The sequence below is a fragment of the Enhydra lutris genome, unplaced genomic scaffold (genome assembly GCF_002288905.1).
Source record: "Enhydra lutris kenyoni isolate GAN:26980312 unplaced genomic scaffold, ASM228890v2 scaffoldscaffold12, whole genome shotgun sequence".
Lineage (NCBI taxonomy): Eukaryota > Metazoa > Chordata > Mammalia > Carnivora > Mustelidae > Enhydra > Enhydra lutris.
In genome coordinates, this window is record NW_019154096.1 from 71,026,700 (window position 1) to 71,170,878 (window position 144,179).

General features: G+C 48.3%; 2 protein-coding genes across 4 annotated transcripts in view; both read right to left on the minus strand.

The window, feature by feature from the left end:
* Positions 1-50,353: 50,353 nt before the first annotated feature.
* On the minus strand, positions 50,354-110,025 carry LOC111145037 (fibroblast growth factor receptor 2-like). The gene is made up of 15 exons (XM_022499650.1): positions 109,972-110,025; positions 103,392-103,515; positions 87,605-87,795; positions 84,746-84,890; positions 82,483-82,679; positions 81,565-81,567; positions 73,357-73,508; positions 70,124-70,245; positions 67,748-67,858; positions 65,928-66,118; positions 59,596-59,718; positions 58,994-59,064; positions 57,132-57,269; positions 55,452-55,557; positions 50,354-52,063 (listed from the first exon to the last, which is right to left on the minus strand). Exons 1-15 carry the CDS (start codon positions 110,023-110,025, stop codon positions 51,899-51,901), a joined length of 1,893 nt encoding a protein of 630 aa, XP_022355358.1. The 3' UTR covers positions 50,354-51,898.
* Positions 110,026-119,949: 9,924 nt separating this feature from the next.
* The window catches only part of LOC111144712 (fibroblast growth factor receptor 2), a 98,429-nt gene continuing 74,199 nt past the window's right edge, over positions 119,950-144,179 (minus strand). For all 3 annotated transcript variants that reach the window (XM_022499149.1, XM_022499147.1, XM_022499148.1), the window contains 9 exons: positions 142,958-143,109; positions 139,722-139,843; positions 137,345-137,455; positions 135,525-135,715; positions 129,193-129,315; positions 128,590-128,660; positions 126,727-126,864; positions 125,047-125,152; positions 119,950-121,659 (listed from right to left, as the gene is read on the minus strand). In XM_022499149.1, the coding sequence (XP_022354857.1) occupies positions 121,495-121,659; positions 125,047-125,152; positions 126,727-126,864; positions 128,590-128,660; positions 129,193-129,315; positions 135,525-135,715; positions 137,345-137,455; positions 139,722-139,843; positions 142,958-143,109 (1,179 nt within the window). In that variant the 3' untranslated portion in view covers positions 119,950-121,494. The remainder of the gene's footprint in view (positions 121,660-125,046; positions 125,153-126,726; positions 126,865-128,589; positions 128,661-129,192; positions 129,316-135,524; positions 135,716-137,344; positions 137,456-139,721; positions 139,844-142,957; positions 143,110-144,179) is intronic.

A 144,179-nucleotide genomic window follows, 5' to 3' on the forward strand; every position in this document is an offset into this window, starting at 1 on the left:
GAACAGCATCCAGCCCCATTTTTTCCATTCAAACAATTTTCAAATTCATTTCCTTTTGCAAACATCGTTTGAATGGGAGCATCGTGTGGGTATTGTGCTGGTGGCCATGCTTTCTGGGTGTGTGTGTGTGTGTGTGTGTGTGTATGCACGTGCGTCCCCGTGTATTTAATCACTATGCTTGCCCTTTCTCTGTGCTTAAGGCAACCTTTTACGGGCATAAGTATACAAGCCAAGTCCCAATTTGGCAGCCCCGAGGAACAGCTTAGTACCATGGTGTACCCACCCAACTCAAGTTGCACCACCAGAAAAAAATAACTCTATACTTGGTACTGAGCTTTGGGATGAAAGCAGGAATTTTCTGACCCAGAGTACAACCTCAGAAACCCAGTGCCAAGGACACAGTGGGAGAGCACAGATATAGAAACGTGGTTGATCATCCTCACTTATTAAAAAAAGAAGAAGAAGAAAAAAGAAAGAAGTAGAGTTCTGACAGCCAAAGGAACTATCTAGGTTCTACATACTCATTGTTGTAAAACTATGTAAAAGGTGGGGGTGCCTGGTTGTTCAATTGGTTAAGTGTCTGACTCTTGGTTTGGGCTCAGGTCATGATCTCACAGTCATGGGATCAAGCCCCACATAGAGATCTCTGCTCAGCACAGGGTCTGCTCCAGATTCTCTCTCCCTCTTCCTCCTGCTCTCTCTCTCTCTCCCTCTCTCCCTCTCAAATTTAAAAAAAAAAAAAAAAAAAAAAAAAAACAGAAGAACTTCAACAACTGAGTTCCCATGTTCTACAGTTTTGACCAGGACAGTGGCCATCTTCCATTCATGGCGATTATGTCTAGAGTTACTCCATGTTGCGGCTGAAAGGGACTTCCAAACTATGGAGACTACAGTGGCTGTCTCTGGAGAGAAAAGCAGATAGTGATCTAGAGGGCAATGCAAGCTAGCCTCTGGGCACTGCCATTACTCTATTTCTTGACCTGGATGGTAGTGACACCACAAATTCTCATGTCTGCCTTGTAGAAATTCGCATGTTCTGTACACATCCTACATCTGTGTTACCTTTCTTTTCTAATTTGTCTTATTTTAAATTATTTGGTCCCATCCCTTCACATAAAGGAGAGCTCACATAGCCAAGCTAAGGAGCAGGGAGAGGGTTAGATCGGGGCACCCTCATTACCAGTAGCTCTCTATCCACCATGATTTAGTACTTAATACACAGTCTGTTGTGCAATATGGGTCTTGAATGTTTCCAAATGGTTTGGAAACCACCACTAAGGAATGTGTCTTAAGTTTCGTGCCATTCATGGGTCCCTGCACACACACACTCACATGTGCACATACAAGAACACGCACGTGCATGCGCGCGCGCGCACACACACACACACACGCACAGTGCTAAAACCTCAATAGATGCCATCAGCTCATCCCGGCCTGTATGCCAGACTGAGAGGCCCTCACTGGCTCTGGTAGCATAAAGAAACAATCTTGCTCCAGCGTGCTCCCTGATCCTACCCTTGAGATGACTCTCTTCTGTCTCCATGTCTGGTCTCCTGCCTTCAGCACCCCTTTGGGTGGAGGAGATACAGCTTCCTGCTTTGTCCCCTCCTCCACTAGCTCTTCTAGGCATCCCTCCTGCCCTAGAAGAGAAACCGCTCACACTAATGCAGGTGTCCTCACCCCTGGCCTAGCCACGACCCACCCATTTCCAGGAATGGTGTGGATGAAGGTAGAGAGAAGAGAGAAGGGAATTCAGTCAAACAATAATCAATAACTACAGCCAAGCGAAGCTGGGCTATGTCCAAGTTAACTGAGTAAAATGTCCAAGATGCTGAGCCACTGGAGAAATCTTCCCAGGAAACACAACACTGATTGCTTAAGAATGAAAGAAAAACTGGAGGATGAAATGGGAAGGGAAGGAACTGACTGACTTTCAGAAACTCAGTGTCCAAGAGATGAGTTGGAGGCACAGTTGGCCAAGGGCAAGAGTAGGGACCAATCAGCTGATAGTCAGGGTCCCCCACAAGGCTTTCCTACTTTGACCTCATTCCCCAACTGCCTCTTTCCAACTAGAGAGTTGAGCTGGATGAAGTTTCCTTCTCGTTCGCAGGAGCTTCTTAACTCAACTAAGACTTTCAAACGATACCACAAGCAAGCAGGAAAATATGCATTTCCAGAGAAGAGCTTGCCTGCTCTGGGGGGCTTCATGCCCTATAAAGGATGGACTTCTGGAGAGCCAAGAGAGGCTTATTCACGTAAAATGGAGAAGGAAGCGAAGAGCTGTGATACTAGAGATGTCTGCATGTAAATACTCTCATGTAAAGCCCCTGATCAAATATTGGTATATTTGGGCTTTCTTCAACTAGAACTTGCCTATTCTTAGGAAAGTCACCCCGGCTGCTAGGAGTTCTTAAACAGAAGCTAAATGTTGGTCATTACACGTTGGTCTTTGTATGCATATTTAGCTTTTTTAAATGTCTCTAGACCCCTAAAATGTCAGGCTATTAGAATCCAGGAATTCACAGCTGACTTCCACAGGGCCAAAGCCTGGGGGTCCCATGTTGGCCTGGGCTCCGGGAGTAAAATTCAGCATCAGTGTTGACACTCTGGACGACTGCTTCTACTTTCTATTTTCTTAGCAGTGAAATCCACAAACATTCCACTTCTGAACCTTTGCCCAGTTTGGAAGCTGAGCCATCAAACAGAGCTTTATCTTGTGAGGGTTAACAGGTTTGAATCTAAATATAGCAGTCCTATATACCTATCAGGATTTATTATCTATTTACGTCCACGTTTGCACTGACATAGTTTTAACGGCCACTGTTTTACCAGAAACCATGCAAACCCAGATACTGCGGTTTTGACAACGTTGATATTGAAAAGAAATATGTTATTTCTCCAGCGTAGCTCTGGAATGAAGTGACCACAAGTGAGTCTGTTTCTTATAAATTTAGAGGTTGGTAAGTGTGACGAGAGGCCCGGGCCAGTGCTCTCGTTTACTAAAGAAGAAGCATGTTCAGTGTCACACTTTGTCAATGACGAAGGGTGACCAGAATTTCTGTCCACAATGCCTCAAGCCAGCCCACGCTGCCCACTCCACCTAGCACTGGACGTGCAAAAACGGTTTCCTCCCAGGGGAGGTAGGCTGCCCAGCAGGCATGCTCACAGTTCTTTAAAGATGGAGAAGTATCTGAAAGTTTGGCTTTTAGCCATGGCCAAATGCTACTCCTAGCCTAAGCACCCAGAACATTAACAGTTCTACCCAGAAGTCCATTCAGCATCCTGCAGATAGCCCTGCCAACAAGACAACCCTCAGATAGTAGATTGGCACCCCGTGACCATGGGTAGCCAACACCATTCTACCCTTCTTCTTTGATGGCTACTTGAATGGGAGAGGCTAAAAAGCTAAAAACTACATTTCCCAGACTCCTGTGCAACTAGAGTTCTAGGGGTCCCTCAGTCTCAGCCAATCAGATACAAGCATGTAAGCCTGGAAACGGGGAAGTAGATAGAAGTAGATGGAGGTAGTACTTCTGTTGACCCAGTCTACTGATAAGCTTCGCCTTAGAGCCATTTAGCTTTCCCTTAGTGGTGCTGGGGTCTCTCGCTTCAGGGCATCCATTTTGCTGGTGTAGATTACAGAAGATATGGGCTGGGTCTAATGCTGGTGGAAGCTGTGGTGGCCTCCTGCAGAGAAAGGCTTCTGGACTACAGGAGCCGGTGGTTTCGTTTTCATAGAAGAACCCATATTCCTTCCGCCATCTGTTCTGCACTCCGGATTTGGGATTTGTTCTTCAATGGTTGACCTAGTCCGCTTCTTCTCAATAATTCTGTAAGCCATTTAATACTTGGGGAGAAACCCAGCAAAATAAAAGACACTTCTTTCTTAAACAACAGGAATTGATTCTTTTCTCTGTAACTGAAATGTGAATGATACATCTAGAGAGGGGGCCTGGATGGATGTACCCTTTACTGCTGAACACACCAAGAGCCGGAGATTAAACTGGCAACCTATGTAATTCTCATTTAGTCCTTACACACGGAAAATAAAAAGGAAGGTCAAAGAGGTGAACAACCTCCCATATTCCACAGCACCTGACACCAGAGGAACGGACACACCAACTTGGTTTCAGGGTTGGGACGCTCCTTCAGTGCCCTAAAGCAATGGTGCCTGGACTCCTACTCCCAACCCTACAACTTATTAGAGCATCACTTGACTTCTTTCTACCTTGGTCTCCTTACCTATAAAGTGAGGATAAGATAGTCCATAACCTGTAGGATTGCCATAAAGTTTAAATTAGCTGATATATGTAAAATGCTGGTAAATGGCAAATGTGAGAGAAGCATTAGCTGCCACCAAAGATTTCCCCATCAAAAAGGGCAAGCTGGATTTGAAGAAGGGTATGTAAGCAAGGTCTTGACCCTTTCCAGACAGGCTGGTGTTCAGAATAAGATGTCAGACTGACCAGTACCTTGCCAATATTAACAGATTCAGACATCAACAGCAGAGGCAGCTACAGTGTGACAGTAAGACCCCAAACTTGAAGTCTATGGGCCTGGATGGTGCTCCCAGTTCTGTATTCTTTCTACATTGGTGATCTTGACCCTCAGTCCCTTAAAATCGCTGAGGCTTTGTCTCTTCGTTTGTAAAACTTCACATTACTGTCTAGCTCATAGGTTGTTTCAGATTAAATGAGAACGAAAGACCTAGCACAGCTCAAGAACAGAGCATTTCAGCCATCAGGCTTCTTTCAGTTGAGGTGACAAACCTCCATTCAACATAAATGACCACGAAGGGTGATGTCCTGGTTAGTGGACTGTGAGGAGGGCTCATATGCAGAGCACAGGAATAACAAAGATGAGGCTGGTGTCTCTCCATTTCCCTTCTCTGCCGGGGCTTCCACACACATCAGCACATTCTCCCTTACTGCAGACTAACTTAGGGCTTCAGTGACCAAGAGAAATTGGCTTTAATGTTCTGTCCAACTTGGGGCAACCAACTGCTTCTTTTGCTGGGGACAGTGGGGATTTTCCAGGACATGGAAATCTTCATGCACAACTGGGAAGATCCTGGGCAAACTGGGACAAGTTGGCCAACCTCATCCATTCCCAAATCCAAAATTAAAGGCCCAATTGGGGTCAGTGGCTACCCAATACCACTTGACAGTGGCCAACAGTGCTGGTCACAGCAGAACATGTTAGCCCCTGTAATACCCATAAGAATCTGGGGGCAAGATGTCCCTAGGATGATAAGAAAGGAGGACACCATGCAGAGAATCCCATAAATAGCCACCATGGACCGAGGATAGGGACTCAGTGAAGGGTCCTATATTGTTTCATTCAACACGCATTAAAACAGCCCCATTTCGGGATGTCGAGAAGACAACACCAAGGAACTCAATGGAATCTTTTGACCCCAGGAAAAAAAAATGCAATGGATTTGCATTTGAAACTTGTGCTTCAAAGTCAGAGCACAAGGTAAACATCACATAGAGTCAAAATACCTACTTACCTCTAAGTCTTGTCATCTCACTCATCACAGCGCCAGGGTCCCTTAAGAGAAGCGAGCTGGCCCCTGGGCCACCTAAGGAAGAACAGGTTCTCATGATCCATCCCCATCACTCTGGGACATGGGTTCACTGGACAAAAGGTGGTGGTCTCGCCCACACCACTGAAATAGTTATTTCTCCCCTGTCCAGAAGTTATAGGCAACCTGGTGATTTCAGATGCTGGGAGGTTAGGAGATGTACTGAAAAGATAAAGACTCGAGGACCTGAGAGGGACAAACAGAAGTGCTAAATAGCAGGCAACCTTCAGATTTAAAAAGTCATCAGGTGGATGAAATGGAGCATTTATCCTCCACCAAAAGAAAGATTTTTGGGGCGCCTGGGTGGCTCAGTGGGTTAAGCCGCTGCCTTCGGCTCAGGTCATGATCTCAGGGTCCTGGGATCGAGTCCCGCATCGGGCTCTCTGCTCAGCAGGGAGCCTGCTTCCCTTCCTCTCTCTCTGCCTGCCTCTCTGCCTACTTGTGATCTCTGTCAAATAAATAAATAAAATCTTTAAAAAAAAAAAAAAAAAAGAAAGATTTTTTTTTTTGTGGGTTTTTGTTTTTTTGTTTGTTTGTTTGCCTTTTGCATAAAGAAGAATTTCCACCGGTGATTTTATATTATTCATCAGAACAAGTGAGCACCGCCGATAGCCTGTACAAACAGTAGGGGCAGTGAAAGCCCATTCTGCGGGGTGAAGGCACATCATTTCTTCCTGTCTCCAGTCCCTCAGGCAGCAGTGCACACAGCAGGTGCTCAGGACAACAGAGAGGACGCTTGAACAGCAGAATGCAGATTGGACCAGAAAAGCATCACGGGTGATTTTAATTCCTTACTTTACTATTGCTGGGGAACCAGGCAATTCCCCTGAGCTGTTTGAAACACAGATGAGCTGCTACTTTTAGAGAAATGGTGAGGGCAGTTTACACCTGGAATTGGTGTCTGCTCTTCACCCCAGTTTACCTGAACAGGTGGGAAGGAGGTGCCAGTGAGTTCTGACTCATCCCCAGCTTGGATCCGCTGGCTCTGTCTGAAGCCTGGTCTCCACTGAAACCACCGCTCCCAAAAGGCTCCTCTTGAATGGAGGCTGGGCACCTTCCATGCCCAAGGCAGCTTTCTTGAGACCAACTTGACCTTCTCAAGGTGTTCACACCATCTTACCTGAGGGCTCTCAGGTAAATAGGTTTCTTGCACCTTCCATTCCTGCTGCCTCTTCCCATCAAACAGCCCCTCTGGTCATTCTACCATGCTCCCTCTCTACCGCAGCCCCGTTACCTAGAAGAAGTTTGCCATGCCCATGAACAGCTCTCCTACACGTGTCTTCCCAAACCCTTGACCTCTCATCTCCATCGTTTTTCCTCACTCCCATTCAGCCACCTGGTGGCCTTCATCACAGAAGGTGCCCCTTCTGATCACAAATTCAGTCCTTCCTCTCTCAGATGAGAGGGGGGCTTCCCTCCCTTTCAGCTTCCTCTTTCAATGACTCCCAGCATCCCACTGACTCACCCTTAGCAGGTCCCACTGTCTACTGACCCACCCCTACCTTTCTCCATCTCTCTACTGCCCTCCATATTCCACCTGAGTTCAAAGCTTTATTCAAGCTCCTACCCACATGCTACATTCCTCGCCCATTCTTCCATCTCTGCCCCAGGTGAAACTTAAACACCAGATCCACCCAGTTCTGTCTTATTCCCACGTGCACCCATACGACTAAGCACAGCTGGAGCAAATGGCATGTCCAGAGCAGTGCCATCATGAAGTCACACTCACCACCGCCACTGCCTGGGCCTTCCATTCTGCCTGGCATCCAACTCTGTCTCCCCGATCCATTCCACATTCCCTTCTCCACAAGAATTTTTTCAAACTTGCATTCTGGGCAAATTTTCTATCCACTCCACCCTCCGCACTCTTGGCAGGTAACAGAGAAAGAAAACGACTTAGTATAAGGAGAATGTCCTCAATGCCCACCAAACCTCCAAACCTGCCTATCCTTCCCCTCTTCCTTCCTCCCGCCCAAGGGGAGCCTCTTCTCCCAAGTTCTAGGCTCAAATCTCTTCCCCATCTTAAAGACCCCCTGCTGTCAGCTCCCTCATCACCCAGCTCCTGCCCTGCATCTTCAACCTCTCCTTCACTAGTGACCCTTCTATCAACATTTAAGCTTCTCAATCCTCTTATACCTTAGATCAAACAAGGCCTTTCCCAGCCCCTTGTCCCTGCCAGCCACCACCATGCCTGTGGCCTCCATTCATGGCCAGATTTCTTAAATGGGGACTCATGTTCCCAACTCTCATCTGCAAACCATGTGAAACATAGGCATCCAGGAAGTTTTTAAAAATTATGTATATGAAGAGAAAGAAACCAGATACTGAATTATATGAGATTTCTGGAAAAGGCAAAACTATAGAAACAAGAAGTAGATCAGGGGTTCCCTGGGACCATGGGTGAGCAGGGATTAACTGCGAATGAATGGGCACCAGGAAACTTTTTGGGGTGATGGGAATGTTCCAAACCTAGGTTGTGGTGAGAGCTGCACAACTTTAGAAATTTATGAATTTATAAATTAAATATAGTTTGGCAAACAATATACTGAAAATGATTGAATTCTATGATATATAAATTATACCTAAGTAAAGGTGTGTGTGTGTGTGTGTGTGTGTGTGTGTGTGTATTTTTTTTAGTCAGAAAGCGGAGGGAAAAGGAACCTCAAAAGCTCATGTCTGAGAGGACCAGGCTAAGGCATAAACAAGGGGATTGCATGGAGACAAGATGAGTCCCACCCTTCATAATGGATAAAGATTCCCAAGCGGACAGAGGAGGGGGGAGATTGAGGGGTGCAAAATGGGTGAAGGGGATCAAAATGGGTGAAGTACAAACTTCCAGTTAAAAAATAAATAAATCATGGGGGTGTCATGTACCTGCACAGGAAACACGGTCAATAATATTGTATTGACTTTGTACGGTGACAGGTGGTAACAAGACCCATGAAGGCAGTCAGTCATTTGACAACACATACAAAGGCTGACTCACTATGGTGTATACCTGAAACTAATATAATATTGTCTGTCAATAATACTTGGCATTCCCAAATTGGGAGAAAGGGAGAGTCAGAAGGAAAATAACTCGGATAGTAGTGGGTTCCTAAGCAGGAGTCCCAAATTCCCCCCACCCCAAGATTTGAGGGTGGCAGGAAAATGAGAAACTTCAAGAATGATTTCTGGAATCCTGGAGTGGAGGGACCTATGTCCCCATCCTAGGTGGAGCCCCCAAGAATATGGCTCCCCTCCAGCAAGAAAATGACTGCACTGTGTCCAGGCAGTAAGTTTCAGAAAGTTCCCTTTCCCTAGTGTGGTGTGAGAGCAGCAGAAGTTTTGAGGTGCCCTAAAAAGTCACAGAGAAGCATCACTCCTGGAGGAGGCTCAGGGAAGGGAGTGAGGACGATGGACAGTTCAGTTCAGCAGGTGCAAGCATGGACAGGTGGCTAGTAAGAGACTGGCCTCTGCAGCCTCATCATCTTGGGGTCTCGTCACCCTCCCCACGGGATTTTCAGACCCAACCCCAGGAAAAGAGGAAAGTTTCCCCGTATTGACAATTGGGTTTCTGCTGTTCTGAGGTTCAAACTAGATGCTCAATTGAGAATTTAGGTAAATAGAGGAATTTGCTTTTGGTCACTTGCATTGAGGGACCTCTGTGCAGAGAGAACTGGGGCATCACCCACAGGGTAAGCAAAGACAAAGAGACCAAAATGCGACAACTGTCTGAGATCTCCCAAGTGAATTAATTAACCAGGGGACTTTGTTTTTCCTAGATGAACATAGAGAAACAACACAGGAGCCTCTTAAAGCAACAAAGAGACCCAGTGCTCAGCACTAAGGGTTTTTCTCTTCCCCACCAAGTCTGTGCTTTGTCCTCATTGGGCACCAGAGAGAATGGTGGCTGGGAGAGGAGCACATTATCTGGGGGAGATAAGGCAGAACCTGAGAAAGTGGAGGTAGAACAGAGCTGGAGACAGTGTGGAGGGAGATGCCTCCACCGTCTGCCCTGGCCTGGGCCACAGACTTACCCCACCCCAGCGCCCCCAACCAGGCAGAATCCCAGTCCTAACCCACAGCCAGCATGAGAACAGACAGCATGCAAAGGCTGGGCACAAAACCTGATCTCCCACGGCCAACCTCAAACGAAATCCCAGCAGCATGAAACTTGGGGTCCTGGGGCAGCTAGGGTAAGCAGGACCAGTTAAAGGTAGAGAAGCAGGGCACTCCACAGTCATGGGACTCTGGGCAAGGCACTTCTCCCAGCCTGGGTTTCCCCTCTGGAAACTGCAGAGCACTGTAAGGAGAGTGGGACAAAGGCAAACACACGATCAGTGCCATTCTTGAGAGCTGAAGGTCTGATTCCCTTTCAGACCCGACAAGCCAGGCCCAGCCCTGTCCACCCACACCTGAGCAGGAAAGGCTTTGTTGTAGGTCCCAGCCTCCTCCCACCAGGGCTCAGAGCTGTAGGCCCCCGAGGGGCTCTGTTCCCTCTCCCCCTGCTTAGCCCACACTGGGGCTGCTGTTGTCTTTGCTTCCTTCCCAGCATTGTCAAACAGTTATGTCAGCAGGGCAAGACTGAAAATATTATCTTTCCTCAGAGAATATGTGGATTAAAAGGTTTATTTCTCTCTTCTGAGAAAAAAGACCAAGGCTAAGGACACAAGCGCCAAAGATGGAAATTTCACCAGAACGGTACAAAATCGACTTGCACGGTCGAGCAGATGAAAACAGTTGCCCAGGAGGATAATTTCCTTTTTCTCTTATGAGAAAGCATCAGGATGGTACAGATACATACCGAGGGTCTTGGCAATTCATTTCCCCTACCTGCGGAGCCTGCCGCTCCGGGTCTGTCTCCTGTGTGAGCTGAAAATCAATAAGGAATCAACAGCTGAGCTACCAGTCTTCCTTGGCGAGCAGAGAAGTATTAGTGAGGCTTATCACTGGGGAGCTGGAGCCCTGATCGTAATCCTGGTTCTAACCACAAATCTCAGTGTTAGAGGACACACTTCTGGGCACTTCCTTTTCAGAGTCTTTTTCTTTCTCAAAGCTAGCAATGTATTTATCTCTTTCTTTAACCACCCTCTACTACTCCGCTCGGAATTTCTGCTCCAACTGTGGTTTGGACATTTTTCCCCAACGTTCAGACAGCAACTGTAGCGAAAATTCACACCAGAGCAAGACTCCTCTTTTGGCAAGACAATGCAATAATTCCATTCCAATTGACTCAGTCTGCCGACGTCGATATTTTGAAATGGTCTAACACCCACTTTATTAACATTAGGGCTAATTTCTTTTGAAGGGAGTTTAAAGCCACCAGGACTTCGATTCTAGGGTTAATTGGTCTGCTTGCCTCTGTTTGTCAGAACGGCCTTTAACGAACATCTTCAAAGGCCGCTCTGACACTGGCCCCCGGCCTGGTCTGAAATGCCTCAGATGTCTTCATCGATGCCAAAAAATGCAGTGAGTGAAAGGGCTCTTTACTTAATTATTTCTGAAAACCAAAAAGGGGATTCTATGTAGACAGATAATGAGAAATGACACAGTGAAATTACAATGTGTGTTCAGGCAAAGAAAGCCAAGAGCCCCGAACTCCCAACTAAAGGCAGCACATGCAGACTCTCCCGCCCCAGCCCACGGCACCCGGCAAGCAGCGGGGACCCGTCCCTGGTTTGGTCTCTTGGAACAGATTTCATTTTAAAGTGCACGCTGATTGGGTCGCACGGGTTGCCTAGCAACCCGCAGGCCAATCACTTTGGGTTCTCAAATGCCAACATCTGCCCAGCATTCCGAGTATAATTTTTAATTCAAACACTTAATGTCTGGAATGGTTACAGGGAAGAAGCTGTAACTTTAAGAAATAAAACAAAATTTATTTCCTTATACTATTCCCCCCCCCCAAGCAATTCATGGTTTATGTTGAATTCCCTGTCTACATTCCTAGTTGGGGTTTCTTGGTTGCAGGGGTAGAGATGAGTAGAAAGAGGGAAGAAAGTGGGGCCGTTCTTCAGGTATCCAGGAGAAAAGAGGGGAAACATTCATTTCATTTTAAATGTAATTAGGAACGCCTCGGAGAAGAAGAGAAAAATAGTTCGGTCTCCGTTGTGTTGAAAATTACGGTTGTGGATCCACGTTTCCGCCCAAGTCAGTTAAGAGTTAGGATAGGTCTCTTGATGACTGCCGCTTGATGGGGTGTGTGGGCTACACCAAGACATTAGTTACTGCCCATGGAGAACCCCACACTTATTTTCTTCTCCCCAGAATAACTGGATGACTACCCCAAAATAAAATCAGAGAAGCCAACGGGCAGAGAAACTCAGCCACTCCATACCTAATAAGGAGTTCACGTCAGGATCCCCCAGCATAGCTCACATTTGGAGGATCTTGGTCTCCACGACATCAAACCCACACGCGCCTGGGTTCTGGTTTTGGCCTGCCGTACCTGGGCAATTGCAATGTCTAGTCCTCGCCACTGTCTAAATTCCCAGAAATCAATATATTTGCATGTTGTTTGGGTAACAATGCAATAGAAACCCCCTCAGGGAAATCCGATTGGGAAGGAAGAAGGGCAACTCCAGAACAACACCTTTCTTTTTTAAAAAATCTAAATGGCATTGCAAACTGATGCTATCGTTCTGCCGTCCTCTGCTTGAGTGAATGCATTAGCCTTTACTCCTTCCAATATAGAGAGGTCAAATTACCTGCTGGAAAGCAAAGGAAGCCCTAAATCATTTGATGCAGGAAAAAAATATTCAGGAGACTGAGCAAAGGAGGGCAACTTCAGATCTCCATTTAGGGTACGGTCTCCTTAGCTGGACAACCTCCGGAAGGCTTTAACTCGAGAGCCTGTGGCAGGAAAAGGTGTGCAGGGGGCTCTGCGAAAACAGAAACAGGCAGACACACCCCCTCCCCTTTCAGCATAGCACAGCACCCCACGGTGAGGTTGTGGCCATTGGTTTTTGCCAAGAGCAGGAGATATGATTACTGTTATCTCTGCTTGCATAACTACAAATGTTATCATTACTGCTCAACTGATACGGCTCTGTTTTACAAACACAAAGGAAGACTGTATGTACACTTGCCCTCTCACCAGAAAGGCTGATTTAAAAGAAAAAAAAAAGAGAGGGTGGGGGGAGAGAGAAGGAAAGGAAGAGGGGGGCTGGGAACTGAGAGGGGCCAGCCTGCTGAATGAGCCTTTCAGAAAGAATTATGTGATAGGTTTCGGGTGTGTGTGTGTGTGTGTGTGTGTGTGTGTGTGTGTGCGCGCTTTTTTCAAATGCTGCTGCCAAAGCTAAGAATTGAAAAATATTCAATGGGCATCATGTCAGAAACACAGTGATTTATTTTGCTGGTTCATTTTCAAACATGAGCTTTCTCCTTATTCCCTGAAATGTGTCTTGGGCCCAGATCTTCAGAATGTGAGGAACAGAAGTTATGCAGAGAGCCGGGTCTGATTCAAGATAAACAAGGATCCGATTATAAATATGACAGTGGCATATCCCTGGCTCCCAAAAGCCCTCGTCTGCATGCCCAGACTGCAGTTGCTTCTTTGCCCAATACCACAGCGGGTAGAAGTGGGGTCCCCTCTGGCTAGGCCCTACCCCCACACACACCAGCCCCCAGACTCCCTGCACGGGAGACATGGTCGTAAGCCCTCCCAGCTCCACCATCGCTGGCGGGTGTCTGAGGGGAGCCTCCGCCTTGAGTTCCTCCAAACCAAAGTTCATACATAAAGGCAAGTTCTAATCTCAGCTTTTTAAGTCAGGAGCAGAAGAAATATGGGTGCTTTATTCTCCTGGTGCCATCCCACAAAGGTGAAGCCTTGTCACCATTAATTCCTAGTCTTCCTCCAGGATTGCATCGAAGTTCCTGGAAGCTCACTGGGGCCTGGATATGGGAGGCAGGCCAGGGAGGAGGGGGGATCTGGCTGGCAAGAGGGCCATGTCTCCAGACCATGGCTTCTAGCCGGACAGCCTTCGGCTGGCCCTTCGGCTGGCCCTACATCCACGCCACTCTTGGCCATACTGAGATGCAGAGAGAGTCAGGCAAATGCAGCTTTGCTTGGGGCCCTCTCTTGTTTGGCTTCTTCTAGAACCCTGCGACTAATATTTTTTAGCATATTTTTAAAATTGAGATCTAATTCGCATACCATAAAAATCCGCCCTTTAAAAGGATATGATTTGGTGGGTTTTAGTTGTATTTGCAAAGTTATGCAACCATCCCTGCTATCAAATTCCAGAACATTTCATCACCCCCCAAAGAAATTCCGCCTATACCTAATTGCGAACTCATCTTTTTGAATTCTGTGTTCTAAAGAGGGTCCCACATTGCTTAAGCCTCAGGCCCCATAAAAATTAAACCACCCCCAGATCAGAGACCTCCTGCAAAGCAAACTCACAATCTCTACTCCAAAGCCAGATCTACTGACGAGGTGGGGCAGAGATCCCCGGAACTCGATACCACCCCACCCCCCTACCACCCCTGCCCTGGGGTTTTCAAGTTGGCCACCCCTTTCCCAGAGGGTGCTGGGAGGCTGCAGTCCCTTGGGAAGGACCCACCTGAGCCTAAATTCTTTTTTCTTCCCTGGGGGCTCTTCCCAGGCCTGAGAACCACAGGGCCCTATCTGTTCATCTATTTCTCCTTTTAAACTCAAAAGGCAAGAATTTGCTTCTTTTGTTCTCTGAATTGTATCTCCCTTCCCCGAGGCTGGGAAGAGAAAGCCTTACTTGCCTCACCAAAGGTCACAAAATAACAGTCATGGTTACCAAAACCCACCAGGGTTCATTCATCCAACTACTGGCCTGATCAGAAACAACAGAGCTTAGACCTCACTCACTGCTCAGACACTGAAACAGAGGAGCGCCCAGGGGGACGCCAAATGATACCAAGGGACCTTCCTTGAGAGTGATGCCATCTCTCCCAGACACGGAGGTGGCTTTATTATCTATCTTTAAAATTGTGAGGGGGGTGGTGCCTGGGTGGCTCAGTGGGTTAAGCCTCTACCTTGGGCTCAGGTCATGATCTCAGGGTCCTGGGATCGAGCCCCACATCGGGCTCTCTGCTCAGCAGGGAGCCTGCTTCCCCCTCTCTCTGCCTGCCTCTCTGCCTACTTGTGATCTGTCTCTGTCAAGTAAATAAATAAAATCTTTAAAAAAAATAAAAATTAAAAAAAAAATTTGTGAGGGGAGGCAGTGACTGAAGCCCTGTGGCCCTGTCTCCCTGCCACCATAATCTGATGACAGTGGGGCCGGGGGCCATGTTTGTGGGGTTCAAGCCAATCAGGACCCTGGGTCCTGGCCCAGCAGAAAATCATCCATTTGGAGTTATGTATTCACTTTCTCACGCCCAACCTCAGTTTACTACCTACAAATCACCAAGCTTGGTGCTAACCCTTTGTGAAATCTCATCTCCGTTCAGGGCTACCCTTGATTTCTGTTTTTCATTTGATTTTGTCTAATTTTAAAGACTGAGAAATTGTTCAGGTACAAAAGAGCCCAGAACGACCCCCCACCCCCCCCACCCCCCGCCCAGGGTGGCCTAGGTTACCACTGCTCCCCTGGGAGAAGACCGGAGAAATGATGGCGCCACTCCAGGTGGAGGAGCCCACAGCCAGCCCCTCTATGTCAGAAAGGGCAGCCCTGTGGTCGGAGCCACCAGAAGGTGTTCAGATAAGGGGATGATGCCCACAGCGGTGATGGTGATAACACGCGCTCTGCTGTGTTTGCTTCCTGCCCAGCACCGTGCGGAGCGGTTTCCGTGTAGGGCTTTGTTTCCTTCTCAGCGACCTACTGCAGGGGTGGTACTGTTACGATACTTGTTTTACAGATAAGGAAAAGACACAATAGAGAGATGAAAAGTTTTAGCAGAGCCACACAATGAGGTATTAAGCAGAGTCCTACAACCAGCTAGGTATTGAGAGAACAGCACGTTTACACTGCCTGCCTGCCTCTAGAGGCTTGCTCCCTCAAGCAGATAAAGCCAGGGCACAGAGATGCTCCTTCCAGCCTAGACCAAACAATGAACCGGATTTGGGCCTTCCTTAGGCCACAACTTAACTTTTATTGCTTTGTTTGTTGTGGGAAACTGAGGACTTCTGACCTCAAAAGCAACTACCTCACTTATCTAGAGGTGAAAAGGAATCCCTACCTCACACCATATAACTAAATAAATTCCATATCAAAGAGTGAGTAAACAATATATTGAAATCATAAAAACACCAGAGAAAGAGGCGCCTGGGTGGCTCCATGTGTTAAAGCCTCTTCCTTCAGCTCAGGTCATGATCCTGGGGTCCTGGGATGGAGCCCCACATCAGGCTCTCTGCTCAGCAGGGAGCCTGCTTCCCCCTCTTTCTCTGCCTGTTTCTCTGCCTGCTTGTGATCTCTGTCTGTCAAATAAATAAATAAATCTTAAAAAAAAAAAAATACCGGAGAAGAACCCACAAAATAATATTACAATATTGGAATAGGTAAGGCTGTTATAAGTAGTCACTTAGCTCAAAATTCTTAAAAGGAGTGAAGAGAAGAAAATCAACATCATTACTAAAGCTAAAAGGTAAATGACAAGCATATTACAGGCACAGGTCTCATTTGCTTTATAAATATCTCCTACAAAACAAAGAACAATCATCCAACAGGAAAAAAAAAGGCAAAGGGCATGAAAAATTCATAGCAAGGAAATTACAAGAGGCTTTTAAGATATATTAAAAGGTGTACAACATTGTTCATAATAAGAACTTTCCAAATTAAAACTACCCATCTGGTTGGCAATGACCTACAAAGATTAGCAAGGATGTGGGGAAACATATCCTCACCCAGTGCTAGAAGGCATCCACTCAGCCTCTAGGGAGAGCAATAAGGCAATCAACCTTTGATCCTACAATTCTACTTTTAGGAATTTAGCCTACAAATATGCCCAGATATATAGGAAGTGATTAAATACAAGAATGCTTATTGTATTATTGTTTTTAGTGGTAAAAGATTGGAAGTAACCCAAACATCTGAGTAGAAACTTGGTCAAAAAACTATGGAAGAGATTGCTATGCAGATATTTTAAAGGAAGCAAAAGAATGAAGTTGGATCCTTACCTCACACTATATGTAAAAGTTATCTCAAAATGGATCAAAGGCCTAAATGTAAGAGCTAAAACAATCCCTTAAAAGACAACACAGGAGTAAATTTTCATAGTCTTGGATTTGGCAATGAATTCTCAGCAGTGACACTAAAACCCAACCAACAACAAGAAAACTAGATAAATTGGACTTTACCAAAATTAAAAATGTTTGTGCACTCAAAGTATAGTATCCAGAAAGCGAAAAGACAGCCCACAGAATGGAAAAAAATCATTTGCAAATCGTCTATCTGAGAAGGGTCCCATAGGCAGAATATATATAAAAAACTCTTAGAACTCAACAACAGCAAGAACAACAACCCAGTTAAAAACTTGCACAAGAATCTGAGTAGCCATTTCTCCGAAAAGAAACACAGATGGCCAATAAGCATGCAGAAAGATATTCAGCATCATTAGTCATTAGGGACATGCAAATAAAAGCCACAAGAATCTACTTCACACCCCACCAGGATGGCTATAATAAAAATAGAAAATAACTGTTGAGCAAGGATGTGGAAAATTTGGAGTCCTCCTACATTGCTAGTGAAACAATACAACTGCCGGGGGGGCACCTGGGTGACTCAGTCAGCAAAGTGTCTGCCTTCAACTAGTGTCATGTCTTCAGGGTCCTGGGATGGAACCCTGCATCGGGCTCCCTGCTCAGCAGGGAGTCTGCTTCCCCTTCTGCCGGTCCTCCCGCCCCACTGTTACTCTCTCTCTCAAATAAATAAATAAAACCTTTTTAAAAATTGATACAATTGCTTTGGAAAACAGTTTGATGGTTCCTCAAAAAGTAAAAAAGAATCACCTTACTATCCAGCAATTTCGCTCCTAGGTGCATACCCAAGAGAGTTGGAAACAGGTGTTCAAATAAACTTTTATGCATGCATGCTCATAGCAGCATTATTCATAATAGCCAAAAAAGTGACAATAATCCAAATATCAATCAATGGTTGAATGGGGAAACGAAATGTGGTCTATCTGTACAATGGCATGTAATTCATCATTAAAAGGGAATGAAGTCCAGATACCTGCTACAACATGGGTGAAGCTTGAAAACATTACACAAGTGAAGAAGCCAGACACAAAGGGCCACATAGTGTATGCTTTCACATATATGAAATTTCCAGAATAGGTAAATTCGTGGAGAAGGAAGGAAAATCAAGGGTTACTGGGGGCTGGGCAGGGCAGAGCTGACTAGTGACTGCTTAATGATTATGGAGTTTCATTCAGAGGGGATAAAAATGTTCTAGAATTAGATGGTGGTGTTGGTTGCAGAGCTCTGTGAATGTACTAGAAGCCACTGAATTGTGCGTTGCTAAATGGTTAAAGCGGAACATTTTAGGTTATGTAAATTTCACCTCGACTGAAAAAAAGGATGAGGAAGTCTGTTATGTACCAATGGAAATAATAATCCCCAAGATGCACTATTAAGGAAAAAAAAAAAAAAAAGCCAAAAACACCACTGCGGAACAGTGGGTATACATGGTGTCATTTGCTTTCTTTTAAATACATTAGTTGAGGAGCGCCTGGGTTAAGTGTCCAACTCGTGATCTCAGCTCAGGTCTTGATCTCAGCATTGTGAGTCTGAGCCCTGCACTGGGCTCTATGCTGAGTGCAGAGCCTAATTAATTAATTAATTAATTAATGCATTAATTGATCAAGTTATGTTTGTCTGTTTGTTTTAAGTCGGCTGTACACCCAGTGTGGGACTTAAACTCACAGCCCCTAGATCGGGAGTCACGAACTCTACTGGCTGAGCCAGCCAAGTGCCCCCAATGATCAAGCTTTGCTTTAACTGACCTTCCTGGCAGTAGCAGCAGAGAAACAGACCCACACGTGGGGCCTCTTCAGGCTTCAAAGAGAAACACACTCCCCTCCAAGGGCCATGTAGCTGCAGGCATAGGCCTTGCCAAGGCTGGTCGACCTCATTTCCCCAGGCGCATAGTCAGGCTGACGCTGGTCACCCACACTCATGCTGGGTCGAAGCAGGCAGCGCCGGCTGGGGCTCCCGCCCTCTGATACTGCCCCAGAGAATCCAGCATAACCAGCTAAGCAGAGACCTAGCAAGCTGACCAACGTGGAGCTTTGCTGTGTACATTTTCTTCCTCCACAAGAAAAGCTGACAACCAGATGGCCAGTCTGAGTGAGGACAGTCACATCAGCTCAGGAAAGGTCTGCATACAGCTCTGTTAATAGACGGCATGTCTGTACATGCACCCCCCCCCCCCAAACTCCTATGTGGAAGCCCTTACCTACAAGGGGGAGGTTTTAGAATGTGGAGCCTTTGGGAGGTGATTGGGTTCAGATGTGGTCACAAGGATGGGTCCCCATGATGAGATTACTGGCCTTATAAAGAGAAAGGAGCTAGAGTTACTCTCTCTACCCCATGAGGACACAGCCAGAAGACGCCAGAGGAAAGAGGCCCACAGTAAATACAGAACCTGCCATCACCCCATTCTTGGATGTCTAGGTTCCGGATCAGTGAGAAATAAATGTCTGTTTTTTTAAGCCACCCAGTCTATGGTCTATTGCCTATCAGCCGGCATGGACCAAGACAAGCTCTAAGAGAGGCCCAGGTGCAAAGTTGCACCTGCCCGTCACAGGTGTGGAGTCAGCATGAACTGGGAGCCCCAGCTCTACCCTCCATTCCTGCGTGTCCCTCTGGTGTGAGTGTCCTACCATGCCAAGTGCCATTTTCACATCAAGAGAGAAGCATCTTTCATATAGCATGGCCCAAAGTGCAAGACAACAACTTCACCTGAGGCTCAACTGCAAGATAAAAAATTCAACCAATTCCAACACTGTGGGAAAACTGGCCAAAGGGAACTTTATGAGAGACAGACAGCATAGTATTATACCTTACAGGCACTTTGGGGGTATTTTCAAGGATAATTTTGATGCTATGTAATCCTAGCTTCACGCAATGGCTTTCAAATTGGACCCCTGAGTTAGATGTGATTCCCCTGTCATAAGAACCAAGTACAACCAACTTCTCTGCATATGGAAGATGAGAAGTGGGGACATTTGCTTCCCAGAGTTTCCCCAAACACCTGTCACCACCCCCTCCCACAAGTACATACTCATCACATTTGTCATGCAGGTAACATGCGTGTGTTCAAAACTTACGATGTTCCTGCCGATCTATAGACAAATCTCATCCAGATGACAATACCTATTGGAGGGAAGAAATATCATCCTCATTTTATTAACGGGGAAAGAGTCTCAAAGAGGCTAAGCCATTAACTGAAAATAAATGGAGGAGTCAGTGATGGTCTCTGCTCTGAGAGTTCCAAAACCCTCCTTCTAGCTACTTCACCACTTTGCCTTCTTAGGCTGGTCAGATCACACTGATTATCTCACTTGCCTGCTTTTTCCCCCAGTGCTAATTTACTTCTTCAATTTACATGCAATTTAGCTCTTTCTATTCAGCAACTTCCCTGTTTGCAAATGCTCACTGGGGAGATCTTAACACCCCACTTACCCAGAAGCTCGTTACCACACGTACCCAAGCCAACCTGCAGGATCTCTGAAACGATGCTACTGCAGCATGGATCCTTTGCTCCAGAAGCTTCTAAGCCATCCCACTAACATTTCTAGTCTCTTTCTAACTCCCATGGTATTCCAAATACTGTTCACTCCCAAGACCACCTGTGGCTCTTATTATTTTCCTGTCATTGATTTCGTGCCGGAGTTTCTAACTACCCAATACAGATCCCATGCTTTCATTTCTTTCTCTGTCCTTGGAATCTGAAACATCTCCCAATTTACTACCATCTGCTACCTTAATTAATAGGCTGTTTACCTCCCCTGTAAGAACTTGTAGCGATTCTCTTGGACTCCATCCCTAACTTTGTGCACGTTGCAAGCTCTCATTAGTCTTGGTTTATAATCCAGCTTTCAATCTATTTGACAGCCCTCATCTCCAAGCCAATTTGAATTACATTTTTCTCATAAGATTTCATAAGACACAAATATGCTTTTTCGAACCTGGAACAAATTTACATCTACTACATTCCCTCTGTCCACTCCTTTTATAATTTGAAGAATACAAAAATAAAACAAAACAAAAAAACATCCATCTGGTTTGTTTGATACGAATTCGCTGGTTGTTTCTTTTCATTGGCGTCTCAGGTTTGCGTGACCATCTCTAAGGAGTTCCCTCGGCCGCAGAGCATGGTGTGGCATCTTCCTCCAGCCCTTGTCACCCAGCACCTCATCGGAGGATCTGAATTGCACACAACACAATTGTACCCAAATGTGTAACCAAAGAGATACGTAGATCAAGGGGACGATTTTATAACGATTTTATAACCTTACAGCCGGAGGTCACGGGTGAGTTCTTTAGAAACAACTTACCATTTGAATTTTGCTGTTGTCACATGAAAGGGTCACTGTTGCATAATATGCAGTCATCCTCTGTCCTTTCTTCATCTGTCCAGTGTGAAGAGGTGGAAGGGAGATGAGCATTTCCTCAGCCCCTCCCTCCTCTGTGTCAAGTCCTGAGTGAAGGGTTGGCTTCATACACTTGACTTCAGGGATGTTTGAAACATGGCTTCATCAGCATGGGCTGAAGACTGTGGTAAAGCTGCAGCCCTCCAGACCTCACGCCCACATTTCCCAAGTCAGTGGCTCCGGGCCGAGGCTCAGAAATCTGCTTTTCAAAAGTGTTATAGGCGCTTTCTTGATTATGAAGTGAATTTAGGAAGCACCAAATTCTCAAAGCACCCCAGAAATGTCCATTTGAGCCTTTTTCATCAGTCATTTGTTGGATGAGAAAACTAAAACCCAGAGAGTTTAAATAATTTGCTCAACGTCAGAGATGAGGAACATTAAAGCCCAACATTAAAGATGAGTCTGTAGGATTCTGGAGCCCACTCTCTCTCCATGATTCCACACAGCCTCCATTTGGATGGGAAACTTAATTTTGAGTTGTTGTAATTAGAGTTACAACAGTCTCATTTTTATGAAAGTGAATGTTTATTCAGCACTGCCCAAAGATATCTGATGTACACTAATGTTCATATCAGTGTTATACACGACAGCCAAAACCCAAAACAAACCAAGTGCCCCAAGATGAATGGAATACATATATATGTAATATATATAATGCATATGTGTATGTATATATGTAATATATAATATATAATATAATAATATTGTATACATATATACCTATATAGTAAATATTATATATATTATATATAATTCCTTCATATAAAGAAATTTGTATTTCTTATTTGTATCTTATATGTATATGTACAGATTATATATACATATACATTATGCATATATTATATATACATATTGTATATATTATGCATATTACATATATGTAATTCCTCTATATATACATATTATATATATTGTGTATACATATTATATATAATATGTATATACTATACATATATAATTATATGTATAATTATATATAATGTCCATACAAAGGAATGAAACTCTCAGACATGCTACAACATGGATGAACCTTGAAGACATTATGCTAAAGGAAGTAAGTCAGACACAAAAGTTCAACTATCATATGATTCCACTCCTAAGAGCTATCTAGAATGGGCAACTGCATAGACAGAGAGGTCATGGGGGGGGGCGGGCAGGGAACAGGCAGATGGAGAGTTACTACTTAATGGGTACAAAGTTTCTGTTTAGGGTCATGAGTGGTGGTGATGGTTGCACGACACTGTGAATGTACTTGGTGCCACTGAATTTTACACTTAAAAGTGGTACATTTGAGGCGATGTGTATCTTATCACAATAAAAAAGCATCTAAAAGATATTCCAGAGCAATGGGAGGTGCAACCATGTATTTATGCCCCCTGGGAACTTAGACCAAGAGCAGGACTCTGAAATAAGCCGCTAGACTGTCTTCCACTTGCCCCTAAAGTGAGAGGAAAAATATTTTTCTGGATGATTGAGGGTTCCAGCTGGTCATGGCATCCCTGTATGTTACTCTTAGCTCATTTTGCTAAGACAGAGAAAGGCAGGGAGCATTTTGGCCCATAGGGGATGGAGTGAGCCTGTTCCTGAGCCCCAGCAGCTGCCCGGCCCCACAGTTCTGGGGGTTACCCCTGACTCCTTCGACAGTGTCTCCTTTTGGAGCAGGTGTATGGCACCTGCAACACAGGCATCGTGACCACCGTGGTACCCACTTGCTCAAATGAGTGTTAAAACGTCTTTTTGTAAAACAACTGTTAGCTTTATTGAGATATAATTGACAAATGAAAATTATATATATTTAAGATGTACAGCTTGATGCTTGATAGACATATACATTGTGAAATGATCACCGCAATCAAGCTAATGAAAATATTCATCACTGCACGTAGTTACGTGTGTGTTTGTGTGTGTGTGTATGTGTTTGTGTGTGTGTGTGTGTGTGTGTGTGGTGAGAATACGTAGCACCCACCCTCTCAGCAAATACAAAATATACAAAAAAAAGTATTAACTATAGTCACCATGTCCTCCACTCTATCCCTGGGACTTCCTCATCTCACATAACAAAAAGTTTATACCCTTTGACCAACATCTCCCAATTTTCCCCATTACACAACCCTGGGCAACCACCTTTCTCCTCTGGGCTTCTGTAAGTTTGGCTACTTTAGATTCTACATACGAGTGAAGTCATGAAACACTCATTGTTCTGTGTCTAGTTGATGTCACTTAGCGTAATGTCTTCCAGTTTCATCCATGTTGTCACAAATGGCAAGATTTCCTTCTTTTATAAGGCTAAATAATATTTTACTGTGTATCACATTTTGTTCATCCTCTTGTCAACTGACATTTGGAAAATAAAAAATATATATATTTAAACCCTCTGATCCTGAGAAAAGTCATTCCACACCAATTTAAACCAAGTGAAAAGTTTTGCTTTGTGAATGAAATGTCTCCTCTGAGACGGGGTGCTTGGGTGGCTCAGTGGGTTAAAGCCTCTGCCTTCGGCTCAGGTCATGATCCCAGGGTCCTGGGATGGAGCCCCGCGTCGGGCTCTCTGCTCAGCAGGGAGCCTGCTTCTCTGCCTGCCTCTCTGCCTACTTGTGATCTCTGTCAAATAAATAAATAAAATCTCAAAAAAAAAAAAAAAAAAAAGAAATGTCTCCTCTGAAATACAGAAGGGCCACAGCACAGAGGATGCTAATACCCTTTACAGCTCAAGACGAGAACAGGAGATAGAGAAGGGGCAATTAGGGGGTAATTCAAAATAATTAAAGGACATTTTAAATTCAGTTTGAGGAGTTATTTAAGGGCATGCTCTTCTCTTCCGTGTTTTTCTCGATGATGTCTACTTTCAGGGAAAATGTGATTGCATCCTCCAGATCAAAGCTACTGAAAAAGAATGTCTATAAAGAAGATTTTAGGCACATGACAGTTACCGTTCGCATGCTTCCACATCGGTTCTTTCTGAGAAAGCAAACAAGAATCTCCTGTGCCGACCCAGCACTTAGTTCTAGCAGAGGCAGTTGAAGGTGGGGAAGAAATGCAATGGTCATTGGTCCCCATTTATCCCATGGCTGGGAGTCCGTTGGCCACAGCGAGCACTGCAGTGAGGGACATCCATCCCGGCTGGTGGGAAGAACGAGCAGCCAATTTAACATCACACCGAAGCAAAACACCATTAATCTATGCATGGAATGAATCAACATTGGATCTTCCAAGAGCCAGGGAAAGGGGGGGAGACTCAAAGCAGGACACGCTAAAGCAGCAGGTACGGTAGGCTTTAGTAAACTGCAGGTTTTGTTAGAAATACTTTTGTCCTCTTTTAATAGTTAACCTGACCCCAGCTCAGGCATCCAAGATACTGAGTCGTCTATTGTGCACCTGGACAAAACTTTCAAAACCTTAATTACTTATAATCTTGGTTTCAGCAATAACCTCAGCAATGCTGGTGTAACCTTCCTCTTTTACTGCCTCCAGATGCTCTGCACTGACATACATAGCTTATCTCCAGCAGGAGACTCTGGTTTTTATGATTTTAAAACATAGCTTGAAAATGTCTCCATCTTATCTCAGAGCAGAAGTGCTGTCACTCGCCGGCCCAAATACTCGGAGTAAGATTTTCCCCTCTCGCTCAGCTCCCCTGGCTACTTCTCTCAGCCCCGCCAGACTCCTGCTGAGATAAAAATGCAACTCGTTTAGGTCAATGATTAAATTGAAAGTTATAATATTACTGATTAAGTTGGAGCAAAGAGAGAACCAAAAAAAAAAAAACAAAAAAACCCACAAACAATAAAAAGAAGCAAATTCTTTGAGAGGGTCACTGCAATACCTGTCCTCACAAAGAGCACCCCCTGCCCCCCACCCTCTCACCCCCCCCCAAGGGAAAGCAGAAAATTTCCTGAAAGCCTTTGAGAAAGCCCCCCCCCATGGCTTGTCACTAGGGTCTCCGCTTTCAAACTCAGAACAACCTCTTATTGTCTCCTAAGCACATTTTCCCCCCTCAGAGCCTGTGTGCTCATTGGACCGTGGAAAGAACCTTCCAGAGTCCAGCGCATTTCCTGAGACTGCCAGCCTGGAAGGAGCTGGGGAAGGAGATGGGTGCCGGGGGAAAAAACTGAGATCACACTCAGAAGGATTCAGCAACTCAGGTGTGGGGAAGTCAGGTGCGGCCTCTGGAGAAGGTAAGGCGTGGTGTGGGGGCTGGGCCGGGCCTGGGCTCCAAAACCCCTTCACTGCAGATGGCAAGCCTGCCCTTGCCACACTTCCTCAAAACCCCGGCCTGGGCGCCTCTCTGGCCACACCTTAGTCCCTGTCCTGGATCCTCAGATGTCCAGGGACCGAGGAGAGCAAGATGCCAATCTCCAGAACACGGCTTGTCTAAGAGAAGACTGGGGAGGTGTGGGGGAGGGGGGGAAATAGGGGGAGCGGGGAGGGTGGCACAGCAAGCCCAGGCCTGTCTGCCTGAGTTGGTGATAAACTAGCAGTTCTCACACTTCCACCAGCCACATCCTCCAACCCATCCCGCCATCACCCAACACCTTCCTGCTGATTCCCGCCCCAAGTGGCCTGGAGAGAAGAGCTGGGGCTCCCCGTCCAGACCCGCCTCCAGGAGGCCCCCCAGCCCCAGACACAGGGTGCCTGCTTCAGTGTGCTTCGGAGGCCCATTACGCCCCGTGATGATGAGCTGATGTTCTCAAGTAATTAAACAACGCCAAGAGTCTTTTTCACAATCCTCTAATTACCAGTCTTGCCACCAGAATTACACCGTCCAAAGCCAAGCTGACGACACTGCCGTAGACTTCTGGGAGCTGCAGACCATGGGAGAAAGATCCCAAGAGAACAGCTCGTCTGGGGTCAGGATGCGTGAGCGGGTGCGGCTTCCCAGCACGGAGCCATAGTCAGGCTGGCAGCCCGGGGGCGTCTGGGGGACCCCACCCCAGCCCCCAAACCACAGAGCCTCTGGCGGCAATCCAGAGCGGCAGCGAGGTTCTGTTTTCTGTTCTGTTTTTTAAGAGAAGTTTTAACTTGACGGAAAAATGATCAAAAAGTCCAGAGCTCCACATACCCACTGACCGTCCCTCTTTATTTCCCCCTATTATCAATATCTTGCATTAATGTGGTTCATTTGTTATAACTGATGCACTGATATTGAAACATGATTAACTAAGTCATAGTTCATTCACTTTAGGGCTCCCTCTTAGTGTTGGAAATGGCAAATGTGTCATGACCTAGGTCTGCCATAAGAGAATCATGCGGAATACTTTTAGTGCCCTAAAAATCCCATGTTCCACCTATCCATCCCTCCTCCTCCACAAGCCAACAGGGATATTTATGGATCCCAAATGTACTAGAGAAATGTATATCATTTTCTTTCTTTTTCCTTGAAAATAAATGTTGGTGATTCAGGTCATAGGACTGTCATAAAGCCCAGCAGGCAAATTCTTGTGATACAGGTCAAGGATGCCCAGGGCCTCCCGGGTCCCCTCTACAGTGTGGAGAATTTAGGCTGCTCGCCGGACCAGCACTGCCTCTCTCCAGGAGCTCAGGGGCAGAGCCCAGCTCAGTGACTGCCCATGCTCTACCCCTCACATTACCCAACACCAGACAGGAATGCAAGACGTCCAGACTGTGTAGCAGACAAATAGTACCCAGACAAGTGAGCATGCCAGCAAGACAGAGCTTCCCAGCTGAGAGCAGTGGTTCTCAAAATACTGCCCAGGCACTCCTGGGGGTCCCAGAGACCTTTCCCGGGGTTCGTTGCTTCAAAATGATTTCCCTAACAACACTCAGAGCTATTTGCCTTCTTCATTCTCATTGTCTCAGAAGTGTATGGTGTTTTCCAGAGGCTCTGTGAGTTGTGGTGTTGGGACAGATTGAAGGCATAAGCAGGTCCAAGAACCCAGCTGTGATAAAGTCCATACGATGTTCACTAATGCCACTTTTCACTCTCTTTTTGTTTTGGAAAACATTGTTCAGATTCACTTTAAAAGTTACTTGTATTCTATGTGACACATTCATGATTGCTCTTTTATGTCACATAAATACCTTTTATGTGACATAAAAACACCAGGGTATTTTCTCCACTTTAATTTCTAACGTGATAGATATTGATAGCTATAACGCATGCTAACAAGACCTTTTTGGGAATTCTCAATAATTTTTAAGAAAGGATAGGAATCCCAAGTGAGGTAAGTCAGTCAGAGAAAGACAAATGCCATATGATTTCCCTCATATGTGAGACTGAAGCATGATCATGGGGAAGGGAAGGAAAAATAAAATGAGGTAAAAACTGAGAGGGAGGCAAACCATAAGAGACTCGTAATGACAGAGAACAAATGAGGGCTGCTGGAGGGGAGGGAGGGGAGGGGACGGGTGAGATGGGTGATAGGCGATGGGGAGAGTGCCTGTTGTGATGCGCACGGGGTGTTAGATGTCAGCGATGAATCCCTAAATTCTACTTCTGAAACCCCCACTCCACTGTATGTTAACTAACTTGAATTTAAACAAAAACTTGGAAGAAAAAAAGAGAGAAAGTATAGGAGTCCCGAGATCAGAGTTTGAGAACCACTGATTTACAGCAAAGGACTTGGAGTCAGACCCAGGCTGAAAACCCGGTTCTGCCATTTGGATGAGTTATTTACTCCTCAGCCCCCACCCCCCCACCCCCACCTAGATCCTTGGCTGCTTTCTCTGTAAATGGTGATGGGAATGTTCTACTTCACAGGGAGGTTGTAAAGATGGATGACCTGACTCGCGAAGGGGCACCCTGCCTGGTCCCTGGCACAGATGCGGCCGGCGATAGGCAGTAAGAGAAGCAGATGGAAGAAAGTTTGAAATTCAGTTCTCATTCTCAGAATGCACACGCAGTGGGGCCCTTCACGTACTGCTCACACTGTGCGTCAGATGGAACCAAGGGGGGGCCTCTCCCCCTCTGGGTGCTACAAGCACCGTCAGGATGAAGCTGGGGGGCCTTGAAGGACAGGGGGGCTTAAAGAGCCAAAGGGAAGGGTCTTCCTCTTCCACCCCCCGCAGGGGGAATAGTCTGACAAAGCCTTGGAAGGAGGGGTGAGTAGAGCCACTCCAGGATGCGTTGAGCAGACTAGCTAGCCGGCTCACGCACACACCCAGGCACGTCCTTGCACACAGGTCCGCACTGACCGAGGTGATGGCCATGAACACGATCACATCCAAAATCAAGCTTCTCGCACAATCATAAAGTAATTAACAATAACTGGGTGCAACACAGCCTCCTGAATGCACGGTTGCTAACCGTCCTCTCTACTGCTTTTCCACCCTCATCTGCTCATCCGAATGCCCGGTCCCACCCAGAGACCTGGATACGACAGGTCTGGGGCAGAATCCAGGCTTCTGTATTTTTATACATGCTCCAGGTGTGCGGCTGGAGGAGAGCCCTCCACACATCCCAGGCAGGCACCCAGTCAGGACCTGAGAGTTTCTGCTTCGGGAGCACATCGGTAACACCCCTGGAAAGATGAGGCATTGAGAGAGGGGGCCACACCACTCTGCTGTGTGTACAGACAGCTACAGCCACAGGGAGCAAGACGGGCCAGAAAAATCCTAGGACGCGAGAGAGAGAAGAAGAGAGGGCTGTGCATTGAGGCATCTTTGGGATCTCAGCAGGAACGCGATGGCACTCTTAAGATAGGATCATTCCAGAAGGGCTGTGGGCAGCATGAGGGGAACCCCAGGGGTGGCCCAGGAACATGGCAACAGCACCTCTTACCACCCCGGGTGCAGTTACCAACCTCAGGGGAGCCTCATGTGGTCAGCTGAGGCCACCTTGAGAGGAACAGGAACCTGGGGGTCAAGGGGCAATTCGAGCCTGAGGTGACCTCACAAGGAGCGAGCTAGGGATATAAGCGGAAGAACTAACGATTCCAAATTCTTTCTTCCCTTCCTCCAGTCCCAAACTCAGTGGAAACCAACGGCCTGCTTGTGTACCCATGCGCGTCAGCCTCTGAGGCAGAAACAGGCAGACAGGGTGGGGAGCAGTTCCCGGGGAGAAATGGGAGCTATCAGCCCCCCACAACGGTCAGAAGGATTCTGAACAACTGCAACACATTTGCCCAGCTCCGGAGGAGGCCATGTGCTCCTGCCCATGCTGAAAGGGCTATTAGCCAACCTGGTCACAGCCCCTGAGTGCGGAACATGCAAGACCGTGCCAGCCACCTGGAGCCCCTCCCCAGCCCCAACCAAGCAGAAATTGTCCTGTGCAGACACCGAGGCTCTGAGGAATTCAACGGTCTGCCTGAAAATGCTGAGCCGGACAGCCACCAGGAGGGATTCAAACCCAGGTCTACACAACCAGAGCTCGGGCTCCGTCCGTCCTGTCACCTGTCTCCCCCTGGCAGGGAAGGTGCGTGCGTGTGAATAAGGAGAACGTTCCCCAGGCACCACAACCTAAAGCAGAAATACATTTGCTCCAGGAGCGACGCAGCGATTAGGTGCAGTGACCCCAGAGCAGTTAAAGATACGCGTAGAACCGTTGACTCCCCCGAAACTTAAACGCTACTAGCTTACTGTTGACACATATTTTGTATGTTCTATGCGTTGTAAACTGTACTCTTACAATAAAGTAAGCTGGAGAGAGGATACTGTTATTAGAAAATCATAAGGAAGAAAGGCACCTGGGAGGCACAGTCGGTCAAGTGTCCAACCCTTGGTTTCAGCTCAGGTCGTGATCTCACGGTCGCGGGATTGACCCACATCGGGCTCCACACTCGGCATAGAGTCTGGTTGGGTTTCTCTCTCCTTCTGCCCCTCCCCTCAGTTCAGTCTCTCTAAAATAAGTAAATAAATCTTTAAAAAAAAAAAAAAAGGAAAAAAGAAAATCGTAAGAAAGAGAAAATACACTTAGAGTGCTTGTACTGTAAAAACTCCACACGTAAGTGGATGGACCTGCATGGTTCGAACCATGTCATGCAAGGATCAGTTGCTGTGCAATTGTTAGTGACTGTAGTCAGCAGGGGTAGTTAGGCTAAGATGCGGTAAAAAAACAAACCAAGTGTTCTAGAGGCTTCACTCCCTAAACTTGAATTCTCCCTCCCATCCGGTATCTAGTGCAGGGAGGCAGGGGGAGCCCAGGGCTCCATCCCAACAGGATACTTCCACAGCTCCTACAGAAAGGGGCAAGGGACCTCTTACCTGCGGAGTTCTGCACATCACTTCTACACATATTTTATCCGCGGTCACATGGCCCCACTGGGTGTCATAGGTGTCCCTCCTCCTGGCTACAGTGTCCTGATGGCCTCCATGGTCACTGTGGAGTCTTACCACATGCCGGCATTGGGTCGAGCAGGATCCATGTACATGGCGTTTGAACACCATGACCAAGGAGGTAGTGTATTTATAGCCCCACTTCACAAGGCACAGAGAGGTTGAGTAATTTGCCAAGGTCACACAGGGAGCAGGAAATCTGAATTTGAATTTGAATGAATTGGAATCCAAGCAGTCCGACACACTTCACTACTGGACTCTGATGGTATAGAGATCACCCAACTACTGAGGATTCATGCGGGGCCTGCAGGGGAGGAACCGAGAACCCAGTGGAGGTCCAGAGAGCCAACGGCTCCATGTGGGCGGAAAAACAGTGTGGAGGTTCATGGGTTCTGATGAGCTTTATCTCTTTAAGGCACTATTAGGATTTGAACCCCAAATCTCAAGGCTGAAAAGAAAGAATAACCCAAATCTAATAACCCAAATCTAAACGCTCCCCATCTCACCTTCAATCGATTTAATGGGGGGTGCTCTCTGCAGCAGCCCCTCCTCCTCCTTCCCCTGGGGCCTTGCAGTCTCTGCAGCCAGACTTTTCTCTCTGGGGACAGCTCATCGGTCCACAGCATCAAGCCTTTGGTCTCCCAGTCCTGGAGAGCATTACCATATTCTTTGGATAGAATCAGATCAGGGGACCATGTTTTGAAGGCCCCATGCTGCTCCTGGAAAGAATGAGTTTCTGTAAAGAACACAAAGTTCTGGCATTTTCCTGACAGGGTCTCCCTGCGGTTGCCTCCACTGCCCAGATGCCTCTTGGCCTGGTCCCTGCTTCTGCCCTTTGCGACAGGCACACCCCACCTCTAGATGACATCAGTCCGGCCACCCCTCCAGGCCAGGTTTTTTTTGGGGGGGGTGGGAACACTCATTTAAAAAGGTCAACACCTCTGTTGGAGCCCTGTGATAACATGGGCCTGCCCTCCTGGAAAAGGATTGCAGACCCCTCACCAACAAACACACACACACACACACACACACACACACACACACACACAGAATTATCTAATCAGCTCAAGTCTGCCAAATCTTTCTTCTGGGACTGTAACTTTGTCTTTAAGAGAAAATAGCCACCAACCACAGGTTACTAGATTCCTCTCTTTTCTTTCTTTCTTTTTTTTTTTCTTTCCTTCCTTTTTATTGTAAAGATTAGGCCCAGGCACTGAGACTTGAATTATTGCATCTTTTCTCAAATGGACTGTGTGGCTGGGCCATGGCTCAATGCTCTGAGGTTTCCTCATGCTTTCATATTTATACTCTTTTATTTTATTCTCACATCCTCTTGGTGAGAATAGGCATCAGAATTTTATCCATTGCACAGATCAGTAAACTAAGGCTCAGAGATGTTCAGTAGCTGGCCCAATGTCACACAGCCTTTACACAGGAGAGTTGGGGCTTGAACCTCTAGTTCCAACCAACCGTGTTGCCATGGTCACTGTGTGCTTGCCAAAGTCTCCTTCAAGGAAGCATTATTCCCACTTTCAATGATTTTGTGGCCCTAGATGGAAGCAAGGTGTTTTTTTACAAGATATACAAAGCATTTCTGGGCCAGTGCTATTCGGGGGTGAGCCTAGAAGGGTTAAAAGTTGGGTAAACATGGGGGACTCCATTGGTTATCCTTGCTGCGTGCACAGTGGCCTTCCTGAAGAGCTAAGCCCCCAAGTGGGCCCTGGGCACTTCCCTCTGCACCTGCAGAGAGAGGGCTCCTGGGACAGGGACGCAGGAAAGGAGCAGGTCAGGCCTTTGAGCTGGGACTTTGGAGGGGCGGGATGAAGGTTCAAACAGACATAGAGGAAGCCGACTGAGCTGCTGGGCAGAGAGCCGCCAAGGCCCAGGTGGGAATGGCATTGCCAGGGAACGTTAAAATTCTTCATTCTTCAAAACTTTGGCCAAGACAAGAACAGGAGAACACGTGACCCCAGAAAGCTCTGCGAATATCTACCCCCCCCACCCTGCAAACAGGCACTCCGATGATGACCCCGGCTGCCAGCAACACCTGACAGGGAGGAAGAGAAAGAACTCGGGACCTCAGCCATGCTTGCACACACGCGCTCACACACGCACGCGTGCACACACACCCACTTCCCTCAGTCCTCTTCTGTAGTTTCCACCTCTTTCGAATATTCTAGCTTGACTGGTTTTTTTCAAAGATGCAAGGCCTTGGGTCTATTGGAGGTCAGAGAGGCGCCCACCTCAGTCCCTTCACCTACAGCCTCTATTGTGCTAGTTTGGGTCCTTGTTTCCCTCCCATCTGCTGTGAACTCCCCAGTACAGAGAGTAGCTTCGTGAGGGCTGGTGTGTCCCACCGCCATACAGTAAGGGCTTAACAAAGGAGGCTGGGGGGCTGAGTGGAAGGGTGGCCGGCCAGAGCAGTGGCTGGGAGGACCCCGTGAGTCAGTTGACAGGACCGCCCTGGGCTTTGCCTTCCCCTCTCTGACCTCAATTTCCCTCTTAAAGTAAAAACGTGGCTTGGGTCACCTCTAACACCCAGGTCAGCTCAGGCCCCCAAGACCCGTCAGGTGTCTTCTTCCTCCTTCATCGCAGGAATGTTTCTTGGTGGGCTGGGGGAGAGGAGCTGTTCTTGGCTCCTACTCATCATCTCTTGGACTTTTCTGCCCCAGAGCTCTGCAGTTTGGATGGTGCACTGGGGCCCTTGGAATCGGCACGAGTGACACTCCCAGAACCCCCACGGGCTGTGCCTCAGCAGGATGGGGGCTCTGCACTGAAGGGGGAGGCCTGAGCTCTGTGAGGCTCTCATCTCTCGGCGCCGTCACCACCGCAGGCCCGTCTCTCCGTGCCACCTTCCAGAGCAACCGCACAGCCTCTGACAGACCCAGGTGTTCAGGTCTGCCTACTTAAAAAAAAAAAAAAAAATGCATGCGGACCTCCCCGGAGGAAGAAGAGAAGGATTCACCCCACAGCGAAGGGATCAGAGGCTTTCAGGGCTCCCCAACACCCAAGGCTATGTGCTTTTCTGCCTTTCTGGCATCCAACCCAACACCCACTCCCTCCCCTTTCCTCCAGCGGCAGGGTCCTCCTAACTTCCTTTTGGAAACTTGGAGGCAGTCTGATGAGATCTCAGTGGAGATGGCCTGCCCCGCCCAAGCCAAGAGAAGGGCACCCGAGCCCAGCAGAGCCCACCGCCCAAGTGTTTGCTGGACTCCGAATCACGGGCCGAGAGACACGAAGCGGGACATAGCGGTGCCCTTGGCACGGAGGCAGCACTGAGACAGATCTACTGGCTTCCACCAAGACTCTCGGGCAGACCAGGACCCCGTCCTTTGCCCTAACTCCTGGATCTTCTGTCTTGTTCTATCCCTTCATTCTCAGTGGCCTTTTCTGACGCCCCCATCTAAACAGCCCTGCCTGGTTCACCCTCCAGACCCCAAAGTAAAAAGACGGAGGCCACACACCTCCCACTTATCGCAGGGCAGCAGAGCAAGACCCCCACCTCTTCCAGGAACCAGACCCCCAGTGTGGCAAGACCATCGGTCCCCCCAGAGCTACCATCCTGCTGCCACCGCTCAGCTGTGTGGCCTCGAGCTCCAGGCTGCACTTCTCTGAAGCTCGGTTTCCTCATCTCTAAGTTGGGGAACTTTGCCTACCTGGAGGGACCTGGGCATGGGTTAGCAAAATGCACAGAGGGTCTAGCTCAGGACTGGAGACCAGCAGGACACTCAGGGATGGGGGATTGCTGTCATCGCTGCCATTCTGATGACAAAGTCTCCTTGCTGCTCTTCCCACCCCAGGATGTAAATACAGTCAACTTCTTTCTGATTCACGTGCACGGATGCACTGAAATCGTCCCATTTTCGGACACACCGAGCAGTGGAGACACAAAGAAAAATCTCCCCAATCCCCTTTCGTGAAAGTGCTTCTTCTTCTGACTCGAAATATAAAAAAAAAAAAAAAAAGTTATTTGCCAAACTGAAATAGCACATAAACCTTAGAACCCACAGATTTGAGTGAATTCTAATCTTGGCCCAAACTGGCAAGAGTGAGGGGGTGTGGGGGAGGGGGAGGATGAGTCAGAGATTCCGCCCTTCAGAGGGGGCAGCCTAATATGGCATTGGGGAGCCATGAGAGACGCCTTAGGTATGCCTGGACTTTCAGACCAGAGCCACGACGCTGGCCTGGGACCAGCCATGCCCCCACCCCCACTCACCCTCTCACACACATGGAGCAGAGCCTTGGGTGGCAAAGCAGCAGGGGGAGGCCAGAGCAAGCTGGAAGGAGCCAGCCAAGGATCCAGCAGCTTGACCCCAGAGATGACAGCAACCGTGCCTTTCTCCCAGCATGCCCTCAGTCTTGGGCCAAAGGTGGGCCCATCTCTTTGGGCTGGACGTGGTCCTTGCCGGCTCTAATGTCTCCTAAGTGCAGCCAATGTTGAGTCTGCGATATGGCACATAAACGTGTGAGTAATAGGGAGGCTTCACCCCACGTAACCTCGGACTGCATGAAATTTATTCTCATCTCTGCAGAGAGGGACCGGATAGGGGAGGACCTTCAAAAGGTGAGGAGTGATTTCTGGTGCTCCAGTAGCTTCACAACTTAATGAAAACACAAATGCCTCTTACATGGTTGGGGGTGGAAACAAAGTCTGAATTCCTGTCCTGGGCTTATATCCTCACCAGCGAAGAATTTGGGCAAGTCACCTCACTTCTTTGAACCTGTTTTTTGTTTGTTTGTTTTAATTTTTTAATCATTTGTATATTGAATGAAGTAGAGAAGTGGTTCTCTAATGGGAATGTTCATCAGAATTATCTGGAAGGTTTGTTTCCCGGGCTCTGGCTCAGACACTCTGATTCAGTAGGTTAGGGGTAGGGCCTAAGAATTTGCATTTCTAGCAAGCCCCTCGGGTTACAGGATTCCTCAAGTATATTCCGAGGGGAAAGGGAGTCCCACTGTCCTGCGTTCCAGCAAAGGCGCTCCAGTCGGACTTACCAAAGTCTCACGTCCAGTGAGTTGACCAGACACTGCCCCCGGGAGAGCCAGAATGCGCTGATTGGCCTGCCTAGACCTTGGGCTCAATCTATGGGGCCAAGAGGTGAATCCATTTCCCTGGAATCACACAGATCATCAGGACAGAAGGTAGGGCTCTTTGAGAGGGATGAGAAGTGGGAATTAGAACAAAGAGACACCTATCTTGGTCCTGGAGCCAGCCCTGGAGCCCAGGTGAGGCCTGCTCCCAAGTCTGTTCCCAGCACACCGAGCTCTTTACCGCTAGGCCCTCTATTTAAGAGGCTAACACTTGGCATTGATGCTGCGTCCAGGCTTCTCTGTCCGGGTGAGATTGATCTGGGAAGAGTCCAAGTTCAGGTCTCCACCTCCAGGGAAAATTGTACCTAAACATTCCAGACTGATGAATCCCATCCAAACCCTTCTGGGAAGGAGGCAATTACCTTGGTCCTCCCGACCGGTGTTCCTGGGGAAACTTCAGCCACATCGTACAGTCACGCTGGGTCATTCATGTATGAGCCTGTGTCCCGGAGAAACATACAGAAAGCTGTCATTCACACTTGGGCAGGCAGACTGGCACCGAGTTTATTTTCTGACCTCAGAAAGACTCCCAAACAATGACGGCGATGATGAAGACGATGACAAAAGGGTCAGTGTGTCTCTGCCTTTGTCCTTGAGGTTCTGACACTCCCAAGGAGATATTTGTTCAGATCAGGATTTCAGGCGGGCCAGCGATTTTTCAGCATTCCTACCCAACCTCCTGAGGCCCTCAGGCTCACCCTAGTCTGGAGACTGATGAGATGAAGAGTATAGAGACGACGCCTTCCAGCCGCAGTCCGAGATGTGAATCTCAGAACCAGAAACGGATCTTGGGTGTGAGCGCACCCTGTGGCCTTCTCCTCGAATCTGTCCAGTGGTTGGTCAGGTCCTTTGACTTGGCGCTCATTTACCAGACAACAGAATAATGCCAGGATTCGGCCAGCAGGCAGATGCCGGGCGCAGGCTGGCCTGAATTCAATCTAGGCTGTGTGACTTGGTTAACTCACATAACCTCTCTGTGCCCCAAGCTTCTCATCAGCAAGCAGAATTGCAGAAGTGCTTATACCTCAAAAGTGGTTGTGAAAATTAAAATGTGGAAAGCACTTGAAATGGTACCTGGTGCATGCCGAGCTCTCCATCAATATTAGCTCCAATCATTCAATTCACAAGATACCGAAGGAGCACCTCCTCTAGGCCAGACGCTATTAAGTGGCAGAGATACAGAGATTAGTAAAGATCCAGAATATTATCTTCCAAGTGTTCACAGACTAGGAGAAGATAAGACCCAAAGAAAGTTAAAACACAACACATTATGACAAATGCTGTTACTGATCCTTGAATAAAATACTAACTCCACCTGGAAGAAGCCAGAGAGATTTCCAAGGGATATGACATTTGACCCAGGCCTTGAATGAATCTGCCAAAGGAAAGGCATCTGGGGGACGCCATGCTAGATACAGAGAACAGAGCGCTGGTTCTAGCAAAGGGCCTGGTTGTCCATGGAATGATGGGTTCACAGTGCTAGGAACATAAGGTTCCTAAGAAGGGAGCCCGGAAAGTCGGTTAGTACATCATGCTGCCGCTTGGACTTTATCCTGAGACAGCAGGAGCCAACATAACTTTTTAAGCAAGAGAATGGAATGGGATGAGATGTGACTTTTTTAGGACTAAAGCTGGTAGCAGGGTGGAGGTTGGCCTGGCTGGCCAGAGACTGTACGGCCAGGCTATCAGGAGGCAGAGCCCAGGCAAGACATGGTGAGGACGGGAATAAGGGGGTGGTGTGAAAGTGGGAAGGAGGGAGACAAACTTGGGGTATTTTTATGGGGACAAGGGCCGGGAAGTGGTGGCTAACAGGGTGTTGGGAGGGAGAGGGGGGAGAAATCAAGGCAGCTTCTTGTCTCTAGCTAGGGAGATTGGCTAGAGGTTCTGGACCAAGGCAAGGAACCGAGAAGAGAAACAGCCTTGAGTAGAAGAGTGCGAATGGGGCAAACGGATACATCTGGGGTGAGTTACCTATGTAGGGCCTCCTCTCCATGCTTAAAACATCAGGTAATCCTTAAAAAAAGAAAACAACCCGGTGGTACAGAGTGAGTTGCAAAACTCGCCTGAGAACAGTCGTATGGAGTCTGGAGCCCCATTTCCCGATAATGACCTCCTCTCCATGCTTAAAACATCAGGTAATCCTTAAAAAAAGAAAACAACCCGGTGGTACAGAGTGAGTTGCAAAACTCGCCTGAGAACAGTCGTATGGAGGCTGGAGCCCCATTTCCCGATAATGAAAACAATCAAGAGGACCCTAACACTCTGTCAGAGGCCGGGCAGGCATCAAAACGAGAACAACAAGCAAAGCCCTGCTGGGAAGGCAGCACTCCTCTCCATTCGTAACTGAATCATGTCCTGCACTTCTGCCGGTTAACGTAAATCAGCACACTTAGGAGACATCCACCCTCGGACTCTGCCAAGGCCTCGCGGCGGTGCGCACCCCGACTGGGAAGGAGAGACAAAGTCCCCTTTTATGTAACCCTCCTCCACTAGAAGAAAGAGAGAGAGAATACCAACTCTAACCATGGAAATAAATATAGGACAGGATGGTTTGAAACTTAAAGGTTGGGAAAATGTCATAAAGCAAAATCCAAACCGAGCCGCAAACCACACATATTTGTACCAAGAGCGAACGCTCTTTTGAAAGTGTCCTTGAAATAAAGACTCCCAGGTTCCACTGGGGGAGGACCCATTTTGCCCAAAACACATCTTTATGGCTGGGTTTTAAAACCCAGGAAAGTGTTCCTAATGGAAACGCTGACCAGCCTGTCCACACACGGCCACCCCGGCAAGATCTCTGTTCCTGAAGAAAATAAGACTTTCCTGTACAACGAGGACAACTGGGAAAGAGAGCAAGAATCACTTCTGGAAAGTTTGCCGTTTGCAGATGGACACTGGAGAAATAACTCCATTGTGGAACGGGACGTCTCAGTGCCTTCGCGTCCACCGGCAGCCAGGTTAACCGGTCGCGAGAACAGAGGCAGAAAAACCGGATCCACCTGTTATCCAGACATGATGTCTGACGAGCGCTGAGAATTAATGATGCCAGATCAGCAACTTCTGTCCAGATGACAGGGCCTCGGGTCCCCACTGAGTCCCGGCAGGGGCAGCCGGTAGCAAGGCTGGCCAGGCCGAGGCACACCAGGCAGAGCCGATGGGCCTGGCCTGAAGGGAGGGAGGCAAATCCGCTCTAGTGCCTGTGGCCATGCAATGCCAATGTCACCAGTACCCGACCTTCCAAGAGAAGCTTGAAATATGCACATTTGTGTGAAATCTTCTGAACTATAAATGGAGAAACAATTCAAGAAAATTTTCAACACAGCATAGGCCTCACACTGTGCACACCCCCCACCCCCCGAAGCCGTTGGAGCCCCGTGTTCTGCTATGCCTGATCACTATCAAGGCAGAATTTCAACATCAAGAGAAGGAAAGAGACGAGAGGACACATGTGTTACTCACTATCCTGATGCCCGAAGTCAGGAAACTCGGGTCTCTGTCTTAGGTCGTTGACCAGCTCTGCTGTGTGTCATGGGGCCAGCTGCCTGCCTTCTCTGGGCCTTGACTCCCCATTCTCCGAAGTGAGGGGCGGACAACATGCACTCCCCGGGCTCACCCTGCTACATCCTAGCACTCTGAGCCCTCGGCTGACAGAAACCATTCCACGAGTAAGAGGTATTTTTCTGGAATGCAGAGTCAACCTTGAGCTAACGGTGAATTCAGGTAGATGGGGCCCTCCTCCTTACCCTCAGGTTTCCGGTGGTTTCTTGTGAGAAAGGAAAAAGCCGACCTGCTGAAGTCACACTGGGGTGTCAGGGATCCGGTGACCTGTTTTCCCACCCCACGGAGCCCACAGGGGTTTCTGCAGGCATCGAGGCCCTCTGGTCTGTCGCCACTCCTCCTCCTCACAGTAAATCCTGGTCCAGTTCTTGGTCTACATTTTGAAGACGAGGAGAGGGAGGTTCAGAGGTATTAAGCAACTTACCCAAGGTCACACAGCGAGGAGGAGGTCAGGCTCAACTGAGGCTGGACTCTGTAAGGAGAAGCCACCCTTTTCTAGGCACTAGGAACCCAAACAGTTCAGGAGGGCACGAGCATCTGTGTTAAAAACCAGGCCATCATCACTGCCCATGCCTTCTACACGCATCCCGGCGCAGGAGGACAGCGGGCGCCGTTGTCCCAATCCTGGACCACATTCTACAACGTCGAAGGACTTCCTTCAGCCAAGTAGCCCGTCCCCCTGCGTAACTCCGCTTAAATACAAGTTAGACTCATTACCTGGGAAGCAAGTGAGTTTTCCTCCTTTCTCTTTGATGGCATTTTCTTTCTCCCAGTGGGAGAAGGCAGAATACGGTCTGTGGCAGGGGCCCCCCTCGTCCCTGCGGCGCCCTGGGATCAGAGAAGGCAGAGCAAGCCTGCCTGTGTCCCCAGGGGAAACGGGAGTCCCCCGTGCTGAGACAAGGGGGCTTCTTCTCCAGAACCACAAGCCTTGAGCAACCGGAAGGAGCTGGAGGGGCTGCCGGAGCCGTGTCTGCCGGGGCCCACGGCGGGGTCTGGGGGAGGCATCTCCTCTGCGGCCCCGATCCAGGGGTTCCTTATTGATTTACACACCCGTACTGTGTTTTGTCCCTTTCCAGGGCATTCCCAAAGCTACCTGACCACCATTGTGCCAGGGAGGTGGGGCCCGGGCTTAGAACACTGTCCTGATGCGGGACAGGACAACCTGACATTTAAAGGGACCGAGTCACTTGCCCGGGGCCATCTGGCTAGACGGCTGGGCTGGCTTTGAAGTCTGGCTTCTGATCTCCACTGGGCAGACTGCCTGGCCACACTGGAACCTTTTCTCACCGCCCCCCTGAAGGCCAGGGGGTCTCCCTGTGCTCTGGACAGTGAGAGTGGACAGGAGATGCCAGCCCTGACCTTGAGCAGCCGTGGCCGCTTGGTGGCCACCGCACCAGCTTGGAAAGACGACATTGGCGTGGTCTGAGGAGAAATCCAGCCCTTGTCTCTCTGCTGGACAATGTTTGGGGGCTGGACGTGAGGCCAGGAAGACAAGGCAGGGGGAGACAAGAGCTGCTATGGGCTGGACCGGGTCCCTCCCTAACTCGTGTGTTGATGCCTTGTTCCCTCACGTGACTGTGCGTGGAAATGGGACCTTTAGGGAAATAATTATAGGTAAATGAAGTCATAAGGGTAAGGACCTCTTCCTATAGGATTGGTGGGCTCATATGAAGGGAAAGAGAAAAGAAAGCGTGCTCCCTCTCTCTCTGTCTCTCCCTCCTGCTCTCCCTCCTTCCATCTCCTTCTTCCCAGTCTCCCCCAGCTCCCTCCCGCTCTCCCTCCCTCTCCCCCCAGCTCTTCCCCTTCCCTCTCCCTCCTCCCTCTCTCCCCAGCTCCCTCCTGCTCTCCCTCTCCCCACACTCTGCACAGGCACTGAGGAAAGGTCATAGAAGGTGGTAGTGAGAAGGCACCATCAACAAGCCGGAAAGGGAGCTCTCACCAGAAACCAAATCAGCTGAAGTTCTGATTTCGGAGTTTCAGCCCCCAGAACTATGGGAGGTTCCTGTTGTTTAAGCCACCCGGCCCGTGGTGTTTTGTTGCAGCCGTGGGAGCTAAGACAGGCACAAACTCAGGAGACAAGGGAGAAAAAACAACTCACTGTGGCTGGTCACCACTCAGGATGCATGATGTTGGTCTCAACCCTCAGCTTTCATGCCTCATCCCCTCCCCCCGGAATCTCTCCCACCTGCAGGGAACCCCAGGGGATCCTGTTCTCATCCCCCCTGGAGACCTGGGCTGACGTCCATCTCAGTCAGCTCAGGTGACCACTTTTCCTTAAAAACTGACCTTCCCACGGGCAGATGTGCTCACTGTTTCCCTCCTGTGAGTGTGTGGGGAGGACGTCCTATGGCTGTTGCCCTCTGGAGAACGACCCTCCAGTGTTCCTCTGACCTGAGGTCACTTTTCTCAGTGGGTTCTAACCTTTGAGAAAGTCGGGTGTGGGTCACCCCCTCACACAACTCTCACCCATTAGGGAGGGACTGACTGTGGGGCAGTTATCAGAGATGCAGGTATGAAGAAGACTTCCAGATCTAGAATCCGGCTGGCTGGGTGCGGATCCCAGCTCCCCCTGTGGCAACTGTGTGATTGTGGACATGTTGAGTGACCCCCGTGCATTTGCCTCAGGGGAATGTCGTGAAAGCAAAGTGTGAGAAGATGCTTTGGAGACGCCTCTCCCCGCCCCCACCCCACAGCTGAGTTCCCTTCTCATCAGGGTCGGGGAGGGAACGGGTCTTAGAGCTCTCATCTAGCCAATAACTGGCACACCAGAAAGCTCTTAAATAAAATGGAAGCTCCCAGCAAATTATTTCATGAGTTTCAGCCTTGTTCTCTGCCAACTTGATGTAGCATTATTTGAGAGGACCAGTGAGTCTCAAATATCCCACCCTCCACTAAGTTAACGGGTTGAGTCATGCCCCCCACAGAAATAAGTCCACGTCCTAACCCCTGCAACCCGTGAATGTGAATCTGAGGGGAAACAGGGCTTTTGCAGATATCATTCAATGAAGGGTCTCAAGCGAGATCCTCTTAAATCAACTGGAGGTACCTACATCTGATGACGAGGGTCCTTATCAGAGACACGCAGAGGAGGAGCGCCACCGTGGAGGAGAGGCCACGTGAAGACAGAGAGAGCCACCCGCCACCAGCCAAGGAATTCCTGGAGGTACCAGAAGCTAGAAGAAGCAAAGATAGATTCTTGCCTTGCTGAGAACTTGATGTGGGACTCTGGTCTCCAGAATGGCAGCGGAACAGACTTCTGTTGCTTTAAGCCCCCGGGCTTGTGGCAATTTCTTTCAGCAGCCACAGGAAAATAGAACACCGAAGAGGAATGTTTCAACAACGCCTGATAACTTAACATACCCTCCAATCCCTAGGGCAGGACTGGGCCCATAGTACACAACTTGAGACTGGCTGGTTCCATTGCGAATGGAAGAATGAGCCTAGAAATTGTCCAAATTTGCAAATTGTAAAGACAAAGTGGCTTCCCACACTGGCTTACAGAGTCATTTCTGAAGGTACTGTCCCACTTTCTCCTTACCTAATGCCAACTCTACCCAAATGGCTTTTCCTCCCCCGGAAGCAGGGTGTGACTACACACTTCCAGAATGCACCGTGACCCTTGGCTCTGCCAAATGTCAAAACACCTACCTCATGGGAACTAAGTTAAACACTTCTGATAGACCTTTGGCTTTAAAGACAGACGGTGCTCTGTGTTCATCTCGAGAGCTAGATCCAGCAGCTACGGCTCCAGGCAGCAAGACACGACTTCTTAAGAGAGGGGGAAAGATACTCCATGTTCCTTCCTCCCTGTGAGGGTGGGGGAGGCAGGGTGGTCAGGAGAGGTTAGAAAGTGGGGGCTCCCGTGGACTGCCGGGGAGAAGGGCTTAGGAAGGAAACTGCTTGAGCTAATAGAATTCTTGGTGGTGGTGGGCCAGGGTGGGGTGGCTTGGTAGTTTGGGACGCTCCCCACCAACTTCCAACCCCTCAAATGCAGCAAAAATACCCAAACCACTGGATTTGCATAAAAGCAAGGTACTTGCTCTGCACAAGCAGCTCCAAGTCCCCAAGCCCCCTTCCATGCCAACCGCAGACCCTCAACTCATCCGATGTCGAAGAAATTCCGGAACCACCCAGGCCAGCCCCTTCTGTCAGGCACGCTCTCTTGTAGGTGAGGGGCTGATCTGAACTCTTCTTCAAAGATGCTCTTGAGTCATGTTGGAGATCTTAAATAACCAGGGGCAACTCTGAATGTTGTTGTTCTGCAAATTGTAAAAGCCAAGTCGACCAGGGTGCCCGTGCACACACATGCCACCACACGTCCCCGCCCGGCTGCTGCCCGGGGGTACCTTCTCGGCTTCTCCTTGGTTCTACAGGTGCCGTGTAAATCAGGCCAGGCCAACAACATGTACCTTTCAAGGAGCACCACTTACACCCTTGCCTTCTCCCTCATGCTTGTCCGGGTGTTGGAAAAGGGTCTAGGCTTTCACTCTGGGGATCTGCCAGAGGCTCGGCTTGCTCAAAGCAGCTCTGCACACCCACGCTTCCTTTCCCCCTGATCTTCCCTCTCCTGCACTTGACTAAACTCACCTGCTATCCAGTCAGAAAAATAACGGCTTAGTGTTTGATTTGCTTTAACCCTCATCCCAAAGACAAGGGAAAAGCTGAAACCAGATCCACAGATTTTTATTCCAAATCTCCATTACCTATACGCACGGATCGCGTATGTAGACTTTTCCCCTATCTGCTTACGTGAGGGAGCTGCGTGCTGCTGCTGTACGGGGCAAGTGGCTCCGTCAAGTCAAGCCTGGCCTTCGGAAATATTTTGAGCTCCAGTTCTTGGGAAGCAAATTGAGGTCATACTTGGTGGTGAGGGCAGGTAAACTAAAGTAGCCCCAATACCATCTGTCCAGCGATGGCCTTTGTGTTCAGAGTTTGGACAAGGATGTGTGCCTCCCATCTTGTCCATGAAAATCCTACTGCACACAAGAACACCAGAGTGATGGAAAATAAAACCCGGCCAAAGAAATTAGGGGCCATCCCGACCCCTGAACTCAGTGTTCCCAGCCCCGCCGAGGAAGACAGTGTGATGGTACCGACGTGCCCCTTCCCCGGAAGAGAGCAGGTTTACTTCCTGCCAAACGAGCATCGTTCGAACCCAAACGTCAATCTCTCACCTTCCCTGCTTCTGGAAGGGTCACACTATTATTTATTTAGCCTTGGGTTTGTGGATCTCTGTGGCAACCTTATTTGGAAGAGCCCTGGGCACGCTCTGAGGGATAGACGGCGCCAGGAAGGCTTGTTCAGACACATCACATCGGCCACTAACCATCTCCAAAGGATCTTAAAACACCCTGCCTGGCCCAAGGGTGTTGCTCACGACTTTCATCCACACCCGCAGGCCTCTCTTCCAGGTGGACCCCTTCTCTAACGCATCACCCGTCATCAGGACCTCTTTATCTGCTGGTGTCCTTGCCCACAAGCCACCTGCATGAAGCCTGGGCTCCAACCGGTGTGTCTAAACCAGGGCTCAGCAAACTTTTTCGTAAAGGGCAACAGATAGCAAATGTGTTCAGTCCGCTGGGCCTTGCGGCTTCTGCGACTCTTCCGTCATGGTCACAGGGCTAAAGAGCAGAGCGCCATGCTTCAGTGAACGTGCGCAGCTGTGTGCCCATAAAACTTTCTGTATGGATGCTGAAATTGAAGTTTTATGCAATTTTCATACATCACAAGATATATGGTTTTTTTTTTTTCAACCACTTAAAAACATAAAAACTAGAGCTCATTTGGCGAAGCATCCGACTCTTGGTTTTGGCTCAAGTCCTGATCTCATGGGTTGTGAGATCGAGCCCCACTTTGGGCTTCCTGCTCAGTGGGGAGTCGGCTTGAGATTCTCTCTCCCTCTCTCTCTACCCCTCCAGCTCCTGCCCTCTGTCTAAAATAAATAAATCTTTAATAAATAAATAATGTAAAAACCTTCCTTCCAGCTCACAAGCAGTACAAAAGCAGGTGGTTGGCCGGATTGGGTCTGTGGGCCACCGTTTGTCCACTCTGATCTCCTCAAGAGCGGGGAAGCTCTCTCATCGACCACACCAGCAACCCCAGTGATGTCACTGCCCATGCTGCGATTTAATGCTTTGACATTGCCTTTTTCCTTCACGCCCTCTGGCAGCTACTGGGTGACGGCCAGCAATAAACCGGGAACTTCTGCATTTTGGTTAAATCCAAATTCATTACAAAGTAACCAAAGGGCTAGCTATTTTCATGGGGAGTAACAATGATGCCAAGAAGGAAAATGGGTTCTCACTTCCGCTCCTGCTGGGTGAGTGCATGCACAGATACACTTAGCCTTTTTTCCAGAAGAGGCAGCCAGTCAAGTGACAGCATAATTTGAAAGGGCAGTTCTCAGTCTGTAAAAACTCTCAAGCCATCTTCTCCCATTTCCACTCTTGCAGTACTCACTGCAGGAACGAGATAAGCCGGTAGCGGACCAGAACCCTTAATGAACTTCCCCACGGAACACAGTGTCTTTCAGCCTCTCCAGCCCTGTTGGGTAACTTATGTTCATTTCACAATTCCCAAGGATTCAGTGGGACAGCCCCCAAGCAAGACGCAACCCTAACCCGGGGAAAACACTGCATCAGGCTTTCTCTGATTTTTCTGTGTGATACTTCCTTTTGTCACAGAACCCATTTGGATTTGCTTGTAACAACATCACACGCAGAGCTGGGAAGGAGCTTCCCTTGCAAAAACCGTCCTGAACTGCTCTGTTCTGGTCTGCCTTTTAGACCGTGGTACTTCAACCACTCGGCAGCTTGGTCCACACAGTTCAAACATGTTGAATTATCCCTTAAAGCACAGACAGAGCATTGCCTGGCAGTGTTCATCGAGCAAATTCTTATTTAAAAGGGAAACATAGGGTGCCTGGGTGGCTCAGTGGGTTAAAGCCTCTGCCTTCAGCTGGGGTCATGATCCCAGGGTCCTGGGATGGAGCCCCACATCGGGCTCTCTGCTCAGCGGGGAGCCTGCTTCTCCCTCTCTCTCTGCCTGCCTCTCTGCCTACTTGTGATCTCCGTCAAATAAATAAATAAAATATTTTAAAAAAATAAAAGGGAAACATAACAGGTTGAATGTCGTAAGCATAACTTCATTTTAAAAATTTTTGATCATTTTCTTTTAAAACTTAAGGATTTTTGTTTACAAAAGTTGGGAGAAACAATCACCCTCATGAAATTCACAACTGTCTAGCAATTTCAGGAATCAGTTTCTTCAGTAGGGATTATAAACATATACCCAGGTATGTTTTTTCTTTCTGTCTTTAGGTCTGTATCTGTGTGTATGTTTACATCTGTATCTATTTTTAAAAATGATAGATAAAAACAGCTGCTAAGGGACTCCTGGGGGGCTCAGTCAGTTAAGCATCTGACTCTTGGTTTCTGCTCAGTTCATGATCTCAGGGATGTGGGATCGAGCCGTGTCGGGCTCAGCGGGGAATCTGCTTGAGACTCTCTCTCTCCCTCTGCCTCTCCCTCTCTTTCTGATCAATAAAAATAACTTTAAAAAAATAAATTGCTGTTAGTATTTGAGGGCTATGTAGCAGGCACTGTGTTCAGCACTTCCCAGGTAAAAATCTCATTTAATTCAACAATCATCTGAGAAAGAGATCATTTGTCATCCATTTACAGAATAAGAATACATTTCCTCCTCTATTCTTAATTTACAAATCCATAAGCGTTCTCTGTCCCTTTCCAAATCCATTGTGCTGTGGACTTTGACTTGAAAGGCAATCAGGCAAGGTTTTGTTGAGTGCCCTCAACTAGGGAATTAGAAGAGAGAAAGAAACTAAAAAGACACGGCCCAGAAGGAGGCAGTGTTCTGAGACATAGGAGGAAGGATCACGTACCTACATATGCATTTTAAGCCCAATTCTGCCACTCAGCTGCTACATACTCTAATTTGCTTTGCAAATTAGAAGAAATCCACAGCCTTGTACTTCCAAGTCTCTAGATAATGACAAGATGGCCAACACCGATCGTTCTCATAGCCACTGTCTTCTTTCTATAGCACCTCGTGTGACCTCTGAGCCAGGACTTAAGAGGCAATTTTGAGTCCATCAAAACCCCCGGAACCCTGAGGGAGAAAGGACACAAGAGGGGCCCCTGTCCAGAATGTCACTTAAGCCGTGGAAGACTGCTGCTGTCCGTGCCCCGCCAAGCCATTTCAAGGCTTCCTGGGGATGAAATGTGAGAGAAGATAAACTTGGCTTTCATCTTTAAAAAACATCAAAAAATAAATAACATCAAAACACAGGCTGGATAAGGAGGCCTCCGATGTGCATGCATAAGTAATGGTGCATTAATCAGTCCCAGTGGATTGCTCAAGCCCACCAGACTCCCTAAAACTGGGGACACGGGACAGAGATATACTCAAGGATTCCAGCCAGAAAGCAGGTCTGTTCCATTACATCACACGTCAGTGCTTCCTTCCTTTCTCAGCCAAGAGGAAATGATCAATTTCTCAGCCCCTCCACTCCAGGAGGCTCCAACGAAGCCCCTCAGCTATCTTGGCCATTATCTAACCGCAAAAGCCAGCCCATTGTTTGAAGTTAAGTATTTTGTTCTAGAAAACCCAGTAAGGCATTCTGCATCTTTGATTCATGATGGGAGTGGTATCTCCTCAGCTATTAAATTCTTAGGAAGACACTTCACACCCAGTAGGATGGCTATCATAAAAAAATATGGACAATAACAAATGTCCGCAAGGATATGTAGAAATTGCAACCTACAGTGCTAGTGAAAATATACACCAGGGCAACCACTTTGGAAACCATGTGGCAGTTCCTTGAAAGGCTAAACACAGTTACCATATGTCCCAGCAATTCCCCCGCCAGGGCTGCACCCAAGAGAAACGATCTCCCTCTTCCTCTGCCCCCACGTCCCCACCTCGTGCTCTCGCTCTCTCTCAAATAAACAAGTAAGATCTTTTTTTAAAAAGAGGAATCAAGTACTAAGAAATACTATAAAATGGGTGACTCTCGAAGACATTATGCTAAGTGAAAGCATGGCCAAACACAAAAGACATATATACATATAGCATATATAGCACCATTCCATTTCTATAAAATGGCTAGAATGGGCAAATCCATGGACAGGAAGCAGATCGATGGTTGTCAGGGTTCGAGGGGAAAAGGAAAATGGGAAGTGATTGCTAATTGGTACAGGGCTTCCTTTTGGAGTTATGAAAATGGTTCTGGAATTACATGGTGGCAATGGTTGCATAACCTTGTGAATATACTAAAAAAAAAAAATCACAAGTGTCCAAAAACAAATTCTTAGAACACTATTTATTAAGGATGCTATGCCAGAGCTGACCTAAGGTCCTACTCATAGACCTCACTGTGAAGACCACAAGGCTGGTGAGAACCAGTTTTGCAGCTGAGGAAGGGACAGTCCAGACAGAATCCGTGACTTGTCCAACGTTAAGAAATGAACCAATCCAAACCTGTCTCAACCCACCATCCTCTCCTGTATAAGGCTGCAGCCTTCTTTAGACCATCTGCAGTCATGTGACCCTCGGGGAACCTCCAGTTCCCGATCTGGAATAGCAGAGACCTCTGTTCTCCACCCTTCTGGAGCCTCAACTGTACAGTACAAGCTAGCGGACCCGCTTCCTGTTTCCAGATGGGTGGTTAGGTCCTCATTCCGTGGCCATTCAGGTCTACCAGGTGTCTGACTGTAACTGCGTGTTTTACTTCCCTGTATGTGCGATCAAGGAACTTTCCCCAAGATCCGGTGTAGGGAAGCTTCTGAGGTAAAGAGGCATTGAGAGGCTGAGCAGTGGAGAAGGGTACCCAGTCCCAAAGGAATCCACAGAACTCTCTGGAAGGCCCCACTTCTTTGCCCTGCTCCTCTGTCCTCCCCAGCCGGCCCGAGCCCATCACCAGCTACATTCTGGTAGCCTCTCGACTACCCCTTCCCAGCTGGAGACAGAGCAGGCCCTACTCATTTCTCAGCGAGATGCCAGACACTTTTGGTTTTTTGTAAATGAACTCACTCTTATCACGTTGCCAATCTCACCGTGGTCTAACTAGTTTCCTTAGGTCTGGTGGTGGGAGAGCGGGAAAGCCAAAAGCTCCAGGATCCTACCACACCCTGCTTCCATCTATTCATGTGGGGACAGGGCTCAAAAAAAAAAGTATTTCTCATTCTTCTCATGCACCCTACTGACTTCTTCCCCTGGATGTCAAATCTTCCAAAGTAATTCAAAAAATCCAAGTGGCCAACAGCCAGTACAGGGCTCTAGTCTACACGGTCTCCTAGAGAGCCATAAACTACCCCTTCAGTCTCCAAAGCATAAAATGCGCACCAGTGGTTTTCCCAGAGTCAGCGCAGAGAGACGGGGCCTGGCTTCAAACACGGCACCAGCACCAAGTTCTCCCACCAGGGAAGATGTCCAGCATGCCGCAGAATCGGCATTCTGCTCGCAGGTGAGTCAAAGCTGCTTTCAATTATTTTCTAAAGTCACATTCTCTCAGGTGGGATTGTAACTGGTCTCCACCGATAATAGATGGTGGGTAAAAAGCAGGAGATCGACACAGAACCCCAGGACAGTGGGCCAGCCTCCAGATGACTGGCCAGACCCTCGCTCCACTACCACCGGCCTCAAACCCAGTGAACAGCTTCAACATGGCCCTTTTTCAACCATACGGTTCTGAGAGCAGGGCTGAAGTCTGCATGAATCTGGGCTATTTCTGTCTCCCTTTCCCAACAGGGAGGCTGGCAAGCAGACATAATGGGGCCTTGAATCATAAATTCACCTTGTTAGCAGGCAAAACACCATTTCCCTCTTCAGAGTCGTGGTGGCCTGGAAATAGGTCAAAGTATTTTAACATTTGTTCAAGCTCTCTTGAAAGGCTGAAACCAGTTCTGCTCCCTGTACATTAGGAGGAAGCCAGCCTAGGAGGCTTCAAGGATCCCTCCCTAGGATCCAGATCGTCTGAGCCTCTCCTCTCATAGCACCTGCCACCAGCAGGACACCTCCCCATTTGCAAAGCTTCGCCCGCACCATCCCTTGTTTGCTTTTCTAGAAGTTAAAGCCCAGAAAGATACGACGACACCTTCGAGGCCTCAGGAAGCAACTGAGCCAGAGCTTAAACCAACTCCCCTGATTTTCACCCGATGCACCTGTCCCAGGTACCGCTGGTCCTGGCCAGTCCCTGTCGCAAGTCACCGGTTCGTAGCCAACAACGAACCTTCCCAGCTGCGCCTTTCATGCGATCACACCAAACAGCACTGAGTCAACACCCCCGAGCACAGGAAACCATTTGGTGAGACACGAGTCTTAAAAAAATAAGTTGCGTGACATTTATTTTGTCTTGTTAACATTAATATCTGTAGAAACATTTTTATTGTCAGTATAAAAATTAACAGGTCTTATTAAATACTTTCTCCAATTTTGTAACAAGTAGAATCAGTGTAATCTGCATTCATGTTGTATGGCTATAGCAAAGTGAGTAGGTGTTTGTTTCCAAAGCAAAACACGATACTTTCATATAGAACGCACAACACGGCAACATTGTGTCTCACGTTGGTACGAGGCCTGATCTTTTGGTGAGGTCCTCCCAGACTTAGGCAGAAGCAATCCCTTAAAAAGATGGAAGTATCTCCAAAACGATCAGCAGAACAACTCAGTGTTTCAATTTCTACGATGAGATGTGAAGATTCTAAAAGGCTTCTCTAACACCAGTGAATCTGGAAGCCATTATCAAAATCCACTGAAGAGAATACAGGCTAATCTGATTAACGTGCAACTCAGGGCAGAAGGCCAGCTGCCGGAGAGGAGTACAGTCGTCAACGATGGTCCATCCTCGAGGAATGGATTAAGGCATCTTTTAAGAGAACGCTGGTACCATTTGTCTTGGGAAGTCTAGTTGAATGTTCCAGGGGCCCAATGACAGAGCTGCACAGCAAAACAAAATACTCTCCTCCTAATGGGTTTGTTTCCTATCGGCGTTTTGGTGGTGTAAGAACAATCATTTGACAGCAGAGTTTAAACAGATAAATCAAAACTTCATCTTCCCCAAATTAGTCATACTCTGTAAATACTTCTCTTTTCAAAGAATCTGATAACTAGTTAAGTCCAAGCCATAGATCCACTAGTCCGATGTGCTGTCTGCACAGAAATGCCACTTAAATTACCAAACAACAAAACAAAACAAAACACAAAACTATAAATGATTAATTGTTTTGTATATTACCAATTCATTAATAAATTAACGTTATACCATTTTCCCTGAAAGCAAAAGTATTCTTCCACCTCTGCTCGGTGAAACTTAAGAAATTCTGTGTAAGAACAGCATTTAGCAAAGAGCTATTAAAAAAAGAGAGACCAATTTTCTAGGTGCCTTGGGACAGCCATTTAAAATCAATACAAAAAATAATTCCTTGTAAATATATAATATATATTTATACATAATTTGAATATATTTACATACTTCCAGCACCTATATACTGCCATTGTGCTCTGTAAGTGTGTGCTGACATATATTTTCTCCAATTATTACAAAATTCACAAGGAAGGCAGAACGTAAGTCTGCCTTGAGTTCAGAGGGCCCACAGCCAGGACCCACAGTGGGTCACAGGCGCGTGGCGGCCCACGGCAGTCCACAGCCCCAGAAACATTCTTCTTCTCCTGGTGAAGATTACAAGTTTCCAACTGTATAAATTCTTTACACGTGTGCCGATTACTTTTCCAATTATTTACTCCTCTGATCCATATATACAAGCGGAGCCAAGCGGCTCCTGGAGGCATGGCCTCCCTGCTCAGTGTGGCTAGGCTCCTGGCGCCGTCCCATGTGGGGACAGAAGGACAGAAGGACAAGCTCATTCATGTTTTAACACTGCCGTTTACGTGTGGATACTGAGGAAGGCAGGGCTCGTAAGGCATGGGGTCCGGAGAGAAAACAGAATCATCTCCCGAAGAACAAGAACTCCTTGTGTCAGGATAACTAGGTGAATACTGTTCGAGAGGCTGACTGAGGTCCAAGTACTCCTGAAAGAAGGGAAGAGAAGACGTTTTATTTCATCTCGGGTCAGGATAACAAGGTGAATACGGTTCGAGAGGCTGACTGAGGTCCAAGTATTCCTGAAAGAAGGGAAGAGAAGACTTTTATTTCAAATGCAGGCTCTTGAGATGCTCTACCAGAGAGGAGACGGGACGGGGCACCCCTGGAGGATTCAGGGACCCAGTCCCCCCTCCCCCCCGCTCCCACAAAGACCTCCTTGAGACCCCTCCCCCACTTGATTGACCCGAGGCTGCCTTGAACTCTTCTCTTACAATCCGTCATCAATAAACGAGTGGCAAGGAGGGAATGGGAAAATTCTGGGCCCTCCAGTCCACTTGCACAGATCCCAACAAGTGGCTTGCTACATGCCTCGTCAAGAAAGAGAGAGAGAGAGAGCGAGCGAGAGGCCCCACAAAAAATGAAAAAAACGCAATGTGTTTTAAGGGGACCCCTTAAAATAGTGGAGACCGTGAATATTTATTTTAAGAATTACGCTTTACTATTGCAGTTTCTAGGATAATTTAGGGGGACTCTGTCTCCATTCAGCGAGTAATTTCACAGATGGCATTCATTACTCTCAGAAGCTCTCTGAGTTTGAAAACGTAAACAGGTTCAGAAAAGGCTCGGATGTACTCGTGTATGTTAAATCCATAATGGACTGTTAAAGAAAAGTTTGAAATTCGAAAGGGGCTCTTCTGCTCCCTCCAGCCTCTGCTGGGGTTGCTGTGAAGAGAGCCCACTGGATGACCCAGGATAACATTGCCTCCAACTTATGGCAGGGTGAGAGCCCACTGCCAGGTCTTGCATGGTCTGAAAGCTAAAAACATGTTTTGAAACATGAGCTAAAATGTTCTTAACATTTTTCAAGGGTTGGAGGGGTTAAAAAATCCAAGGAAAAATAATATCTCGTGCCATTAAAATGACATCAAAGGACGTAAAATCCATATAGAATTTGAATGCTAGGGTCCATCACGTTTTACTTCAAACACAGACACGCTCATTGACGTTTTGTCCGTAACTGCTTTCTCGCCTTGACGGCTGAACTGAACGGTTGGGCCCACGGAGATAAAGAAATATTCACTATTTGGCCCTTTAATGAACAGATTCGCAGACCCTTGCTCAGAAACTATGGAAAGATTTCTAAACTGAGGAACTTCTGGGTTTTGCTGCCTCCACTGGGCTCACACGCTGGGGTGGTTCTGCTCCCACACCCTGAAGCCGGTCAGTCACATTCCAGGATGTGTGGTTTTGCTGAGAGGGGAGGCAGAAAAGCGCAGACCACAGCACAACCCGCCCCGTGTTATCAGAGAAGAAGCCACAGAATGTTGGCGATTCTACATTTTAAAAGACCCCCCCCCCAAAAAAAACCCACTATAATTCATCACCAGGGCTGGCAAGGGAAAGAGTCCCCATCCCAGAATGGGGAATGTGTCAGTTCCAACAACATCAGCATTAACCGCACAACTGGAAACAAACACGCCCACCACATCAAAAGAGAACTTTTTGCTTACAATGATAAAAATGAAATTTTGTCCTAAATGGAACCATTTTTCTCAAGCATATGGTAATGATTTTCAGAAGGAAAGAAACTTCGATTTTTATATCCGTTAGACAATATGGCATTCTGCTTTCTTATTTTAGGATGCTAGATGTAAATTTCAGTATGAATGGGCCCACTTTAAATATAAATATTTAAATACAGAGCATTGCGCCTGGACTTAGGACCATTAAAATGGAGTATCAGTGCTTTCCCAGTTTCTAAATGCAGCCATAAATGTTCAGATCTGATAGAGGAAAGAGAGGGGTATCAGTGGATTCCAAGTCTAGGGTTAAAGGAACTTACACTAGAAACAACAATTTTGGCAGGAGAAGAAAGTTGCTTTTTTTCCCCTTGAACTGCTTCTTTCCTTTCAACTTCTGAAGGTCAGCTGTATTCATTTAAATGCAATCTCCCCTTTTATCAGCTACAGTTAGACGCACAAGATAATGTTGCTGGCTTAAGGCTTCATATCACAACATCTGATCTTAAAAAAATCATCCTAGGGGCGCCTGGGTGGCTCAGTGGGTTAAGCCTCTGCCTTCGGCTCAGGTCATGATCCCAGGGTCCTGGGATCGAGCCCCGCATCGGGCTCTCTGCTCAGCGGGAAGCCTGCTTCCTCCTCTCTCTCTCTGCCTGCCTCTCTGCCTACTTGTGATCTCGCTCTCTGTTAAGTAAATAAATAAAAAAAATCTTAAAAAAAAAATCATTCTAAAACTATTAAATATATTCAAAAATACATTAAATGCATATTTTTATTCAAACAATTTTAACCTCTTTTTGTTGTTGTCAAGAGAACTGGGTTTTGGGACTTTTTTCCTGTTTGAAGGAAGACTGTTTGGGGCACCCTCATTAAACATCACAAATTGATTCATTAACCATTTTTTCGTGGGATTTTTCTGACCTTGGTGGGTTTATCATCTTCCCTGCTCAGATCAGACACTCTCTACAACCCTAGAGACCACTCTGTCCACATGCTGAGCACTACCATGACTGGATTCTGACAGTCTGGGACAGACGAGTGTTTCTTTCATTGGTAGAGATTATAAATATTTTCTAGAAAAATATTTTAACAAAAGGGTACAAGTTTTCACTTAAAAAGCATAAATCCCAGGGCCACCTGGCTGGCTGAGTCAGTTAAGCATCTGACTCTTGATTTTGGCTCTCCAGGATCTCAGGGTCATGAGATCGAGCCCCACATCAGGCTCTGAGCTTGGCAGGGAGTCTGCTGGATATTCTTTCTCTCCCTCTGCCCCTCCCCCATTGACTCTCTCGCTCTTTCTCAAATAAATAAATCTCTAAAAAAATCACAAGCCCCTCATTATATGAAACTGTGTATACATTCACATGCACACGGATGGAGACCACATGCCCCACGCCACTACCAGACGGTCATGGCAGACTGCGCCATGCGCGGGAAGCTAGAATGACTGGACTTCATTGCTTCCGGTAGAGACCACCAGTAACAGGTCAGCAGCTCCTACGTTCATTACTAGGGCACAGAAACCCAAGCTCCTGACACACAAACCCAAATGCTGCTGTTGGACACTTATTTCGTCTCCTCACTGTCCAGCCTACCACAGCCTAGACCCACCACCCGAAGGCCACAGAGAGCGGCAGCCTCGACTAGGACCCTCGGTCTGGTTTCCTGAGTCAGAACTCTCAAATTGCAGTCCTAAGAGAAACCAGAATTTAGGAGGAACACACATTTTAACTCTGTCTGACCCCTGTGGGAAAACGATCACCTACACCACAGACTCCGACGGGGGAGGTTGTGTTGGAAAAGCCACACGGGCCTCCCAAGAATGGACCCCAGGCTCCCGGAAGAGGGTTCTTACCTCGTTGGTTGTGAGAGTGAGAATCCGATCCAAGTCTTCTACCAACTGTTTGAACGTCGGCCTCTGGGAGGGCACCGCATGCCAACAGTCCCTCATCATCATATACCTGGGAAACGGATTTCCTGGTGAATTAACTCTGTAAGGACGAGGTGCATGGCTACCAGCCATTGATAACAGGTGCTAGGGAGATACGTCCTAAACTATGAAGATCTATCAGAACTTCCCAAATTAGAAAGCAGTTATTTGCTTTCCCCAAATATTCACTGCTTGATTTGTCTTGAAAGGCGCTTTGAGCTACAAACACATCACTTTACCCCCCACCCCCCGAATGTTTTAGGATAGTGTCTATGCCATCAGGAGAGACTTTTTCCTAAATCTTCGCTGCGGACTTGTGCGTTCCTGTGACAGTGACACAGCACGGTGGTTATCACACCTTTCGGGCACTTTCAGACGCTGCGGGGGGAAAAGCCTTCTAGGACCAACGGGCTCTCCAGTCTCTTCCCAGCATACCCTGCCCCCCACCCCCCGGCCCCTGCTCCAGACCAAAGCCGCTACACATTCTTCTCCCTGACACTTCAGGTTTTATTTTAATGATTACAGAGGACAAAGGCTCCTCAGTTTAAAAAAAATGAAGTTTGAAAACCACAACTTTAACGTAAGGTTTTCATGAATTAAGCTGCCATCCCAGGGCTGCACATTAACTTCCTGATTAACTCTTGGACAGGCCTAGGGTCCCAGGCCTTATCTTGATCATGGGTTTCGACAGACCCTCTATATTAGAAAAAGCAATAGGAATGACAGGCAGCACAATAAACACCTTTATCTAATATACTATAAAAATGTGGCCATTCATCAGATGTCCACTGTACAGTGAAAAGCACTCATGGGATTACGGACATAAAATCCCCATGAAACGATACACAATAGACCACAGTCTCCGGGACAATCACTCTTCTTAGTTAATCCTAGGGGGGTTGGGAAGAGAGACTCCCTTTCAAAGCACTGGTTCTACTGCACAAGACGCATGTCACAAACACAACATAATTCCACTTGAAGTGTGGGCCAGGCTTTTCTCGAAACCAGCTCATGGTTTTATAGTCAGATGTGGGACTCCAAGGATGGCACCTGGACACATTCTTAATTCTCTGTGCTAGACTCTGGGTCGAACAGAGGTAACCAGACACCGGTGTGCTCTGAAGAAATGTGGTCAACGTCAATCCATAAGAGCAATTTTCAGCGGTCGCCCATACCCACTGGCTGCATTGGGGACAGACACAGGTCGTGAGGAAAGGCTGTGCTTTCTAGCCTGTGTATGAGAGAAGGCCAGTTCCATCTCCCTGACCCTCTGAGAAGAGACAAGAGCGAAGCACGGCCCAGTGGCCCAGGAAGACCACTGAGGCTCGCTCTCTAATAAAGTCAGACGCCCTCAGCCGGGAAGCCCAATGCCCTGATTTAGAGCTCACTCCATACACCTCGGAAGGACGTTTTCTCTTTTGGACAGTAAGGGCCATTGGTGTAGCCATCCTCCCCAGTCCTGGGATTAAGCCCAGAAAGCTTCAGCAGTAATTCTTCCTAGGGCCTGTACGGAAAACCAGGGGCCTTAGGAAACCCGAAATAAGTTGGGAGAGAGTTAATGGCATCGCGGGTCCGCTCGGTGTCAGGAGAGAACAGGTTCCTTACAGGTCGCTGGTGCAGTTTGCCGGCTTATCCATCCTGTGTCCGTCCTTCAGCAGCTTAAAAAGTTCCTCCACCGGGATCCCTGGGTAGGGGGAGCCCCCCAACGTGAAGATCTCCCACATTAACACCCCAAAGGACCAACTGCAAGGAAGAGAGAAAACAGTGTTACTGACCCACCTGAATCCCCAAAACCCAAACGTACCCAGTGAATAACGTCGACGCCCACTCACTTCTCCTGTTCAAAGACAAATGGCCTGAACCCTCCTCCAGTTCATCCCACAGGCCCCTCCCTGCCCCGAAGGAGCATCCTTCCCAAATGAGGACGTGAGGGATGTTCCCTTGGAATTTTCCGTCAACAGACAACAGAGTAGGGGTGGGAAACCATCCCTCCATTTTTCTGTTTTTTTGTTAGTGGAGATCTGGGCTGGTTGCTTTTTTATTCTGACATTCTTAAATGCAGCGTTAGCCATGGGAGGATCTCAGCTCCTAAGTTGCAAAATTCTTCATGCTCTCGTCCAACTTTTCCATCAGCCTCTGCACCTGACACCCACCCCCCCGGGGGGGCTGGGACCCACCAGTAGGGGCTGCTGACTGAATAAGGCCAGCAAGCCCATTCTGCAAGGTCAACAGCAGCCTGCTGTGGCAGTTGGAGCATCTGAGAGCACAAAGGTTTCACTACTAAGGTCAGGAAGGGAGCAGGCACCGGGCTGGGGTGACAATGAAGGAATCCCAGAGCCCAAAGGGTTTCCTACAACAGAAACTAAAAGCATCTCACAGGGCACCCTGGGTACCTGACCTCGTGGAGGCCTAGTTGGCCTTTCTGAGCCTCATTCAGGATGCTCGCCATTCCTGGGATAATCAAGCCAAGACTCCTGCGTTTACCTACATCCCCGAGGCTCAAAACACACACCCTTCTTGACTCCCTTCAGGTTTGGGGTGAGCAATGAAACTCTCCCCAGTGTTGTCTAGAGCAAAAGTGGGAGCACAATGCAGGCAGCGGACTCCCTACAAAAACGGGTTTCAGAATGCCTTTCTTCTAGGACTGCTAAAGGGGACCAGCAGCAACACCAGGCCTACCCCAGGGAGCCTCTTGGTCCCGTAAATAAAAATAGCTCAACTGATTTTTTTTAACTTTTTATTTTGGGCTAATTATAGACTCGCAGGAACTTGGAAAAAACAGTACAGAGAGATGCTCCGTACCTTCCCCCGGTTTCCCACCAGGATAACTTCTTCCAACCTAATTTCCAAACCTGAAACTCTGAAATATCAGTTGAAGCCTGACCCTGATGGTATTTTTAAGTGTATCATAATGGAAACGTTATATAGTTTTCACTCTATTTCTCTAATCTCATCAAGGATGGCAGGACAAGGTCAGATTTTTTCCGAGGACAAACAGAACAAGTGGGTCCCGTGGAAATCACCCGCCGCACTTGGCTTCTCCCTACAAGGACGAGCCCGGGATGCAGGGTCAGTGGGGGAGTAGGACAAACCAGCCTCAGTAAAAAAAGTTTCAAAATTCCTTCTTTCAGGGAGCAAAGAACACGCCAACAGCCTGGCAAATGACACAGCAGCTCTGTAGTCGTAGATCCGTGAGTAAGTTGGGGGGGGAGCACTTCCACCCTGGCGGGAGGAGGTTCAAAGTTACACACACACCCCCACCCCGACCCTGTGCACTTTGAAGCTGGGCAGATTAGCAACAGTGCACTGGTGACCAGCCTACCAGAAAATCCGCCCTTTCTGAGGCCGGCTCCTGCACCTTCCATCGATGTGTGAAATACGGCAGGCGCCAAAGAATGAAGAAGGGTGAATACAGTATTTTTGCAACCCAACCTGGCGAAGAAGCTGGAGAGAAGGGAGTTACTTACACGTCACTCTGGTGGGTGTACACGCGGTCAAAAAGGGCTTCTGGGGCCATCCACTTGACTGGAAGTCGCCCCTGCGGGTATGGGTTAAAAAAAAAAAAAAAAGGTAAAAACCGCTAGATTACAACCAGTTTACTTTTGCTCGCTCAGCAGGCTGTGTCCTATCTGAGAGCTGACACTGATTGTCACTGGTGTGTTCCCAGAGCAGAAATCAGTCCCTGCAGGGCCTATGTGTAACACGCAAAATGCACAGATCTGGGCACACGAGTAAAATGCCATTTCTCAGGACGCTTGATCTCCCTCACACAGAGACACACCCTGAGCACCTCCTGGGCAAAAATCAATCCAGAAACTCCCAAGCTCTAGTTTTGGCTGGGGAAGTTCTTGACAAAGAGCCTGATGATGGTTCCGTGGACAAGGCTGTTTCACATTTACTTGAAGTATCTTAAAGACGGCTGAGATGTGCTCATTGAGAAGGTTGTCAAGAGCATGGCCCAGGGACAGGGAGAAAGGGCAGAGGAATGAAGGCCTATTATCTCTCATCTGGAACATTCTGTGCCACCACCAGCCCCCTCCCTTCCACCACAGAACCACCGTAGACTCACGTTTGTGGTCTTTTTGTAATAGTCTATATTGTTGATATCTCTGGCCAGTCCAAAGTCTGCTATTTTCATGACATTGTTTTCTGTTACCAAAACATTTCTGGCTGCTAAATCCCGATGAATACACTGAAATCAAGAAAGAACTCGTTTCAAACTATTTCAAGAATAAAGAGAAATCACACTCACAATGCAGACAGAAAAATACATCTTGGGTCAAACAATGGTATTTCTTTTCTAATTAAAGGTAACTTAAAAAGCCAAGGCCCCAATAATTTCAAAGAGCAAAGATACGCCAAGTTGCCCATTCTCTTTTACTTGCAGAGGACCAACAACACTGTCGCCCTTCCCAGGAGATCTGTACTAGATTATTCTAAAAACCTTCTATGTCTATACTTACTCTCCCAGCCTTTACAGCTAGACTTTCAGAAGAGCTGTTTAAACTCCAATACCACATCGTCTTTACCTCCTGGTAGGTCTGCAAACATTCTCTTTCCATCCCTGCTCTTCCCAAAAAGTTTATGGGGAACCTCCAGTCAGACCCAAGTGAGCTCTTCTAACCCCTCAGTGTTTCCTTCTGCAGCTCTGGACACTGTTGATTCGTGCTCCTTCTAAAAAACAGTCCCCACCCCCTACCTTGAGTTCTATCCCATCCCTTCTCTTGGTTCACCCTCTCCCAGTCTAGCTCCTCTCTTCCCCTGTCCCTTAAAATGGAAGAAATAGCCCATTAATTTTGCATACTTCTACATATCCCCAGGGCTTCTAGTCTTAGATACACACAAAAAATCTGCAAATTCCTATCTCTCTCCTAACCTTTCTCCTGGGACCCTAACTGTCATCTTCCACAGGCTACGGGACATTTCCACTGTGACATCCTGTCAGCACCTCAAATTCAAGGCCTCTGCTCCCCTCATTCTCATCTTGAGACTCTCTCAGTCCAAGAGGTACACACCAGAATTCTCTGCACACCCTCCCCAGTTCTGCAGACGTTGACACCCACAGGCCTCTGCAGTCTGTCCACCCTGCTCTGTCCCCACTTCTAGCCACACTTAGCCCAGGACATCACCACTGCCCACCCCCAGCCCCACGGAGAGCCACACTGACTGACTGGTCTCCATGCTTCCAGACCCAGCCTGGCCGCACCTGCTATGCTCGCCACAAGCTGTGGTTCTCAAAGAACCGGCCATGTCCTTTCCAGGCTTGTATCATGCCCCACACCTGTCTGTCCATGCCCAGGCCTGGAGGACACCGGCCCACACAAAGGGCCCCACCTAGGTCTGCGAAACACTTGGGGGCCTGGGGGTGGGGTGGAGACACGCTCCGTACAGGGCAGCTAATTCATAGTTCTGTTACCTATTCTTCGGTCTCAGAAAGGTCTGGTCATTATAACTCCCATTTCTCCTTTCTGCAAATGACAGGCTTTTGTAAAGTGTTACACTTCAGTATCACAAAACTTCATCATGACACACAGTAAGGAGACTCCCCCATCACCATCCCCTATTTTTGGAAAAGGCAAAGTCTAAGGAAGTGAACAAAAAGTTCTACCAAATGTTTTGACATGGGCTCCTGGCAAAGTTAACTAGTGGATGAAGGAAGGTCTTACCCAGCCACTTGACAAGGGTCAGACGGGGCTGCTTGTAGTTAGGGATGCCAAGAAATGGCCAATAAAAAGGAGCAAGCTACACTCTCGCTGAAGAATAAATTAGGAGTTACTTTTTCCTACCCACTGCCCAACAATTCCTTGATTTTAGATGCTTCTGTGGTCCCCTGGATGGGCGAAGACCGGGAAAGGGAGAGCAGGAAAAGCCCACAAGTAAGTATGCCTGAGCCTGGCCAGAACGGAAGCAGGAAACGTGAGAGCTCCCAGAAGTGGCCTGGGGATCCGGCCAGGGCGGGAGCCATGTTCTAGTTTGGAGGCCTCCTCAGATTGAACTTCCAAGCCCTCAGCCAAACTCTCCCGGCGGCGTGCTCCCGGCCGACACGAGCTCTGTGCATTTGGCAAGCTGTGTGGTCAGAAGACTCTGGATTCCCACACGCTGGGCTCCCACCACACATGAGGGCTCAACTCAAGAGACACCACAACAGTGACCTCCATCATTGTCTTGGCGAGAGCCAGGATCGAGCACCGAAGTCCCCCATCCCACGGTGCTAGCAGATACCAACGCCCACCCTCTGGGCTGGACGGTAAGAGACTTGGAACCAACATACAAGAAAAAGAAAATAATTCACATCAAGCCAAATTCCCATCATCTGCAGAAATCGGAGCTGTTCTCCAGGGCAGAGCTGACCATTTACATAACTAAGGCCCTCAGACCATTTGGCATCCATTTCTTAAGGAAGTCACGAAGGGAAGGAAGACTAACATCCCTATGGCCCAGACAGTGTGACGGGGGCCACTGCACGGCTGACTGACTTAAATTCCCAGGGCTCCCCATGAGATGGGTATGACTGCACCCATTTTACAGATAGGGAAGCTGGCCCTGCTTGTAGTAACAAAAACACCACCCATTCTGGTTTAACACTTTGAAGCAAGTCGAACTGGCTTTGGGATTTGGTAAAAAGCAAAATTAGTGTGCTTTGAACTAAAAAGCAAAGCTTTCATAATTTGTACAAGGTTCAAATACCCCACATTACCTTGTTGTAATCTGTATACTCCTGGTGTCTCTTTACTTGCCTACCCCTAGCTCCCCACCAACACACGCGCACACATGCACACGCGTGCGCATATTTCAACGGCTCAGGGACAGACCCTGCATGTTCATGTCTATATTCCCAGCACCGACTGCAGAGCCTGACCCAGTAAATGTTTACTGAGCCGAATTCATTATTGCATTCCATCAGTAATGAGCCAGAGAGCTCACTCAACAGTTCCTTAAGCGGGCCTCCAGCAAGGTCCTGGCTGGAGGCTGCGAGGCGTGCATGCGAGCAGACCAGAATCTGGCCCCTTCCCTGCTTCTTCACCCTCCACCGTCAGGAATAAGCCTCCATCTTTGCAGGCAGTCTCCACTCAAGGGGACCATTCTTAAGATCTTTAGCTACTGCTGGCTTAACACCAGCTCTAGGTCCTTAACTACAGGCAATCTTCTATGAAGGGCTTTGGAACCCTTCAAGGCCTTAATGACATACAACTCCATCCCTTCTAGCCCACTCTGTGTCTGTGATCAAAGCCCTGACACAGGGCATCTTATCAGTCCCCGCCCCCAACCAGAGTGAGGCAGGGATTACCAGAGAGCAGTGAGGAAGGCTGGGGGGCATGGTGGGTACTTGGCCAAAGGGCCAAGCCCAGGACCAGTGACTTTTCTCTGCTCTGTGGACCTAGGAGTCCCCATCTTGGAAATGACAATGACTTAGGCACACCTGGTTTCGAAGGGGTCCTGGCGTCTCCGAACAGTCCTCAGAATCCTTCTCCTAAACTCGCCCCTATTTCAGATGTGTTCTGGGGTTATGGAGGATACTGTACGGAAAATGCTCGTCCTGTGCCTAGCAGATGCTGAGCTCTCAAAACCTGGTACTGACTAATAATGAGAATTGCCCCCTTTCACAAAGTTCCCTCTTCCCTATATTCAACAGTTCCAAAGAGGAAGGATCTCAGAGTCCTCAGGGCTGGGGAGCAATGAGGAGTCCACACGGGCTCTACCAGCCAGGTGCAAGAAGACACATTCTTTTGCCCCGTTCTGGGCGGAACAACACCCTGCCTTCCAGAAACCCGTCCCGTGGCCTCTGTGAACCATATCTGCCTTTCCTCCCACCTCTCTGTGTCCCCTCGGCCTCCACTGCCATCAGGTGCTTTGAGCCAAGCTCAAGAAACTGAGAGCTTTTCATACTCCCCCTCTACTCTAACTCTCCCCGGCTAGAGGACCGCCCATGCATGGGAACCACACTTCCTCTGCTGGCTCCCAAGGTCTCAGCCCAGACCCCAGGGCTGAGCTTCAGCCCGCAGCTTCCTCCTGGCACCGGCCCTTGACTGGCTCTCCCTGGTGTTCAGAGCACCTGCCCAAATGCCCACTAGGATCTCTGCCCGCCGTCTTCCCCCACCTCCCGCCTCGGAGTCTTCCTCCTCCTGGTCCTACCGTCTGATCTCTCAGGCTGGAAATCACTAAGTATCCCAAGAGCAACAGCTATCCAAAATCCATCTTCTTCTCCAGTACCTGCAGGAGCCAAGAAACTCGAGCCCAACACACCAGCACCAAGCTTGCGACCCACCGGCTGTGAGCAGCGTCCCAGCGAGCCATCCTTAGAGCACAGACCCGCCCCCATTATCCCTGCCTAGGGTGCAGTCTGGAGGCCTGGCCCGGGGCCGTGAGGCCTGGAATGAGCTGGGCCTGCCTGTCTCCAGCCACATCTCACACTCGGCTCCTGGCTGTCCCCCGGCGGGGGCGCTCACCAACCCCCCACTGACCTCCCACAATCAGTCTCCTGCACAGCACACCTCTCAGCCTTTCCCATCCTTATTTGTTGATTTCTCCTGCTGTCGCCCGAGGTTCCTGCTCCAAGAGGTCTAAGGACTCCGCCCGTAGCGGCCACCCACTAAGGGAGCCTGACCTAGGGCACGAGGCAGGAGTCAGGAGTGCTCGGGAATGTTTGCTTGAGGGATAATAAAATGACCGAGCCAGCCTTCCTACTGCCTTTGTATTAATAGCAGAGCCACGCTATATCCAAAAAATGCTTCCCCCGTCCCACACGGGGAAGGGTACAGAGTGGCCAGGCCCCCAGACCTGGGGGGGTGGGTCACGCTCCCCAGGGTTTAGTGAGGAACATTTGAAAGCTACAGCAAAGGTGAAAGAGAACAACGATGGTCCGTGTGTGCTGGGATGGCTTGTCACGCCGGCTCTCTCCCTTCACAATGTACCCCCAATACCCATCTTTGTATTCCTGAACCATTTAAAAGTGACTGCACACCTCACTCCCAAACACGTAAAAAATATCTCCCACCTTAATCCAGGACCACTCTCACCACCCCCAGATTGCATATCAATCCAATCGTATTATAGAATGTAGACCCAATTCAGGTTTCCGTTGTTCCTAAATATTCTCTATAAAAGCTGCCCCCCTTTCCTACCCTGCCCAAGGCCCAGTCCAGGGTCACACATGCACACATGGTTATCCTGTCCCTTAAGCCTCCCTTAATCTGAACTGTCCCCCCCCAGTGGTTTTTGTCTCTCACAACTTGGACATGTGGAAGAGATGTCTTGTCAAATGTCCCCCATTCTGGATATGATCCATTTCCTCACGTGGAAGACTTTTCAGCGGGGCCTGTATTCCCGCACATGCGCACAATCGCGGGCACAACAGTTCCCTAAAATCTACAGGTTAAGAGCTTTTCCCGGAAAAAAAAGAAATCTAAGAAAGTCTCCAACTCTGGACTCCCTCGAAAATAAAACACAAACAAAAAAGAAAATAAAAAACAAACCAAAAAAACAGAACATGTGGGAGCTCTGGCCACGTTCCAACACAGCCACAGAAGCAGCGGCTGAGGGACAGCCGCCCCTCCCTTATCCCTGTGGTCACATACCTCACTGCTGTGACTGGGCAGAGCCATGACCAAGCCCGGGTCCCCGGTGACAAGGTGTCCACGCCCACAAGAGAACCTCACTTCTTTGGGGACCCAAAGAGCAGCATTAAGCCCCACCACAGGTAGGAAGGAACCCCACTTCTGCCCAAGGGGAAAGTTCTGCAACCCTCCCGCCCTGCTGAAGTGTGAGCTATGGCAGGGTGTCCTGGGTCATCCAAAATGCCCCAGAGGACATCAGGGCACCTGTCTAACTGCTTTCAGAATAACTCAAATGTTTAAAGTTCCACTGCAAGTGGCATGCCTGGAATGCAGACGGTTCACCTCAGGGGACCTGGCCAATTTTGAACCAGAGGGTCACCCCGCTAAATGAGACAAAATAAACCCAGATGACACCCAGGACCCCGTGTTCCTAAAACGTCCCCTTGCGTGATCTTTAGTCGTAGAATATTCAAGGCCCTTCCAAGCTTAGAACTAGAAACACGACACCCAAAGTTTATGTCCAAAAACTCATCCCAAAACAAATAAAGCCCCCAAAACTCATCAGAATTAAAGGCAGCGCTCCCTAACCTAGCTGTTCCGTGCCGAGAGCAGAATCCCAGGGGAAGAGACATCTTTTCTGCTCATCTCTGCTGTGTCACGTCTGAGGCTGCTTTGGCTTTTAAAGAGTTCACCAAACCCCAACGTGAATAACACGATAAATATTTTCCAGGTTGTACAAGACATGCAAGGGCTTGATTCAGCAAATGAGCACGTCCAAATTGCCTGTTTTCTTCACAGACCTTTTTCACTGGAATCCACCCAACTGAGGAGAATGCGAAGGACTCACTTTCTGGGAAGCCAAGTACTCCATGCCCCTCGCCAGCTGGTAGGTGCAGGACACCAAGTCCTTGAAGGTCATCTGCTCCTCGGGAACGCGGTTGATGTCATAGGAGTACTCCATCCCAGGCGGCCTGCGGGCTCGGAGGTATTCACGGAGGTTGCCTTTCGAGGCATACTCGACGATGACGTAGAGAGGCCCTGTGGATGGACAGGGCAAGCTCACTGAGACGATGCACCCAGACCCGCCTTGGGAAGCTCAGCCCAGTTTTGTTTCTGAGAACCCAGCACTTTTTTTTTTTTTTTTTAATTGAAACATATAGAAAAGCGCACACAAAAACACAACACCTGCAATCACATCTTCCCCCAGTGATCACTGAGACTTGGGTCAAGATAGCCTCAAAAGTCCTAGTAGAAGAGACAGAGACACAGGGAGCATCCTTCCCTGCCACTCCCCGGCTCACCTGCGCCCTCCTGCAGAGCAACGCTTATCATAAATTTGCCTTTTCCAGTTCACTTTAACCATGTGACATACAGATATGGATCAAGAAACAACATTATTATTTTTAATGGTATATATAATAGAGCTACAGCTAACATTATTCCCTTACACGTTATCCGCATGGAACCCAATCAGGCTGATAAAAATAAATCGAGATCGTTCCTTTTCTATTCCTATCTACATTCCATCACATAAACACTATTTTCCTACATTTGTGGGCACTGACATTGCTTCCAGGTTCCAGCGCGCAGTGAACATTTCTGTGTCTGCTTCCCGACACACACGTGCCGCCCTCTGTCCGAGGCATGGACCAGAGGCCAGCAAACTACAGCCCACAGGCCGAATCCTGCCCACGGCCTCTTTCTGTAATTGAAGCGTATTGGCACACAGCCAGGCCCATTCATTTCTGTACTGTCTGTGGCTGCTTTCTCACTACACTGGCAAAGGTGAGGAGTTGCCACAAAGACCCTAACGGCCACAAAAACTGAAAATATCTACAATCACCCTTCCCAGAAAGTCTCCCAACTCCTGGTATAGACCTAAAAGAGAAAAGCTGAGGCAAAGATAGCTATCTTCAAGTTTATAAATTATCATCAAACTGATTTCCAAAGTGTCAGCTCTCCAATGAGAGAAGGCAGAGCACTCTCTCCTCTAAGGAAGATAATGTGTCCCTTCGTCCCACTCTGTCCCTCTCCTGCACTATTGGGAGCTCAGCCATCGCGGCCCACAGCAAGACATGGCTTCTTCAATCCCCATTTTAAGGGATTTGTTAACCATAACACTGGGTCTTTTTTTTTTTTTTTTCTAAGATTTTGTTTATTTGAAAGAGAGGGAGACACAGCATCAGTAGGAGAGGCAGAGAGGGAGGGACAGACTCCCCCCTGAACAGGGAGCCCAATATGGGGCTCGATCCCAGGACCCCAGGATCATGACCTGAGCCAAAGGCAGACTGTTAACCCACTGAGCCCCCCAGGCACCCCCCATAGGGTCTTATTTTGAAAAATCCTTCTTAGCACTACAAAACAAAAACATAAGGAGACTGTCTTTTCTAAACACCCTCCAGGTTATGCCCTAAAAACAGCAGGACTCTAGAAGGCCCTCCCATTCAAAGCCTCTCAACGCCTACCTTTCCCCGGTCCCCCTGTACAGTCACAAAGTCCCCTTTGTGTTCACGGCCAGGAACATCTTCCTAAGGGGATTTGAAAGAGAACTTTAAACATTCCCTTGAGGTGCCTAGCAGCAAGATCCAAAAGTCCAACCGTTTCTAAAATGATGTTAACACTGAAGCTCAAATTATTTGGATGAAAGCATTTTTTCCTCCTACTCACCATCCTGAGTACAGGCTCCAAGGAGATTTATGATATTTTTGTGTTTTCCAATCATCTTCATCATCTCCATCTCGGACACTAGATCAGAAAGATCTTTCTCTGTGGCATCATCTACAAACATTAGGTAAATTAAAAACCAGTTAGTAGTTTCCTCTAACCCATCAACAGCTGCTGCTAGTTGCCAGAAACTTAGTGGAAACAGCGTGAAATTGAATTTTAGGACCAGAAAACACTTTCTAAATCATCTCCCTCATTTTATTGGTAAGGGGGCAAAGGCCCAGACAGGGAACTGCCCTGATCCGTGTCAAACAGCTAATTTGGGGTCAGTGGGGTCAAAAGTCAGGATGAGAATATAGGCTCTGATGCTAAGACCAATTCTTTTCTAGCAACCCCCCCGAGTGTGGGGGTGTTTAACTTTATCGTGAAGCAAGTCCACCTTCTGGCAGATCTACGGTGCCTCCAAAAAACCGTATCGAACTTCAAGGTGCCTGAAAGCAACTGGGAGTCCAATAGAAAGGAAGAGGAGGGAGAGGGGAATGGGGCATCCCAAATCAACAGACTTTCTCCAGATCAAATGCCACTAATCCGAGCCCTTACAGAAGTCACAGACAGGTTCAGAGGGCACCTTGTAAGTGTTTACAAAAGTGTGTGGGTGTGTGTGCGCACACGCGCGTGTGTGTGTGCGTGCGTGTGCATTTTGAGCAGGCAAAGTTTCATGCCTTCCAAAGAGGTCTTTGAGTCCCGAACTAAAAAAATAGAAGTTTTATAAACCTCTGCTCTCCAATTTCAAGAAAAACAGCTTCGGTCCCACATTCATGGGCTCATAGCTTCTGGAGAGTGGCAAGACTCTTCCCCATGGGCCTCCCTTCGAGTTCATTTGATATGAAAAACTCTGCATTTACTAAAAAAAAATGAGATAAAGAAATGCATAGGAGCCATGTGGCCAAAAGTTTTTTAACTTCACAAATGAATGAGCAACGCATTGGGCTGGAGCACGGGGAGGGCTGTCCTGACGTGAGCCACCCACTGCCTGTAAGAGTTGCCAGGGTCTCCACAGGGCTCTGGGGCCGATGCCCGCCTCCACCCTTAAAGGGAAGGCCAGCCTGATTATACCCAGAGAAACAAACGCTCAGATCTCTAATTCTGAGCTCCAAAAACCAAATAAAAGTTCAGCCAAGAGAGACTGGAAACCTAGGCCTTCCCCACGTTGGCCATGGTCAGTGGCCAGGGGCTGCTGAGGCTGGCTGTTGGGGGCACACAGCTGCCTACACCTGCCACACAGGGGGGCAAGGGCACACAGGCAGACCCCAGCCATGCAGGACAAAAGCCAGAGGGTCACCTCTGTTGGTGCAGCTGAGCTGAGGCACGTGGAGCTGCTAGCACGGGCCTCCCTCGCATCAAATCCCAAAGTGAAGGGCTCAAAACACCCAAGCTTCCCAAAGAGCCACTCAGATCAACAGCTTAAAAAAATTCCTTTTTTTTTTTTTTTTTAATACTATTTCCACCCTGCTACCTCCCCACTTGGGGAAGGACAGGATGACCATCACAGAGAGCCCACAAAAGAAAGAAAAAGCCTAACTCCAGAAGCATCCACGATGGGACAGGCACCCACATCCAAGAACAGGCATCTCTGCCTGGACACACAGGAAAAGCTCCATCCTTTCTCAGCCCCCAACAATAGGGTTTGTAACAGAACCATTCCCTGGAACTCCTCTCCTAAGAGAATACTACGGAGCTGACAGTTGGAAGTGCTGTAAGCTCCTTGGACATGAGCATGAAGCAGGGCTGGGCGGTCATCCCACAAACGCCATGTGACATCCACATCACACACTAACTGTTCACATGTTCCAGAAGGTTCTGCCAGGCCACCAATCCCGCTCCTTCCCTATTAGCTCTCCAAGGGCTTCTCCCAGACCAGTGTCAATTCTGCGTTGTTCCCCTTACGAAAGAGGTATGTCCTCCTCTCCCTACGCCTCCTCACTCCCTCCCAGAGGCCAACCTTCCTTCGTTTCCAAGTTAAATTCAGCATACCCAGACTCATCTAAAGGAACCAATCACACGTGAGTTGATTTTTCTAAGCACATACAGATACAGTGGGAATAAAAAAAAATCACGGTCATCAATAAGGAGCTGACCAAGAACAATCTGGGATGGGAGGCCACCCTTTCTAACAAAACGGGCTTTTCTTTCTTGGAAGTGCACGCAGCTCCAGATAAATCGTCTGTCCAGGATGCTGATTTATACTGAAAACTTCTCAACCCCTGGGTCAACTATGTGCTCTCTGACCCCCTGCCATGATGGAGTTCACATGCCACAATAGGAACATTCTTGATAAGGCTTCTCCCCAACCCCCCGCCCATCCCCCTCCCCACGCACCTTTCAACATCTTCACGGCCACAGTGACTGCTTCCTTGGGCTTCTCTTTGTCAATTCCCACCGCCTCAGCCATGACCACTTGCCCAAAGCAACCTTCCCCCAGAGGTTTGCCCAGCGTCAGCCTAAATGTGTAAATAGGGGATTAGCGCAGAGCATCTGGTGAAGGGGAAATTCCAGAACGAAATATAAAAATCTTTCAGCGGCTTGCAAAAGCATGGAGCATTTATCATATGGAACTAATGAGACCGGAGTATACACGCGCTTGAGTATTTTCTTAGTGACGTTGTAGAGAATGTCAATTACAGGCGGGACAGCTATTAAGTTTCACATTCATGTTCACGATTTATTTTCTTTGTGGAAGGTATCCTTACTAGTGAGGCGGTCAGCTTTCCTAAGTGCTAACAAGGAGGAGCTTCTGATCTCAGGCCAACTGAATATTCGTAATTTAAAATGTCTTAAAAGAAAAACTGTTAAAGCTATTCTTCTTTTTTGGTCTCTGTGAAGTGATGTCTTTAAAATCACTATTATTCAAATACCAGTGGATTTTACGGTCACATTCCTGGCCAAGTTACATGATATGAATCTTAAACGCATTTCAAGGAATCTCTAATTTTTCCCTAAAGGACAAAGACATTTCTAGAAATTGAGGGAAATCTTTCTTGACCTAACAGTTTAGAAATCCTTAACTACCCAAATTGTTAATGAAGAAAATCCAGAGTGAACATGATAAACTATTTTCCTAATTTCTAAGCTCAGAAGCTCGGTGCCTGTCCTACTAATGGCCATATATTGTCTTTGGACATTCTAAAAGCCGACAGAATGGCGAAATCCTTGGAATGCTTATGAATGTGTGTGTGTGTGTGTGTGTGTGTGTGTGTGTGTGTGTGTTTCACTTAAGCACAAAAAAGCAAAGTATTTAGCAGCTCTTAGTAAATATACTGTATTTATGGTTAAGTACACAATGGTTTACAAAAGCTAAGCAAACACTGAGGGCAGTGTACGCTAGGCTGAGGTCATTCTGTTTCTCTCCTGAACTAAAATTAAATTTAATATCTTGGCAGAAAATAAACATTTGCATTGGAAAAATGGCTAATTTATGTCCCACTGCCCTGTTAGTACAAGCGTAACAATCCTTTCTTTGTGCCACCTCTGTCTCCAATCTAATAAACCTCTTCTAAATAGCCTTCATTCACTGGAAATCTGCCCCACCTACATTTGTGCTCAACTCTGTTCTGAAACGCTTAGCACTCACATTTTCCGCACCCAGGCCCCCCCCCCCAGGTGGGAGCGGACGGTTAGGCACACACAGACGTCCACTGTTGGCGGCGTCACGGGCAGCGAGCACTGTGGCCCGAACCTGAGAGCCGTCGTTTCTTAACGTCCCATCACAGCCACCCAGGTCAGTCCTCTATGCACAGGAATGTGCGCAGGAGCCCTCCTGCTTGTACACCCAAAGGAGGGAGCAAGGTGGCTTCGTGAGAAACAGCCCTGTTCTCTTTCCACACTCCCCAGGTAAGGACACCATTCTTTGTGTTTTTCTCTGATGTCTCCTAGTTCTTGTTCAAAAACCAAGTGAATGGTCTGTCCACTACAACACATGAACACACTGGAAATGACCTCCCTTAACCCTCCTGACAGAGTGAGACCTGGGCAGTTATTTGATTCTAGCTTATGATACACATTCGTATCTCCAGACTGGCTCCTGGGAAGCAAAAGTGGCGTGGAGTTGTGGGAATCAAAATCACAGTGCCCTGGGGCGCCTGGGTGGTTCAGTGGGTTAAGCCTCTGCCTTCCGCTCAGGTCATGATCTCAGGGTCCTGGGATCGAGCCCCGCGTCGGGCTCTCTGCTCAGCGGGGAACCTGCTTCCCCGCGCCCCCCGCCTGCCTCTCTGCCTACTTGTGCTCTCTCTAACAAATAAATAAATTTAAAGGAAAAAAAAAAATCACAGTGCCCTATAAGCTCCCTCTCTTTCCAAACAGAGCTCGTCAGACCCAGGCTCTGGAAAAGCTTATCTTGGTACCTCTACATTGGTGGATGAGTTTCTTCTGTTGTAATTAAACACCTCTCTGACCTAATCTCAGGGAGATACTGCCAATGTCAAGACCAACGGTGAGTAGGAGCTCTAGAGAAGCAAGGCAAGAGCTTGTCCCAGTTGACGTGATGTAGACGGAGAGTCCATGATTTCCACCTTCCACTAGTACCACGGTTCAGACTCAAGGGACTACAAGTGGTACCCCAGAAGTGAGCTGAGGGCCTTGAAGGACCATCAGACTGTACTGCAGAAGGTAGGTCTAGAAGCTGGTCCCGCCCAGAAGACAGAGTGCCGGGAGCACAGGGTCTGCCTCCCACACTCTCTGCCTAGCACTGCCATATTGTTGGGGTCTGCGGTTCAGAGCCCCTAGCTTACCACTACATGAAGGAGAGCGCAAGACGGGGAAACTCATGAGTCCAGAACCGTACTCAGTCCTGTGAAGTCTATACCATGGTCATCATTTTATAAACATGAAGTTCAGAGTCAAGGCTGCCCAGCCACTGGCTAGCTGAGCAAGGATTCAAATCCCACCCAAGACAGCCCAAATACACGGGCCTGACGCCAAATCAAGACATGAAGACTCCCCAGTAATGCCTTCAACAGAGCCCAGGTGGCCGTGCTCTGACTAAACATCGGATTGAAACACCTCCACATCATCCGATAGAGAAAATATTACGGACCAGAGGAAATGTGACATCAGGTACCATATTCAAACCTTCACAGCCACATATCACATTAACAACACTTAAAAGGAGCAACATGGACTGAAGATTCTTCAGACAATTTATGTCTTATACCTAATTTCCCCCAAAGAAATGAACTATAGAAGAGTCATGTTCTAATAACCAGAAGTTGGAACATTGTATCTGTTTTACAAATGGGATACGGCCTTACATGAAGTCCGTGTGACTGGGTTTGAATCATCTCAAAAGTAAAAAAAGTGCTAAGAAAGTATTATCTTGGTTGGGGACCAGCCATGCCTAGCATCTGTTTTAAAAGAACCAGTGAAATAAAAAGAGAGAGAGAAAATCCATTCTTTTCTTTTTCAGAAGTTGGTTATTTAGAATTACAGTCTCACTCGTTCCTACTGACACCGTCACACATGACCTTTGCAGTTAAGATCAGGAAAAGAACATGTCAATCCAGCAACTCCATTTATACATGATTCCATTCGGGGCTGCAGCCAATAGAAATACTCACTTATCTCTTGGGAACTCCCACTTTGGATCTTCTGGCAATTCATACTCGGAGACCCCTGCCAGCATGGGGGTGTCTGCTGTTGAGGACAGGCGTGTGGTTATCCTCACCAGTGGGGTGTTGGAGTTCATGGAGGAGCTGGACTCGGCAGAAACCTGGATACAAAATGCAAAGCCCCAGATGTAATCCTGGCTCTACCTGGGAGGCCTGGCAGCCGGCCAGAGCCCAGCCAGATGTTCGATCCTTAGAAAGGAAGACAAGTGGGAGCGCTGGCCAAAGTCAAGAATTTAGGCCCCAAACCACTGGATTCCAGCTTCTCTGCACTCCCATCTCTGCAGCACCAGATTTCACCCATATCCGAGGTTCCTAAGACCAGATTTGCAAACATTTTTAGATGGTACCTGAGCAACATCTAAGTCAGCTTTCTGACCTAATTCCTCCCAAATAAGCACCTGAGCAAGGGCAACCACCCCACGGGCTTCGCAATTGCCTTTTGGCCTAGATCTGTCCCAGAGCCCCGCACGATCAATCTCCCTGTGGACCAGCTCAGACCATTAATCAATTCTCAGCCTATGCAACTCCATGGAACCTTCTTAGAAAATCCGCTCTTCGATATTTCATCTGCCTTTTGGAAAGAAAAGCCGGATGTCTCAAGGAGCTAGCTCTAGGATTTGAAGGTGAAGGGCGTTCTATTCGCTCCCAGGGCCATAATGCCAGGACACCTGACGCCAGGCCCTGGGGCCGTTCTCTGCTGACACCGACCATTCGGTGAAAATCAAGATTCTTGTCAACTTCGCCTTCAGAAATGAGTGGACTGGACACAAGGGATGAAGAGTCAAGGAGAAAAAAAACTACATCCTCGATTCATAATCACATGGCAAAGCTCCTCTCCCACCTGAGGTAAGCAAGGGTTTCCCCGAGTTTTGTCATTCACCATGACCCTTTTCGGGCTGCGTCTGATAAAAGGGTTACTTCTTAAACATAGCGTCCTCCCTGTGCTGGTTTCTGTAAAGGAAAACTCGCACAGAGCCCACCTGAAGGCCAGTTTTGACAGTTACTGAACTGTCCTGATACAATCGTGGGCTGCTTGACCACCACCTTATTCTAAACCATGAACGAGCCCTGGGGCTCAAGAAAGTCAGAACATGAGGTTTAACATGGTCCAACAAAGCAGCCCGCTGTCTCCCCCACCCGGTTCTATCCCCTGCACGACTGCGCAGGTCAACTGCACGCCCCAGCTGTGCTGATGAGTAATTTTCAAATTAAGATGCCAAAGACGGAACACAGGTGAGCAAACTTAGTTGAGATGAGTGTTCACGAAGTAGAACCTGAACCATCCCCACTGGGAACCAGAAGATCTGTACTTCCTGGGCCACGTCCTATTTGGAAAACCTTTATTCTCTTCTTGGTAAGCCCAAACTGCCCTTAGTGCAGACGGAATCCCAAGAAACGCCCAAGAATGGACTGGGAGGGGGAAATCATTTTAGGAACAGGAAGTTGCTTTCAGTACTGAAATCAAGTTGCATGGGATTTTTAAGCCAGAATTTCTATTATGTTTTAAAATGTACGAGAGAACGGGCACCTGGGTGACTCAGTCGGTTGAGCATCAGACTCCAGATTTCAGCTCAGGTCACAATCCCAGGGCTGTGGGATCGAGCCCCATGCTGGGTTCCCCACTCAGCACAGTCTGCTTGAGGATTCTCCCTCCCTCCCTGTCCCCCCACTCACTCTCCCTCTAAATATATTAATCTTTTTTTTAAAGATTTTATTTATTTATTTGACAGACAGAGATCACAGGCAGGCAGAGAGGCAGGCGGCGGGGCGGGGGGCGGGGGGGAGCAGGCTCCCTGCTGAGCAGAGAGGCCGATGCGGGGCTCCATCTCAGGACCCTGAGATCATGACCTGAGCCGAAGGCAGAGGCTTAACCCACTGAGCCACCCAGGCACCCCTAAATATATTAATCTTTAAAAAGTAAGAATAAAACGTACACGAGAACATTTCTGACCCTTCTAAGCAATCTTTTGACAGGGGACTCCCTCCTAAATTTTACTATGCAGACAGTATGAGCCGTGTTATTGTGAGCGCCATAAATATTTTTTTTCTTTCAAAAGGAGTTGAAGAATCATTAATTTTGGAGTTGAGAGAACCCCATGAATAGACTGGGCTCCAAAAAGCTGCAGCCTCACACCCAAGTGTCCACACACTCAAACGGCAGAAGCAAGGAAGAAAGCACAGTAGTGACCGTGGCGACTCCCCCAGAATCCACCCCTGGCCCCCACTAATGCCGGGGCCGAGGCAGGGACCCCACCTTGGCCAAACAGACAACCTGGAACACCCCTCCAGTGTGGGGGGCCCAACACAGAGCACTACACTGACTCAAGGCCATGTGCTATGGATACCAAAAGAGGCTGGTGTTTTCTGGAAAGTTCTTCCCCACGAAGAGGAAAAAAATCACCATTCACTACAATGGGAACTTGTACTTAAAGGTCACAAGCAACAAGTACCAACCACACTAGTAAAAGTCAGCCTCACGATGAGATGACACAGGCCTCAAAAGGCCGCGCTCTAACAGTTTCTGTCGTCATGACACTCTCTGCAAGGCCAGCCAGGTAGACTCTCGCCACCGGCCCTGCAGGATTTCCAGAATTCCACCATCGGTGCCTGGTGTGCTGGCATCGGTGGAAAGGAGGGGAAACCCAATGGGGAAATCACAGGGGGAGGTGGTTCTGAGTGAAGAGGTCCTCCAGAATTTCTTCCCTTGTGGGTGAGAGAACACAGCATTATTTCCAAACGTTCAGGAAGGATAGAGATTTCAGAGCGGCCACCTTCAGAGAGAGACTCAAATAGCTGAGGGATGGGGCAGAATTTGTTCTACCTCAGAACTTTCTAAGCCATTTGAATTTTATTACCTTGTCTATGTATTTCTCTGATGTTTTAGAAATAGCACCTTTAACAAGAAAAACACATTTGAAACACATTGACTTGATTTCCAAAATGAGGTAGAAATGACGAGAACACTGCCCTTCTCCTTCCCCTGTGCTGGGTTCTGCAGCATCTCTGCACCCTCCCACGTGGGCACCCCACTGACCAGCCCTGGCCAAGCAGCCCACCCTAGCTGGTCCCCTTCCCCTGCTAACTATCTACAACATGGGGGCCCAATCAGGTGGGGGCCATGTGCCAATTCCCATGCTGGCCAACTGTGAGAGTTTGGGGAAGTCATTTACCCATCCCAAGCTAGACTCTCCTACCTGTTAGAAGGAAACCGGGGAAGTTCCCACCCCGCAGGGGCACCGTGAGGGTGAAATGAGGTCACACCCATAAGACATTTAGTGCTGAGCCTGGCGCTTGCTAAAAGCTCAGTTAATATTTGCCAAGACCACAGTAGTTTTTCCCAGCACCTTTTCAGAATCCTGAGCTGCCCAGATCCAAGGGAGCTTATGACCGGCATCTTCCTCTGGGGAACCCAGAAGATCTGGAGCCTGTGGTGGTTTCGAGTGGGAGATGTTAGCTTCCTGTGTGCCCTGTGAAGAACGAAACCCACTGGCATTAAGGGCTGACTGCCTTACTGGCCTGGAAGATGAGACCCTCTGCTCATAGCCAGGGTGGGCTGGGGCTCCAGCAAGGGAAAAAGCAAACCCAAGAAACAAAGGATCCGGGAGTCAGGGGTCGGTCCCAGAGCAGGAGGAAAGCTGGAGCATAAAAACATCCTCGTGACAAATACGGCTCAGAGGGGGCTTAAGAGCAGAAAAACCTAACGTTCCGTCAGACGCTGACTGCTCTGCGGCTCACCTATGACCCGAGCAACCTTCGCCCACAAACCCACAGCAGAAGTTCACACACGTATGCATCTTCCTCCAAACAATCTCAACGAGGTTTTCCTGTGAAAGCTTTCAAAACGGAAACCCTTGGCAAACTTGGTTGTTATCGTGACTATTAAAAACCTGAAAATCGTGTTTACAAAAAGGATTACTTAGGAAAGTTCTGTCCAGATTAAGGGTGGAGGTTTAGATTCAATGTATAAATCTGGAAAATACTTCTATAAAAAGCACCAATCGGAGGGGAGAAAGGTAAGAAAATGCCAGCAATATAAGAAACTAGAATTTGGTCACTCTGTCCGTGGAAGTGTTATCTTAATTTTACCTCCATGCATTTTTATTGAGTTTTTAAAATCCCCTCTGGGACTGTAACTATGGCTGGCTTTGTCCTCACTCCGTTTCTGCTGCGAGCTGACATGCTTCCGTTGGCTCATCAATGCCTCCACGCAACGCGGCATCTCGCTGGAGCTTCTCTCCTTCCAAACACACCCCCCAAGTCATTCCCGCTGCCCACCTGTGAATCTCCTAACGCAGCACTATTCAATTATAAACTGCTCTTTTTTTGCACAAAACCATGATCTCCCCTCATTGGATAGCCTATCTAATTTGAAAATATTCCATGGGTGGCGATCATTAAGTGCTAGACAAGCCATAAATGGGAACACCCTAAAATAAACCGCCTTCGCCATTCTCAGTCCCCACAGGCACGTTCTAGCATGTATTTTCAGTCTCTACTCAACTCCCCACTTTCCGGAATCTCTTTAACACATGCCATAAATCAGGCTTTTAACGAAATGTGCCTTTTGTATATTTCCACAGTCTATAGGGGAGATTAAGAAAGGAAGTGATTTTTTCTTTCTTTTTAAAGGGCCACCAAGAAATCGTGTTATCTCTGCACACCAGATTAGACTAGATTAGAACCAAGGCAGGGGACCTCACAGAGAACGAGGCAGGCAGAAGCAAAGGCGGAAGGGGGGGCGGTGACGAATGTGCATGCTAATTCCTGACTCCGAAGCTGTGGGTCCACAGTCCCAAGCCAGAACAGGAGTTAACACACTTTTTGCTGTAAGACCTGCCTGCCGCTCCCCAATGTCCAAACAAAATGCTTTCACCACCTCAAACCAGGTGGCTGGGTTAAAGGTTCAAGGGGGTTCGGGGGTTGGATTCTGTTTCCCTCCATAACAAAATTTAAGTCATCAGACAAGGTGTTTTTGTCACTCGTCTCCTTCACCAGGTCTCTGCCTCCCCCATGCTGCTCCCTGGACTCCATGACTCAACCCATCAGAGCAATGGCTCCCCAGTCGTGGATGGGCTGGTTCTTCTAGAAGATCCCAGGAGTCAAAATCCAAACCAGATCTCACACCGCCCTGTCTCTGGAAGGCTGAGAGGGGGAGAGCAGCCCAATGGGGGCGCCCACATGGAAGGGCAGAGTGCAGGGAGCCACCCATGGCCAGTCTCATTACCCACGTGTGTTCTGGAACCAGGGAGGTCTCACTAGACCCCATGACTGACCAAACCATGGAGAATATGCCAAGATCATGGTATCTGGCTGCTAGACAGTGAATGAGCTTCTAAGAGTGGAACCCGCCTTCACGGGGCTCAGTGCGTTTAATAACCATTAGTGCGCAGCCCCAAGAACTGGCACCTGAATCCCCTTGTACCCAGTCAGGCCTCCCCCACCCCCACATCTTCTGTCCCATTCAGGAGGTCTCTGGGCTCATGCCACTCACCTCAAAGATACTGTTATAAAAGATGCCCTTGATCCACCTGTATCAACAACCAACATGGCAAAACTAAAGTCTCACAAAAATTACCCCATAGCCCTTCTCAGAGGCCAGTGGTGGTGGGAGTGTGCACTGCACGCACGTGTGTACCTCCCCACCTAGGAGATGGGTTTACCTGTTTATAGCAAAAGGGAAATCTCCACCCTGCCCTCTGGAGACTTCTGGCTCCAGAGAAGAAAGTCAAGGTACTCACTGAAAACCGGATCCACCAAACCCAGCAAAATAGCTCATGCTTCCTAAAGAAACCTCCACAATTTCCTCGCACCTCCCTCCAGCGATGCCCAAGTGATGTGTGCGACCAGGGAAGGCGGAGCCCTCTCTTACACGTGTGGACATGTAGAGGCTGCCTCCTAATGACTACAGCCATCCACGGGCAGCCCCAGACACCTGCACTACCACTGACAAGCGCACGAGGACACACTCTCCGGGCTGGCCCCCACCTTGATCATGCCGATTCCAGAGGAGCGAGAGCGGGCGAGCCAAGGGCTGGCACGGTGTCCGAGCCAGGGTGAACCTCGGTCAAGGGACACGGGGAGATGCTGTGTGCCACCCACCTCCCCCACAACCAAAAAGGTCCCCCCTTTCCTCAAGCTTCAAAATGCATAAAGAACCTCAAAAAACTCCTGCTTCCTGGGACAGGCACACAAGGAATTTCTTCTGAGCTACCCAAGGAAAAAGTATTTTTGACTCAAATAAAATAACAAACTGAAACGTCGGTCTTATAACAGTTAAGTCCAGGACAAATTAGTAAATGTCAAGAAGGAAACACTCACAGAAGGATTAAAAAAAAAGAAAGAGAGAGAGAAAGAAGGAAAAATAAGAACACCACTCCTCTTGTTCTAAACAGAGAACAATGATGGACTGAGCTGAGTGAGACGTTGTGTGTATGTGTGTTGGGGGAGGGGCAAGGGGTCAGGGCCAAGAAGATAACACTCGGACTCCAGCATGAAGACACTCAGTGTTCCCTGTGTGGTAGAGGAGGTTGGGCAGATACAGCCTGAAAAGTGGCCTTGCAAGTAACTAGGAAGAACCCATCCTCAAGACATCTGATTACAGGCTCACCTGTCGCCAGGTAAAGGCATGCTTGGCATCCCTGTGGTATTTTCTCTGTCATCAACATATCTGCCAGCCTTTATGGGGTTTTCATTACAGCTACAGCCCAATAACCCTCTTTTATCCAGATACCTGATGGGCATCTCCTTCCCCACCAAAGGGGCCGTGCTCGTTGTCAAGAACACACACCCATTTTAACACGTAAGAGTTGATGAGGGGTGTCAACATTCCCCCAAATGAATAATCAACATTCCCCCAAATAAATTAATCTCCCAGAGATCTGTTGGTTCCCCTCCCCCTCTCCAGGGCATGGCTATTTGCCCACCTTCCTCTGCTTCTCTTATTCTCCTTGACGCTGCTAAAACCCAAGACAGCTACATTCTAAACGATGATGGCCAAATAACACTGGAAGGTGACAAGTCTTATCTTGCATGGAACCTGGGTTAGATCAAGCACTCAGGAAATTATGATAAATAAAGGAAGAAGAAGGAGAAGAAAAAGAGAAAACCTAATGTTCCCTTTGGCTCCACAGGGGAGAGTACAGAAAGAATGACGAACCAAAGTGGAGACAAAGAAAAAAGGCCAGTGAGCCAAAGAGAAACAGAAATACAACGAATAGGGCTGAGTCAAGGAGATTTTAAGGGCAACTGGGTCTTTTATATTTAAGTAAAGAGAAGAGCACTGTCACAGCGGCAGAAAAAGATGATGACATCATTACGGGCCAATGGTCTAGCTACACCAAATTGCAGGTTTCCTCCAGAAGGTAGCATTTTCCCCTATTGGAAAAAAAATTAATAATAGAGATGGGAACACCACTCCCTTTTGCAACTCCCTGAGGTCAGATTCTCAAGATGGTGTCTGGAAGAATGGCCCAGAGGTAACTGGAAAGGAGGAGGGAGGGAGAGGGGTGGCCATAGCCCCTGAAGGTCACTGAAGGCACCACCTGGCCGTGTGAAGAGTCACCTTCAGACTGGATTCTCCCAGAGTCAGGCAAGTGGCCCCATCATTGCTGCTCTGGAAGGCCCCAAGAATGATGGTGGTGTCATTTTATTAACAATAGCATTCTTGGTGGCAGGAGTCACCCAATGGGCACCTTTACTTGCCTCGCTCTTCACAGTTTGGGCAACCACCTGCACTTGACACACTCCGGATGCCATGCTCAGCCTCTAAGAAGAATAAAGAGCTGCTTGATTCACGGCTCCGGAGAAGTCAACAAGGACCCATTCAGCCAGGAGTGTGGAGCTGGGTTGGGAACAGCCAGAGCCATGCCAAAGCTGCGGCCGGCCGACTGGTTCCTAATCCGTGCTAATGCCTGCCCCAGAAAATGTCATCGTACCTGAAGTCCCGGGGGGGCGGGGCTGGGATTCACCCAGAGTTTCTCAGAGTGCATTTCAGAATCACCTGAGAACCCACTTAAAATACAGATTCCTGGCCCCATTCTACATCTACTGGATGACAAGCCTCTGGGGCTAAGACGAGGGAATCTGCAATTTTAACAGACGCCCTGTAAATTCCACTAAAGCACACGCTACCACAGAGCGGCGCGTTAGCCATTTTACTTGCTGCCGCCAAAGAAATTCCTTGATCGGAACAAAGTTTCCAATACTTGACTTGTAAACACTTGTCATTCACATCTGCCTTCCCCTTCCATGTTCAGGAACACAGAGGAAGGAGTCAAAGCATATCCTATCCCACTCGGCTTTGCAGCTGTGGGTCACGGCAGAGGCGGCAGAGGCTCTATCTTGCCCTGTCTCTCCAGAGCAAAACGACACCCATCAGGAGGGACACACGAGCGAAAAGTAACCACCAAGGCCAGACACAGGGTTAAGAACAATCTGTTGCTCATTCAGTATAAAAATCTTTCTACCACCAAATCCACAGCCGCACTTGCGAACGATTAACAATAACACATAATATATGCGTACACGTCTATTTTAAGAATCAGAGAGGTCGAGCCAAAACCCAGTTACTAGAGACATCATAGTCTGGTTTAAATCAAGCAGTAGTTCAGTTTCATCTCCAGGGCATAAGTTTCTGACCTTGATTAAAAAGAAAATAATAAGTCAAAGAGAACTAGAGTCCCTCCCTTCCCAACTAGTGGCATAAGCCTGTCTCAAAAACAGCATTAGATCACAGGGGACAAAAGTGGCCTATGATTCAAAAAGACGGTTACACTTGAGCCTCGAACACACAAGGACATTGCCTCCCTGTGTTATTTCCAGTCCTGCCAATTAGCTCCCAGAGTCTCACACCAACCCACTTTCTTGCCCTTGGAACTTGACCCAGCGGACCCCATCGATGCACCAGAATTTGACTCTCTGAGCCCCAAACACTAACTGGAGAGCCACTGAGAGGCATGTGGCGCACTGAAGCTCGCAGAAGTAGATGATATCGTAGCCCAGAAAGAGAGCCGAGGGCTGGCTGGGGCGTGCGGGGAGGAGTAAATTTCTTTAAACTCTTTATCTACTTTCTGTTACCTGTCTCCGCAGGGGGATCCGTTTCGTCAGCTTGTGCACGGCTGGCTGGCTGCCGAAGTCTGGCTTCTTGGTCGTGGTCTTCATTCGGCACAAGATGACCGTCACCACCATACAGGCAATTAGGAAGACCCCTATGCAGTAAATGGCTATCTCCAGGTAGTCTGGGGAAGCCGTGATCTCCTTCTCTCTTACAGGAGCTGGAGTGGACACCACAGGGGAGGAACAGATAAGCAGGCCACAGAGTTAGGACACGGGGTTGATGACACATCCCGGACAGCTAAACGAATCACAAGGTGGTGACCATTCCCAACGACAGGCTTCCCATTGCCTCAGTGCTGCAGAATGGCATGGGCTATGGGCCTGCCCTGCACCGCTCCCAAATGAGGGTGAGTGACCAAGGGCTGCCCGCTGGACCACCAGGGCCCGAGCAGCCACTATTTCTAGCCGCAACGGGCCTCTGCAATCCAGTGATCGTCACGGACTGGCTGGCTCCAATACACGAAGGGCAGGCTACGGGGCCACATTCTGTCACACGTGTGGACAGAATAGGACAGTTATCCACACTTGTTAAAAAAAGAAAGAAAGAAAGAAAGAAACTGTCTTCCGAGGGGATCTCTGATGCAAAACAAATTAAAAATTCCTAAATATAAACAACGCCCACTTTCGCATGTGAACAGATGGAACGCCACTCCTATTTGGGTAAGCCCTTCCAAAGGAAGATGTGACGTGGTGGTTTCCCCCAGGTGAACACACGTCCGTACGAAATGAAATAAATATTCATCTAGTAGGCTGGCCCGGAAAGGTTTCAAATTTCTTAACACAATCCAGCATATTATTTAACTGAACAAATGAAAGCACTGAATTTAAAGACCGAATTGCCTTTGATACAGAATCATTACATCCATACCATGGAACGTTTCTAATATCCCTTAGTCAATTACCATTTAAGATTTGTGTTTTCTGGTTATATTGAGGTCACTACAACTTTTCTCTAAAAGAAAAAAGAGAAACGGTATGACGTGTGCATATCCATGGAATTACTTAAGGTAACACGTTCTTAGATCGACTTAAAATACTATCTGCTCCCTCCTCAGTCCTCAGTGGTCATGGAGCTACAAGCAGTGTATTTCCAAATGGTATTTTTCTTGAACTGCGTCCTTAGTTAATGTGCTAGTACTGTCAGGCAAATCGGTTAAGAAGGGCCAATTAGGCCCCTGTAGAATGCAGTACTACAAGTAAAAGCAAGCTCAAAGTAAAAGGCATCTCATTGTTTCAAAGCAAATATTCACAGAGCAGACTCAAAAGGCAAAATGGATGCAATGGTATTATTTAAAGCTTATCCATTTTAATCAGAAAAAAATACTTGCAAGATAGTCAAAACTCCCAGCAGCACAGCACAAAATGAAATGATCAATTTCTTTTTACTAGATATAAAAATAAGCATGCAGGTAGGCACTTTACTCTAGAAATAAGGAATTAGGAACTGGAGTGGAACATCATGAGCTAGCGAACCAGTCTAGGCAGCTTCACAAAGGAAATGACAGAGACAGATGCATCAAAGTAGACCGCGGTTGTCAGGAGAGGTTCGACTAGGACAGAGATGCTGGTCGAAGACCCAGACCACAGCAGCATGTAGCAACAGGGCTTCGCTGATGTTGATTTCTCCAAAGGGCGGAAATCACATCAAGCCCACGTCGGCGCGAGCATGCTTTGCAGGAAAAGCAAACGGAGGGTCCATTTCATTGCAACATGCAACAAAGCCACCGATTCCCGTGGTAGGTAACACACTGCTTCTGTACGTCCTACATGCCAGGGTGCTTCTCCCCAGGCACCCCAACGTACATCCCTCTATTCACGTATCATTGAAAAGAGAGAGTGGAACCATGTGATCAAAGTACATATGGGATTTTAGTGAAATGGAATTTGAAATGAGAAAAAATTACTTTGAATTTTACAAAGTAATTGCCATGTCTTCCTTCAGAGAACTGCGGATGGGTGAATTTATACATTGACTCACTGAAAATGTTAAGATCCCTTTGGGTTTTAAGGATGAAATGTCACTTGATCATAAATGTGAGTGTGGGATCTCATTGTAAGTGAATTTCCAAAGGCAACGTTCTTATCCCCGGGGGATAATTTTCAACATTTTGCAAAATCTTTACGCTGGGATAAAAGGGGCTGTTTCTGAGAACAGAAGCTGTGTTAATTTTATAGCAATCAACCCAGAAAGGGGAAAACCATGGAGAGGAAGAGCAGTATGTACCTGGAAGAACGGTCAGCCATGCAGAGTGAAAGGATATCCCAATAGAATTACCCGCCAAGCACGTATACTCCCCAGCATCCTCAAAAGTTACATTCCGGATATAGAGAACCTCAATCTCTTTGTCCGTGGTATTAACACCGGCGGCCTAGAAAACAGGGAGGCAAGAGAAAAGGCTAGACAACACAGGGATGACCGTGGAGGGGGCCGTGGAACCATGAGGCATCGCACCGGGGGGCTCCGGCAGGTGCTGGCCAGCAGAAGATTCCGATCGCAGCCCATCCACAAAGCCCACAACCGAGAAACACTGAGCGACACTGAGCAGCTCGCCGCCACAGGCCCGTCACCACACCGGCTTCACCACCTAGACATGCATGCAATCAGACGCATGGAAAAATCAACCCACAGAGATCCCTTCTCTTGGCCTTTGTGTTGCTTTGGATTGAGGGATGGTTTTCCAAAAGCATAAACACCCCAAAAGTCCCAGCTGGGTTCTGGTCCTGTTGGCTGCAGACTCCCACCTTGAGGAAGGGATGGTGCTATCTTGAATTTATTGCATTAGGGAGCAAAACCCTGGAGACGCGCCCAAGTGGACACCTGGCACGTCCTTCCGGCCCTGTGGGCACCAACCAGGGCGGGCTATTGTGTCTGATTTTCACGTGTCACCACTTTGACTACCGTTGGGTGAAAAAAAAAAAAACAAAAACAAAAACAAAGAAACAGAAGAAAGTACAATCTTGGTAGCAAAGACACTGCAGGGTTTTTTTTCCCTCAATATATACATTTGAGTGTGAGTTGTGACAGAGAACGGCAACGGCTGCCTTCAACAGCAGCTGCCTTCAACTGCGTCCACACCCATGAGATGGATTATGCTCCAATTTGGGACAGCAAGGTCAGGGACAGGATCTCCTAAGCACCCATTACGGGTAACCAAGGAGGTGATATTCTGTTGGAAAAATTATTGCGTGCCAATACTTCTCTACCAATTTGGGGCAGAAGGAGATAGGAATTCTGCTGATACGCCAATGTCCCAAATTCAACAGGCATGCCTGCGTGTGTTTAAAATGCTGATGGTGGACAGTCATGATGGGGAATGTGCAGCCCAAACAAGACAAGCCAGAAGGAACGACTTCAAAACTGGGTTGGGGGAGAGGGGGTGGAGGGTAATCTTTAGAAGAGATGAGAGCAAGCACTTTGAGCATCGTGGGCATTTTTCCATGGCTGCTGGCATCCTACCAGCTGCATCACCGAAGAAAGATGATTATGAATATACCAAGGCCACAGAGTCATCCTAGAAGCTGCCTGCAGTTTCCCAAAGCACCAAGTCTTTTCAGCTTCTACATCCAGACTTCTTTTTTTAAAAAAAACAAAAAACAAAAAAACACAAAACATTGTTACCTTGCTGTTTTGGCAGGACAGTGAGCCAGGCGGACTGGTTGGCCTGCCCTATATAATTGGAGACCTTACATATATACTCCCCAGCATCCGCCTCCGTCACATTGAACAGAGCCAGCACTTCTGCATTGGAACTATTAATCCCCGAGTGCTGGAACAGACACAGGAGAACAATATAACGGCCAACCAGGAAGGACTTTGCGCTGTCTAGGGTCCCACCACCAACACATCACCAAAAAAACTAACACAGAAAACAACTTCCATGAGGTCTAAGTGACTGCCTTAACGAGCTGAGTCATGGGCTTCGACCATGGAGAGGGAGGGAGGGGCGTGTGATCAAGACCAAGCAGAACAAACCCGAGGTTCCCCGGGCTGGTCATCTTTTTCCAGCTCTTCTGATCACTGGGATTCTCAGCTGGGGAGAATAGCTCACCGGTTGAGAGTTCTGAGTGGGGCTACCTATGGTTCTACGGGAAGACCGTTCTTTTCTAAGGACGATCTCTTTGAGCACCTACATGCAGGAGACGTGGTAGGCAGTGGCTAAGAAAAGTCTGTAGACTTAGCTGTTGCTTGCCATCACCATCCTGGAGAACAAGACAGACCTAAACATTAAAGAGACTGATGCTGGCTCCACTGGGGACTTTCAAAGAGCCAAATATGAAAAGCAAGGAGAAAGTTTCCTTGTTCAACATTTCACTTGTGCAAAACCATTTTCTAAAGTTGATTGTTGGGGCGCCTGGGTGGCTCAGTGGGTTAAAGCCTCTGCCTTTGGCTCAGGTCATGATCCCAGGGTCCTGGGATCGAGCCCCGCATCAGGCTCTCTGCTTAGTAGGAAGCCTGCTTCCTCCTCTCTCTCTGCCTGCCTCTCTGCCTACTTGTGATCTCTGTCTGTCAAATAAATAAATAAAATCTTTAAAAAATAAAAAATAAAGAAATAAAGTTTATTGTCTAAGCCACAGGTGAATGAGTTTCCTTTAGCCCTCTTCTGAAAATAAAACGTGAATTGCTTCGGACAGACGGCTACGCCAATTCGATCCTAACGTCGTATTAAGAGATGGGAGACATCAGCATCACGGTAAGTGCTGGTACCTTGCCTCGAGTTTACAGAGCTCGCTCAATGCACGCCGTCCCGTGGACTCTGCTAGAGGAGGCGGCATCGCGACCCCCCCTTTTATGGACATGCAGCTAAGCCTCAATGCCCTGTCGGCGATCTCGGGGCCGATAAATAGCTGAATTATTCCGGCTCCCACTCGAATAGCCCTTCCTCCCCACCCCACCCCGCCCCCAGTTCCCTTATGCAATTTTACTAGCGAGTCTAATAATCTGCTAATCCCCTAACACACTCTCCCCCTGGCCAGTCAAATGGGAGAATCGTCATCTCCCAGATCCAACAGGAAATCGGAAAACCCGCCCTGACGTCCATGACGGAGACCCCTGCGGGTCCCTTGAGATTCAGAAAGTCCTCACCTTCAGCACCTTGAGGTAAGGCAGCCCGTCGGGCCCGTATTTGCTGCCGTTCTTTTCTACGTGTTTGATCCACTGAATGTGGGGCTGGGCGTCGCTGTACACTTTGCAGACGAACTCGACGTCACCTCCCACCACGGTGGAGGCGTTGGCCGGCAGTCCAGCTTGGAGGATGGGCCGGTGTGGTGATCGCTCTGCGGGGCAGGGAGGGAGACGAATAAGTAAGTTGTGTTGTCCAGAAGGCTGTTCCTGAACACAAGCCTTAAAGGCCTCAAGTCTGCTGGCTGACTCCTTTGAAATAACACCGCCACCCAATGTATAACAAAACCGACTTCAAAGGAGACTGCTAGAGCACGACCCTTGTAAAAAGAATACTTACTTAGGAAACACACAGAAGAACTTCTGATATCTCAAGTTATGGGTTGTCTGTGGCCACTCACCAAACAAGGGGAAAGGTTTTACTTTGACAATGGAAAAGACAAACGGCAGGGGGACAGGGGCCTCTTCACTTGTCCCCCTTGGGATAATATCGAGACTCACTTTGACCATAAGCTTAAGGTCACTGGCAAGGGACAAGCCCAAGGTCACCTAAAACACCAAAATGGCTCCTGTACTCAGTGTCTCCCAAAACATCTCTAAGGCGCTCTGAGAAGACTGTTTCTTGTTTGGAAAGAAAAACCGAAAGCACGAGTTCAAGGTGATGAACAGACTGGATGAACAACGGGTTTCCTCTTTTCACTGTGGACTTCACCCCTTTTAGTCACCATCCACCCCTTCGTTTTCTCGATATATACTGAGTGTTACCATCTGCCCAATGCTAGATGCACAAGAAGACATTCCTTATTCAGACGTGGCACCGAAAGAAACACAAACAGACCCCAGTCCCCCAATCCCGGCGACGTTCTAGGCCATGTTTAAGGAAGCCCCATAGAGGGCATGTTAGCAATCACTTCCCACCCTCACGTGCCTTGCCGCTCTTTCGAAGCAAAAAGTTCTCAACAGAAGACACCCCTCGTCTTACACCTGCAAAAGTCCCTCTCCAGTTTCAAGGGGGTCTCTATAGAAATCCTGTAGTTCAAGGTCCATGAGAAACTGCACACAAGTATCCTTAAGAAACTGGTAACCGAGCAGCCCACTGCGTGATCCCGTCCACAAAGGCTCTAGAATCACAAGCTGACTGCCATCTTCCTACACGGCAGTTTGGTCAAGGGTAACACATACCCAATCGCCCATCCAGCCATCCACAAACCTATCAGCCCACCCCCACCTTACCTGCACGTAAGCCTATCTTACCTTACCTGCAAGCCAGCCTATCTGTCTCCCCGCACTACAGAGGCCACTGCCTTTAACCCCCAGCTTAAGAAATGGCCGAGGATAGGAAGAGATCCCAGCCAACCCAACACACCAAACATGTCTCTACCCTGTACCTGAGTGTCCCCGTGTGCTGGACTGGAAACAGCAAATTACAATGATCGATATTGAAACCCTTCTATATTTGGGCCTTAAAATAGTATTTGGTGGAATTTGTTGGACACAAACCAAACCACATGTAAATTGATTTTACTGCACAAGCCTGTTGGTCTTTAAAAACTTTTAAAAAAAGGAAAAAAAAAGAAAGAAATGCTAGTGGGTTACTCTTAGCACATTTCATTCCAGAATCTCCCATCACTTCAGAGACACCTACACTTTCACATTAAAAAGATAAGGATTTGAGTCTCCAAAGAAGTCATTCATTTGCGGGACATTACCCTGGAGGCTGAACAAAGAACCCAGAAAGCCTACTTTTGCGGGCAGAAAATCTCAAATCTATGATCTCTTCATGACCACAGATGACCAGAAACATGACCGGAAGCCTCACCCTTTGGCGGACATGCCATCTCTGCACTGGGCCACGGCAAGCCCAGTGTGGCACCCGGCCTGGAGCCCGCACGGGCAAGGCTGGTTTAATCCCAGTGAGCCCCATCCACGAGAGGAGAACAGAGTCAAGTGTACACACACACACACACACACACACACACACACACACACACACTCTGTCCTCACCAGGCCTCCTCCCATGACGCCTTGTGGGAGGGGTATCTGTCCTCTGGGTTAGACACTGCCAGCCAAGCTCACAAAACCCCTTCTTCACACATAACCTCATATTGAGGTAGTTTGCCCTTTCCCGCAGAGAAGTGCATTTTAGGTGCCCTTTCGTTCCCTGGCTCGGTTTTCCAGTTTTGCGTGCCTGTGTTTGTGTGTTTCGAGATAAATATTTACAATGGACCTAAATATTTATTCTTAGAAACAAAGGCCCTATAAAACCTTAAATGTCATAGGCCAGATCAACTGAATTTCAAACCAAGTTCTCCTTCTTAAACATACTTGTTTCCAATAAATCGTTTCACAAGCAAACACTGTGCATGTAATACCAAATAACGATGCCCTGGGAACAATGAGTGCTTTCATAAGGCCGGCATCTCTGGCCTGCGCCAGCCCTCAGCAGGGAATGTAGTCCCTGGGACAGCACTGGCAGGGCCCACGCCAGAGACGCAGCCTTGTTCACTTGTGGTCAGCGCGCTGCCGCGTTCCACTTATTAAGTTATTCCATTGCTATCCGGACTATTTCCACCAAGGGGGTGGGGGGCGGGGAGTCCTTGCAATGGTTTAATATTATTGCGTTTGCAAATTACAGGGCAACAAAAGTTGCCGCTTGCAGTCCTGAATGTATCCTTTCACATTTTCTCACCTTATACAAAATAACCTCTCAACCAGCCCCGCGTCCCTCCGCCCTTTCTCACTTTTGGTACAGAAACTGCAAGTCGGGATCGCTCTGTAATCGAAACCTTACACCGTCTTCCAAAACTTATTACAGCGGCCTTCAGTATAAAATGAAACCTTAGAGAATGTTATTTAAAATGTTTTTAAAAAGTCAGTAGGCCTCATGTTTCGTTTCTCCACATCAGGCTTTGATTTCCTTTGCAACCTTATTCTCTGCCCTTAAACAAGTCTGAGACCAGGCCCCAAACATCTTGGAAGAGGTCCCGGGATGCCAGGATCTGCACAGAGCTATGCCTCTTCTCAAAACCTTCAGCGATCACTCTTTCCTGGTGTCTGTCAGACCCAAAAGAGCAGTGATCAGCAGCAAGGGGATGACAGAAGTTCCAGCTTCTGAAACACGGGGGGGGGGAGAGCAGGGTGCGGGCAGTAGCTCCCGCAGAAAGGGGACTTCCGTGGCCAGCGCCCCAGGGGCCCCGGAACAGGGCAGTGATGGTGGGCACGAAGACCCCCCCCCCCAAAGGCTAACATGCTCTCCCCAGAACCTCACCAGGCCCCGGGCAGAGCAAACCCCTCAGGTTTCCAACGCTTGGGGCAACAGGCTGATACAAAAAGAAGTCGTCGATGAATGATCTCTCGGTTACGCACTAACACTCAGAGCTGGCCCATCTCTCTATGTGATAACAAAAAAATGACAGCCTCTACCAGGAAGGTTTTACGGTTTTAGGCAAGGTTCTCTTACTGCGTGTTTAACTCTCAGATCTTACAGAAAACAGACTTTTCTCTTTCCAGGGGCAGTGACATAAATAGAAGGAAAAACAGAAAGGCTGACAAGCAGCTCAACCCCTGCGTCCTTCCTGTGATGTTTTAAAGATACATTCTGAGCGCAGCGGGCGGCAGGCGGGCGGGGTGCGGACCCGAACCCGGTCGCGCGCCTTGAAAGGAGCAGCTCTCCAGCCCCTGTGCGAATTCCAGCTTGAGACAGAAGGGAACGAAGCCCAGGGTGTGCGGTGACTGCCGGCGGGGTAGTTGGCTGCCCGGCTGGAATGAGGTTCCGCCAAACAGATGCGTAGTAAACACAGACTGAAGTGCTTTACAAAATACGTTCTCTCCCCCGTGGGTTCACTCGCTCTCACTCCCTTTGGTCAGGAGCTCCAAGCCAGTCCACGCTCCCCAAGTGGAAGGCCCAGGTGCTCCGAGTCTGAATTTCGAGACTGACCCTCTTGGGTCCTGCTCTGACGCTGGGGGCCACAACCAGAAAAAGCAGGAGGAAAACAGCCTGCTTCGTTCCAAGAGGTAATTATTGAGAAAGAGAAAATACCTGAGTGACAAAGAATAAATCTTTGTTAATTGACCACTGAAACTTTATAACATGCCAGTCCTCCTCTGGACATAATAATACGCTTGGCTCATAAGAGATCTACAACTTCAGCTCTGACATAGCAAAGGCCATAAAAAATGTCCACAGAGCAGACAGGCCTCATGCCTACAGGCTCGGTAAACACGCATCCCGGGGATCAGAAGGAGACCAGGTTCTTAAATTACACCTATAAATTAATCAAGCCCAGAGTTGCAGGTTTCCCAGCACACACTAGTCTCCTGAGTATTTCTCCCCCAAAAGTTCAGCAGCCCTTGTCACAAAGAACCATTTCAAAGCTGTTCTCTGGGCAGCAAAACACCCAGAGACTTGAATCACGCCGAGTGGCCAATATTGATCTGGAAACAGCAGGTCTCCTGCTCTGGGGCACCCATTCATGTAAAGAGCGTAGAGAACCTTGCCTGCTCTGTCCTTAAATTGAAATCAAAATTTAATTACCCTTCCTCTAAAATGGTAGTTTCTTAGCAACTCCAAGGTGTTCAATAGGGAAAGAACGTTCTACCCGATTTGGAGGACAAGTGAAAACAACAGAGAATTCTTTCTCTAAAGCCCAGCCTCGATTGATTTTCTAAAGAGCAGGTAGTAGTTGCTTTTGCTGCATAAAAAAACGCACTAACCCAGTTAGCAAGAGGCGATCAAAGCCCTCTGAAGTCCGAGGAGCCCAATAACCTGCCAGAGACCTCGCGCTAATTACAATTAGTAGAACGAGTTCATTGCCTTGTCAAGCCTCTACCTGATACACTCCACACACACGGGACAGATCGAGTTGGGCTCTGAGTTTTGTTTTCCCTACATTTTCTCCAGCCTCTAGGGATGGGCACAAAAGAAGGTCAGAACAAAAAGGGTCCGTAGAACTGATCTCTTTTATTAAGAGTCCGAGTACCAGGAGCGGGCATTCCGACTTGTCATCTTCTAGAACAGATGGAGTGACCTGGGGTACTGAGCACCTGGAATAACTTAAAAAAAAAAAAGGAAAAATGCCTTTTTGTAGAAGGTCACTGGTGTGTTGCTCTCTGTCCTGAGCTCAGCTGAGCCTCATTTTCCCCCTGCCTGGACATCCGACCCTGAAAGTCTTGCAGAACTGGGCAGGGTGGGGATCCAGCTTCCTCTAAAACATACACAATTTTCCTACAGAGAGAGCAAAAATGTCTGCAGACCAGGCCTGTCTGGGGAAAGCCACGGTGTCTTCCCTCCAGCGCCGAAGTCCCTCAGTGACTTAGGGAGGCTGCACCATGCGAAATGCTAGAAGCAAAACACCACTAATTCCTTTGTACTTGCTCGATGAGGTGGAGAACGGGGCGAAGTGCTGGCTGTGGTCGGGCGGCCTGGGAAGACCAAAGCAGGTGGAGGCAAAGTGCCTTCCCTAATTAATGTCATTGACTGTATTATGTGGCTGGGGGCTGAGTGGCTTCTACCAGCTGGGTGTCAATTTAGGTCTTCTTGGGCAAATTACCAGAGCAGAGCTGTGTGTTATTCACACCCCCAAATGTTTACGATACCCTGAGCTCTGTGCCTTTAAAAGTTAAACCAGAACTGAAGACTCTTAGGTGACCACAAAGTTATGTCCAAGAGAGGGTCAAAAAGGTCTTTCCTCTGGTTAAAGAGAGATGTGGCTTCAGGACGAAGGAAAGTTCTGGGGACAGATGGTGGTGATCATTGCAGAACCATGTAAATGTATATTTCATGCCACTAAACTGCACATTCAAAATTGACCAAAATGGGACATTCTGTTACATATGCTTTGCCGCCATTTTTTTTTAAATGGAGACACAGCAAAGGTGACTCTATCTCAGAGCGAACAAGATCTATTTCTAGGGTCACGGAAAACCTGCCTTCTCAATTAGTTAAGTGTATTTACCTTGCCCAGTTTACTGAGAGCTCTTCTCTGTTCTGACACAAAGACTCCGCACAGGGGCCCTCCCTGTCTTGTGCTTGGTTTTCACGCTGATGTAAAACTCAGACGTCAGTCTCCCCGCGCTCGCTCCAGTGGCGCTGGGGTAAACACAGCTGAGAGCGGTCATGCTGGGAGCCACGTCCCAGAGCCTTAGCACCCTGCTACTTGCCACAGGGGGTGCGACATCTCTCAGGAATGTAAGATTATCAGCTGGTGTCTGCATAGCTGGGTTCCCTCCATGGGAAGAACATGCTGGAGATGTTTTTCCAAAGTCCCAGAATGAAACATACCTTCCTGCTGAACTCCAGATCAGAATGACTTCTCTCAAACGACCTGCAGAGAAGCTAAAAATCACATCACTGGGGAGTCCCCACAGATAGCAGTACTCAAAATGGAGCTCTTTAGGTTGGAGATGTTTCACTGACATCCAAGGGGATCCAGTGAGTCCGGCTCTAGAAATCCAGCCCAGAAAAAGAGTCACCCAGGCAGCCAACTATGGTGTGCACAAAGCTTGCCTCTTTTGAAACTGCCTAAACACCCACCCAGAGGGAAATGATTAAATAAACTATCTGAGATCCAGAAGAGCACAGGGGTCACGAATAAGAAGGAAATCGACAACACGTACAGATGTGGGAAGAGGTCTACAAAAATAATGTTCACAGGTTAATCAACTTCCACCATGAAAAGGCCTTCGCCCTAGAGGAAGTCTAGAAAAATCGACCACACCAAACTCTTCGATGCTTTATTTTGCTCCTGGGGTGATTCAAGCAGAAGGAAAAGCTTTCAGCCCATCTGAGCAAACAAGAAATGCCTCCCTTTGGTGCAAACAACATGAGAAGTTAAAGGATAAAACCTCATTTGTTTTCTTAGAGGCAAACTCAGAACTGAACACAGAACTCTTCTCAATACCCCTTGCTGTCAGCGTTGCCTACAGAGAAGAGTCCAGATAGTTACCCAGCTCGCGAGAGGCACCATTTCTCACTGTCTGAGCCAGCTGGGAAGCCTCAAGCCAGCCTGCAGACCAGCGTCACCCTTCCCCCCAACACCGTGGAACATTCACTGATGGTTTCACACCCAGAGTGGTTTTGTTTCTATTGGCCAAATGCAAAATGCAAAGGACTTCAGCCCCAGTCCTGAGTGCACACTGAACCCAATAAAATGAGGACTTTCTTGGGGTGCCCGGGTGGCTCAGTTAAGTGTCCAGCTCTTGATTTCGGCCAGGTGATGATCTCAGGGTCAGAGGACTGAGCCCCATTTGGGGTTCCCTGCTAGGCATGGAGGCTTCGTTAGATTCTCACTCTCTGGGGTGCCTGGGTGGCTCAGTCAGTTACGTGTCTGCCTTTGGCTCAGGTTATGATCCCAGGGTCCTGGGGTCGAGCACCGTGTTGGGCACCTTGCTCAGGAGGAGAGTCTGCTTCTCTCCCTCCTCCTGCTCATGCTCTCTCTCTCTCTCACTCTCTCACTCTTTCAAATAAATAAAAGGGACTTTCTTTGTCAAAGAAAGCACCACAGCCAAATGATCCTTCTAGAATAATATCCAACACCTGTCTTGCGAAATACCACTTTCCAGCTGACGTGAGGGGAAACAGGTCCGGCACATAATCTGACCTGTTAATTTGTACACTTCTTTGTGATGGAAAGGATTCCTACAGGAATCCTTGCGTGAGAGAACCCTCTGAGGGGGAGGCTCTGGGAGAAAGAAAGAAAAAGTCGTTCTATCAAGATCCAGAAATCTCCATCCCTATCTATCATCATCTCACTGTGGCAGCTTTGGGGTCTTCTGTGCTGTGATGTTAGAACTCTGACAGGATCTCTCAGTCAACTGGGTACCACCCCCATTCTAAGGGCGGCGTCACCCATAAAGGCATAAAGGCTCGGGTGAAGGTATCATTTGAAACGGGAAGAAAGCTCACAGCATTTCTGTATTGACGTTTTAATGACAGCTGACCTAATACTTCCCAACCAAGATCTTTTGGTTATAAAGGGGACTGACATCAGGCAACTCTGAAAAGCACTCGCTTCAGAACTTGCCATGTTAAGAACCACAAACTCCAAATATAAAGTCACAGGTCAGGGATGGCCTGAGTGGCTCAGTCAGTGAAGCGCCTGCCTTCAGTCCATGATCCAGGGGTCCTGGGACCAAGCCCCATGTCGGGTTCCCTGCTCCATGTGGAGTCTGCTTCTCGCTCTCCCTCTGCCCCTCCCCATCCCCTACTCATGCGCACGCTCTCTCTCTCTCTCTCTTTTGCTCTCTCAAATAAATAAATAAAATCTTTAAAAAAGAAAAGAAAGTCATGATTAAACTGCTTTTCCTCTATTTTTCCAATTCAGCGCACTGACGGAGCGGTTATGAAGTTCTAGCCCATTCCTGGGCACTGCGATTGCTAGCAGTGCACTTAGATCCTCATGCCAAGACCACTCGACCACGCTTGGACAGCAGCAGCTTTCTCCCCACCCCCTGCCCCGACCTATCCTACCACCAGGTGTAGGGAAGAGACAGTCTTTGTACAAAAAGCCGTAAGATCGTAACTCATCTGTGACACTTCTACATCCTCTTTGCCCACACCATAGACTCAATGCCAAAGATGAGACAAGAGATCAGGTATTAGCCTAGCCTTCTCCCCAGCCACCTCGGCCGGGACCCCTGCCAGAATCGAAAGCAATCAATAAAGCTTCCTTCCTCAGCTGTGGGGCAGAGGGCAACTGATGGCTTGCAGAGAACACGGCAAAAACGCTGACGCTGCGAAGTCCTAACGTGCCCCATCCATGCTGGCCTGTGCCTGCTCCAGCCTCAGGAGCCAGCACATGAGATACCACCTGCCCACGGACCTGAAGGAAGGACTTCTGGCTGGTCCTGGTCCTGCAGGAGAGCACTCATTTACAGGTTGGTACCTTCAGGGTGCCGGGGCTACCCACTGACCGGCTCTCACCCCCTGGAATCCCTGTTGTGAAACAGGTATAAAAATCCTCTCTGCAGTAACCCAAAGCTCATTTAAACAGTAGATCAAAGGGAAGTTTTGAAATCTCTGTCCTGGAGGAAAGAGGACGGGCCACTCCTTTACCCAGGGTTGTGCCGAGTGCACATGGCTCAGCCTGGCCATCCAAGAAGAGCTGGGGGACCACCTAATTTGAGTGACTAACCCTCAAGCACATGGTTCTATTATTTAGAAGCATCGACCCCCACCACCTCACCACCCCCTGCATCCGGACAACGGGACAAGGTCACTGCCCCCCGCTTTATAGACAAGGGACCCGAGGCTCAGAGGTTCCGCGCCTTCCAAGGCCACAGCACTGCCCAAGCTGGAAATGGAACATGAACCCCTCCACCACGTAATTCCCACACGAACCTCCAGAGTCGCTTCCAGAAGGCATGAAGTCCCATGAGGGCAGACACAGTAGCATCGGTTGGGAAGAAAATGGGGAAATGGCTCCAGGAGCCACAGAAGAGAGCAGCAACATGACTTCGCGTCCTACTCAACCCTGCCCACGTTCCAGGATCCTACAGTAACTACGCAAGCCTACTTACGAAGGCACTGGCTGTGACCTATGACCAAGCGTGGCACCCCAAGCCGCTATCAACAAGGGGCTTCCTATCTCCCCCGGGAAGGACTTCACCACCCCAGAGCTGGCACACGGGACCTGCATCAGGGAAAACACACCGAGTCTTAAACCCAGACCAAGAAAAGGAAGGAATTAGCTGGCAGCAAGAAGATGAAGATGGAAAATCAGAGGGGGCCTGGCCAGGAAGCCTCTAGGTCAAGATGACTCCAGTTTAGAACTGCCAGGGGCTCTGTGAGGCTGAGGCTGGTGGACACCAGGGAAATGCACAAGGGCGGCAACTGCTGGACATGAGAGTCAAGCGTTCAAGGCGTTAGAATCTGTGGACGCACGGATTCATGTAGTTCAATGTTACCTACTACAACAGCCACCCCTCATCAGACAGAGAAACAAAAGATTTGTCTAGAAGCCCCGGGATGATAGACATGAGGACAGAGAGGGATCTTCCCTGAGGAGAACGATCAGGAACGATCCCAATTTTTGACAGTTTCAGTAAGAACCCAACCAGTTAATTAATGAGGCCACCACTTCTTCATTTACCTAAATGTTACTTTTTTCCAAGTCCCCCTTCTGCTCAGGGACCACACTGGAGGCTTTGTCTTCCCCGGACAGAGGCTACCCGAAGCAGTAAACAATTTACGAAATTTCTCCTTCTCCCACTGGGGATGGGTGCCAGGCGTCGGCCCCGCAGCCAGGCTTATCGGGCCGTCAGTGCTGGGATAAAAGACGCTTCATTCCTCCTGAACACACACCGGAGGGGGGTTGAGCGCCAGGACAGATTCCTTCGTGCTTTCAGGCTCCGTCCCATCATGTCCGGAGCCCAGTTAGAGGAGATTTATGTCAAGGGCTCGTCGACAGCACCCCGGCGCTCTGCCGCTGAGCAAGTCAGGACTGGTGAGGAGCCTGAGCGACCCCCACCCAGCCAGAGGCCTGCGTGCCCGCTGACTGGCTCCCAACCACTGAGACCCCGTCTGGCGCCTACACTTCTTGTCCTGGGGGGAGACAAATCTCTAGAAAGTCAGACTGATCGAGGACAAGGCATGGCCGGCCCAGCAAATCCAGAGGCACCGCTTCCAACCTCCCCTGCACCCTACCCTGCAAATACCCACCACCAGGTGAAAAGCTCAAAACTTATATCATGGTCTCTGGGATTCCAGAATTGGGACACCCAAAGGGAGAAAAAGTTCATAAATCAAAGTCAAAGAGTCTCTATGAATGAGGAGGGCCAACTGGTCCATTAAACACATTCTCTCTCTCTCTTTCTCTCCCTCTCTCTCTCTCTCACTTTGTTGTTTGGAACACAGAGTGGGGGTTTTCAGAATTTTGCAGCGGTCCCTGCTGCTCCACACCACGGGACACCTAAAACCAAGACCTCCATGTGCAGTGCCGGACGGAGCATTAATCATGGTTTCCAGAACAGCCAGATGGAGCCCCGGGCTCCGGAGGTTTTTTAAGTCCTTGGCAAATAAATCCCTCACCAACCCCCAACACCCCAAACCTGATGTTCCTCAACTATCAGTGGGGTGAGGGGTGAGGGTGGAAGAAAGCCTCAGGAACTCGGGGCTCGCAAACACGCCATGATCCTCTTCTGTGACTGGATCGGTCCTGGGACGGCCCTGACAACTGGATTAACCGAAGGGGTAAACCCAGCAGGACGTGAACGGCAGCCCCTGGCCCCTTCCATTGGTCCCATTATGGCACTCAGTTTATTTAATAAAACTTCTGATGGAGTCTAATAAAAGCTATTAAAAATGCCTTCTAGAGGCACCTGGGTAGCTCAGTTGGTTAAGCATTTGCCTTTGGCTCAGGTAATGATCCTGGGGACCTGGGATCGGGCCCCGCATCAGGCTCCCCACTCAATCTGCTTCTCCCTCTCCCTCTATTCTCTCTCATGCCCTCCCTCTCTCTCTCAACTAAATAAAATCTTTTAAAAAAATATATAAAAATAAATAAAATGCCTTCTAACTCTCCAGAGAGTCCAGGTTTGAAGGGAGAAAACCAGCATTTGGGGCTTCTGGGTGGCTCAGAAGCCTCTGCCTTCGGCTCAGGTCATGATCCCAGGGTCCTGAGATCGAGCCCCTTATCGGGCTCTTCACTCAGTGGGGAGCCTGCTTCCTCCTCTCTCTCTCTGACTGCCTCTCTGCCTACTTATGATCTTTGTCTGTCAAATAAATAAATAAAATCTTTAAAAAAAAAAAAAAGAAAACCAGCATTTATTGCTGGCCACCTGATGCCAATTTGGTTTTGGGTTTTGCTTTTTTTTTAATCTTTGAACCCAAACAGATTCTCATAACAACTATAGTGGGTTGAACTGAACACCCCCCCACCACCACCAAAAAAAGGTAAGTCCATGTTCTCACCCCTGGAACCTGTGAATGTGACTCTATTTGGAAACGAGGTCTTTCTAATTAAGGATCTTGAGATGAGACCATCCTGGATGGAGGGCACACCCTCAATCCAGTGACACATGTCCCTGTAGGAGACACACAGAGGGAGATCTGAGACGCAGAGAGGAAAGCCGTGGAATGACAGAGGTCGAGATGGAAGTGACATGTCCACAAGCCGAGGGCGGCCAGCAGCAGCTGGGGAGAAAAGCGTGAACCAGATGCCCCTTCAGTCTGCAGAAGGAACCAACCCCGCTGACACCCTGACTTCAAACATCTGGCTTCTAGAACGGAGACGGAATCAACCTCCGTTGTCTTAACCCATCCCAGTTTGCCCTCACTTGTCACAGCAGCCCCCAGGAGACAAACCCCGCCATCACAGGAATGAGCTAAATACCAACATTCCAACTCCCCCGGTGAGGCCAGAAGGGCTCAGGAAAGGCGAAGGGACTTGTCGCCATTCGCTCGGGAAACCCAAGGTCACGGGATGTGTCCCAGGTTGTGGCTTCTTGGTGGCAGAGCCATCAGAACCCAGAGCCTTGGCCTCGTTTCACTAATGAACAAGGGCCAAGACTCGCCACCTCCCGAAGCCAGCCCTCTGAGGGGAGCCTGGTTTAGGAGAGTCACAATTACCGGGATGTGGAGCTTCGCGCTAATTTTCCCTCGCCAGTAAATGGCTGAAAAGTAATGGTGTCAATTTTAATGAGGATCAAGCGAGGCTCCTAAAGGGCTGCCATACACCAGAGCATTTCCCTCGCACACAATGGCTGGCTGTTTAATTCCAGAACACAAGAATGTCACTTAAATTACACGGCTTTTACATTAAAGTGCTTATGGGAATGCCTTCCCGAGGAAGAATTTCAATAAAAAGATCTTGCCCATTTTGATACTTCGCAGTATCTGAACCCCAAACCTATGTATCATAGCAACAAAAATAAACTCTCGAGGAACGTGAGCAAGGACAGGACTTCACTTTCACTGGGGAAGTCTCCGATGTTCTGGGAGATGCAGCTATAGCTGGGAAGCTTGTTATCACGGGGCGGTGTATTACGCTCAGACTGTGGGCCACCAGAAAATCGGTGTTCAAGCCCGAATCCCTTCTGCTGCCACTTGCTGAGATGTTCAGAACGCCCGCCTGCCAACCCCGTAAGTCTGCATGAGACTCTCGAGCCGACTCAATTCTTATTTTATTAGTGCTTCTCAAAGCAATTACCGGGGTTTTGAGCAAAGATGACAGTATTTCACACCTCCATCTTTCCTGAAAATGTCTTATACTCCACTGACTTTTGGCTTCTATTTATAAAGAAGGTTCAAGGCTTGGAAAATTATTAAGGGTTGAGCTTTAATGGATATTCCCAACCAGCATTGTGTCATTATTGGCCCCCGTCTGGCTGGGCAATCTCCCAAATTTGTGACATAATCAGGCCTTTCTCTGCATTACTCCATACGCTCTATGCTCCCTCTACATTACACCACTGAATCATACGCTCTTTTCAACAAGACTGATTGCCAGGGGATTAACATTAGACAGCACAATTCCATTATTCAGCAGCCCAATTCAAATCCAGCCCTAAACTGTAAGAGAGACGGCAGAGGGCTTCACAGAGATGAGCTGCCAGAAAGCTCAAAGAAGAGGTGGGGTGAGGGGCTTTGAATGTTTTACATAACAACTCAACCCAAAACCTGCTAGGAGCTGAGGTGGCCCAGCCGACTCCAGATTCCTGGACTCCAGATTCCTGGACTCCAGATTCCTGGACGGGTCCCCAGCCAATCCCAGCGAGCCATGTGGGGGGGGGGGGTGACGATGACCCGCGCAAAGCCAGAATCCCTGGGGACTGCTACAACATGACTATCTTATTCACACAATCAATTACTTTGTTTCAAAATTAACTATTGAAGAATTTCTAGCCCCAAATCTTTCTTTCCTTAAATAGAAACGCTCTCATGTCAAATTCAGGCGATGTGAGGCCCAATGTGAACTCATGTTGTGTGCTTAATCAACAGATTTATGGCCCATCGATGCCAAAATAAATGTTCACCATTCTCTTCTCATGTTTGTGTTACTTCTTTTGGTTTGATCTGTAAAATACCTGTGCGTAGTGATTCCCACTAAGAAACCTTCCCCAATATCTCTGTGAGCAAAGAAACTCAGTCTTTTAGGAATGTCCAGGGGATCTACATTATGTAAAAGCTACCAAATTTGACGTTGTTATAACAAAGATAAAGCGTCACAAATACTTTTTTCACTGAATTTTAACACATGCTCAGAAATAAATACTACCTCATGCTTTCAAAGGCAGAGCTTCTTATGGATTTAATTTAAGGCAACCTGATAAAAAATCAAAATGGTTTTGTTCAATTTGCAGTTAGTCTCAAACTTCAATGAACCAAAATCTAGGTAATTTGGTTAATCAAGCTTTTGGAAGGTGTTTTCATGGTTCTTTGGGCAATTCAAATCACTATGGAGCCTCTCTTCAGAGAGTTTATAGCTTCTTAAAGGAGAAGAAATGGCCACACATGAAATAATACTAGGGACACATGTACAGGAAATGATGGAGGAAAGCCGTTGTTCATAGACATGAAGGGTGGGCATGGTCTGTGGAGTTACATAGGGTCACCTTAAGGCAAAATCCATCAGGGAGAGCCTGGAGTTGAGCCCCTTAGCTGAAGCTGGCAATCCGCAAGAGAAGGGCGAACTGGTTAGCTGACCCTCAGCCAGGACTCAAGGTCAGGCGGTGAGCCTGAGAGTCCAGGTAGACGACAAGACAGAGAAAAGATGGATCGTACAAAGGATCCAAAGATCTTAGGCCACCATCCCTGCTGCAATGAGACCCAACCTCGGCATCTCCAATCCTCCCACGGGACAGAGAAACCCTCTTTCCTTATCAGTTACAACACAACCCACCACAATAGGCAAGATGGGACAAAATCTGAGTTCCAGGACATCAGGCTACTTGGTCTTAAGATATTTAATTAAAATGCCCTATCTATCTGAGCACTTAGATATTTACAAGCCCATATACACAGTTCCCTTTCCACAGAAGGAATCATTTCTAGGAACAAACGCTGAGCCTACAATCTCGAATGACTTTCACTTGGGCGCCTTGACCCTGACCTGCCCCAGCCAGCTATCAGCTCAGTCATACTGATACCTTTTCCTTTACTCTTTTGCAGGCAATACCACACAATACAATACAATACAACAGCCCTTTTTTGATTGTGCTTCCTCTCTTTTAAAAGCAAAGGTCTAAGGGCTCCTGGGTGGCTCAGTCAGTTAAACATCCAACTCTTGATTTCAGCTCAGGTCATGATCTCAGGGTCATGGGATAGAGCCCCATGTTGGGCTCCACGCTCAGTGTGGAGTCTGCTCAAGATTCTCTCTCTCCCTCTCCCTCTGCCCCTCCCCACCCCCTGCACTTGCTCTTGTTCTCCCTCTAAAACAAAGAAATCTTTAAAAGTTCTCTTAGAGCATATCTGTGCCCCTTCCCTGAACACACCAACATTCTCCAGAATGTTATTTTCATTGTCTATGTCCATCCATTTTCAGCTTCCAGAATGTCAGCACCTTTCACACTATATCCATTTTCCACAAGACGCGAGGGAACCAAGAGGATCACACAAAATACATAAAGCATGGCTCCTCGGGAAACAGAACACGGTCATCTGACAAAAGAATCCTTCTCTAACGACAGCATGTGTTGAGGAAGAAGGAAATGGACCAACTCTCCTTAAACCATGGGAAAGAAACAAGATTCACTTTCACGATGTCACAGGAGTCAAGCTGGTGTACAGCTGCCCCTTTGGGAGAAGCAAACTCACCAACAACATCGAGGTGGTACGTGTGATTGATGGAGCCATATTCATTCTCTACCACACAGGTGTAATTTCCTTTGTCGGACGGGACCACACTCTCCATAATAAGGCTCCAGTGCTGGTTTCGCACCTGAAAAGATCAAAGTAAAGGTGCTTATTTAACATGCTTAGCACAGAATACTAGATACTTCGCTTTCTTGATCTAAAAAGCAGTTGGGGGAGACAAGGAAAGTAGAGAACTATCTCCTGAATTCTACATTTCCCTCATACAAAGGACTCAGAATGGAGACAAGTGAAAACAATCATTGTCATTAAGGTGAATGTCTCACAAGGGGATATAGACACGTTCAGATATGCAAGTGTGCGGACTGGGTCTCTCGCGGTCATGGTTTGACGGTTCCTCCAGGAGCTGCCAAATGGCCGGGGGAGCCTGCCCTTTAGCCTGCGACCCTACCAGTGCCCCAGAGCAGAGGCTGAAAGGTTGCTCATCCAATAGGAACCCTCAGGCCCCAGGGCACCCATGGACCACTTAGGGCCAGCACCAATGACAACTTACTGTATGCCAGTCACTGCTCTGAGCACTCCATCCGGCCTTAGCTAAGGTGAATCTCTCAAGAAGCCCACAAGCTACATTCTGTATTGTTCTGGAACCTTCCAGTTTCTTTTCCCACGGCCCTCAGAGGCTGTCTGGAAGCCGCCAGAAGTTTCAACTGGGAACACAGGTCTGCCCCTCCCATCTCTGGCAGTGGTCGAATGGATGCTACATATTCCTGAGAGACACACTCAGAATTCCAAATATGGGAGCAATGAATCCTCAGGAAACCTAAGCTGCATATCCATCTGCTTACAGACTCCTTGAGACTTTTTCAAAGATAAGCAGCACATGTGACAATAAGGTATTGGGACTGCCACCCATAGTTCTGTCAACACGCAAACAGGCTAGACTCTGACATTCCCACCTTGCTTTTAAAATATTTCCACCGACTCAAACTTTCAGGCAAGCATGACTTTTCCTCACTAAGACCGAAATGCAGATTTTCTCTTGCAGGCTCAAGGCTCTACCCTTTCTCTCCAAATCCAAATCATGTTGTAAAGGTATTTTGGACAAGGCACTCTAAAGACATGGCGAGGAGAAAATCAAAAAGTAAATTAAAAGCCTGGGCCCTACCAGTCTTAACGATGATTTCGGGAATTTCAACTGACCTTCTGAATGATTCCCTGAACACTGCAAGTGTTTTCTGCCTTAATCACATAAAAACCGATAATACCAGCCGAGCCTCTGCAAGCACATGAGTGAGTCAAGGAACTAGAGAATAAAGAAACTCATCTCATGAACTCTCCATTATAAAAACGGGAGGGCAGAGCAGCTGTCCACTTCGAAAAGCAGCACCCACAGAAGTAAGAGGTTACCGGAGCCCGTTACCCCCCAACCCATGTCGTGTCACAGGCTGAGCTCTGTTGTGAGCTGCTGTCACAGACAGCAGCGACCGATGCTGGTTCAAGAACGAGACCACTGCTCGTCACGCACAGTCTCATGAAGGATCACGGGGGTAAGGGCTGGACTCTTCTTCACCGAGGACGATCAGTGAAATGAGAGTGAGTTCTGGGCAGACAGTCCCTTTGCTCAAGCTGCTGTCCTCTCACCAGCTCCCCTGTACAACCCTGGACTGTTTCCATCTCCTGTCATGGAGCTGATGAGGGAACATTCATTCTCGGTGTCACAGGCTAAGAGTCTGGTGGTAAAATGAACCTGAAGGCATCAGACCCCAGTGGAGAGAGTGTGTCCCCTCCAATGGCAAAGACCTCCCTCCTGCTCTCGGCTGGGCCGTACGTAGGCTTCTAGGAGAACCCAAGCAAGAGGGGAGGTCTCCTCTCAGGAGGGATAAGCCTTCTATGCAGTGTGTAGAGGGAACACCAAGAAGAAGAAGCGGTTGCTAATTCTCTACTGAAATCCTGGCCCCCCATGGGTGTCACCCTGGAGCCGTGTGTTGAAGAGCATGGGAGACTCAGAAACTAACTCCTTCAGATGGGCCCACACAGAGACCCTCCCTCTCCCCAAGCTCTCAGTGGTATCAGAAATAGGACTTTCCTGGGCTCTGAAGGACTAATCACACAGAGGGTAACTTGGGGATGAAGCCACAGGGCCTAACGTCACCAAGCCACGTAATCCAACATTCAGCTCTGCTGTAAATATTCTGTTCTTTGAGCCCCTGCTCAAATGTCATGCCCATAAGCCCTTAATCATGACTAGTGCCTGTCTCTGGACCCCGTCCAAACTGTCAATGTCTTTCTTGCGCCTGGATCCAGATTTGGCACATGGCACATTCCAAATGGAGCTGAACCTGAACTGCACGGGGAGGGCATCATCTGCCTCTGCCCAAGACATTAAATCTTGGCATAGGCAGCTCGGCATACCACTGCCGTGTTTAACCCCAGGGCATATGGTCAGACCCAGGCTCTTGTCGGGGCGATGGCATTCCACGTAAAACCCCTCGTCGACAGCCTGTGCTCCCCGAAGTGTTTCCTTCCTGGAGATGCACTACAAATATTAATAAGTTAACATTTATAAAACGCTTTCACAATGAGAAACCCACTTACCAAACAAGGTGCTTCTGCCCTGCCCGAGACCTTGGTACTCAGTCAATACCGCCCCATGCAGTGCTGTTAATATTTATTTTCTTACACCACTGCTCCAGTATTTGATTCCTTGACATACCACCAATCCCAAATTTTATGAGCTGTGGCACTTTCCAAATGGACGCCCTTAGAAGCTGCCAACAGTGGGAACGTTTGACACTCTCCTAGGGGATATCCTACCATTAATTAGTGGTTGCTTAATGACAAGCTGGGGGAGGACAAACAGTAACTCTATCAAGATGGGGGGCAAAGACACAAAGACTTTTGTGTTTCTTTTCTAAGCACTCCTCTTCCATACCCCGATTCAGGGTCAACCTAAAGACACTGACCTTCCAACAAAAATGTCAGATGTCCTCTTTGTGGGTTTTTTTATATACCTCATCTTTTTAGTGCTACCATTCTTCTGCCAGTTAGAGCAAATGCACATCTTTGCTTTCACAGAAGAGGGAATGTAAATACCCAATAAACATATGAAAAGATGCTTAACCTTATTAACAATCAAGGAAATGCAAATTAAAACAATAATGAGACCCTGTTATTCACCTGCTGATTAACAAAAATTAGGAAGAGCCACATCACTGAGTACCTGTCACTGAGTACTTAGCGAGGGTGGAGGGCAAAAGAGGCTCAAACTGAGAACAGAAACATAGAGAAAAACCTTTCTGTGCAATAATTTGGCAGGGCCTATTAAAATCAGCAACCCATTCTTTTTCTTTTTATCCAGTTAATTCCACTGCTAGCAATGAGACCTAACCAGAAAACAGCAGGATGACTTCAAGGCACATGAACAAGACTGAGGTTTCCAGCACCGTTTGTAAGGGCAAAAATGAATCCACCAGGAAGAAAATCATTACTAAAATATACTTTGTCCTATATGAACTAACAGACAGTTAATTCATTGCAACAAAATAACACACAGTCATTAAAAAGAAAGAGGTATTCTTACGTTCAGACCTGGTAAGATACTATGAACAGTTACTGATAAACGGGGGGGGGGGGGGGGGGGGGGGGGGCCTCCTCTCCATGCTTAAAACATCAGGTAATCCTTAAAAAAAGAAAACAACCCGGTGGTACAGAGTGAGTTGCAAAACTCGCCTGAGAACAGTCGTATGGAGTCTGGAGCCCCATTTCCCGATAATGACCTCCTCTCCATGCTTAAAACATCAGGTAATCCTTAAAAAAAGAAAACAACCCGGTGGTACAGAGTGAGTTGCAAAACTCGCCTGAGAACAGTCGTATGGAGGCTGGAGCCCCATTTCCCGATAATGAAAACAATCAAGAGGACCCTAACACTCTGTCAGAGGCCGGGCAGGCATCAAAACGAGAACAACAAGCAAAGCCCTGCTGGGAAGGCAGCACTCCTCTCCATTCGTAACTGAATCATGTCCTGCACTTCTGCCGGTTAACGTAAATCAGCACACTTAGGAGACATCCACCCTCGGACTCTGCCAAGGCCTCGCGGCGGTGCGCACCCCGACTGGGAAGGAGAGACAAAGTCCCCTTTTATGTAACCCTCCTCCACTAGAAGAAAGAGAGAGAGAATACCAACTCTAACCATGGAAATAAATATAGGACAGGATGGTTTGAAACTTAAAGGTTGGGAAAATGTCATAAAGCAAAATCCAAACCGAGCCGCAAACCACACATATTTGTACCAAGAGCGAACGCTCTTTTGAAAGTGTCCTTGAAATAAAGACTCCCAGGTTCCACTGGGGGAGGACCCATTTTGCCCAAAACACATCTTTATGGCTGGGTTTTAAAACCCAGGAAAGTGTTCCTAATGGAAACGCTGACCAGCCTGTCCACACACGGCCACCCCGGCAAGATCTCTGTTCCTGAAGAAAATAAGACTTTCCTGTACAACGAGGACAACTGGGAAAGAGAGCAAGAATCACTTCTGGAAAGTTTGCCGTTTGCAGATGGACACTGGAGAAATAACTCCATTGTGGAACGGGACGTCTCAGTGCCTTCGCGTCCACCGGCAGCCAGGTTAACCGGTCGCGAGAACAGAGGCAGAAAAACCGGATCCACCTGTTATCCAGACATGATGTCTGACGAGCGCTGAGAATTAATGATGCCAGATCAGCAACTTCTGTCCAGATGACAGGGCCTCGGGTCCCCACTGAGTCCCGGCAGGGGCAGCCGGTAGCAAGGCTGGCCAGGCCGAGGCACACCAGGCAGAGCCGATGGGCCTGGCCTGAAGGGAGGGAGGCAAATCCGCTCTAGTGCCTGTGGCCATGCAATGCCAATGTCACCAGTACCCGACCTTCCAAGAGAAGCTTGAAATATGCACATTTGTGTGAAATCTTCTGAACTATAAATGGAGAAACAATTCAAGAAAATTTTCAACACAGCATAGGCCTCACACTGTGCACACCCCCCACCCCCCGAAGCCGTTGGAGCCCCGTGTTCTGCTATGCCTGATCACTATCAAGGCAGAATTTCAACATCAAGAGAAGGAAAGAGACGAGAGGACACATGTGTTACTCACTATCCTGATGCCCGAAGTCAGGAAACTCGGGTCTCTGTCTTAGGTCGTTGACCAGCTCTGCTGTGTGTCATGGGGCCAGCTGCCTGCCTTCTCTGGGCCTTGACTCCCCATTCTCCGAAGTGAGGGGCGGACAACATGCACTCCCCGGGCTCACCCTGCTACATCCTAGCACTCTGAGCCCTCGGCTGACAGAAACCATTCCACGAGTAAGAGGTATTTTTCTGGAATGCAGAGTCAACCTTGAGCTAACGGTGAATTCAGGTAGATGGGGCCCTCCTCCTTACCCTCAGGTTTCCGGTGGTTTCTTGTGAGAAAGGAAAAAGCCGACCTGCTGAAGTCACACTGGGGTGTCAGGGATCCGGTGACCTGTTTTCCCACCCCACGGAGCCCACAGGGGTTTCTGCAGGCATCGAGGCCCTCTGGTCTGTCGCCACTCCTCCTCCTCACAGTAAATCCTGGTCCAGTTCTTGGTCTACATTTTGAAGACGAGGAGAGGGAGGTTCAGAGGTATTAAGCAACTTACCCAAGGTCACACAGCGAGGAGGAGGTCAGGCTCAACTGAGGCTGGACTCTGTAAGGAGAAGCCACCCTTTTCTAGGCACTAGGAACCCAAACAGTTCAGGAGGGCACGAGCATCTGTGTTAAAAACCAGGCCATCATCACTGCCCATGCCTTCTACACGCATCCCGGCGCAGGAGGACAGCGGGCGCCGTTGTCCCAATCCTGGACCACATTCTACAACGTCGAAGGACTTCCTTCAGCCAAGTAGCCCGTCCCCCTGCGTAACTCCGCTTAAATACAAGTTAGACTCATTACCTGGGAAGCAAGTGAGTTTTCCTCCTTTCTCTTTGATGGCATTTTCTTTCTCCCAGTGGGAGAAGGCAGAATACGGTCTGTGGCAGGGGCCCCCCTCGTCCCTGCGGCGCCCTGGGATCAGAGAAGGCAGAGCAAGCCTGCCTGTGTCCCCAGGGGAAACGGGAGTCCCCCGTGCTGAGACAAGGGGGCTTCTTCTCCAGAACCACAAGCCTTGAGCAACCGGAAGGAGCTGGAGGGGCTGCCGGAGCCGTGTCTGCCGGGGCCCACGGCGGGGTCTGGGGGAGGCATCTCCTCTGCGGCCCCGATCCAGGGGTTCCTTATTGATTTACACACCCGTACTGTGTTTTGTCCCTTTCCAGGGCATTCCCAAAGCTACCTGACCACCATTGTGCCAGGGAGGTGGGGCCCGGGCTTAGAACACTGTCCTGATGCGGGACAGGACAACCTGACATTTAAAGGGACCGAGTCACTTGCCCGGGGCCATCTGGCTAGACGGCTGGGCTGGCTTTGAAGTCTGGCTTCTGATCTCCACTGGGCAGACTGCCTGGCCACACTGGAACCTTTTCTCACCGCCCCCCTGAAGGCCAGGGGGTCTCCCTGTGCTCTGGACAGTGAGAGTGGACAGGAGATGCCAGCCCTGACCTTGAGCAGCCGTGGCCGCTTGGTGGCCACCGCACCAGCTTGGAAAGACGACATTGGCGTGGTCTGAGGAGAAATCCAGCCCTTGTCTCTCTGCTGGACAATGTTTGGGGGCTGGACGTGAGGCCAGGAAGACAAGGCAGGGGGAGACAAGAGCTGCTATGGGCTGGACCGGGTCCCTCCCTAACTCGTGTGTTGATGCCTTGTTCCCTCACGTGACTGTGCGTGGAAATGGGACCTTTAGGGAAATAATTATAGGTAAATGAAGTCATAAGGGTAAGGACCTCTTCCTATAGGATTGGTGGGCTCATATGAAGGGAAAGAGAAAAGAAAGCGTGCTCCCTCTCTCTCTGTCTCTCCCTCCTGCTCTCCCTCCTTCCATCTCCTTCTTCCCAGTCTCCCCCAGCTCCCTCCCGCTCTCCCTCCCTCTCCCCCCAGCTCTTCCCCTTCCCTCTCCCTCCTCCCTCTCTCCCCAGCTCCCTCCTGCTCTCCCTCTCCCCACACTCTGCACAGGCACTGAGGAAAGGTCATAGAAGGTGGTAGTGAGAAGGCACCATCAACAAGCCGGAAAGGGAGCTCTCACCAGAAACCAAATCAGCTGAAGTTCTGATTTCGGAGTTTCAGCCCCCAGAACTATGGGAGGTTCCTGTTGTTTAAGCCACCCGGCCCGTGGTGTTTTGTTGCAGCCGTGGGAGCTAAGACAGGCACAAACTCAGGAGACAAGGGAGAAAAAACAACTCACTGTGGCTGGTCACCACTCAGGATGCATGACGTTGGTCTCAACCCTCAGCTTTCATGCCTCATCCCCTCCCCCCGGAATCTCTCCCACCTGCAGGGAACCCCAGGGGATCCTGTTCTCATCCCCCCTGGAGACCTGGGCTGACGTCCATCTCAGTCAGCTCAGGTGACCACTTTTCCTTAAAAACTGACCTTCCCACGGGCAGATGTGCTCACTGTTTCCCTCCTGTGAGTGTGTGGGGAGGACGTCCTATGGCTGTTGCCCTCTGGAGAACGACCCTCCAGTGTTCCTCTGACCTGAGGTCACTTTTCTCAGTGGGTTCTAACCTTTGAGAAAGTCGGGTGTGGGTCACCCCCTCACACAACTCTCACCCATTAGGGAGGGACTGACTGTGGGGCAGTTATCAGAGATGCAGGTATGAAGAAGACTTCCAGATCTAGAATCCGGCTGGCTGGGTGCGGATCCCAGCTCCCCCTGTGGCAACTGTGTGATTGTGGACATGTTGAGTGACCCCCGTGCATTTGCCTCAGGGGAATGTCGTGAAAGCAAAGTGTGAGAAGATGCTTTGGAGACGCCTCTCCCCGCCCCCACCCCACAGCTGAGTTCCCTTCTCATCAGGGTCGGGGAGGGAACGGGTCTTAGAGCTCTCATCTAGCCAATAACTGGCACACCAGAAAGCTCTTAAATAAAATGGAAGCTCCCAGCAAATTATTTCATGAGTTTCAGCCTTGTTCTCTGCCAACTTGATGTAGCATTATTTGAGAGGACCAGTGAGTCTCAAATATCCCACCCTCCACTAAGTTAACGGGTTGAGTCATGCCCCCCACAGAAATAAGTCCACGTCCTAACCCCTGCAACCCGTGAATGTGAATCTGAGGGGAAACAGGGCTTTTGCAGATATCATTCAATGAAGGGTCTCAAGCGAGATCCTCTTAAATCAACTGGAGGTACCTACATCTGATGACGAGGGTCCTTATCAGAGACACGCAGAGGAGGAGCGCCACCGTGGAGGAGAGGCCACGTGAAGACAGAGAGAGCCACCCGCCACCAGCCAAGGAATTCCTGGAGGTACCAGAAGCTAGAAGAAGCAAAGATAGATTCTTGCCTTGCTGAGAACTTGATGTGGGACTCTGGTCTCCAGAATGGCAGCGGAACAGACTTCTGTTGCTTTAAGCCCCCAGGCTTGTGGCAATTTCTTTCAGCAGCCACAGGAAAATAGAACACCGAAGAGGAATGTTTCAACAACGCCTGATAACTTAACATACCCTCCAATCCCTAGGGCAGGACTGGGCCCATAGTACACAACTTGAGACTGGCTGGTTCCATTGCGAATGGAAGAATGAGCCTAGAAATTGTCCAAATTTGCAAATTGTAAAGACAAAGTGGCTTCCCACACTGGCTTACAGAGTCATTTCTGAAGGTACTGTCCCACTTTCTCCTTACCTAATGCCAACTCTACCCAAATGGCTTTTCCTCCCCCGGAAGCAGGGTGTGACTACACACTTCCAGAATGCACCGTGACCCTTGGCTCTGCCAAATGTCAAAACACCTACCTCATGGGAACTAAGTTAAACACTTCTGATAGACCTTTGGCTTTAAAGACAGACGGTGCTCTGTGTTCATCTCGAGAGCTAGATCCAGCAGCTACGGCTCCAGGCAGCAAGACACGACTTCTTAAGAGAGGGGGAAAGATACTCCATGTTCCTTCCTCCCTGTGAGGGTGGGGGAGGCAGGGTGGTCAGGAGAGGTTAGAAAGTGGGGGCTCCCGTGGACTGCCGGGGAGAAGGGCTTAGGAAGGAAACTGCTTGAGCTAATAGAATTCTTGGTGGTGGTGGGCCAGGGTGGGGTGGCTTGGTAGTTTGGGACGCTCCCCACCAACTTCCAACCCCTCAAATGCAGCAAAAATACCCAAACCACTGGATTTGCATAAAAGCAAGGTACTTGCTCTGCACAAGCAGCTCCAAGTCCCCAAGCCCCCTTCCATGCCAACCGCAGACCCTCAACTCATCCGATGTCGAAGAAATTCCGGAACCACCCAGGCCAGCCCCTTCTGTCAGGCACGCTCTCTTGTAGGTGAGGGGCTGATCTGAACTCTTCTTCAAAGATGCTCTTGAGTCATGTTGGAGATCTTAAATAACCAGGGGCAACTCTGAATGTTGTTGTTCTGCAAATTGTAAAAGCCAAGTCGACCAGGGTGCCCGTGCACACACATGCCACCACACGTCCCCGCCCGGCTGCTGCCCGGGGGTACCTTCTCGGCTTCTCCTTGGTTCTACAGGTGCCGTGTAAATCAGGCCAGGCCAACAACATGTACCTTTCAAGGAGCACCACTTACACCCTTGCCTTCTCCCTCATGCTTGTCCGGGTGTTGGAAAAGGGTCTAGGCTTTCACTCTGGGGATCTGCCAGAGGCTCGGCTTGCTCAAAGCAGCTCTGCACACCCACGCTTCCTTTCCCCCTGATCTTCCCTCTCCTGCACTTGACTAAACTCACCTGCTATCCAGTCAGAAAAATAACGGCTTAGTGTTTGATTTGCTTTAACCCTCATCCCAAAGACAAGGGAAAAGCTGAAACCAGATCCACAGATTTTTATTCCAAATCTCCATTACCTATACGCACGGATCGCGTATGTAGACTTTTCCCCTATCTGCTTACGTGAGGGAGCTGCGTGCTGCTGCTGTACGGGGCAAGTGGCTCCGTCAAGTCAAGCCTGGCCTTCGGAAATATTTTGAGCTCCAGTTCTTGGGAAGCAAATTGAGGTCATACTTGGTGGTGAGGGCAGGTAAACTAAAGTAGCCCCAATACCATCTGTCCAGCGATGGCCTTTGTGTTCAGAGTTTGGACAAGGATGTGTGCCTCCCATCTTGTCCATGAAAATCCTACTGCACACAAGAACACCAGAGTGATGGAAAATAAAACCCGGCCAAAGAAATTAGGGGCCATCCCGACCCCTGAACTCAGTGTTCCCAGCCCCGCCGAGGAAGACAGTGTGATGGTACCGACGTGCCCCTTCCCCGGAAGAGAGCAGGTTTACTTCCTGCCAAACGAGCATCGTTCGAACCCAAACGTCAATCTCTCACCTTCCCTGCTTCTGGAAGGGTCACACTATTATTTATTTAGCCTTGGGTTTGTGGATCTCTGTGGCAACCTTATTTGGAAGAGCCCTGGGCACGCTCTGAGGGATAGACGGCGCCAGGAAGGCTTGTTCAGACACATCACATCGGCCACTAACCATCTCCAAAGGATCTTAAAACACCCTGCCTGGCCCAAGGGTGTTGCTCACGACTTTCATCCACACCCGCAGGCCTCTCTTCCAGGTGGACCCCTTCTCTAACGCATCACCCGTCATCAGGACCTCTTTATCTGCTGGTGTCCTTGCCCACAAGCCACCTGCATGAAGCCTGGGCTCCAACCGGTGTGTCTAAACCAGGGCTCAGCAAACTTTTTCGTAAAGGGCAACAGATAGCAAATGTGTTCAGTCCGCTGGGCCTTGCGGCTTCTGCGACTCTTCCGTCATGGTCACAGGGCTAAAGAGCAGAGCGCCATGCTTCAGTGAACGTGCGCAGCTGTGTGCCCATAAAACTTTCTGTATGGATGCTGAAATTGAAGTTTTATGCAATTTTCATACATCACAAGATATATGGTTTTTTTTTTTTCAACCACTTAAAAACATAAAAACTAGAGCTCATTTGGCGAAGCATCCGACTCTTGGTTTTGGCTCAAGTCCTGATCTCATGGGTTGTGAGATCGAGCCCCACTTTGGGCTTCCTGCTCAGTGGGGAGTCGGCTTGAGATTCTCTCTCCCTCTCTCTCTACCCCTCCAGCTCCTGCCCTCTGTCTAAAATAAATAAATCTTTAATAAATAAATAATGTAAAAACCTTCCTTCCAGCTCACAAGCAGTACAAAAGCAGGTGGTTGGCCGGATTGGGTCTGTGGGCCACCGTTTGTCCACTCTGATCTCCTCAAGAGCGGGGAAGCTCTCTCATCGACCACACCAGCAACCCCAGTGATGTCACTGCCCATGCTGCGATTTAATGCTTTGACATTGCCTTTTTCCTTCACGCCCTCTGGCAGCTACTGGGTGACGGCCAGCAATAAACCGGGAACTTCTGCATTTTGGTTAAATCCAAATTCATTACAAAGTAACCAAAGGGCTAGCTATTTTCATGGGGAGTAACAATGATGCCAAGAAGGAAAATGGGTTCTCACTTCCTCTCCTGCTGGGTGAGTGCATGCACAGATACACTTAGCCTTTTTTCCAGAAGAGGCAGCCAGTCAAGTGACAGCATAATTTGAAAGGGCAGTTCTCAGTCTGTAAAAACTCTCAAGCCATCTTCTCCCATTTCCACTCTTGCAGTACTCACTGCAGGAACGAGATAAGCCGGTAGCGGACCAGAACCCTTAATGAACTTCCCCACGGAACACAGTGTCTTTCAGCCTCTCCAGCCCTGTTGGGTAACTTATGTTCATTTCACAATTCCCAAGGATTCAGTGGGACAGCCCCCAAGCAAGACGCAACCCTAACCCGGGGAAAACACTGCATCAGGCTTTCTCTGATTTTTCTGTGTGATACTTCCTTTTGTCACAGAACCCATTTGGATTTGCTTGTAACAACATCACACGCAGAGCTGGGAAGGAGCTTCCCTTGCAAAAACCGTCCTGAACTGCTCTGTTCTGGTCTGCCTTTTAGACCGTGGTACTTCAACCACTCGGCAGCTTGGTCCACACAGTTCAAACATGTTGAATTATCCCTTAAAGCACAGACAGAGCATTGCCTGGCAGTGTTCATCGAGCAAATTCTTATTTAAAAGGGAAACATAGGGTGCCTGGGTGGCTCAGTGGGTTAAAGCCTCTGCCTTCAGCTGGGGTCATGATCCCAGGGTCCTGGGATGGAGCCCCACATCGGGCTCTCTGCTCAGCGGGGAGCCTGCTTCTCCCTCTCTCTCTGCCTGCCTCTCTGCCTACTTGTGATCTCCGTCAAATAAATAAATAAAATATTTTAAAAAAATAAAAGGGAAACATAACAGGTTGAATGTCGTAAGCATAACTTCATTTTAAAAATTTTTGATCATTTTCTTTTAAAACTTAAGGATTTTTGTTTACAAAAGTTGGGAGAAACAATCACCCTCATGAAATTCACAACTGTCTAGCAATTTCAGGAATCAGTTTCTTCAGTAGGGATTATAAACATATACCCAGGTATGTTTTTTCTTTCTGTCTTTAGGTCTGTATCTGTGTGTATGTTTACATCTGTATCTATTTTTAAAAATGATAGATAAAAACAGCTGCTAAGGGACTCCTGGGGGGCTCAGTCAGTTAAGCATCTGACTCTTGGTTTCTGCTCAGTTCATGATCTCAGGGATGTGGGATCGAGCCGTGTCGGGCTCAGCGGGGAATCTGCTTGAGACTCTCTCTCTCCCTCTGCCTCTCCCTCTCTTTCTGATCAATAAAAATAACTTTAAAAAAATAAATTGCTGTTAGTATTTGAGGGCTATGTAGCAGGCACTGTGTTCAGCACTTCCCAGGTAAAAATCTCATTTAATTCAACAATCATCTGAGAAAGAGATCATTTGTCATCCATTTACAGAATAAGAATACATTTCCTCCTCTATTCTTAATTTACAAATCCATAAGCGTTCTCTGTCCCTTTCCAAATCCATTGTGCTGTGGACTTTGACTTGAAAGGCAATCAGGCAAGGTTTTGTTGAGTGCCCTCAACTAGGGAATTAGAAGAGAGAAAGAAACTAAAAAGACACGGCCCAGAAGGAGGCAGTGTTCTGAGACATAGGAGGAAGGATCACGTACCTACATATGCATTTTAAGCCCAATTCTGCCACTCAGCTGCTACATACTCTAATTTGCTTTGCAAATTAGAAGAAATCCACAGCCTTGTACTTCCAAGTCTCTAGATAATGACAAGATGGCCAACACCGATCGTTCTCATAGCCACTGTCTTCTTTCTATAGCACCTCGTGTGACCTCTGAGCCAGGACTTAAGAGGCAATTTTGAGTCCATCAAAACCCCCGGAACCCTGAGGGAGAAAGGACACAAGAGGGGCCCCTGTCCAGAATGTCACTTAAGCCGTGGAAGACTGCTGCTGTCCGTGCCCCGCCAAGCCATTTCAAGGCTTCCTGGGGATGAAATGTGAGAGAAGATAAACTTGGCTTTCATCTTTAAAAAACATCAAAAAATAAATAACATCAAAACACAGGCTGGATAAGGAGGCCTCCGATGTGCATGCATAAGTAATGGTGCATTAATCAGTCCCAGTGGATTGCTCAAGCCCACCAGACTCCCTAAAACTGGGGACACGGGACAGAGATATACTCAAGGATTCCAGCCAGAAAGCAGGTCTGTTCCATTACATCACACGTCAGTGCTTCCTTCCTTTCTCAGCCAAGAGGAAATGATCAATTTCTCAGCCCCTCCACTCCAGGAGGCTCCAACGAAGCCCCTCAGCTATCTTGGCCATTATCTAACCGCAAAAGCCAGCCCATTGTTTGAAGTTAAGTATTTTGTTCTAGAAAACCCAGTAAGGCATTCTGCATCTTTGATTCATGATGGGAGTGGTATCTCCTCAGCTATTAAATTCTTAGGAAGACACTTCACACCCAGTAGGATGGCTATCATAAAAAAATATGGACAATAACAAATGTCCGCAAGGATATGTAGAAATTGCAACCTACAGTGCTAGTGAAAATATACACCAGGGCAACCACTTTGGAAACCATGTGGCAGTTCCTTGAAAGGCTAAACACAGTTACCATATGTCCCAGCAATTCCCCCGCCAGGGCTGCACCCAAGAGAAACGATCTCCCTCTTCCTCTGCCCCCACGTCCCCACCTCGTGCTCTCGCTCTCTCTCAAATAAACAAGTAAGATCTTTTTTTAAAAAGAGGAATCAAGTACTAAGAAATACTATAAAATGGGTGACTCTCGAAGACATTATGCTAAGTGAAAGCATGGCCAAACACAAAAGACATATATACATATAGCATATATAGCACCATTCCATTTCTATAAAATGGCTAGAATGGGCAAATCCATGGACAGGAAGCAGATCGATGGTTGTCAGGGTTCGAGGGGAAAAGGAAAATGGGAAGTGATTGCTAATTGGTACAGGGCTTCCTTTTGGAGTTATGAAAATGGTTCTGGAATTACATGGTGGCAATGGTTGCATAACCTTGTGAATATACTAAAAAAAAAAAATCACAAGTGTCCAAAAACAAATTCTTAGAACACTATTTATTAAGGATGCTATGCCAGAGCTGACCTAAGGTCCTACTCATAGACCTCACTGTGAAGACCACAAGGCTGGTGAGAACCAGTTTTGCAGCTGAGGAAGGGACAGTCCAGACAGAATCCGTGACTTGTCCAACGTTAAGAAATGAACCAATCCAAACCTGTCTCAACCCACCATCCTCTCCTGTATAAGGCTGCAGCCTTCTTTAGACCATCTGCAGTCATGTGACCCTCGGGGAACCTCCAGTTCCCGATCTGGAATAGCAGAGACCTCTGTTCTCCACCCTTCTGGAGCCTCAACTGTACAGTACAAGCTAGCGGACCCGCTTCCTGTTTCCAGATGGGTGGTTAGGTCCTCATTCCGTGGCCATTCAGGTCTACCAGGTGTCTGACTGTAACTGCGTGTTTTACTTCCCTGTATGTGCGATCAAGGAACTTTCCCCAAGATCCGGTGTAGGGAAGCTTCTGAGGTAAAGAGGCATTGAGAGGCTGAGCAGTGGAGAAGGGTACCCAGTCCCAAAGGAATCCACAGAACTCTCTGGAAGGCCCCACTTCTTTGCCCTGCTCCTCTGTCCTCCCCAGCCGGCCCGAGCCCATCACCAGCTACATTCTGGTAGCCTCTCGACTACCCCTTCCCAGCTGGAGACAGAGCAGGCCCTACTCATTTCTCAGCGAGATGCCAGACACTTTTGGTTTTTTGTAAATGAACTCACTCTTATCACGTTGCCAATCTCACCGTGGTCTAACTAGTTTCCTTAGGTCTGGTGGTGGGAGAGCGGGAAAGCCAAAAGCTCCAGGATCCTACCACACCCTGCTTCCATCTATTCATGTGGGGACAGGGCTCAAAAAAAAAAGTATTTCTCATTCTTCTCATGCACCCTACTGACTTCTTCCCCTGGATGTCAAATCTTCCAAAGTAATTCAAAAAATCCAAGTGGCCAACAGCCAGTACAGGGCTCTAGTCTACACGGTCTCCTAGAGAGCCATAAACTACCCCTTCAGTCTCCAAAGCATAAAATGCGCACCAGTGGTTTTCCCAGAGTCAGCGCAGAGAGACGGGGCCTGGCTTCAAACACGGCACCAGCACCAAGTTCTCCCACCAGGGAAGATGTCCAGCATGCCGCAGAATCGGCATTCTGCTCGCAGGTGAGTCAAAGCTGCTTTCAATTATTTTCTAAAGTCACATTCTCTCAGGTGGGATTGTAACTGGTCTCCACCGATAATAGATGGTGGGTAAAAAGCAGGAGATCGACACAGAACCCCAGGACAGTGGGCCAGCCTCCAGATGACTGGCCAGACCCTCGCTCCACTACCACCGGCCTCAAACCCAGTGAACAGCTTCAACATGGCCCTTTTTCAACCATACGGTTCTGAGAGCAGGGCTGAAGTCTGCATGAATCTGGGCTATTTCTGTCTCCCTTTCCCAACAGGGAGGCTGGCAAGCAGACATAATGGGGCCTTGAATCATAAATTCACCTTGTTAGCAGGCAAAACACCATTTCCCTCTTCAGAGTCGTGGTGGCCTGGAAATAGGTCAAAGTATTTTAACATTTGTTCAAGCTCTCTTGAAAGGCTGAAACCAGTTCTGCTCCCTGTACATTAGGAGGAAGCCAGCCTAGGAGGCTTCAAGGATCCCTCCCTAGGATCCAGATCGTCTGAGCCTCTCCTCTCATAGCACCTGCCACCAGCAGGACACCTCCCCATTTGCAAAGCTTCGCCCGCACCATCCCTTGTTTGCTTTTCTAGAAGTTAAAGCCCAGAAAGATACGACGACACCTTCGAGGCCTCAGGAAGCAACTGAGCCAGAGCTTAAACCAACTCCCCTGATTTTCACCCGATGCACCTGTCCCAGGTACCGCTGGTCCTGGCCAGTCCCTGTCGCAAGTCACCGGTTCGTAGCCAACAACGAACCTTCCCAGCTGCGCCTTTCATGCGATCACACCAAACAGCACTGAGTCAACACCCCCGAGCACAGGAAACCATTTGGTGAGACACGAGTCTTAAAAAAATAAGTTGCGTGACATTTATTTTGTCTTGTTAACATTAATATCTGTAGAAACATTTTTATTGTCAGTATAAAAATTAACAGGTCTTATTAAATACTTTCTCCAATTTTGTAACAAGTAGAATCAGTGTAATCTGCATTCATGTTGTATGGCTATAGCAAAGTGAGTAGGTGTTTGTTTCCAAAGCAAAACACGATACTTTCATATAGAACGCACAACACGGCAACATTGTGTCTCACGTTGGTACGAGGCCTGATCTTTTGGTGAGGTCCTCCCAGACTTAGGCAGAAGCAATCCCTTAAAAAGATGGAAGTATCTCCAAAACGATCAGCAGAACAACTCAGTGTTTCAATTTCTACGATGAGATGTGAAGATTCTAAAAGGCTTCTCTAACACCAGTGAATCTGGAAGCCATTATCAAAATCCACTGAAGAGAATACAGGCTAATCTGATTAACGTGCAACTCAGGGCAGAAGGCCAGCTGCCGGAGAGGAGTACAGTCGTCAACGATGGTCCATCCTCGAGGAATGGATTAAGGCATCTTTTAAGAGAACGCTGGTACCATTTGTCTTGGGAAGTCTAGTTGAATGTTCCAGGGGCCCAATGACAGAGCTGCACAGCAAAACAAAATACTCTCCTCCTAATGGGTTTGTTTCCTATCGGCGTTTTGGTGGTGTAAGAACAATCATTTGACAGCAGAGTTTAAACAGATAAATCAAAACTTCATCTTCCCCAAATTAGTCATACTCTGTAAATACTTCTCTTTTCAAAGAATCTGATAACTAGTTAAGTCCAAGCCATAGATCCACTAGTCCGATGTGCTGTCTGCACAGAAATGCCACTTAAATTACCAAACAACAAAACAAAACAAAACACAAAACTATAAATGATTAATTGTTTTGTATATTACCAATTCATTAATAAATTAACGTTATACCATTTTCCCTGAAAGCAAAAGTATTCTTCCACCTCTGCTCGGTGAAACTTAAGAAATTCTGTGTAAGAACAGCATTTAGCAAAGAGCTATTAAAAAAAGAGAGACCAATTTTCTAGGTGCCTTGGGACAGCCATTTAAAATCAATACAAAAAATAATTCCTTGTAAATATATAATATATATTTATACATAATTTGAATATATTTACATACTTCCAGCACCTATATACTGCCATTGTGCTCTGTAAGTGTGTGCTGACATATATTTTCTCCAATTATTACAAAATTCACAAGGAAGGCAGAACGTAAGTCTGCCTTGAGTTCAGAGGGCCCACAGCCAGGACCCACAGTGGGTCACAGGCGCGTGGCGGCCCACGGCAGTCCACAGCCCCAGAAACATTCTTCTTCTCCTGGTGAAGATTACAAGTTTCCAACTGTATAAATTCTTTACACGTGTGCCGATTACTTTTCCAATTATTTACTCCTCTGATCCATATATACAAGCGGAGCCAAGCGGCTCCTGGAGGCATGGCCTCCCTGCTCAGTGTGGCTAGGCTCCTGGCGCCGTCCCATGTGGGGACAGAAGGACAGAAGGACAAGCTCATTCATGTTTTAACACTGCCGTTTACGTGTGGATACTGAGGAAGGCAGGGCTCGTAAGGCATGGGGTCCGGAGAGAAAACAGAATCATCTCCCGAAGAACAAGAACTCCTTGTGTCAGGATAACTAGGTGAATACTGTTCGAGAGGCTGACTGAGGTCCAAGTACTCCTGAAAGAAGGGAAGAGAAGACGTTTTATTTCATCTCGGGTCAGGATAACAAGGTGAATACGGTTCGAGAGGCTGACTGAGGTCCAAGTATTCCTGAAAGAAGGGAAGAGAAGACTTTTATTTCAAATGCAGGCTCTTGAGATGCTCTACCAGAGAGGAGACGGGACGGGGCACCCCTGGAGGATTCAGGGACCCAGTCCCCCCTCCCCCCCGCTCCCACAAAGACCTCCTTGAGACCCCTCCCCCACTTGATTGACCCGAGGCTGCCTTGAACTCTTCTCTTACAATCCGTCATCAATAAACGAGTGGCAAGGAGGGAATGGGAAAATTCTGGGCCCTCCAGTCCACTTGCACAGATCCCAACAAGTGGCTTGCTACATGCCTCGTCAAGAAAGAGAGAGAGAGAGAGCGAGCGAGAGGCCCCACAAAAAATGAAAAAAACGCAATGTGTTTTAAGGGGACCCCTTAAAATAGTGGAGACCGTGAATATTTATTTTAAGAATTACGCTTTACTATTGCAGTTTCTAGGATAATTTAGGGGGACTCTGTCTCCATTCAGCGAGTAATTTCACAGATGGCATTCATTACTCTCAGAAGCTCTCTGAGTTTGAAAACGTAAACAGGTTCAGAAAAGGCTCGGATGTACTCGTGTATGTTAAATCCATAATGGACTGTTAAAGAAAAGTTTGAAATTCGAAAGGGGCTCTTCTGCTCCCTCCAGCCTCTGCTGGGGTTGCTGTGAAGAGAGCCCACTGGATGACCCAGGATAACATTGCCTCCAACTTATGGCAGGGTGAGAGCCCACTGCCAGGTCTTGCATGGTCTGAAAGCTAAAAACATGTTTTGAAACATGAGCTAAAATGTTCTTAACATTTTTCAAGGGTTGGAGGGGTTAAAAAATCCAAGGAAAAATAATATCTCGTGCCATTAAAATGACATCAAAGGACGTAAAATCCATATAGAATTTGAATGCTAGGGTCCATCACGTTTTACTTCAAACACAGACACGCTCATTGACGTTTTGTCCGTAACTGCTTTCTCGCCTTGACGGCTGAACTGAACGGTTGGGCCCACGGAGATAAAGAAATATTCACTATTTGGCCCTTTAATGAACAGATTCGCAGACCCTTGCTCAGAAACTATGGAAAGATTTCTAAACTGAGGAACTTCTGGGTTTTGCTGCCTCCACTGGGCTCACACGCTGGGGTGGTTCTGCTCCCACACCCTGAAGCCGGTCAGTCACATTCCAGGATGTGTGGTTTTGCTGAGAGGGGAGGCAGAAAAGCGCAGACCACAGCACAACCCGCCCCGTGTTATCAGAGAAGAAGCCACAGAATGTTGGCGATTCTACATTTTAAAAGACCCCCCCCCAAAAAAAACCCACTATAATTCATCACCAGGGCTGGCAAGGGAAAGAGTCCCCATCCCAGAATGGGGAATGTGTCAGTTCCAACAACATCAGCATTAACCGCACAACTGGAAACAAACACGCCCACCACATCAAAAGAGAACTTTTTGCTTACAATGATAAAAATGAAATTTTGTCCTAAATGGAACCATTTTTCTCAAGCATATGGTAATGATTTTCAGAAGGAAAGAAACTTCGATTTTTATATCCGTTAAACAATATGGCATTCTGCTTTCTTATTTTAGGATGCTAGATGTAAATTTCAGTATGAATGGGCCCACTTTAAATATAAATATTTAAATACAGAGCATTGCGCCTGGACTTAGGACCATTAAAATGGAGTATCAGTGCTTTCCCAGTTTCTAAATGCAGCCATAAATGTTCAGATCTGATAGAGGAAAGAGAGGGGTATCAGTGGATTCCAAGTCTAGGGTTAAAGGAACTTACACTAGAAACAACAATTTTGGCAGGAGAAGAAAGTTGCTTTTTTTCCCCTTGAACTGCTTCTTTCCTTTCAACTTCTGAAGGTCAGCTGTATTCATTTAAATGCAATCTCCCCTTTTATCAGCTACAGTTAGACGCACAAGATAATGTTGCTGGCTTAAGGCTTCATATCACAACATCTGATCTTAAAAAAATCATCCTAGGGGCGCCTGGGTGGCTCAGTGGGTTAAGCCTCTGCCTTCGGCTCAGGTCATGATCCCAGGGTCCTGGGATCGAGCCCCGCATCGGGCTCTCTGCTCAGCGGGAAGCCTGCTTCCTCCTCTCTCTCTCTGCCTGCCTCTCTGCCTACTTGTGATCTCGCTCTCTGTTAAGTAAATAAATAAAAAAAATCTTAAAAAAAAAATCATTCTAAAACTATTAAATATATTCAAAAATACATTAAATGCATATTTTTATTCAAACAATTTTAACCTCTTTTTGTTGTTGTCAAGAGAACTGAGTTTTGGGACTTTTTTCCTGTTTGAAGGAAGACTGTTTGGGGCACCCTCATTAAACATCACAAATTGATTCATTAACCATTTTTTCGTGGGATTTTTCTGACCTTGGTGGGTTTATCATCTTCCCTGCTCAGATCAGACACTCTCTACAACCCTAGAGACCACTCTGTCCACATGCTGAGCACTACCATGACTGGATTCTGACAGTCTGGGACAGACGAGTGTTTCTTTCATTGGTAGAGATTATAAATATTTTCTAGAAAAATATTTTAACAAAAGGGTACAAGTTTTCACTTAAAAAGCATAAATCCCAGGGCCACCTGGCTGGCTGAGTCAGTTAAGCATCTGACTCTTGATTTTGGCTCTCCAGGATCTCAGGGTCATGAGATCGAGCCCCACATCAGGCTCTGAGCTTGGCAGGGAGTCTGCTGGATATTCTTTCTCTCCCTCTGCCCCTCCCCCATTGACTCTCTCGCTCTTTCTCAAATAAATAAATCTCTAAAAAAATCACAAGCCCCTCATTATATGAAACTGTGTATACATTCACATGCACACGGATGGAGACCACATGCCCCACGCCACTACCAGACGGTCATGGCAGACTGCGCCATGCGCGGGAAGCTAGAATGACTGGACTTCATTGCTTCCGGTAGAGACCACCAGTAACAGGTCAGCAGCTCCTACGTTCATTACTAGGGCACAGAAACCCAAGCTCCTGACACACAAACCCAAATGCTGCTGTTGGACACTTATTTCGTCTCCTCACTGTCCAGCCTACCACAGCCTAGACCCACCACCCGAAGGCCACAGAGAGCGGCAGCCTCGACTAGGACCCTCGGTCTGGTTTCCTGAGTCAGAACTCTCAAATTGCAGTCCTAAGAGAAACCAGAATTTAGGAGGAACACACATTTTAACTCTGTCTGACCCCTGTGGGAAAACGATCACCTACACCACAGACTCCGACGGGGGAGGTTGTGTTGGAAAAGCCACACGGGCCTCCCAAGAATGGACCCCAGGCTCCCGGAAGAGGGTTCTTACCTCGTTGGTTGTGAGAGTGAGAATCCGATCCAAGTCTTCTACCAACTGTTTGAACGTCGGCCTCTGGGAGGGCACCGCATGCCAACAGTCCCTCATCATCATATACCTGGGAAACGGATTTCCTGGTGAATTAACTCTGTAAGGACGAGGTGCATGGCTACCAGCCATTGATAACAGGTGCTAGGGAGATACGTCCTAAACTATGAAGATCTAGCAGAACTTCCCAAATTAGAAAGCAGTTATTTGCTTTCCCCAAATATTCACTGCTTGATTTGTCTTGAAAGGCGCTTTGAGCTACAAACACATCACTTTACCCCCCACCCCCCGAATGTTTTAGGATAGTGTCTATGCCATCAGGAGAGACTTTTTCCTAAATCTTCGCTGCGGACTTGTGCGTTCCTGTGACAGTGACACAGCACGGTGGTTATCACACCTTTCGGGCACTTTCAGACGCTGCGGGGGGAAAAGCCTTCTAGGACCAACGGGCTCTCCAGTCTCTTCCCAGCATACCCTGCCCCCCACCCCCCGGCCCCTGCTCCAGACCAAAGCCGCTACACATTCTTCTCCCTGACACTTCAGGTTTTATTTTAATGATTACAGAGGACAAAGGCTCCTCAGTTTTAAAAAAATGAAGTTTGAAAACCACAACTTTAACGTAAGGTTTTCATGAATTAAGCTGCCATCCCAGGGCTGCACATTAACTTCCTGATTAACTCTTGGACAGGCCTAGGGTCCCAGGCCTTATCTTGATCATGGGTTTCGACAGACCCTCTATATTAGAAAAAGCAATAGGAATGACAGGCAGCACAATAAACACCTTTATCTAATATACTATAAAAATGTGGCCATTCATCAGATGTCCACTGTACAGTGAAAAGCACTCATGGGATTACGGACATAAAATCCCCATGAAACGATACACAATAGACCACAGTCTCCGGGACAATCACTCTTCTTAGTTAATCCTAGGGGGGTTGGGAAGAGAGACTCCCTTTCAAAGCACTGGTTCTACTGCACAAGACGCATGTCACAAACACAACATAATTCCACTTGAAGTGTGGGCCAGGCTTTTCTCGAAACCAGCTCATGGTTTTATAGTCAGATGTGGGACTCCAAGGATGGCACCTGGACACATTCTTAATTCTCTGTGCTAGACTCTGGGTCGAACAGAGGTAACCAGACACCGGTGTGCTCTGAAGAAATGTGGTCAACGTCAATCCATAAGAGCAATTTTCAGCGGTCGCCCATACCCACTGGCTGCATTGGGGACAGACACAGGTCGTGAGGAAAGGCTGTGCTTTCTAGCCTGTGTATGAGAGAAGGCCAGTTCCATCTCCCTGACCCTCTGAGAAGAGACAAGAGCGAAGCACGGCCCAGTGGCCCAGGAAGACCACTGAGGCTCGCTCTCTAATAAAGTCAGACGCCCTCAGCCGGGAAGCCCAATGCCCTGATTTAGAGCTCACTCCATACACCTCGGAAGGACGTTTTCTCTTTTGGACAGTAAGGGCCATTGGTGTAGCCATCCTCCCCAGTCCTGGGATTAAGCCCAGAAAGCTTCAGCAGTAATTCTTCCTAGGGCCTGTACGGAAAACCAGGGGCCTTAGGAAACCCGAAATAAGTTGGGAGAGAGTTAATGGCATCGCGGGTCCGCTCGGTGTCAGGAGAGAACAGGTTCCTTACAGGTCGCTGGTGCAGTTTGCCGGCTTATCCATCCTGTGTCCGTCCTTCAGCAGCTTAAAAAGTTCCTCCACCGGGATCCCTGGGTAGGGGGAGCCCCCCAACGTGAAGATCTCCCACATTAACACCCCAAAGGACCAACTGCAAGGAAGAGAGAAAACAGTGTTACTGACCCACCTGAATCCCCAAAACCCAAACGTACCCAGTGAATAACGTCGACGCCCACTCACTTCTCCTGTTCAAAGACAAATGGCCTGAACCCTCCTCCAGTTCATCCCACAGGCCCCTCCCTGCCCCGAAGGAGCATCCTTCCCAAATGAGGACGTGAGGGATGTTCCCTTGGAATTTTCCGTCAACAGACAACAGAGTAGGGGTGGGAAACCATCCCTCCATTTTTCTGTTTTTTTGTTAGTGGAGATCTGGGCTGGTTGCTTTTTTATTCTGACATTCTTAAATGCAGCGTTAGCCATGGGAGGATCTCAGCTCCTAAGTTGCAAAATTCTTCATGCTCTCGTCCAACTTTTCCATCAGCCTCTGCACCTGACACCCACCCCCCCGGGGGGGCTGGGACCCACCAGTAGGGGCTGCTGACTGAATAAGGCCAGCAAGCCCATTCTGCAAGGTCAACAGCAGCCTGCTGTGGCAGTTGGAGCATCTGAGAGCACAAAGGTTTCACTACTAAGGTCAGGAAGGGAGCAGGCACCGGGCTGGGGTGACAATGAAGGAATCCCAGAGCCCAAAGGGTTTCCTACAACAGAAACTAAAAGCATCTCACAGGGCACCCTGGGTACCTGACCTCGTGGAGGCCTAGTTGGCCTTTCTGAGCCTCATTCAGGATGCTCGCCATTCCTGGGATAATCAAGCCAAGACTCCTGCGTTTACCTACATCCCCGAGGCTCAAAACACACACCCTTCTTGACTCCCTTCAGGTTTGGGGTGAGCAATGAAACTCTCCCCAGTGTTGTCTAGAGCAAAAGTGGGAGCACAATGCAGGCAGCGGACTCCCTACAAAAACGGGTTTCAGAATGCCTTTCTTCTAGGACTGCTAAAGGGGACCAGCAGCAACACCAGGCCTACCCCAGGGAGCCTCTTGGTCCCGTAAATAAAAATAGCTCAACTGATTTTTTTTAACTTTTTATTTTGGGCTAATTATAGACTCGCAGGAACTTGGAAAAAACAGTACAGAGAGATGCTCCGTACCTTCCCCCGGTTTCCCACCAGGATAACTTCTTCCAACCTAATTTCCAAACCTGAAACTCTGAAATATCAGTTGAAGCCTGACCCTGATGGTATTTTTAAGTGTATCATAATGGAAACGTTATATAGTTTTCACTCTATTTCTCTAATCTCATCAAGGATGGCAGGACAAGGTCAGATTTTTTCCGAGGACAAACAGAACAAGTGGGTCCCGTGGAAATCACCCGCCGCACTTGGCTTCTCCCTACAAGGACGAGCCCGGGATGCAGGGTCAGTGGGGGAGTAGGACAAACCAGCCTCAGTAAAAAAAGTTTCAAAATTCCTTCTTTCAGGGAGCAAAGAACACGCCAACAGCCTGGCAAATGACACAGCAGCTCTGTAGTCGTAGATCCGTGAGTAAGTTGGGGGGGGGAGCACTTCCACCCTGGCGGGAGGAGGTTCAAAGTTACACACACACCCCCACCCCGACCCTGTGCACTTTGAAGCTGGGCAGATTAGCAACAGTGCACTGGTGACCAGCCTACCAGAAAATCCGCCCTTTCTGAGGCCGGCTCCTGCACCTTCCATCGATGTGTGAAATACGGCAGGCGCCAAAGAATGAAGAAGGGTGAATACAGTATTTTTGCAACCCAACCTGGCGAAGAAGCTGGAGAGAAGGGAGTTACTTACACGTCACTCTGGTGGGTGTACACGCGGTCAAAAAGGGCTTCTGGGGCCATCCACTTGACTGGAAGTCGCCCCTGCGGGTATGGGTTAAAAAAAAAAAAAAAAAGGTAAAAACCGCTAGATTACAACCAGTTTACTTTTGCTCGCTCAGCAGGCTGTGTCCTATCTGAGAGCTGACACTGATTGTCACTGGTGTGTTCCCAGAGCAGAAATCAGTCCCTGCAGGGCCTATGTGTAACACGCAAAATGCACAGATCTGGGCACACGAGTAAAATGCCATTTCTCAGGACGCTTGATCTCCCTCACACAGAGACACACCCTGAGCACCTCCTGGGCAAAAATCAATCCAGAAACTCCCAAGCTCTAGTTTTGGCTGGGGAAGTTCTTGACAAAGAGCCTGATGATGGTTCCGTGGACAAGGCTGTTTCACATTTACTTGAAGTATCTTAAAGACGGCTGAGATGTGCTCATTGAGAAGGTTGTCAAGAGCATGGCCCAGGGACAGGGAGAAAGGGCAGAGGAATGAAGGCCTATTATCTCTCATCTGGAACATTCTGTGCCACCACCAGCCCCCTCCCTTCCACCACAGAACCACCGTAGACTCACGTTTGTGGTCTTTTTGTAATAGTCTATATTGTTGATATCTCTGGCCAGTCCAAAGTCTGCTATTTTCATGACATTGTTTTCTGTTACCAAAACATTTCTGGCTGCTAAATCCCGATGAATACACTGAAATCAAGAAAGAACTCGTTTCAAACTATTTCAAGAATAAAGAGAAATCACACTCACAATGCAGACAGAAAAATACATCTTGGGTCAAACAATGGTATTTCTTTTCTAATTAAAGGTAACTTAAAAAGCCAAGGCCCCAATAATTTCAAAGAGCAAAGATACGCCAAGTTGCCCATTCTCTTTTACTTGCAGAGGACCAACAACACTGTCGCCCTTCCCAGGAGATCTGTACTAGATTATTCTAAAAACCTTCTATGTCTATACTTACTCTCCCAGCCTTTACAGCTAGACTTTCAGAAGAGCTGTTTAAACTCCAATACCACATCGTCTTTACCTCCTGGTAGGTCTGCAAACATTCTCTTTCCATCCCTGCTCTTCCCAAAAAGTTTATGGGGAACCTCCAGTCAGACCCAAGTGAGCTCTTCTAACCCCTCAGTGTTTCCTTCTGCAGCTCTGGACACTGTTGATTCGTGCTCCTTCTAAAAAACAGTCCCCACCCCCTACCTTGAGTTCTATCCCATCCCTTCTCTTGGTTCACCCTCTCCCAGTCTAGCTCCTCTCTTCCCCTGTCCCTTAAAATGGAAGAAATAGCCCATTAATTTTGCATACTTCTACATATCCCCAGGGCTTCTAGTCTTAGATACACACAAAAAATCTGCAAATTCCTATCTCTCTCCTAACCTTTCTCCTGGGACCCTAACTGTCATCTTCCACAGGCTACGGGACATTTCCACTGTGACATCCTGTCAGCACCTCAAATTCAAGGCCTCTGCTCCCCTCATTCTCATCTTGAGACTCTCTCAGTCCAAGAGGTACACACCAGAATTCTCTGCACACCCTCCCCAGTTCTGCAGACGTTGACACCCACAGGCCTCTGCAGTCTGTCCACCCTGCTCTGTCCCCACTTCTAGCCACACTTAGCCCAGGACATCACCACTGCCCACCCCCAGCCCCACGGAGAGCCACACTGACTGACTGGTCTCCATGCTTCCAGACCCAGCCTGGCCGCACCTGCTATGCTCGCCACAAGCTGTGGTTCTCAAAGAACCGGCCATGTCCTTTCCAGGCTTGTATCATGCCCCACACCTGTCTGTCCATGCCCAGGCCTGGAGGACACCGGCCCACACAAAGGGCCCCACCTAGGTCTGCGAAACACTTGGGGGCCTGGGGGTGGGGTGGAGACACGCTCCGTACAGGGCAGCTAATTCATAGTTCTGTTACCTATTCTTCGGTCTCAGAAAGGTCTGGTCATTATAACTCCCATTTCTCCTTTCTGCAAATGACAGGCTTTTGTAAAGTGTTACACTTCAGTATCACAAAACTTCATCATGACACACAGTAAGGAGACTCCCCCATCACCATCCCCTATTTTTGGAAAAGGCAAAGTCTAAGGAAGTGAACAAAAAGTTCTACCAAATGTTTTGACATGGGCTCCTGGCAAAGTTAACTAGTGGATGAAGGAAGGTCTTACCCAGCCACTTGACAAGGGTCAGACGGGGCTGCTTGTAGTTAGGGATGCCAAGAAATGGCCAATAAAAAGGAGCAAGCTACACTCTCGCTGAAGAATAAATTAGGAGTTACTTTTTCCTACCCACTGCCCAACAATTCCTTGATTTTAGATGCTTCTGTGGTCCCCTGGATGGGCGAAGACCGGGAAAGGGAGAGCAGGAAAAGCCCACAAGTAAGTATGCCTGAGCCTGGCCAGAACGGAAGCAGGAAACGTGAGAGCTCCCAGAAGTGGCCTGGGGATCCGGCCAGGGCGGGAGCCATGTTCTAGTTTGGAGGCCTCCTCAGATTGAACTTCCAAGCCCTCAGCCAAACTCTCCCGGCGGCGTGCTCCCGGCCGACACGAGCTCTGTGCATTTGGCAAGCTGTGTGGTCAGAAGACTCTGGATTCCCACACGCTGGGCTCCCACCACACATGAGGGCTCAACTCAAGAGACACCACAACAGTGACCTCCATCATTGTCTTGGCGAGAGCCAGGATCGAGCACCGAAGTCCCCCATCCCACGGTGCTAGCAGATACCAACGCCCACCCTCTGGGCTGGACGGTAAGAGACTTGGAACCAACATACAAGAAAAAGAAAATAATTCACATCAAGCCAAATTCCCATCATCTGCAGAAATCGGAGCTGTTCTCCAGGGCAGAGCTGACCATTTACATAACTAAGGCCCTCAGACCATTTGGCATCCATTTCTTAAGGAAGTCACGAAGGGAAGGAAGACTAACATCCCTATGGCCCAGACAGTGTGACGGGGGCCACTGCACGGCTGACTGACTTAAATTCCCAGGGCTCCCCATGAGATGGGTATGACTGCACCCATTTTACAGATAGGGAAGCTGGCCCTGCTTGTAGTAACAAAAACACCACCCATTCTGGTTTAACACTTTGAAGCAAGTCGAACTGGCTTTGGGATTTGGTAAAAAGCAAAATTAGTGTGCTTTGAACTAAAAAGCAAAGCTTTCATAATTTGTACAAGGTTCAAATACCCCACATTACCTTGTTGTAATCTGTATACTCCTGGTGTCTCTTTACTTGCCTACCCCTAGCTCCCCACCAACACACGCGCACACATGCACACGCGTGCGCATATTTCAACGGCTCAGGGACAGACCCTGCATGTTCATGTCTATATTCCCAGCACCGACTGCAGAGCCTGACCCAGTAAATGTTTACTGAGCCGAATTCATTATTGCATTCCATCAGTAATGAGCCAGAGAGCTCACTCAACAGTTCCTTAAGCGGGCCTCCAGCAAGGTCCTGGCTGGAGGCTGCGAGGCGTGCATGCGAGCAGACCAGAATCTGGCCCCTTCCCTGCTTCTTCACCCTCCACCGTCAGGAATAAGCCTCCATCTTTGCAGGCAGTCTCCACTCAAGGGGACCATTCTTAAGATCTTTAGCTACTGCTGGCTTAACACCAGCTCTAGGTCCTTAACTACAGGCAATCTTCTATGAAGGGCTTTGGAACCCTTCAAGGCCTTAATGACATACAACTCCATCCCTTCTAGCCCACTCTGTGTCTGTGATCAAAGCCCTGACACAGGGCATCTTATCAGTCCCCGCCCCCAACCAGAGTGAGGCAGGGATTACCAGAGAGCAGTGAGGAAGGCTGGGGGGCATGGTGGGTACTTGGCCAAAGGGCCAAGCCCAGGACCAGTGACTTTTCTCTGCTCTGTGGACCTAGGAGTCCCCATCTTGGAAATGACAATGACTTAGGCACACCTGGTTTCGAAGGGGTCCTGGCGTCTCCGAACAGTCCTCAGAATCCTTCTCCTAAACTCGCCCCTATTTCAGATGTGTTCTGGGGTTATGGAGGATACTGTACGGAAAATGCTCGTCCTGTGCCTAGCAGATGCTGAGCTCTCAAAACCTGGTACTGACTAATAATGAGAATTGCCCCCTTTCACAAAGTTCCCTCTTCCCTATATTCAACAGTTCCAAAGAGGAAGGATCTCAGAGTCCTCAGGGCTGGGGAGCAATGAGGAGTCCACACGGGCTCTACCAGCCAGGTGCAAGAAGACACATTCTTTTGCCCCGTTCTGGGCGGAACAACACCCTGCCTTCCAGAAACCCGTCCCGTGGCCTCTGTGAACCATATCTGCCTTTCCTCCCACCTCTCTGTGTCCCCTCGGCCTCCACTGCCATCAGGTGCTTTGAGCCAAGCTCAAGAAACTGAGAGCTTTTCATACTCCCCCTCTACTCTAACTCTCCCCGGCTAGAGGACCGCCCATGCATGGGAACCACACTTCCTCTGCTGGCTCCCAAGGTCTCAGCCCAGACCCCAGGGCTGAGCTTCAGCCCGCAGCTTCCTCCTGGCACCGGCCCTTGACTGGCTCTCCCTGGTGTTCAGAGCACCTGCCCAAATGCCCACTAGGATCTCTGCCCGCCGTCTTCCCCCACCTCCCGCCTCGGAGTCTTCCTCCTCCTGGTCCTACCGTCTGATCTCTCAGGCTGGAAATCACTAAGTATCCCAAGAGCAACAGCTATCCAAAATCCATCTTCTTCTCCAGTACCTGCAGGAGCCAAGAAACTCGAGCCCAACACACCAGCACCAAGCTTGCGACCCACCGGCTGTGAGCAGCGTCCCAGCGAGCCATCCTTAGAGCACAGACCCGCCCCCATTATCCCTGCCTAGGGTGCAGTCTGGAGGCCTGGCCCGGGGCCGTGAGGCCTGGAATGAGCTGGGCCTGCCTGTCTCCAGCCACATCTCACACTCGGCTCCTGGCTGTCCCCCGGCGGGGGCGCTCACCAACCCCCCACTGACCTCCCACAATCAGTCTCCTGCACAGCACACCTCTCAGCCTTTCCCATCCTTATTTGTTGATTTCTCCTGCTGTCGCCCGAGGTTCCTGCTCCAAGAGGTCTAAGGACTCCGCCCGTAGCGGCCACCCACTAAGGGAGCCTGACCTAGGGCACGAGGCAGGAGTCAGGAGTGCTCGGGAATGTTTGCTTGAGGGATAATAAAATGACCGAGCCAGCCTTCCTACTGCCTTTGTATTAATAGCAGAGCCACGCTATATCCAAAAAATGCTTCCCCCGTCCCACACGGGGAAGGGTACAGAGTGGCCAGGCCCCCAGACCTGGGGGGGTGGGTCACGCTCCCCAGGGTTTAGTGAGGAACATTTGAAAGCTACAGCAAAGGTGAAAGAGAACAACGATGGTCCGTGTGTGCTGGGATGGCTTGTCACGCCGGCTCTCTCCCTTCACAATGTACCCCCAATACCCATCTTTGTATTCCTGAACCATTTAAAAGTGACTGCACACCTCACTCCCAAACACGTAAAAAATATCTCCCACCTTAATCCAGGACCACTCTCACCACCCCCAGATTGCATATCAATCCAATCGTATTATAGAATGTAGACCCAATTCAGGTTTCCGTTGTTCCTAAATATTCTCTATAAAAGCTGCCCCCCTTTCCTACCCTGCCCAAGGCCCAGTCCAGGGTCACACATGCACACATGGTTATCCTGTCCCTTAAGCCTCCCTTAATCTGAACTGTCCCCCCCCAGTGGTTTTTGTCTCTCACAACTTGGACATGTGGAAGAGATGTCTTGTCAAATGTCCCCCATTCTGGATATGATCCATTTCCTCACGTGGAAGACTTTTCAGCGGGGCCTGTATTCCCGCACATGCGCACAATCGCGGGCACAACAGTTCCCTAAAATCTACAGGTTAAGAGCTTTTCCCGGAAAAAAAAGAAATCTAAGAAAGTCTCCAACTCTGGACTCCCTCGAAAATAAAACACAAACAAAAAAGAAAATAAAAAACAAACCAAAAAAACAGAACATGTGGGAGCTCTGGCCACGTTCCAACACAGCCACAGAAGCAGCGGCTGAGGGACAGCCGCCCCTCCCTTATCCCTGTGGTCACATACCTCACTGCTGTGACTGGGCAGAGCCATGACCAAGCCCGGGTCCCCGGTGACAAGGTGTCCACGCCCACAAGAGAACCTCACTTCTTTGGGGACCCAAAGAGCAGCATTAAGCCCCACCACAGGTAGGAAGGAACCCCACTTCTGCCCAAGGGGAAAGTTCTGCAACCCTCCCGCCCTGCTGAAGTGTGAGCTATGGCAGGGTGTCCTGGGTCATCCAAAATGCCCCAGAGGACATCAGGGCACCTGTCTAACTGCTTTCAGAATAACTCAAATGTTTAAAGTTCCACTGCAAGTGGCATGCCTGGAATGCAGACGGTTCACCTCAGGGGACCTGGCCAATTTTGAACCAGAGGGTCACCCCGCTAAATGAGACAAAATAAACCCAGATGACACCCAGGACCCCGTGTTCCTAAAACGTCCCCTTGCGTGATCTTTAGTCGTAGAATATTCAAGGCCCTTCCAAGCTTAGAACTAGAAACACGACACCCAAAGTTTATGTCCAAAAACTCATCCCAAAACAAATAAAGCCCCCAAAACTCATCAGAATTAAAGGCAGCGCTCCCTAACCTAGCTGTTCCGTGCCGAGAGCAGAATCCCAGGGGAAGAGACATCTTTTCTGCTCATCTCTGCTGTGTCACGTCTGAGGCTGCTTTGGCTTTTAAAGAGTTCACCAAACCCCAACGTGAATAACACGATAAATATTTTCCAGGTTGTACAAGACATGCAAGGGCTTGATTCAGCAAATGAGCACGTCCAAATTGCCTGTTTTCTTCACAGACCTTTTTCACTGGAATCCACCCAACTGAGGAGAATGCGAAGGACTCACTTTCTGGGAAGCCAAGTACTCCATGCCCCTCGCCAGCTGGTAGGTGCAGGACACCAAGTCCTTGAAGGTCATCTGCTCCTCGGGAACGCGGTTGATGTCATAGGAGTACTCCATCCCAGGCGGCCTGCGGGCTCGGAGGTATTCACGGAGGTTGCCTTTCGAGGCATACTCGACGATGACGTAGAGAGGCCCTGTGGATGGACAGGGCAAGCTCACTGAGACGATGCACCCAGACCCGCCTTGGGAAGCTCAGCCCAGTTTTGTTTCTGAGAACCCAGCACTTTTTTTTTTTTTTTTTAATTGAAACATATAGAAAAGCGCACACAAAAACACAACACCTGCAATCACATCTTCCCCCAGTGATCACTGAGACTTGGGTCAAGATAGCCTCAAAAGTCCTAGTAGAAGAGACAGAGACACAGGGAGCATCCTTCCCTGCCACTCCCCGGCTCACCTGCGCCCTCCTGCAGAGCAACGCTTATCATAAATTTGCCTTTTCCAGTTCACTTTAACCATGTGACATACAGATATGGATCAAGAAACAACATTATTATTTTTAATGGTATATATAATAGAGCTACAGCTAACATTATTCCCTTACACGTTATCCGCATGGAACCCAATCAGGCTGATAAAAATAAATCGAGATCGTTCCTTTTCTATTCCTATCTACATTCCATCACATAAACACTATTTTCCTACATTTGTGGGCACTGACATTGCTTCCAGGTTCCAGCGCGCAGTGAACATTTCTGTGTCTGCTTCCCGACACACACGTGCCGCCCTCTGTCCGAGGCATGGACCAGAGGCCAGCAAACTACAGCCCACAGGCCGAATCCTGCCCACGGCCTCTTTCTGTAATTGAAGCGTATTGGCACACAGCCAGGCCCATTCATTTCTGTACTGTCTGTGGCTGCTTTCTCACTACACTGGCAAAGGTGAGGAGTTGCCACAAAGACCCTAACGGCCACAAAAACTGAAAATATCTACAATCACCCTTCCCAGAAAGTCTCCCAACTCCTGGTATAGACCTAAAAGAGAAAAGCTGAGGCAAAGATAGCTATCTTCAAGTTTATAAATTATCATCAAACTGATTTCCAAAGTGTCAGCTCTCCAATGAGAGAAGGCAGAGCACTCTCTCCTCTAAGGAAGATAATGTGTCCCTTCGTCCCACTCTGTCCCTCTCCTGCACTATTGGGAGCTCAGCCATCGCGGCCCACAGCAAGACATGGCTTCTTCAATCCCCATTTTAAGGGATTTGTTAACCATAACACTGGGTCTTTTTTTTTTTTTTTTCTAAGATTTTGTTTATTTGAAAGAGAGGGAGACACAGCATCAGTAGGAGAGGCAGAGAGGGAGGGACAGACTCCCCCCTGAACAGGGAGCCCAATATGGGGCTCGATCCCAGGACCCCAGGATCATGACCTGAGCCAAAGGCAGACTGTTAACCCACTGAGCCCCCCAGGCACCCCCCATAGGGTCTTATTTTGAAAAATCCTTCTTAGCACTACAAAACAAAAACATAAGGAGACTGTCTTTTCTAAACACCCTCCAGGTTATGCCCTAAAAACAGCAGGACTCTAGAAGGCCCTCCCATTCAAAGCCTCTCAACGCCTACCTTTCCCCGGTCCCCCTGTACAGTCACAAAGTCCCCTTTGTGTTCACGGCCAGGAACATCTTCCTAAGGGGATTTGAAAGAGAACTTTAAACATTCCCTTGAGGTGCCTAGCAGCAAGATCCAAAAGTCCAACCGTTTCTAAAATGATGTTAACACTGAAGCTCAAATTATTTGGATGAAAGCATTTTTTCCTCCTACTCACCATCCTGAGTACAGGCTCCAAGGAGATTTATGATATTTTTGTGTTTTCCAATCATCTTCATCATCTCCATCTCGGACACTAGATCAGAAAGATCTTTCTCTGTGGCATCATCTACAAACATTAGGTAAATTAAAAACCAGTTAGTAGTTTCCTCTAACCCATCAACAGCTGCTGCTAGTTGCCAGAAACTTAGTGGAAACAGCGTGAAATTGAATTTTAGGACCAGAAAACACTTTCTAAATCATCTCCCTCATTTTATTGGTAAGGGGGCAAAGGCCCAGACAGGGAACTGCCCTGATCCGTGTCAAACAGCTAATTTGGGGTCAGTGGGGTCAAAAGTCAGGATGAGAATATAGGCTCTGATGCTAAGACCAATTCTTTTCTAGCAACCCCCCCGAGTGTGGGGGTGTTTAACTTTATCGTGAAGCAAGTCCACCTTCTGGCAGATCTACGGTGCCTCCAAAAAACCGTATCGAACTTCAAGGTGCCTGAAAGCAACTGGGAGTCCAATAGAAAGGAAGAGGAGGGAGAGGGGAATGGGGCATCCCAAATCAACAGACTTTCTCCAGATCAAATGCCACTAATCCGAGCCCTTACAGAAGTCACAGACAGGTTCAGAGGGCACCTTGTAAGTGTTTACAAAAGTGTGTGGGTGTGTGTGCGCACACGCGCGTGTGTGTGTGCGTGCGTGTGCATTTTGAGCAGGCAAAGTTTCATGCCTTCCAAAGAGGTCTTTGAGTCCCGAACTAAAAAAATAGAAGTTTTATAAACCTCTGCTCTCCAATTTCAAGAAAAACAGCTTCGGTCCCACATTCATGGGCTCATAGCTTCTGGAGAGTGGCAAGACTCTTCCCCATGGGCCTCCCTTCGAGTTCATTTGATATGAAAAACTCTGCATTTACTAAAAAAAAATGAGATAAAGAAATGCATAGGAGCCATGTGGCCAAAAGTTTTTTAACTTCACAAATGAATGAGCAACGCATTGGGCTGGAGCACGGGGAGGGCTGTCCTGACGTGAGCCACCCACTGCCTGTAAGAGTTGCCAGGGTCTCCACAGGGCTCTGGGGCCGATGCCCGCCTCCACCCTTAAAGGGAAGGCCAGCCTGATTATACCCAGAGAAACAAACGCTCAGATCTCTAATTCTGAGCTCCAAAAACCAAATAAAAGTTCAGCCAAGAGAGACTGGAAACCTAGGCCTTCCCCACGTTGGCCATGGTCAGTGGCCAGGGGCTGCTGAGGCTGGCTGTTGGGGGCACACAGCTGCCTACACCTGCCACACAGGGGGGCAAGGGCACACAGGCAGACCCCAGCCATGCAGGACAAAAGCCAGAGGGTCACCTCTGTTGGTGCAGCTGAGCTGAGGCACGTGGAGCTGCTGAGCACGGGCCTCCCTCGCATCAAATCCCAAAGTGAAGGGCTCAAAACACCCAAGCTTCCCAAAGAGCCACTCAGATCAACAGCTTAAAAAAATTCCTTTTTTTTTTTTTTTTTAATACTATTTCCACCCTGCTACCTCCCCACTTGGGGAAGGACAGGATGACCATCACAGAGAGCCCACAAAAGAAAGAAAAAGCCTAACTCCAGAAGCATCCACGATGGGACAGGCACCCACATCCAAGAACAGGCATCTCTGCCTGGACACACAGGAAAAGCTCCGTCCTTTCTCAGCCCCCAACAATAGGGTTTGTAACAGAACCATTCCCTGGAACTCCTCTCCTAAGAGAATACTACGGAGCTGACAGTTGGAAGTGCTGTAAGCTCCTTGGACATGAGCATGAAGCAGGGCTGGGCGGTCATCCCACAAACGCCATGTGACATCCACATCACACACTAACTGTTCACATGTTCCAGAAGGTTCTGCCAGGCCACCAATCCCGCTCCTTCCCTATTAGCTCTCCAAGGGCTTCTCCCAGACCAGTGTCAATTCTGCGTTGTTCCCCTTACGAAAGAGGTATGTCCTCCTCTCCCTACGCCTCCTCACTCCCTCCCAGAGGCCAACCTTCCTTCGTTTCCAAGTTAAATTCAGCATACCCAGACTCATCTAAAGGAACCAATCACACGTGAGTTGATTTTTCTAAGCACATACAGATACAGTGGGAATAAAAAAAAATCACGGTCATCAATAAGGAGCTGACCAAGAACAATCTGGGATGGGAGGCCACCCTTTCTAACAAAACGGGCTTTTCTTTCTTGGAAGTGCACGCAGCTCCAGATAAATCGTCTGTCCAGGATGCTGATTTATACTGAAAACTTCTCAACCCCTGGGTCAACTATGTGCTCTCTGACCCCCTGCCATGATGGAGTTCACATGCCACAATAGGAACATTCTTGATAAGGCTTCTCCCCAACCCCCCGCCCATCCCCCTCCCCACGCACCTTTCAACATCTTCACGGCCACAGTGACTGCTTCCTTGGGCTTCTCTTTGTCAATTCCCACCGCCTCAGCCATGACCACTTGCCCAAAGCAACCTTCCCCCAGAGGTTTGCCCAGCGTCAGCCTAAATGTGTAAATAGGGGATTAGCGCAGAGCATCTGGTGAAGGGGAAATTCCAGAACGAAATATAAAAATCTTTCAGCGGCTTGCAAAAGCATGGAGCATTTATCATATGGAACTAATGAGACCGGAGTATACACGCGCTTGAGTATTTTCTTAGTGACGTTGTAGAGAATGTCAATTACAGGCGGGACAGCTATTAAGTTTCACATTCATGTTCACGATTTATTTTCTTTGTGGAAGGTATCCTTACTAGTGAGGCGGTCAGCTTTCCTAAGTGCTAACAAGGAGGAGCTTCTGATCTCAGGCCAACTGAATATTCGTAATTTAAAATGTCTTAAAAGAAAAACTGTTAAAGCTATTCTTCTTTTTTGGTCTCTGTGAAGTGATGTCTTTAAAATCACTATTATTCAAATACCAGTGGATTTTACGGTCACATTCCTGGCCAAGTTACATGATATGAATCTTAAACGCATTTCAAGGAATCTCTAATTTTTCCCTAAAGGACAAAGACATTTCTAGAAATTGAGGGAAATCTTTCTTGACCTAACAGTTTAGAAATCCTTAACTACCCAAATTGTTAATGAAGAAAATCCAGAGTGAACATGATAAACTATTTTCCTAATTTCTAAGCTCAGAAGCTCGGTGCCTGTCCTACTAATGGCCATATATTGTCTTTGGACATTCTAAAAGCCGACAGAATGGCGAAATCCTTGGAATGCTTATGAATGTGTGTGTGTGTGTGTGTGTGTGTGTGTGTGTGTGTGTGTGTGTTTCACTTAAGCACAAAAAAGCAAAGTATTTAGCAGCTCTTAGTAAATATACTGTATTTATGGTTAAGTACACAATGGTTTACAAAAGCTAAGCAAACACTGAGGGCAGTGTACGCTAGGCTGAGGTCATTCTGTTTCTCTCCTGAACTAAAATTAAATTTAATATCTTGGCAGAAAATAAACATTTGCATTGGAAAAATGGCTAATTTATGTCCCACTGCCCTGTTAGTACAAGCGTAACAATCCTTTCTTTGTGCCACCTCTGTCTCCAATCTAATAAACCTCTTCTAAATAGCCTTCATTCACTGGAAATCTGCCCCACCTACATTTGTGCTCAACTCTGTTCTGAAACGCTTAGCACTCACATTTTCCGCACCCAGGCCCCCCCCCCAGGTGGGAGCGGACGGTTAGGCACACACAGACGTCCACTGTTGGCGGCGTCACGGGCAGCGAGCACTGTGGCCCGAACCTGAGAGCCGTCGTTTCTTAACGTCCCATCACAGCCACCCAGGTCAGTCCTCTATGCACAGGAATGTGCGCAGGAGCCCTCCTGCTTGTACACCCAAAGGAGGGAGCAAGGTGGCTTCGTGAGAAACAGCCCTGTTCTCTTTCCACACTCCCCAGGTAAGGACACCATTCTTTGTGTTTTTCTCTGATGTCTCCTAGTTCTTGTTCAAAAACCAAGTGAATGGTCTGTCCACTACAACACATGAACACACTGGAAATGACCTCCCTTAACCCTCCTGACAGAGTGAGACCTGGGCAGTTATTTGATTCTAGCTTATGATACACATTCGTATCTCCAGACTGGCTCCTGGGAAGCAAAAGTGGCGTGGAGTTGTGGGAATCAAAATCACAGTGCCCTGGGGCACCTGGGTGGTTCAGTGGGTTAAGCCTCTGCCTTCCGCTCAGGTCATGATCTCAGGGTCCTGGGATCGAGCCCCGCGTCGGGCTCTCTGCTCAGCGGGGAACCTGCTTCCCCGCGCCCCCCGCCTGCCTCTCTGCCTACTTGTGCTCTCTCTAACAAATAAATAAATTTAAAGGAAAAAAAAAAATCACAGTGCCCTATAAGCTCCCTCTCTTTCCAAACAGAGCTCGTCAGACCCAGGCTCTGGAAAAGCTTATCTTGGTACCTCTACATTGGTGGATGAGTTTCTTCTGTTGTAATTAAACACCTCTCTGACCTAATCTCAGGGAGATACTGCCAATGTCAAGACCAACGGTGAGTAGGAGCTCTAGAGAAGCAAGGCAAGAGCTTGTCCCAGTTGACGTGATGTAGACGGAGAGTCCATGATTTCCACCTTCCACTAGTACCACGGTTCAGACTCAAGGGACTACAAGTGGTACCCCAGAAGTGAGCTGAGGGCCTTGAAGGACCATCAGACTGTACTGCAGAAGGTAGGTCTAGAAGCTGGTCCCGCCCAGAAGACAGAGTGCCGGGAGCACAGGGTCTGCCTCCCACACTCTCTGCCTAGCACTGCCATATTGTTGGGGTCTGCGGTTCAGAGCCCCTAGCTTACCACTACATGAAGGAGAGCGCAAGACGGGGAAACTCATGAGTCCAGAACCGTACTCAGTCCTGTGAAGTCTATACCATGGTCATCATTTTATAAACATGAAGTTCAGAGTCAAGGCTGCCCAGCCACTGGCTAGCTGAGCAAGGATTCAAATCCCACCCAAGACAGCCCAAATACACGGGCCTGACGCCAAATCAAGACATGAAGACTCCCCAGTAATGCCTTCAACAGAGCCCAGGTGGCCGTGCTCTGACTAAACATCGGATTGAAACACCTCCACATCATCCGATAGAGAAAATATTACGGACCAGAGGAAATGTGACATCAGGTACCATATTCAAACCTTCACAGCCACATATCACATTAACAACACTTAAAAGGAGCAACATGGACTGAAGATTCTTCAGACAATTTATGTCTTATACCTAATTTCCCCCAAAGAAATGAACTATAGAAGAGTCATGTTCTAATAACCAGAAGTTGGAACATTGTATCTGTTTTACAAATGGGATACGGCCTTACATGAAGTCCGTGTAACTGGGTTTGAATCATCTCAAAAGTAAAAAAAGTGCTAAGAAAGTATTATCTTGGTTGGGGACCAGCCATGCCTAGCATCTGTTTTAAAAGAACCAGTGAAATAAAAAGAGAGAGAGAAAATCCATTCTTTTCTTTTTCAGAAGTTGGTTATTTAGAATTACAGTCTCACTCGTTCCTACTGACACCGTCACACATGACCTTTGCAGTTAAGATCAGGAAAAGAACATGTCAATCCAGCAACTCCATTTATACATGATTCCATTCGGGGCTGCAGCCAATAGAAATACTCACTTATCTCTTGGGAACTCCCACTTTGGATCTTCTGGCAATTCATACTCGGAGACCCCTGCCAGCATGGGGGTGTCTGCTGTTGAGGACAGGCGTGTGGTTATCCTCACCAGTGGGGTGTTGGAGTTCATGGAGGAGCTGGACTCGGCAGAAACCTGGATACAAAATGCAAAGCCCCAGATGTAATCCTGGCTCTACCTGGGAGGCCTGGCAGCCGGCCAGAGCCCAGCCAGATGTTCGATCCTTAGAAAGGAAGACAAGTGGGAGCGCTGGCCAAAGTCAAGAATTTAGGCCCCAAACCACTGGATTCCAGCTTCTCTGCACTCCCATCTCTGCAGCACCAGATTTCACCCATATCCGAGGTTCCTAAGACCAGATTTGCAAACATTTTTAGATGGTACCTGAGCAACATCTAAGTCAGCTTTCTGACCTAATTCCTCCCAAATAAGCACCTGAGCAAGGGCAACCACCCCACGGGCTTCGCAATTGCCTTTTGGCCTAGATCTGTCCCAGAGCCCCGCACGATCAATCTCCCTGTGGACCAGCTCAGACCATTAATCAATTCTCAGCCTATGCAACTCCATGGAACCTTCTTAGAAAATCCGCTCTTCGATATTTCATCTGCCTTTTGGAAAGAAAAGCCGGATGTCTCAAGGAGCTAGCTCTAGGATTTGAAGGTGAAGGGCGTTCTATTCGCTCCCAGGGCCATAATGCCAGGACACCTGACGCCAGGCCCTGGGGCCGTTCTCTGCTGACACCGACCATTCGGTGAAAATCAAGATTCTTGTCAACTTCGCCTTCAGAAATGAGTGGACTGGACACAAGGGATGAAGAGTCAAGGAGAAAAAAAACTACATCCTCGATTCATAATCACATGGCAAAGCTCCTCTCCCACCTGAGGTAAGCAAGGGTTTCCCCGAGTTTTGTCATTCACCATGACCCTTTTCGGGCTGCGTCTGATAAAAGGGTTACTTCTTAAACATAGCGTCCTCCCTGTGCTGGTTTCTGTAAAGGAAAACTCGCACAGAGCCCACCTGAAGGCCAGTTTTGACAGTTACTGAACTGTCCTGATACAATCGTGGGCTGCTTGACCACCACCTTATTCTAAACCATGAACGAGCCCTGGGGCTCAAGAAAGTCAGAACATGAGGTTTAACATGGTCCAACAAAGCAGCCCGCTGTCTCCCCCACCCGGTTCTATCCCCTGCACGACTGCGCAGGTCAA

Coding starts and splice junctions, on each gene's coding strand:
- LOC111145037 (XM_022499650.1), bottom strand. CDS start 110,025: ATGTCGTCTTTCCAAGCTGGTGCGGTGGCCACCAAGCGGCCACGGCTG. Junction 82,680..84,745: donor ATGGCTGACCGTTCTTCCAG/GTACATACTGCT, acceptor TGTCCACTCCAG/CTCCTGTAAGAGAGAAGGAG. Junction 59,719..65,927: donor AGTACTTGGCTTCCCAGAAA/GTGAGTCCTTCG, acceptor TCTTGATTTCAG/TGTATTCATCGGGATTTAGC.